The 144,179-nt window shown below is 39.5% G+C and overlaps 3 protein-coding genes and 1 long non-coding RNA gene across 48 annotated transcripts in view; 3 read left to right on the plus strand and 1 right to left on the minus strand.

The window, feature by feature from the left end:
- Positions 1-6,138: 6,138 nt before the first annotated feature.
- On the plus strand, positions 6,139-43,029 carry SPMIP3 (sperm microtubule inner protein 3). Of its 12 annotated transcripts, XM_081486838.1 has the most exons (9): positions 6,139-6,219; positions 6,582-6,630; positions 15,146-15,214; positions 24,013-24,108; positions 28,076-28,248; positions 35,635-35,716; positions 39,906-39,952; positions 41,815-41,858; positions 42,173-43,029. In XM_081486838.1, exons 3-8 carry the CDS (start codon positions 15,159-15,161, stop codon positions 41,850-41,852), a joined length of 492 nt encoding a protein of 163 aa, XP_081342964.1. In that variant the 5' UTR covers positions 6,139-6,219; positions 6,582-6,630; positions 15,146-15,158; the 3' UTR covers positions 41,853-41,858; positions 42,173-43,029. The 12 variants fall into 12 exon arrangements, 11 of the variants coding, with proteins under 11 accessions (XP_081342964.1, XP_081342963.1, XP_081342962.1 ...); XM_081486837.1 differs by having other exon boundaries at positions 41,815-43,029; XM_081486836.1 differs by lacking the exon at positions 6,582-6,630.
- ADSS2 (adenylosuccinate synthase 2) lies at positions 38,622-71,553 on the minus strand. 4 transcript variants are annotated; one of them, XM_081486832.1, is made up of 14 exons: positions 71,167-71,553; positions 58,551-58,761; positions 57,199-57,301; positions 56,132-56,200; positions 54,147-54,197; positions 53,191-53,257; positions 52,799-52,906; positions 51,681-51,762; positions 48,851-48,977; positions 47,526-47,680; positions 46,238-46,362; positions 44,903-45,000; positions 41,167-41,316; positions 38,622-39,762 (listed from the first exon to the last, which is right to left on the minus strand). In XM_081486832.1, the coding sequence occupies exons 7-14, from the start codon at positions 52,837-52,839 to the stop codon at positions 39,710-39,712; spliced, it is 831 nt and encodes a 276-aa protein (XP_081342958.1). In that variant the 5' UTR covers positions 52,840-52,906; positions 53,191-53,257; positions 54,147-54,197; positions 56,132-56,200; positions 57,199-57,301; positions 58,551-58,761; positions 71,167-71,553; the 3' UTR covers positions 38,622-39,709. The 4 variants fall into 4 exon arrangements, with proteins under 4 accessions (XP_081342958.1, XP_081342956.1, XP_081342957.1 ...); XM_081486830.1 differs by lacking the exon at positions 58,551-58,761 and having other exon boundaries at positions 54,147-54,188; XM_081486831.1 differs by lacking the exon at positions 58,551-58,761 and having other exon boundaries at positions 41,167-41,307.
- LOC145505106 (uncharacterized) lies at positions 61,083-64,979 on the plus strand. Its single transcript, XR_014052845.1, has 2 exons — positions 61,083-61,744; positions 63,272-64,979. It is a non-coding gene; the product is annotated as an uncharacterized LOC145505106 (long non-coding RNA).
- Positions 71,554-98,756: 27,203 nt separating the features above from the next.
- Positions 98,757-144,179, plus strand: part of CATSPERE (catsper channel auxiliary subunit epsilon) — a 140,138-nt gene continuing 94,715 nt past the window's right edge. For 2 of the 31 annotated variants that reach the window (XM_081486795.1, XM_081486826.1), the window contains exons 1-7: positions 98,757-98,866; positions 105,771-105,819; positions 116,602-116,675; positions 116,953-117,022; positions 119,879-119,949; positions 124,013-124,037; positions 132,975-133,052. In XM_081486795.1, the coding sequence (XP_081342921.1) occupies positions 98,802-98,866; positions 105,771-105,819; positions 116,602-116,675; positions 116,953-117,022; positions 119,879-119,949; positions 124,013-124,037; positions 132,975-133,052 (432 nt within the window). In that variant the 5' untranslated portion in view covers positions 98,757-98,801. Of the gene's footprint in view, positions 98,867-105,770; positions 105,820-116,601; positions 116,676-116,952; positions 117,023-119,856; positions 119,970-124,012; positions 124,038-131,813; positions 132,043-132,948; positions 133,053-144,179 lie in introns of all 31 variants that reach the window. The other 29 variants (XM_081486798.1, XM_081486827.1, XM_081486797.1 and 26 more) reach the window with 27 other exon arrangements.

Genomic DNA, 144,179 nt, shown 5'->3' on the forward strand with positions numbered 1-144,179 from the left:
CCTTTCCGGCTCTGGCGGGCCCCGCCTGCCCGCTGTGTCCGGCGGGGGATGGGGCTGTCCACAGCCGGCTAGCTCTCCTCTGGTATCGCTAAGTCCTTTGTTCTGTGAGCGGGCCGGCAGTGCCTTAACGTTGGGCTTTTCGCGGGATAGTTCTCTCTCTCTGGCTGTCCCACAGTTTAGGTTACTATCTCACGTTAGCTCCCTCAGATTGCCCTCGGGGCACTCGGGCCCGGTCCTTACCCTAGGCAGTGCCGCCCGCTCCTCTCCGTTCAGCCCCCACTTGCTGGTGGCGGATGATGCGAGCGTCTGGGGTTCTTTGCTGGGAGTTGCTTTAGGCACGTAATCTGTGGATTTTATTTATTTTTTTCCTCCCAGTTACGTTGCCCTCCGAGATAAGAAATCTTCCCCCACACCCGCCGGTGAGAGGGTTTCCTGGTGCTTGGAAATTCCTCCTCTTTTACGACTCCCTCCCCGGGACGGGTCTCCGTCCCTAACTCTTTTGTCTCTCTTTTTATCTTTTATAATTTCTCCTACCTCTTTTGAAGATAATGCGCTGTCTTTGTGGAAGCCTGACGTCCTCTGCCAGCCTTCAGAAGTAGTTTTGTGAAGTTTGGTCAGCGTTCAGATGTTCTTTCGATAAATTTGTGGAGGAGAGAGTGGTCTCCCCGTCCTATTCCTCCGCCATCTTAGCCCCGCGTCCACAATAACCCTTTAAAGAGAGGAGTAGATCACTTCTGCAGGTCCAGAAATTCAGATAAGTCTCTTTTTAAGGTTTCCAAGTACATTGACCTCTTCTTCCTCATCCCAAATCTTAGGTTGCCACTCCTTTCCAATCATGGTCTTGACAATGGCATAGCAAATTTGTTGACTATTCTCTGGAACTTCACTACACTTTATGCTTAAGTCCTGAGACTGACTCTCATCAGTGTCTGCCTTCCTGCCACAACAAATGAGTCTTTTTATATGCTGCAAAGAGAAGTCCTCGATTTCACATTTTGCCTAAGTTAATGCTTAACCACCCTCATACATTCACTGTCTTACTGCAAAACACGGTGAAAGTGAAGTTTCTCAGTCGTGTCTGACTGTTTGCGACCCCGTGGACTGTAGCCCACCAGGCTCCTCCGCCCATGGGATTCTCCAGGCAAGAATACTGGAGTGGGTTGCCATTCCCTTCTCCAGGGGATCTTCCCGACCCAGGGATCAAACCCAGGTCTCCCGCATTGCGGGCAGATGCTTTAACCTCTGAGCCACCAGGGACTTCAGCCCATGGGAAAGGAAAGTTAGTCACATAGTCGTGTCCGATCCCATGGCCTGTAGCCCGCCAGGTCTTCTGTCCATGGAATTCTCCAGGCAAGAGTACTGGAGTGGGTTGCCATTCCCTTCTCCAGGGGATCTTCCCAACCCAGGAAATGAATCCGGGTCTCCTGCACTGCAGGCAGATTCCTTACCAACTAAACACAGTGGTACTCATCAAAAGCCATCTAATTCCATTGCTCTAATAATTACTTCTTTCTCCAGCTTCTCCAATGCCTGAGAAACTGCACCTGCCCATGGATTCCTTCCTTTCATGTCCTCTAAGTGAAAGTCTTAACAGTTGCTCTGCTATAGAATGCCAGCGGCTCTCCCTGCTCTACCTGCCACCAATGATGACATCCTCACCAATAGTCTTGGATGATTCAATTCCAAAATTCAATTCAGAGTCTATTTCCTCAGACAACTCCCAGAACCAACTCTTTTAAGATTCACTGAGAAACAGACAACTCTGAGACAGAGAATTGTATGACGGTGGTTTATTGGGAAACAGTCTCAGGAACTAACTCTGTAATAGAACAAAGTGAACTGGATTGGGTAGAGGGAGAACTTGAGCTCAAACACAACAATTCAGTCTCAGCCAATTGGTTCCACAGGGCCCGTGGAGCTGGGCTGCTTGTAATCTGTGGATTTGTCATTACCACTTTTGGCAAAAGAATGTTGAATGGAATGTCCTTCTCCAGGCAATATTTCTCTACCTCAGGGATAAAGTGGTGGGAAAGCCAGCCCTGGAAAATGGCTTGTGTAACCCAGTCTTTAGGGTACTCTTCCATTTAAGGGCTCTCGGGTTCTCTGAATGGTAACAAAGAGAGGCTTCACCTTCGTATCACTGGAAGCATTGCCACCAAACAACAGAAGTAGCCTGTCCTTTGCCACTTTATAGGCTGGCATCAACTTTTCCTCCTTACTGATGTAACTTTGGTCTGGCATCCTCTTCCATTACAGTCATGTCTTATCCACATAAAAAACCCGTTTGTCTGGGGTAAGAAATGGCTTCCCACTCCAGTTTTCTTGTCTGGAAAATCCCATGGACAGAAGAGCCTGGGAGGCAGCAGTCCATGGTGTTGCAAAGAGTCATTCACGACTGAGCAACTGAGCACACACACACTCACAGGCCGTTCAGTGGTGAAGACACTAAGTTTCCACTAGAGGAAGAATGGATTCGATCCCTGGTTGGGTAACTAAGACTGCATGTTGCACGGTGCAGCCAAAAAATAGAGAGAAAAAAGTAAAAAAGCAAGCAGGGAAGTTTTTGTAGTCCTGTCACATGCAAATGCAGATTTGTAGTGACTTTTGGACCTAAATTACAGGGACTTTTGAGAATTTTCCAGTGTCTTTCAGTGACAGAGCTAAGAATCCAGGTGGTAGGAAGTCTGTGGATCTTGATGGATTTTCTAAGAAAATGGAATCAATAGCAATAAATGTGAGGGAAGGAAGGCTTTAAAGAGGAAATTAACGCTTCATTCCTTGCATGGTTTCAAATAAGTATCCATTTTGTGCATCTGTGTCTGATCAGGAGGAACAGTTGGCTCAGAACTGTTTCATACCCTTCTGTGATATCCTTGACATAGGTGATCATACCTCGCCCCCAGTTGGTTTTCATACGTGTAGTCTGTGTTCATGTCACCAGTTGCTGGGGAAGGAGGTGATGTTGTTGTTTTGGAGTCACTGATTCCAATCTTGACTCACTGGCCGCACAGCATCAGAGAAGCCCATGAACCTTTCTGTGCCTTAGTTTCTTATCCCATGGAAGAGCTTGTTGCCTGACCCAGGGACTACCTCAAGGGCATTAGTGAGGACACATGAGATTAGGAAGGCTGGAGAACACTGAGGACCAAATTTCTCAATGCCGACAATTTGCTGGAGTCATTTGGGAAGTTTGTTTTTTTTTTAATTGTTTATTTATCTATTTTTAACTTTACAATATTGTATTTGTTTTGTCATACATTGACATGAATCCTTCATGAGTGTACATATTTTCCCCTTCCAGAACCCGCCTCCCACCTCCCTCCCCATCCTATCCCTCTGGGTCATCCTGGTGCACCAGCCACGAGCACCCTGTATCATACATCGAACCTGGACTGGCGATTTGTTTCACGTATGATAATTTACATGCTTCAATGCCATTCTCCCATATCCTCCCGCCCTCGCCCTCTCCCATAGAACTCAGCCATTAAAAAGAATACATTCAAATCAGTTCTAATGAAGTGGATGAAACTGGAGCCTATTATACAGAGTAAAGTAAGCCAGAAAGAAAACACCAATACAGTACACTAACACATATATGTGGTATTTAGTTAATCGGTAAAGATAACCCTGTATGTGAGACATCAAAAGAGACACAGATAAATAGAACGGCATTTGGGAAGTTTTTGAAGAATGTTGGTGTCCACACCTTTCTCGTCTCCCACCCCTCCTGGCCCATTAAGTTAGAACCTCAGGCATCAGCATGCTTTGAGATGCCGTGAACCACTGCTTGAAAAGGAAGGAGAGATATATTATTACCTTGGAAGAATCCAATAAAGTTTAGGAATTTTTTTAAAAATTCCTTTTGGAAGGCCAGGGATTTCTTTAAGGATGACCAGATGCTGACGAGATACAGTGAATTCTGTCCAAACAAGTTCTCTCTCTGTTCCCCACTACAGCCTTTGGAAACTCAGCTGTGGTTTCATCTACTTAATATTTTGTGAAGCCTTGTTGTCAAATGTAACAGACATGAATTTATAAATCTGCTAAACATGCGTTAAGGTTATGAATGAATTATTGAGAGGAAAGCCCCTTCCATCTCACTGGACTCCTGTGATGACCATGAACTCCATTTCCTTAGGAAAAGACAACCTGCTCAGATAAATACATGCCTTTATCAATAATTTCTCACAGCATTTCAGAAAATTCCCAGGCAGCTACAATATCTGCACATATATGATCTATATGATAAACTGCCATATATGGTAAACCCACAGCTAACATATACTCAATTGTGAAAAGCTGAAAGCTTTTCCTCTAAGATCAAGAATAAGACAAGAATGCCCACTCTTGCTGCTTTTATTCAAAGCATTAGTATTTTATTCATAGTATTAGTCATCCTGGCTATAACAATTAGACAACAAAAAGAATGAAATGCATCCAAATTGGGAAAAAGAAGTAAAACTGTCATTATTTGCAGATGGCATAATAATATATATAGAAATAATAATTATATATATATATACTATATACAAAACTATTAGAACTAATCGATGCATTCAGTAAAGCTGCAGGATACAATACAAAGAAATCTGTTGCTTTTCTATACACCATTCTTTTCTGTCAGAAAGAGAAAGTAAGAAGACAAGCTCATTTAAAATTGCATCAAGAAGAATAAAATACCTAGGAATAGACAACTGAGGAGGTAAAAGACCTGTACTCTGAAAAACTATAAAATATTCATGAAAGAATTTGAGAATGATATAAAGAAATAGAAAGATATCTCATGTTCTTGGATTGGAAGAGTGAATATTGTTAAAATGTCCATATCGCCCAATTCCTATCAAAATACCAATGGCATTTTTTGCAGACCTAAAGCAAACAATCCTAAAATTTGAGTGGGATCACAAAAGACCCTAAATAGTCAAAATAATTTTGAAAAAGAAGAAAAAAAACTGGAGGTATTACACTCCATGATTTCAAACTATGCAAAGCTATGGTAATCAAAACCATATGGTACTGGACAAAAATACAGACACAGAGATTAATGGAACAAAATAGAGAGCCCAAAAATAAGCTCATCAACATGACTAATCATCAGGAAAACGCAGATCAAAGCCATAATCAGGTATCAGTTTATAGCTCTCAAAATGACTACAGGCATACCTCAGAGATATTGTAGCTTTAGTCTTAATCTACAACAAAGAAGGCAAGAATACACATGGGGAAGAGATAGTATCTTCAAAAAAAATGGTGCCAGGAAAATTGGACAGCTACATAAGATGAAATAAATCTAGGCCATGTTCTTACAGCATATTCAAAGATTGAAATGGATTATATATTTAAAGGTAAGGTCTGAAACCATAAAACTCCTAGAAGAAAACATAGTAGCATGCTCTTTGGCATCAGCCTTAGCAATATTTTTCTGGATCCTCAGGCAAGGGCAACAAAAGCAAAAATACACAAATGAGAATAAATTAAACCAAAAAGTTTTTGCACAATGAAAGAAATTGTCAATAAAACATAAAGGTAGCCTACTGAATGGGAGAAGTTATTTGCAAATGGTATGTTTGGTAAGAGGTTAATAGCCAAACATACATAAAAAATTTATACAACACATTAGCTAAAATACTAACAAACTGATTAGAAAATGGACAGAGTACTTGAAGAAACATTTTTCCAAAGAAGACATACAGAGGGCCAATTAAGTGTCTCCTTTGATGTCTTCAGTAGTAGCAGGATGGAACCTAATCTAGACTAGGACCAAGCAGAGCTAGACTCATTTGTTCCTGGGGCCAACTCCTACTTCCTCAATTTTAGCTTTCAAAGGGTAGTCCTTGCAGTACAGCACCTCTCATATCTTTGATCTTAGTTGTCTTTGGAATAATCTTTATAGAAAATTCTACTGATTAAATAGTCCAGGTTACTTGCCACATGGTTTTCCTTTTCACACCAATTTTTATCCTTTCTTTCATGTACAGCTGGGCTCTCATAGAGACAAGAGGATCTCTATTTTTAGTAAGTCCAAGACTTGAAAGGCATTACCTACCAAAAGTTTCTAACCACAGTGCATCACAATACCCTTTGAGTGATGTAAAAAGATCAAGTCCTATAACTCTGCAGTGAGCCTTGGCAGTACTTGGAGACAGCTAAAATAACTGCTGACCTTAAGAGGACTGCTTTTAAGAACAAGGAGGTCTCTACCCACTTCAGCCTAAGCAGGTAACACCAGTTACTGCCCAAACCTCTTTCTTCTCACTTAGTGGTTGCATTACTGAATAGCTGATTGCATTTTGAATGCTCTGGGGACAAGATCTCACAATATAAGGAAACTTTGTGGCAAACCATTTTGTAAAGTGAAGAATTCTTTTGGAAACTGAATATTCATATCTCAATTTTGAAGTATTTGAAGAGATTTTTTTTAGATCAACATTTTTTTCTTAGAAATGGGATATACCTATGTTAAGGCAACTGGCTCTTTATGATACTAGAAGAACAAAGTTTAAAACCTACTAACTAGATTGCCAGACTACTGAGTGGGCTAATGACTGACTGATTCTTTCATTTATTTATTCATTCCGAAGTATGCACTGAACACTTCCTTGGATGGGGAACACTTTGCAAGACAGTGAGGTAGGAGGACAAGGAGAGGGAGGATAAAGACCATCAAAACAACATGGTTCTGGGATTTCCCTGGTGGTTCAGTGTCTAAGACTCCACAGTCCCAACACAGGGGGCCCAGGTTCAATCCTTGGTCAGGGAACTAGATCCTGCCTGCCACAACTAAGACCCAGCGCAATCAAATTTATTAATTAAAAAAAAACACAAAACATGGTTCCGACATCCAGGAGCTTACACAACTTTAGCTGAGAGGCAAGACATTGTAATGAAACTATTATCTTACTCATTGAAGATCTCTAGAGCCTTATTCAAGGCCAGGCACAAAACTGTCACTCATTAAACATTTTCTTAAATGATGAATAAATGAGTTCAGAAATCAATGAACCAATAAGAACCAAAGTGCATCACAGAATTAATCAAGGGCTCTGAGAATTCAGGGACAGACAAGAGACCGTTTGGAACTCCAGAGTCCTAGTAAGAGGTTGTAAAGGACCTGAAGAAGGCCCTGAGGAATGGGTGGAATTTAGATTAGAAAAGGAGGAAGGAAACAGCATTCAGGCAGCAGAATTCATGGTAGGATTTGGGGGGTTGGATGCAGGAGTGTGGAAGGGGAAGAGAGCAAGTGGGTAACCAACCTTCCTGAACTGGGAACCCTGGCTTCCTGAGGAAACAGAAGCGATAGGGTACTATCAAAGGAACTCCATTACTCAAAACCGTTTTCTAAATGTCCTCTTATAACACACATGCTCAAAAGCTGCTGAGAGCAATTGCCCTGGCCACAGAGTAACTTTGCGGTCAGCGAGGCTACTGTCATGCTCCTAGCAAGGACGGGTCATAGGAATTCTGAGCCGCCCCACACACCTCTCTGCACTGTCATATTACTAGGACCTGGCTTTCCCCAGGGGCCCAACTTCCCCTGGTACAAAGAGAACAGATGCCACACCTTCAAGGAAAGGGGACACCCAGGATTCTGGTGTTATGCAGTACATTTTGAAAGTAAATTGTTGCCTTGTGTACACCAGATTATATGCCACTCCCTTCTATTTCCAAAAAATTACCGGATAAACATCAGAGTCTGGGGACCCTGACACTAATACCCTGCCTCTGCCTTTCTTTGGACAGATGGATTAAATGATAATTTGCTGTGTACTGATGTGCTTAATCGCATCTGACTTTCTGCGACCCCCATGGACTGTAGCCCGCCAGGCTCCTCTGTCCATAGAATTCCCCAGACAAGAATACTGGAGTGGGTTGCCATTCCCTCTTTCAGGGGATCTTCCCAACCCCAGGGATCGAACCCAGGTCTTCCACATTGCAGACAGATTCTTAACCATAGGGAAGCCCGAGAATACTGGAGTAGGTAGCCTATCCCTTCTCCAGAGGATCTTCCCAACCCAGGAATCAAACCAGGGTCTCCTGCATTGCAGACAGTTCTTTACCAGCTGTCCTACCAGGGAAGCCTGATAACTTGCTAGTTATCATGTATTAATGCTTAAGGTCCACAAGCTGATTAACTTACTAGGTAATTGCTGCTAGATCCATTTGACATCATCAACCTTTGATTTAACAAATCTTATTTTTAACTCTTTCCTACCATAAAAGTTGGTGTCAGTTTTTACAAACTTTTTCTCAACCTTGGAAAGCGCATCTCCAAGAGGAGAGCTTCTCGAATGTTTCCTATCAGGGAAAACGTCCTGAAGCAAATGTGACTTATCCGTTTGTAGAGTCTTTTCCTTTAGAATTCTGAAAGAGGGGAGGAGGGACGCAGCCCCTCAACTACCTAAAAGCTAATGTCAGAGGATTCTATTTCAGTAGTTACTGAGCTTCAATTTTACATTGCCTTGTGCGACTCTGATTCGTATCTGACTTCATCTCCTCTACCACAGGAGAGCAAAACCACATACTTTCGGCTAAATGCTTTTTCCCAGTACCTGGTACAATGCCAAGGGAAGGTAGTTGATCATTAAATGTTTGCTGAGTAAATCAGTGAATCAGTGGCCTTAGAGAAGAAGGCAGACAGGCTTTGGAATCAGGCAGATCTGGATTTTTGTTGTTTACTGGCTGTGCTTAGCATGTGTGTGTGTGTTTAGTCACTCAGTCATGTCTGACTCTTTGAGACCCCAGGGACTGTAGCTTTTGTCCATGGGTTTTTCCCTGGCAAGAATACTGGAGTGGGTTGTCATTTCCTTCTCTAGGGGATCTTTCCGACCCAGGGATCAAACCTTCATCTCCTGCATTGCAAATGGATTTTTACCCACTGAGCTATTGGGTAATATATGACCTTAAACATGTAATTTAACATCTTCTACAAATTTAGGACACCAATAAACAACTCTCAGTACTCTTATGAAGACCGAGTGAAATAACATATGTGAAATGTCTAGTTGATAATAGATGTGAGCTGAGGACTAGTTTTTTCCATCCCCTTTCTACCAAAGTATGATTGCTCTTTTTCAAAATTACTTCAGCTATTTTATTAATATTTCCCTTGCATTTCCAAATAAACTTTAGAAAAAACTTGTCTATATCTATTACCAAAAATACTGCTGGGAAGTTCAACCAGAGAAATCAAAACATTTGGGGGAGAATTGTCTTCTTTACAATGTTGAGTCTTCCAATCCAAGAACACAGTGTCTCTCAGGTCTTTGATTTCTTTCATTAGTATTTTGTACTTTCAGCATATAGAACCTGAACATGTCTTATTAGATTTATACATAGTATTTTCTTTCTTTCTTTCTTTCTTTTTTGTGCTATTGTAAATAGTTGTGTTATAAATTCTGTTTTGTTTTTTTTTTACTTTAAGTATATTTATTTTTTATGTGTTGACTTTGTATCTTATGATCTTGTTAAAAACAGTTATTAGTTTAAGACTTTATTTGTAGATTCCTTGAGATTTTCTACACAGGCAATTATGCCATTTGCAAATAGGGACAGTTTTCTTTCCTTCCAATCTGCATGCCTTTTATTTCATTTTCTTGCCTTATTGCACTAAGGCTTCCAGCAGCATGTTGAACAGGAGAGGTAAGAGTAACATCCTTGTTTTGTTCTTGATTTTAAGAAGAAATCAGCCTTCCACCATTATGTATGATGTTAGCTGTAGGTTTTTATGGATGTTTCTTATCAGGCTTAGAAAGTTCCTTCATGACTTGCTAAGAAATATTACCATAAATGGGCAGAATTTGTCAGGCTTTTGACTACTATTATATTTTATAAAATTTTGATTTGATCCATAATATACAATACCAAAAAGTTGCTGAGAAAGTTGCCAAAATAAATCCTGAAGTCAGCACGTTGAATATGTTGAATATTAACTTTGAGGAAGCTTGTTGGAATGTGCATCTCATATACATTTACCTTAGTTCACCTTCTGAACATCAGCATGATAAAAAATTCTATTATTAAATTTTAATTCCTATGCCCTAGAGGTCTATCCATAGTGATTTAGGTACCAAAATTAATTATTGAAAGTGACTAAATTCCTCCTAAGAAAGAGCCATGAAGATGCCCAAACCTTGACTCACTTCTGGGAACGTATCCTAAGAAATTAATTCAATGGAATCAAACATATAAAAGCTCAGCATGATCCAAATGTCCAACATTAGGGAGCTGGGTTTCATAAATTATAGCACATTCATTTGTTCAAAGAATATTTATTAAATGTCTACCAAGTGTCAGTTATTATCTTTGGTCCTAGAGATACAGCTGTGAACACAGCATTCAAAACTCTCTTTCCAATGGGGAAGACAGACATAAACAAGATATCTAAGTAAACATACAGTATGGCAGATGGTGATGAGTGTTTTGGAGAAAACTCAAGTATAGAACATGGATGAGGAGTCCAGGGAGTGAAGAGGATACTGTTTTAAATAGAGTAATAGGTGAGCCTCACTAAACAACACAAAAGAACATTAAATGTTAGAATTAAGAATACTCTGTAGTAGTGTGGAAAATTTTAATATATTGTATTAATTTTAACATAATATATTGTTAAATGAAAACCGAAAGATATGAAATAGAATGCCTGCTATGTTTTCAAGTTTTTAAGTATATATGCTGTGCATGCTGTTGTTCAGTTAAGTCATGCCATCTTTTTTGTGACCCCATGGACTGCAGCATGCCAGGCTTCCCTGTCCTTCACTATCTCCTGGAGTTTGCTCAAACTCATGTCCATTCAGTTGGTGATGCCATCCAATCATCTCATCCTCTGTTACCCCTTTCTCCTCCTGCCTTCAATCTTTTCCAGGATCAAGGTCTTTTCCAATAAGTCATCTCTTCGAATCAGGTGGCCAAAGTATTGGAGTTTCAGCTTCAGTATCAGTCCTTCTAATGAATATTCAGGACTGATTTCCTTTAGGATGGCCTGGTTGGATTTCCTTGCAGTCCAAGGGACTCTCAAGAATCTTCTCCAGCACCACAGTTCAAAAGCATCAATTCTTCGGCACTCAGCTTTCTTTATGATCCAACTCTCACATCCATACATGACTACTGGAAAAACCATAGCTTTAACTATGGCTTTTAGCTTAACCTTTGTTGGCAAGGTGATGTCTCTGCTTTTTAATACACTGTCTAGGTTTGTCATGGCTTTCCTTCCAAGGAGCAAACATTTTTTAATTTCATGGCTGCAGTCACCATCCACAGTGATTTTGGAGCCCAAGAAAATAATATTCACATTTTTTGTTGGTCAGTCACTAAGTCGTGTCTGACTCTTTTGTAATCCCATGGATTGTAGCCCACCAGGCTCCTCTGTCCATAGAATTTTCCAGGCAAAAATACTGGAATGGGTTGCCACTTCCTCCTCCAGGCTATCTTCTCAATGCAAGGATACAGCCTGCATCTCCTGCTTGCAGGCACACTCTTTACCACTGAGCCACCTGGGAAGCCCCACATATACACATATATATGTGTATATATGTGCATACATGAAATATAAAAATTTGAAACAGTTATTTGTGGGTGGTTTTAATATTATTTTATAGCATTATTCACTCTGAGCATATTGTATTTCAGTTTTTTTTAAAAAAGAAAAAAGCTTAAGGTTTTGTAGAATTAATGTGAGTTTGAATGAAAGGTAGGATGACAGTATAGACAGAATTCATATTTGTTCTGGAAGAATTTTACTAAGGGCACATCAGAAGGAGAATCTTCTATTAAGGTAACTAAGAAATTATACATTTTAAAGGTGATAAAAGATACGTTGTTCATGGCGCCTCTAACAACAGTTGGGCAGTGTTGGCTGTGAGTTTGTAAATGATGGCAAGTTTAACGTATGTTCATAACTAAGTCACATTCTGATTTGGTGGGTGACTTAATTTTTTAACATTAACTAAAATAAAGTGCACTGACATATCTTATTGCAAGCTACATTTTCTTGTGTGTTTAAGAGATGATAGCTAATCACACAAAAAGTGATTTGGAGCCCTATACGCATGGTAGAGGCATTCTCTAAAGATGTAGAATGGCAAGGTCACCCTCCCAGACAAGGTCTTCTGATTATTTTGGAAGCTTAGGCTTAGACTCAAAGTGAGTTATTAATGTGTTCCTCTGAAAGGGTTTCTATCACATAGCCCAGCCACAGCCACCCAGGACTGATGTTCCCTGTGGTGCTGATTCAGAATTTCTAGGCACTGAGCAATCACTCTATCATCAAAGGCACACTTGCTGTTGTCTTGGTTAGGAGCACAAATGTCCTAAATATCTTGCATTCTTCTCCGGCATGTCACTTCTAATGAAATAAAATCCCAGCAGTCATGTTTTCTGAGTTTAAGAGAGAGCTCAATTATGTTTGCTCAGATTCTCTCTTTCATTCTTTCTGCCTTCTTTTTTCTTTTTTTAAATAAACACACCAGTGCTGAAAGGAAAAACACACTTGGTAATGAACAGATTCTGTTGGATAGCCTAACTGTTCTATTATGATCTTGTTTGAAACTTTTCAAGTTGCTTGAAAAACATAGAGGTGAAGTAAAGCAACCAGCTGGCCTGTGGACAGAAGTCAACAAGTTATACAAGGAAAAGAGGGAGGTATCACACTCTTTTTTTCCAGTTCTTTCTCCCTCCTGGTTACTGCTTCTTTTGTATTATCCCAGTTTTGTTTTGGCTGATGGTCAGGGTGCCCTGTGGTTGTTCTGATAGAGCACCGTCATTAAGACAGCTGTTTCTGGAGCTAGAGGAGACTAACCGTGGATCCTCAGAAGTTACTTTATTTCTCAGAATTTCAGTTTTCTTGTCAGGAAAGTGTAGTGATAAACACTTAATAAGATTACTGGGAGGCTGATAGGAGTTAATATGTGTTGGTGGTGGTGGTAGTTAGTTGCTAAGTCATGTCTGACTGTTTTGTGACCCCATGGACTGTAGCCCACCAAGCCCCTCTGTCCATGCAATTTCCCAGGCAAGAATATTAGAGTGGGCTGCTGTTCCTTCTCCAGGGGGTCTTCCCAACCCAGGGATCGAACCCGTATCTTCTGCATTGGGAGGCAGATTCTTTACCACTGAGCCACCAGGAAAGCTCCTTAATACGTGCTACTATACACATAATACATGCTCATAAATAGAAACTCATATAGTCAGTCTACTTTCTCCAACGTGATTTTTAGGTTAGAAAACACACACGTGTCATTGTCTCACATAACTCTCCAGAAACATATCATAATCATCAATGTACTTAGTTGGTGCCTGAGTCTGTTAAACTGCTGTAACAAGCTTCAGAGGCTGAGTGGCTTGTAAACAACAGAAGTTTCTTTCTCATGTTTCTGGAGGCCAAAGTCAAAGATTGGGGTGCCAGCTCGGTAGGGTTCAGATGAGACCCTCTTCCAGGTTGTAGGCTGCAGACTTCTTGTATTCTCATACGGCGGAAAGAAAGCCAGGGAACACTCTGAGGTCTCCTTCATAAGAGCACTAGTTCCATTCACAAGGGCTCCATGCCCACGAGATAAATTACCTCCCAAAGGCTCCCCCTCCAAATACGATCACACTGGGATTAGGGTTTCAATATATGGCTTTCAGGGAGGACACAACTGTTCACACACATTTCCACCCTAGCGAGGCAAAGACTGACCACAAGTCACATGGGTCTCAGTACAATGTTCTTCTGCTACCCCATTGATGCAAATTGGAGGCCCAGCTGTCTTTGTATATACATAATAGATACACCTTGTACAAAATTCACAAGGTACACCAAAGGTAAACTGTAAAAAAGTAAGGCTCTCTCCCACCTCTGTCCCCCCAGGCACTCAGTGTCCTCCCCATTGCAGACTCTCTCTCAAGTGAATACTTAGATGCAGTGGTTTTCTATGGCAAGACCTCTCCAGTACATAAGCAGCTGCAAAATGAAATTTTAGACTAGAAACATTATATATTATTTGTTTAAACTGGAGCCAGCATAGGAAGCAGAAAGAGTTCAGTGTAGATAATGAGATGGTTACAAAATCATTGGAAGTGTTGGAAGGGTAGGCTCTGGGGAAGGCCTCCAGGAAGCTTCTAGAACATCTCCATAAAACTGACCCATCATAAAAGCAGCTACTTGTGCCCTGATCAGGAAGTTGCTTCCAGACAACTGAGTTCAAGACTGGCCCCAAAGCCAACAGCACTGCCACTCCAGCTGCCTCTCTGCCCTCAAGAAGCTGGTGTTTGAATACTGAACACAGCATTCAGCATTGCTTCAACACGATCACCTCTTAGACCCTCAAAGCTGGAGACTGGGCACTGGCATTCCGCTGCAGAAAGAAACATCACATTGTCTTAATCAGTTTTGTCAGTAGAAAAAGGCAAAGAAACAGAAATCAGCCCCTGTCTCGTTTTCATCTTCCAAATCTCACTCAATTACATCTGATTCGAGTATCCTAACTCATATCCAGAACTCTGGTTATGAGGGTGTGTGGAAAACGCAGTGCTTAGTCTGCAAGTGGGTGCAGTAGGAATACACCTCAAGAAGAGTGAGAAAGGAGGCTACGCGCCCGATTCACACAGTACTTTTTACTGTTAAAGAAAAGCATGCCTCTGTGTATTGGCTTATGCTTTCCATTTCTTTTTGCTGCTTTTAGAGTTTATCTCCTGGGGCTCCCCAGGTGGCTCAGTGGTAAAGAATCTGCCTGCCAATGCAGAAGACACAGGTTTGGTGCCTGGTCCCGGAAGATCCCACGTGCTGCAGGGCAACTAAGCCCAAGTGCCATGACTACTGAGCCTGTGCTCTAGAGTCTAGAAGTCACAACTACTGAGCCCACGTGCAACTAATGAAGCTTGAGCATCCAAGAGCCTGTGCTCAGCAACAAGAGAAGCCACCACAATGAGAAGCCCATGCAGCACAATGAAGAGTAGCCCCTGCTCATCACAACTGAAGAAAGCCAGAAATAAATAAATAGATAAATAAATTAAATTTTTTTAAAAAAAGAGTCTATTTCCTTCCCTAAATAGTCTAGCAGAAGCTATGAATGGTCCTTCTACTTTCAGAACAGACTTTGCAGTACTAGGTAGTCATGCCTGGGAAATGTGTATAAACTTGCCATAAGAAACTTCACTTTAATTTTTTTTTCAGAATCTTATCCATCATGACTGCCATCCGGCTACGAGAATTTATTGACCGCCGCCCAGCAATCCCACCCAGGTAATGATCTTCCAAAGGCAGACACCTCCAGAGCTGCAGCACCGAAGACAGACTCCTGGGAGACTTGAATTATTCACCCTGCTGCTTGCTCCCCGATTTAGAGATAACTGCTGCCAGAAGTTCTACTGAAGTTTCTTTGGGTTTAGAAAAAGTTGTTTTTTCAAAAAAAGTCCTACATTTATGACAGAATCTAAGCAAATAGGCAACTCCAAATTTTAGTATTTAGTTATTTTCCACAATGTTTAGTCATCAAAGTTATGTCCTTTTGCTTCCAAAAATCACTGAAGGAGGAAGGGAAGGATGCTTTGTTCTTAGAAAGATGTTCTTTCTCTTAAAAAAAGAGCCCTATTTTAGAGAAAGTATAGTGCATACCCTTCCCTCCCTGAAGCCCACATGTGGAGGAAGCAGGGTGGAGAGAAAGGGGTGGGTTCCAGAACTACTTGATTTCTGCCTCCCCACATGCCCTTGGCTTTCCGTGTGTGTATTTGAGATTTTTTCCCACCACTGTTGGGCCTCTTTAATTGTGGTCTCATCTCCTGGGGAAAATGGAGACAATCCTCCATTGGCTGCTGCTGCCTGGAGCTAAATGGAACCAAGTCAGAATCACTAGACCTGACTTAAGGCAGCCCATGGGGAGCTGGAGGGTTAAGGTGGACATAGAGCAGAAGGCAACGGGCCGCTGATGTCCTCAGCTACATTCAGCTCTCTTGGGCTCATCCATCAGAGAGGCACACTCTGCCTGCACTAGACTGGGGCCCCCACTCGCCACCTGAGTGCTCCCTGTGGGGCAGGTCTTTGTCTACTTTGTGTCTCTCCTGCCTTGCAACAGAGTGGACCAGTCCATCAGCAGGTTCCTCAATTCTGCCTCCAGGATGTGTCTCCATCGGAGTGTTTTTCTTCATCTCCACTGCCACAACTTGGTTCAGACCACCATTGCCTCTCCTCTGTTCACCTACAACAATGGCCACTCTGGTCTTCCTCCAATACATTCTCCAGAGAGAACCCCATAATACATAAACAGGATCAGAGCCTTCCATTGCATAAAACCATGCAATCGGGGACCTCCAGTGGTTGAGAACCCACCTTCCAAGGCAGCGGACACAGATTTTATCCCTGGTCAGAGAACTAGGATCCCACATGCTGCAGGGCAACCAAGTCTGAACTCCACAACTGGGGATCCTATGTGTTGCAACGAAGACCCAGCACAGTAAAAAAACAAACAAACAAAAAAAACCCTGCAATTATTGCATTTTGCATGAAGCCTCAACCCTTTGCCAGGGCCTGCAGAGCCCTACGTAAACAGACCCTGCTGATCTCTCCAATCTCCTCTTATCTCCAGCCGCATAACCTTTCTTCTGTTCCTTCAGTAGGCCCATACTCTTTCATGTCTCAGGGTTTTGGGACATGTTCCTTTTCCCTGCATCACTGCTTTCTTGACTCTCTGCTGCTCTCCTTACTCGGCTCAACCAGCCCCCTTTCACTCAGCATGTCTCCACTGTTATCAGCTGCTCAGTGAGCAGAAGATGGTACCATCCCGGCTGGGGGAGGTCTCCTCCTTCCAACCACCTCGCCACCTCTGTTAGTTCTCTTTCTCACACCTTTTTTGGTTTCCTGTATGGCTCCGATCATTAACTTTCAATTATTTTCTGTTTCTTTATTTCCTGTCTGCATCACCCACTAGAATAATAGTTAACACTTATATAGCCCTTAGTATGTGGCAGGCACTGTTCTAAGTGTGTATTAACTCATTTAATCTTCACAGTGACTGGGAGGAAATTGAAACAAGGAGTGGTTAAGTGACTGTCCTGAGATTCCACAGTAGTGAACTAGCAGAAGTAGGGTTTGAACCTGCTGGTCTGGAGCCAGTATCTGCACTCTTGGTCACTGCCCTTGACATCTCTGGGTCAGCCCCCAGGGCGGGGACAGTTTCATAGTCCACTCTGCCTAGCAGACTGCCACACTTGGTAGAACCTCTGTGCACCTTTGTTGGAAAACTAAAAATGAATGAATCAATGAGAAAAACTCATCCTGGCGTGTGTTTGAGGTTTGGCCTCCTGGTGATTGACAGTATCTACAGAAGGTCTGCCCTCTGCTGTTCCTCTCTGTAAGCAGTTACCCAATTAATTCATCCTTAAATGCCTAACCCTAGGGCTATAGTAGGGAAAACTGAATTACAAACCAGTAGGGGCACCTCATAAAGTTAAATATTAAGTGATTCACAAGTAGTAGTGACCACACAAAATTCTCGTAAAAGATTTACATTAGATACAAATTATATTAGCCTTGTCACTCAGGGGCAGGGCTGAGTATTGTTGACTTGTGGGGCCTACGTGCTCCTGGAAAGATCACTTAGGTTGGATTAAACTCACTTTGGTGTGCAAAAGACAAAGAATTTGTGTTTGGCTTAAATGAACTTTATAAACATCAACTGAAGCAATCTCTGAGACATCAAGGGGCAGCTGTGAAGGTCAGATCATCCTGCCTTGAATGATAGATAGCAATACCTATGGGATACTTCAGTCACCAAGGACGTTCACACATGTCTTGATGACTCTCATGTCATTAATGGAGATAGCATCACCCCCGCTTTATTTATTTTTATAATTTTTTTAAAAATTTAATTTATCTATTTATTTATTATTGGCTGTGCTGGGGTTTTGTTGCTATGCAGGCTTTTCTCTAGGCCCAGGCAAGTGGGGGCTACTTGTTAGTTGCAGTGCACAGACTTTTCATCACCATGGCTTGTTTTGTTGCAGACCATGGGCTCTAGGGCACGAGGGCTGCAGTAGTTGCGGCACATGGGCTCAGTAGTTGTGGCTCCTGGGCTCTAGAGCACAGGCTCACTAGTTGTAGCACACTTAGCTGCTCTGCAGCATGTGGGATCTTTCCAGATCAGGGACCACACCTCTGCTTCCTGCATTGGCAGGTAGATTCTTTACAACTGAGCCACAAGGGAAGCCCCCCCCTGCCCCCCCACCCCATTTTATTGATGAGAAAACTGAGGCTCCCTCTTCCTTGAGGAGATTTGTGAAGCCAGTAGAGTCTGGGGAACGAAAGCATGAGGATATGGGAACAGTGGTCTCCCATCTTCTATACTTATCAGCTCCTGTCCTTAGTAAGAGACTTATTCCCCTTGAGCCTTTGTTTCCTGACTGGTGCGGCCCTTACCCCCACTCTATATGGTTAGGCCTGAGGAGGGTTTTCCTTACCTGATTATGAACTCTCAGGTGGAAAGACAGTGTTTCTCACCACTGTAGCCCTGGCATCTAGCACACTTCAGAGCCTGCAATAAACACCTGTTTTATTGAACCGAAAGCAGCCTCCAGTTACACTGTTGGGTCTGTTTCTCTTCCTATTGCTTTGGTACAGGACACCTACTTTCCGTCTGCCCACAGTGAATCACAGAGTTCACACAAAAGTAACGCTGAACTCTTCTGAAAAAGAAGTCATCGCACAAACACAGAGATGACTCTGAATGCGATATGGAGTTCAGAGAACTGAGTTTGACTCATGCCTCTGGCATTTATCAGCTGGGTGTTATTTAGAAAGCCCACTTAACCTCTGTGAGCCTTGGTCTCCTTTTCGGTAACAGGGTGTTAACAATGTTTACCTAGCAACATGACTGTGAGAGTTAGATGAGATCATCTCTGTGAAGCTTTGTAACGATGAGGCCCAGCACAGACGAGGGGCTGCACCCTCACAGCGGCCCGGCTACCTCAGGCCCCAGAGGGATCCTCCCCTTTGGGTGTTGAATTTTGCCTACGGGGAAGCCCAGATCCTGCTCTGGTTACATTCACCTTCCCGGGGAACAGGTTTGCTCTTGTCTAGACTGAATGTGTTACCTCAAAGAGCCAAGCTGTCAGGGACTGGTAAGTACTGTGCCTGGACTCCTACTCCCACCCAGAGAGGAGAAAAGGCCTTTCTACAGCTGACTCAAGAATCTTACAAGCCAAGTCAATAAAGTGGGTCTGAGCAGAGTCCAGGGCAGGGCTCCCAGACCAGGTCTGGAGGTCAGCCCTGCTTTCCTACTCATTAATCGATTTTTTCCTCACACCCAGCCCCTCCTCGGGAGAGGCCAGGTACTGTGCAGCCTCTGGGAGGACTGACTGCCACGCCAGGCCGGGCATTATCTCTTAGGAGATAAAAATTCTCTTGCAAACCGCTGACATGTTACCCCATTCATCTAGAGCTTTCTCCTCTCTGAGGTGAGAGATCTTGGAAAGTCTACCCAAAGAGTTGGAAGAAAAGTATACCACACCTTCATTCCTCAAACCTCTCCATGACCCCACCCAGCCTAGCCTCCAACACCACCTGCTTACAAACTTTCCTACTCTCTCCACTTAAAAGCTACCCAGAGAGGGACTCCCCTGGGGGTCTGGTGGTTAAGACTCTCCGCTTCCACCGCAGGAGCTGCAGGTGGGATCCCTGGTCAAGGTACTAAGGTCCCACATGCCATGTGTTGCAGCCAAAATAAAACAAATTAAAAAAATAAAAATAAAAAAGCTACCCGGGGGGATTCCCAAGGGACTTGGGGTGGCACATTACCTGGTGCTGGTGAGGGGCTTCTCCAGTCTCAGACGGCTTGTACACACTGTTTCTAGGAGCAGTGCTTAGGCTTCTCAGCCGGACTCATGCCAGGGAGGAACCCAGAGTCAAAACACAGCCTAGTGCAAATGGTACAGCAACCATGAGAAATCAGTGTTGTTCTGGAACTCCAGCTGGATGCTTCACAGAGCATCCAGTGAGATAATCTTCCCAAGGTGGGGTTTGGAAACTGGACAGGCACCTAAGAAAGCTGTGTCTCCCACTCCTGTGCCCTCAGGAATGTCATTTGTTCCCTATTATTGTGCCAGTTCTTCTTTCTTCTTATGACCTAATCCCCTGCTGTTATTTACTGTTCAGGGCTCAGTCATATTATCCCAGCCACTGGGCAGGCCCAGACAGACTGTGGTTTTTCTGAAAATCAGAGCTCCCTGAGGTCCTGTTTGCATAGACAGGCAGACCCGCCCTGCTGACAGCACTTGCCTTTTGCACCAGCTAGACAGCAAAGTCCCTGCTGGCCCTCACACACTCCACTCTGCTCAGAACTCTGTCCGAGTGTTGACTTCTATAATTCCCTCACCTGGAATCTCTTCCCTCTCCTATTGACTTGCTCAAACCCTAGACAGCCCTCCCTCTTTTGTGCCCCACTGACCCTTTATTCAGATCATGATTTCAGCACATAAAGAGCATGATGAGGACAAGGACTGCTTTTGAGTCACCTTTGTGTCTGCAGAACCTGGTAATGTGCAGGGCACACTGTTGTCATTATTCAGTCACCTAGTCATGTCCGACTCTTTGCAACCCCATGCACTACAGCATGCCAGGCCTCTCTGTCCCTCACCATCTCCTGAAGTTTGTCCAAGTTCACGTCCACTGCATGGTGATACCATCCAGACGTCTCATCCTCTGATGCCCTCTTCTCCTTCTGCCCTCAATCTTTCCCAGCATCAGGGACTTTTCCAATGTGTCAGATGTTTGCATCAGATGATCAAAAATACTGGAGCTTCAGCTTCAGCATCAGTCCTTCCAACGAGTATTCAGGGTTGATTTCCCTTAAAATTGACTGGTTCGATCTCCTTGCTATCCAAGGGACTCTCAAGAGTCTTCTCCAGCACTACAGTTCAAAGGCATCAATTCCTTGGTGCTCTGCCTTCTTTACCGTTCTGCTCTTACAACCATCCATGACCACTGCGAAGACCATACCTTGACTATACGGACCTTTGTCGGCAGAGTTATGTCTCTGCTTTTCAACACACTGTCTAGGTTTGTCATAGCTTTCCTGCCAAGAAGCAATTGTCTTCTGATTTCATGGCTGCAGTCACCAACCATAGTGATTTTATAGCCCAAGAAGAGGGTATCTGTCACTACTTTCACTGTTTTTGCCATGAAGTAATGGGGCCGGATGCCATGATCTTAGTTTTTTTAATATTTAGTAGTTTTAAGCCAGCTCTTTCACTCTCCTCCTTCACCGTCATCAAGAGGCTCTCTAGTTTCTCTTTGCTTTCTGCCATTGGAGTGGTATCATCCACATATCTGAGGCTGTTGATGTTTCTCCCGCCTATCTTGATTCCAGCTTGTAACTGATCCAGCCCATCATTTTTCATGATGTGTTCAGCATATAAGGTTAAACAAACAGGGTGACAGCAGACAGCCCTGTCATTACTCCTTTCTCAACATTGAACTAATCATTTGTTCCATACCGGGTTCTAACTGTTACTTCTTGACTCACATACAGGTTTCTTAGGAGACAGGTAAGATGGTCTGGTATTTCCATCATCTCAAGAGCTTTCCACAGTTTATAATGATCCACACAGTCAAAGGTTCTGGTGTAGCTGATGAAACAGAGGTAGATGTTTTTCTGGAATTCCCTAGCTTTCTCTATGATTCAACAAATGTTGGCAATTTGATCTCTGATTCCTCTTTCTTTTCTAAGCCCAGCTTGGACATCTGGAAGTTCTTGGTTCGCATAATGCTGAAGCCTAGAATTCAAGATTTTAAGCACAACCTTACTTGCATGGGAGATGAGTGCAATTGTGTGATGGTTAGCACAATCTTTAGTACCACCCTTCTTGGAAATTGGGTTGAGGATTGACCTTTTTCAGTCCTGTGGCCACTGCTGGGTCTTCCAGATTTGCTGACATATTGAATGCAGCACCTTGATGGCATCATCCTTTAGGGTTTTGAAAAGTTCTACTGGAATTCCATTGCATCCACTAGATTTATTAACACTATTACTTCCTAAGGCCCACTTGACTTTGTTCTCCAGAAAGTCTGGCTATGGGCCACTGACCACATCATTGTAGTAATCTGGTTTTTAAGATCTTTTTTTGTACAGTTCTTCCATGTATTCTTTCCATGTCTTCTTGATCTCTTCAGCATCTACTAGGTCTCTACCGTTTCTGGGAAAAATGTTCCCTTGATATCTCCAATTTTCCTGAAGAGATCTCTAGTCTTTCCCCTTTTGCTGTTTTCTTCTAGTTCTATGCACTGTTCATTGAAGAAGGCCTTCTTGTCTCTGTGCTGTTCTTTGGAAATCTGCATTAAGTTGGATATACATTTCCCTTTCTCCCTTGCTTTTTGCTTCTCTTCTTGCTTCAGATATTTGTAAAGCTTTCTCAGATAACCACTTTGCCTTTTTGCTTTTCTTTTTCTTTGGGATGGTTTTGTTCGCTGTAAGATACATTATGCATAGTTAATAAATTCTGGTCAAACTGGAGGCATAGCTTAAGTTTCCATTCATCATTCAACACATACTTGATGAGCTACTTCATGCAAAACTATGTACTACCTTCTACTGACTCTCTTATGGCACCTACTGAGTAAGAATCTGTAGAAGGTCCCCAAAGACCCCACATAGCACAAACTCTACAGTCATCATCTCAAGAAGGGTCACTTTCCTGCGTTCCGTCTCCTGGTGAGTGGCAGCCTGTTTCCCAACGTCTGAAGCCTTGTCTTTGTGTCCTCCTTCTTTTTCATCCTCAGCCCTCTCTCCTAGCAGTCGTCTTAGTCAGGCCTCTCCTCCCCATGTGAACTTTCCACCACAGAGTTCAAAGCTTCCCTGTGTCCCACATGCATTACTATGATTACCTCCTGATCAATCTTTGTACTTCTAGTCAGATTGTCTTCAGATTTGTTTTCCACATTGCCACCAGCAGAATCTCTCTTCAACAAAAATTGCATTCATCATGGATTTCCCTTAAAATCCTACAAAGATTCCCTATTACCTATATCAATGGTTCTCAGTTTTTCAGACGACACACTCCCTTGGTTTATAATAAATATTTTGTAATGTTCCCTGATACTCTCTGTAAACAACATAATACAACTACCTATAATTTTAAGATGTCAGTATAATGCTGTAGGGCTTCTCTGGTGGCTCAATGGTGAAGAATCCACTTGCCAATGCAGGAGACATGGGTTTGATCCCTGGGTTGGGAAGATCCTCTGGAGGAGAAAATGGGAACCCACTCCAGTATTCTTGTCTGGGAAATCCCATGGACAGAGGAGCCTGGTGAGCTACAGTCCATGGGGTCAAAAGAGTTGGATACAACTTAGCAACTAAACAACTACAACATAATGCTATAACTATCATCTAAAAGAAAAGTAATTAATTATAAAGATGTAATATCTGGGCACCACAAGCCCTCAGCTCCTCCCGACACTGCTGTGTTTCAGCTGTATACACCCAGCTCATCTCATGCCCCAGAAAATTTCCCCCTACTCTCCACCTTACTCACTTATGCTGTGCTTCCAAACATCCTCACAGTCCAGCCCACCCAGGCAAGGCTGGAGCCCCTCCTCCAGGCTTACAAGTAACTTGTGCTTTGACCTTCACAGTGCTTCTTCATTTTTAGCCCCTATATATTTAATTATTAGAGTTTCTTTTTAAACATTGTGAAAGTTCATAAAAATATCAAAAGTAGAAAAAAATAGTATAAAGAATCTGCATTTATCCATTTCCATCCTTCAATAATTATCAACATTTGCCCCACTGGCCTTATATATTCTCTCTCTCTTTTTTTTTCCTGATGTTTTGAAACTAAAACCTGACAAGTCAAACATTTCTTTATGAATCCTGAAAAATGGATAACAAAAGACACTCCTATCAAGAGATTTCAAGGGTTTTAGGACCTTTGTGCCAGGAACTGAGGATAAAGACTGAATATATTTTTTTACTATACCATAGCTGGTTTTCCTCTGTAAAGAGCTAATCATATTAATTCCTTTTCTCTCACTCTCCTTCCTGTCCCCACTAGTATATTCATTGCTCACCAAGGAAAGGATCTCCGTGGCTATTACATTGGGCAGCTGGCAAGAGTCCATTATGATTACGGTGTGAAGAGATCTCCCAGGTAAGGCACTTTCTTAAATCTTAATGTACAAAAATTTCACTAAAGTTAGAATAATAAATGAAAAACTGGGAATCACAATTTGCAGTGACAATAATAACAATACTAATTATTGTTTAATGGATGGAAAAATTTGGAAGGAAATACAGCAAATTGTTGACACTGGTTTTTCATGAATAGTGAGAGTATTGATATTTGTATTTTATTTTTTATCTTTTTCTCTATTTTCCAGATTTTCTATGATGAACATATACTACTTAAAAGTAGCAATTAATTAATTAGCAATAAATTTAAAATTTTATTAAATCATCAAAGGAATGTAAGAAATACCATTAGTTTAACATTTTAACTCAATCAAATAACTTAATCTTCCTGACACTCATTTTCCTTCTCAATAAAATCACAAATTTGGCCTAAACAGTTTCTGCCTTTCTGCAGTGATTTTAACAGAAAGGGGGGAAAAGCAGGCACTTCAATGCTATTTTCTAGTTTTGGGAGTAGAAACATCAATTTGAGTAACTTATGAAATGTTTGATCTTAGGCAATTTTCATCCATTCTGAATATCAATAGGCTTACCTGTTAAATAAAACAATTGATGTAAAATTCCAGAACATAGTAAGCACTCAAAATACAATTGCTATTATTTTGAGTTCATCATCATAGTATATTTTAGAAACTTCTTTTCTTCTCTTCATCGCCTTTGATATAGTCAACTCCTGATTATTATTCTTCAAGCAAAGAAAAGGGAGCCATAGCAACGACAAAGTAGCACACAGACTAAGCTTAATAGATGATAAAACTGGAAGTAGCTTTAGCTTTATAAATTCTGATTCAATTTGATAAATAAGATGTAGCCAGAGAAATGACATGTCTTGCCTGACATGTAGCTGGTTGGTGTAAAAGCTGGGTTGGGAATTGATCCACACTTTCTGATTCCCAGTTCAGGGTTCTTTGTTCTAACTCAAATACATTCTTAGATCAAAATCTTGTTAGGAGAATAATCTCTGCCAGAGGATAAACAAGGAAGGAAACAACCGAAACCCTCTTCCAGAAACCAGCTCCGCAGGGCACTTTTCACCTGTGTTCTGTGGACTCTGACGGTTCTCTTGGCTCCATTATCTGCCCCTCCTCCTACCACAGGATGCTCAGGCATAGGGAACCTTGACTCTGACAAGACTAAGCCTGCCTAAGATTAGTCTTAGGGGAAAAACCTAGTCAATGTTTTGTCAACTAATGACTTTATTAAACTTCTGGTTAAGAATAAGGAAAAGACAAGCAAAAACAAAACAAACAAGACAGGAAATCATGCAATTATTAGGACCAGGCCTAACTTCTGTCTTTATACTCATAATTTAAACAGGCAGATGCCTATGGCTTACCTTCCCCAGATATATTCTCCCACCAATGTGATATTTTCAGAATTAGAGTCTCCCTTTTGAGTAAAAGTCTTGTCTCCAGAACACCATCAGTATTCTTGAAAATGGAGATGATTCTGGTTCCATAGAAACATCCAGGGCAAAGTCAGAACAGGCTGCCAGTCTAGCAGGGGTGGGTGTAGGAGCAATCACCAGGATCTGGTTTTGGAGCCATCCATAGCTGTCAATGGCACAGAAGTGACCAGATGACAGTAACAGGCAGAACACAAACTAACAAGAGACTGACCCATTCATTAGAAAGCAAATGTTTTGCTTGACAGCAGGAGACAAGCTTTCATAGGAAAAGTGCTCCCACCCACCATGTAAGGTACCCACTTTCTAGGACCAAGAAACTTTTAAGCACAAAACAAAAGCAACTCGAGGTGGGAAGGAATTGTTGGTGCTTCTCCACACCCTGTCCTCAACAGAGTATCTCCAGCCCATCCAGTACCACACACACAGTCAGAGTCGTGCTCTTTCTTTTCCTGAACTTCAGACAGAGGCATCCCATTTCTGCTAACAAACTCTTCTCTTTAAAGAAGGCACATCACAATTAAGTTTTACCCAAGTATATAAACATAATGCATTATGATTAAATAGTGTCAGTCACCCATTTCAGTGTGATTAATCACGGTTATACAATCAAGTAAGAGACATCCTACTCAAAATGATTGGATTAGGATGTTCTTAAATCTCACCCAACATTTAATCTTTTTCACATCTCTAGTAGCTCACTTTCTCTACTTTACAGTTCAAAAATGCACATGTCCTTTAGAACATTTGAAAACACTGATCATCAAAAATTTTTTTAATTATCCATAATGTCATTACCCAGAGATAGATAACATGTAGAATCCTCCAGATCTACACAAAATAGAATGAGATGGTATTTTGGAATCCTTTTTTGCCAAGTTTTATTGAGATATACTTTATATATAACATTTTATTGATTTAAGGTATGCAGCATAGTGATTTTATATATGTCATTGTTGCTGTTCAGTTGCTAAGTTGTGTCCAAACTTTTGGGACCCCATGGATTGCAGCCCACCAAGTTCCTCTGTCCATGGGATTCTCCAGGCCAGAATACTGGAGTGGGTGGCCATTTGCTTCTTCAGGGGATCTTCCCAACCCAAGAATTGAACCTGCATCTCCTGCATTGACAGGCTGATTCTTTACAGCTGAGCCACCAGCGAAGCCTGTACATATTGTAAAATGATTACTATAATGTTTATAAATATCCATCACCTCATATAGTTACAATTTTTTTGGGTGGTAAGAACTTTTAAGATCTACTTTTCTTAGCAACTTTCAAATATACAATATAGCATTGTTGACTATAGTCAGCATGCAGTACATTACATTCCCAGAACTTATTTATTTTACATCTGGAAGTTTGTATCTTTTGACCATTTTCATCCATTTCCCCCAGGCCCCAAACCTCACCTCTGGCAATCACTATGCTGTTTTCTGTTTTTATGAGTTCAGTTTTTTTAAGATTCCACATAAAAGTGAGATCATACAGTATTTGTCTTTCTTTACCTTTTAGCATAATGTCCTCGAGGCTCATCTGTGTTGTCACAAATGGCAGGCTATTCATCTTTTTTAGGCTGAATAGTATTTCATAGTACATACATTTCACGCATTTTTTTTCATTCATCAATGGACATTTAGATTATTTCAGTGTCTTGGCCATTGTAAATAATGCTGTAGTGAAGTTGGGAGAGCAGATATCTTTTTTGAGATAGTGATTTTGTTTCCTTCGGATAAACACACAGAAGTGGAATTGCTGGATCTTATGGTAGTTCTATTTTTAGTTTTTTTGAGGAATCTCCATATTGCTTTCCATAGTAGATGCAACCAATTTACATTCCCATCAAGAGTGCATGAGGACTTTTTCTTTTCTCCACATCCTTGCTACTACTTGTCATTTTTAGTCTTTTTGATGATAGCCTTTTTGACAGGTATGAGGTGATATCTTATTGTGGTTTTGATTTGCATTACCCTAATGATTAGTGCTGTTGAGCACCATGATTAAAGCTTTCAACAAACTGGGCATAAAGGGAACATACTTCAACATAATAAATTCCATGTATGACAAGCCCACAGATCACATTATACTCATCTGGAGGTACAGGAAGGTTATAACCAGTTTCAGGCTCATCAAACACCAGTATGCACCATAGTGGTTAGTCTGGTCAAAATAAAGCACTAGTTCCTTGAGGGAACTAAATATGCATACAAAAATTACATTTCAAAAGGGCACTGGGAAGTAGCCATGCCTGAACAGATCCAGAGGAAGTTTTGATGCAGGCCACCTTCTGTGACCTCTGATTAGAAAGGAGGAGGGATGCTAAAGGGAAGAACAGGGGTCTGGAATCCTTGAACCATCTACTGACAAGTTTGCTAGGGCTAACCTTGGAGTTACAGAGTCTTGTCAATACTATCTTGGTAGACTCCGGGCCACTTTTCAGGAATGGATTTCAGCTGATGAGAAAATGAAATGCTTTTCTTCTTCTGGGTGGGTATTTAGCGAGCTGTTTCTATTTTCATTTAGACCTCTCATAGACTTGGAAATTCCATCTAAGAAGAAAAGTCAGTATCAGCCTCAATTAGACCAACAAACTCTCATTCAGTACATCTGTTTTCGAAGACATTCAAAGCCTGCCGAACCATGGTATAAAGAAACCTCTTACCAAAGAGACTATTCTTTGCCATTTTACAAGATGGGTAAGTCAGATCAAGGGTTCTTACTGTCTGAGAGCAACTTTGCCTGGGCCACATTTGAGCATCTCCTGTGAGCTTGCTGTCTCAGGGAGCCTGTCTGGGACCAGTCACATTGGCAGGGAGAGGTATTCACTTGTGTCTGGTGCAGGAAGAATTTAGAGAGCTGCCCCTGGGCTACATCCTTCTTTCCTAGCTCCTTGTACAGGAGACTTTAAGGCTGAAAATTCATAAATGTCCTTGGCAGAAAGCAAGCTCAAGTCTGACCACTCCTTGGAGCCCCTTGTCACTTGACAAATTTGTTATTGTGCCTAAACATACTGTTGAGAGGATCTTCCTCCCCTCATTCTATTTTAAATGGTTTTATGACAATTATTTGATATTTGCAGGTATGTTTCAAAAATTCTAAGTTCCTTCTGTAGTATTTCTCCATGCTGCAGCCCGTGTGTGAGTGCTGAGGGGCCACGGCCCCCCACAGATATGACCCTGGGGAGTACACGTGGATATGACCTTAAACTTGATTGTATTCCTGTAATCACTGACACTTTGGATTTTAGTTACAGCATCGATTACTCCATTGACAGACTTTCTAAATGAGTAAACCCCAATACTTCTGGGGCTCTTACTTAGTGGCGAGCATATATTTGGTCCTTCTAACAGCTCTCTGCAGTAAATGCTATTATTTCCCCCACTTTACAGTGACCAAGTTGCAGAGACAGCCCCAAGTCACAGGCCAGGCCATTTCAGACACAGAATTCAGCTCTAGCCCAAGGTCTGTGCTGGACCTTTAAGCTATTTTACCTCTGTCACAGCTGAGCATCACTTGTACTACTATCTATTCAACAGTTTTCTTTAAAATGAGCCACTTTTTTTTTTTATCTTAAAATTAAAAATAACAAAACTAGTAGAAGGATGGTGAGAAGAGTGGGATGGGGAATGGGAAGACTCTACCCCTCCTTTTTTCTCCCCTGAACAAAGAGCTGCAGCCTGGAGGGAATGCCAGAGCAGGGCTGGGACTCGGTCCCAAGGGGACAGGAAAGAAGAGCGGGAACCCAGCAGAACCAGGCATATCTTGGGGAGTGGAGCCAGGCATAGGGGTGGTGATGGATGAAGCTGGGATAAGAAGCTACAAGCAGGCTAATCCGGGTTCTGGGAGGTGAGAGAAGTTTGGAGCCTGAGAAGCGAGGGAGCTGAGGGGATAGGGAGGAGGGTGAGGGCTGAGATAGGTCATTGGAGGAGGAGGTATGGAGTGGTGGGAATCAGGGGACTTTGGGAGGGTTATGTTAAAGAAAGTTGGCTTCAGGCAGAGGACACTACCTGGGGCCGAGGTGGGATTGGAAAAGAGAAGGGTGGTTGGGAAGCATCAGTGGGGCTCCCATCCCTGTAGAAGCAGTTTTTGGAGGCTGACTGAGTGTGAATTCTGTTTCCTTTGTATGAGGGAATCTAGGTGACCTCTAGTTTCCAAAGTGATGGTAAACACTTCTTTACCATTTCTCTGCTATAATGAAGTCTTGTTAGACAGGCACAAGAGGTTTCTCTCTTGCTTATTTTAAAAGACAATTCCTAATTCTTTCCAAACCTATAGAATCAGGTGAATGTTTAGCAAAGAAAACACCCAGGCTGAGTGCCATGGGAGGAGGTAAAAGAAAGTCCAGACTATGATCCCAGCCTCAGGAAGCTCACAATCTAACTGGGAAAATGAGGCAATAATGAACCTATCAGAGGTTGCTGCTGCTACTGTTGAGTCGCTAAGTCATATCCGACTCTTTGCAACTCCATGGACTGTAGCCCACCCGGCCTCTCTGTCCATGGGATTTTCCCAGCAAGAATACTGGGGTGGGTTGCTATTTCCTTCTCCAGGGGATCTTCCTGACCCAGGGATCAAATCTGAGTCTCCTGCATTGGCAGGCAGATTCTTTACTCCTGAGTCCCCTGGGAAAAAGTACCAAGTAGAGGAGCAGCAGTTGAAAGATGAGATCACTGGGGCCTAGAACAGCCAGGAAAGCAGAATGCACCAGTGGGGAGCTAAGCTTGATCTCGATGGATAAGATCTGCAGGTAGAAAAAGAAACGGGGGACATACCAGAGGCAGTGAATGAGAAGAAGGGGGAGGTTTGTGGGCAGGGGGTGGGGAGGTAGGGGAGCAGGGAGGAACCCCAAGAGGACCAGGCCTGATTGAGCAAGGTAGAACAGAAGTGGGAAGTAAAATGCAGATTGGCAGAGTGGGCGAGAGTGCCTGGAACTGAAAAGGAGCTATAGGAGCCTGGAAAGTTGAATTTGCATAATCAGAGCCATTATAGGATCAGAGTCAAGGGGGCAACCCAGTCAGCTTCAGAGGATGTTAGCTTAGCATCATCAGTCTGTCGAACTGCATAGCACGGGCAGAAGACACAGCCAGCAGGTGAGAAGAACAGCCAGGAGGCGGTGGCAGAACCATGGATGGAGCAGTGCGAGGCAGTGAGCAGAATTCAGGCCTTAGAGTGCTACAGGCCTGGCACATTCTAGCTGTGTGATGTCGGGCAGGCCACTCGACTCTTCTGAACCTTTCTGTCTATAAAATAGAGATGCAAAGTGTGCATTTTAGGATAATTGCTAAAATTTAAAATATTTGTCATGTGCCCAAAGTGTGCTAAGTGATTTACTCATACGTGTGTCACATTCACCGTTGCAATGAGTCATATTGTCCACACAAAGTAGTTACTTTTACTAACTCCATTTAGCAGAAGAGGAAGCAGAGGCTTAGAGACTTAAAAACCTATTCAAAAAAGCAGCTGCTAAGTCATTAGTCTAGGTCATGTGCAGAGATGTCACACTCCCCAAACTTGCTTTTAAATTGAACTGAGGAAGTTTCATGGGAAATGGGAAGAAGGCTCATATGGCAGAGCCTCAGGAGAGAGAAAAGACAGTACCGAATAGAGAATTCACAGGAGAGCAATTAAAGCTAATTGCACAGCGTCCCATTTGTACTGCAAGATTATTGAAGCCTCTGATAGAAATATGGAAAATATGGTACTTGAAAGTGTGGCCTGGGATCATTCCCTGCTTAGTGAGGTTTGAAGCCTGACCGATTCAAGAGATAATTTATGTTGAAATATTCAGGGCTCCGTTTATCACTCATTGAGTATATGTTAGTTCTCTATTGTGCAGTAACAAATCATTCCAAAACCTAGTGACCTAAAACATCAATAATGATGATTTTTATTAGTATCTCTCATCGGTTCGGTGGGTTAGGGTTTGAGAACTGCTCAGGTGGGCAGTTCTTGCTCAGAGTCTCAAGGTAGCAGTCTGTGACAGTGAGAGCTTCATTGTCTGAAGGCTCAACAAGGGGCTGGAGGATCCACTCTCAAGGTGGTTCACTCATACAGTTGTCAAGTTTGACAGCTCACATGGTTGTCACAGGCTGGTTGGGGGTTGGGGTCTTGATGTCTTTCCATGCTGAGCATCCTGACGGTGTGACAGTTATCTTCCCCTAGAATGAGTAATCTGAGATGAAGGTGGGAACTGCAAAGTCTTTTATGGCTTAAACTTGAAGGTCATATTACAGTCAGCCCTGAAGCAGTGTGGGAGGGGAGTCGGACCCAAGGGCATGGATACCACCAGAGGGCAAGAATCATTGGGATCCATCTTGGAAGCTGGCAGCCATAAGATGATTCAGTTACTGGTTGAACACCCAGTACAAACTATCTGTCTACTGGGAGTACGGTGACTAGGATAAACAAGACATTTGCTTCGATGGAGCTGACACTCTAATGGGGGATATGGAACACGAGCTAAGTCACTTCAGTCATGTCTGACTCTTTGCTACCCAATGGACCGTAGCTGGCCAGGTTCCTCTATCCATGGGATTCTCCAGGTAAGAATACTGGAGTGGGTTGCCGTGCCCTCCTCCAGGGGATCTTCCCCGCCTAGGGATCGAACCGGTTGTCTCTTACGTCTCCTGCATCGGCAGGCGACATTTTTATTTGTTTGTTTTACCACTGGCACCACCTGGAAAGCCCATACGGAGCATAACCAAGTACATTTTAAAAAGAACTTTAGACTGTAGTAGTGCTGTTAGCGAAGTAAACAGTGATGAATGTAGCCAAGGGACATTACTTTTAATACTGCAGTCAGGGAATATCTGGACATAATTTTAGCTGAGCCCTGGAAAATAACAATGAATCATATAAACAGCAGTTTAAGTGCTAAAGCCTGAAAGTTGGGAAGGGCTTGCATGTTTGAGGAACAGAAACGAGGCCAGTGTAGTTCGGTGGGTAGTCAGTGAGGGTAAGAGTGGTAAGATGCTTGGATTCTATTCTGAGAACAATGGAAAGACTTGGAATAATTTTGAACAGAGAAGTAGCATATTATTTAGATTTTAAAAAGATCAGTCTGCCTGCTGTTAGGACACTGGAGAGGAACAAGAGGGAGGGACTGCAGACCAGCGAGGAAATTGTTTAGTAGTTGAGACCAGAGATGATGGTGGCTTGGAGCAGCAGGGAAGACAAAAAGGAATAAATGGGTCCCGGAGATATTTTGGAGCTGACATCAGTTGAACTTGGTGATAGATCTGATGTCAAGCATATTTTCCTTCGTTCATACATATTCCTTCAGTAACTAATTTGAGAGTATAACTATAGGCCAGTGTGCAAGGTTTTAGCACCACCATGTGAAGCAGAAATAGACCCAAAGTTTCTACGTTCAAGGAGCTTCAATGGGGGAACCAGCATAGAAATAAGCATGAAATTTCACTGGCCATAAGTCTTACGAAGCAGAGTTTATGTGGTGTTACAAGAGCATATAACAGGTCATAAAAATGATGAGTTGACAGCTGAAAGATGAGGGCGTGGCAACCTACTCCAGTATTCTTTCTGAAGAATCTGTGGACAGAGGAGCCTGGCAGGCTACGGTCCACGGCGTCACATAGAATCGGACAGGGAGGCCTGGCGTGCTGTAGTTCATGGGGTAGCAAAGAGTCAAACACGACTGAGCGACTGAACTGAACTGAACCACCTTACATGGATTTTAGAGATACTTAGGTGGCAATTATTTTATAAACAACTATCAGGCAGGCAAAGGGCTGGTTTGCAAGAGACCTAACAGAGCATTATTACGAAGTTGAGCACTGATTGAATCGAGCTTTTGTTTAATTCAAGAAACTGACTCCTTGAAGGAGTATTTGGGGGAAGGCCTTTCACAGAATAAGAGGAAGTACTATTACAGTGTTTATCAAGGTGTAAGACTGTTTTAAAATCTTATCCATTTGACCAGTCTTTGTCATCAGAGTTTAAGGGCCAAGTTCATGTCTAGATTAGCAATTTGCATTTCATGTTCAGTTCTTACCTCTTATTTGGGAACAGTTGAAGAACAGATTATATACAGACCATGACAGATTATGGTTATTGGCTAAGAAATTCCTCCTCAGTAAAAGTTCTTTCTCAGCACATATGGGTTCATTTATTTGGGAAATATTTAAGCATTGACTATGTGCAAGACACAGTAGAAGATTCTGTTCTTAGGGAATTTATAGCCTGGGAGGGTGAGATGGCCCCTCAGATGAAAGTTGCCCTTGTTTTACGCACCTTGGTGCCAAATAATTAAAAAATCTCATTCTTCCAAAATAAAATATATTCTTTTAGTAGCAGTGTGACCCTTAGATTCTGACCTTCAGTTTTCTCACATGCAAAAAGGATAAAAATAGTATCTACCTAATAGAATTGAGATACTCATATAAATAATTTAGCATTGTGCCTGTACATAACATTAAGAAACCTCCAAAACTGTTAGCTATTACTAATGATGAAGGACAAACATGTGCCACAATAAATGTTTATTTTTAAAAAAAAACCTAATACACTGGAATGACATCTTTCACTGGGATTAATTTCTAAAACTAGGGCATAAAGTAATAATCATATGCAATCAAGGTTATCCTTCAAAATTTCTTAATTGCCCAACATGATATTAAATAATACTAAATCATTAAATCATTTGGAATACATGGAATTCTTCAGCAAGTTGGTTAAATTTTCTCTGGGGTTCTCAACTAGTTTTTCACTTCATTTTTCAGCAATGAATTTCAAAGCAGTCATCATCACACACAAATCCACATGAACAATAATTTGACTTTGTCAAGTGATAAAGAAAAATAAAAAAAATCATTTCACAGTTCTTTCCATAGTATTCCCCACCCCCAAATTTGTATATTTCAGACTTGATAGCACCCACCGTCAGAAGGCATACATACGCACTAAGTGGAAAAGCAGGAGAAATCCCCCCAAAATGTGGCTGTGTTCTTAAAACATTTACTGTCGAATTTACCTGGTTAAATGTACCTCATTCAGCTCCATTATAATTCTCATAACAAAGATCACTAAGGCTATCAAGTAGGATTCCTAACACTTCTAAACATCATTAATATATTTCCCTGGAATACAATGTAATCCTTAAGAAGGTCAGAGTTATTATTTAATCCAATAGTAAACTTTGAGAAGTCATATGGTTACCAACTGCGGACAGCATTACATTGTTAAATCTGATTTTTAAAACCTTCCAGAGATGGCATTTCCAGCTATATTTCCTGAATAAATGAAATGTTATTCATTCTTAATATTAAGAAATGTTTATTTCTTTAAATGCTGTTGAAGTGCTATGGAAGGTGGAGAGAACAATGAAAAGATTAGGGACTTTGGGGCCTGATAATCCTGGGTCAAATGTGGGCTCCTCCTCTCACAAGTCCTGTAAACTCAGGAAAGTTCATTGATCTCTTTAAGGCAGTGATAGTATCAGTGGGCCTCTGAGGATCTGTGAATTTTAGGGTTAAGGGTAAGTAAAACACCTAACACAGGGAATAGCACTGTACCTGATAAAGTTTTGTTACACTGTCATTGAAACATTCTAGTCTTTGGCTGATTAGGTATAGATGCAATGATTGCAGTATCCAACCCAAACTCCTTGAACCCATACCTTTAGATAAGCAGAACTGCTGGTGATTGTAGACAAGGGAATATAAAACATGAGGGCACTCCAATGGGTCTGAATTTAGGGATGGTAACAACTACATTTTGATACAAACATGATACAAAGTGACCTATTAGGGCTTAAAGGGTGAAGTGGGTATCTAGAATTAGAATGTAAGAATACAAACTTATGCAATTTATTTCATTTTATTTACATTTTGGAACAATCTAATAACATGCCTCAATCAGCTGCTACTGCTATGTGGCTTCAGTCATGTCCAATCAGATTGAACCACAAAAACAACCTTTTGATTAAGTCTTTTTTTCCCATCTTTTAAATATATTCCTTTGTTTTAAACCTTATAAATTACTTTGTTATTGCACACAATTGTTGCTGAAAAGACAGTGTGTTAAAACTGAGTAGTCTTAAAATAAATCATTAATTTATTTTCCAGATTGGGACCGGAAATTAGCCACAGTTTCATCGAATCCTAGACCACTCAATTCACTGCCAGAGCACTACTGTTGTGAAGGGAGGTGGCTTTGAAAGAAAGGCTTTTAAACTAAAGTAACCATGGCATTTTGAACAAAACATTTGGCATTCTTAAGTGGCTCCTTTAGACTAAAATAATGGTTAACAGAATTACTTTTAAGTGTGTATCCTGATGGCTACAATCCTAAAAATATTTACATGTTGCAAATTCTCTTCCAATCAGTTAGCCAGCCTAGGGCAGGGAATCAACATCAGCCTTAAGAGTTGTCACCTGTTCTTAAGGCCCCACTACCAGTCTTGTTGCTAATGTCACCAAACCATCTCACATTTAGTCCAGTGGTTACATGTGGGACCAGCTAAGGAGATAATTGTATCTGTTCAATAATTGCATCACTGTTAGGGAAAAAAAAAAAGAGAAGAACCTAAAGATGTAGCCAAGGAGGAAGATTCCTGGCATCACAGACCCTGAAGGTGATTTGGATGCAGAACCCCGTAAGGCAGAGGGCTACAGTGAGGATTAACTGCAAGTCTCCATACAGAAAACTTAACATCCCTATCCTAAAAGAGATCAATCCTGAGTGTTCATTGGAAGGACTGATGTTGAAGCTGAAACTCCAATACTTTGGCTACCTCATGCGAAGAGTTGACTCATTGGAAAAGACCCTAATGCTGGGTAGGATTGGGGGCAGGAGGAGAAGGGGACGGCAGAGGATGAGATGGTTGGATGGCATCACCGACTCGATGAACATGGGTTTGGGTGGACTCCGAGAGTTGGTGATGGACAGAGAGGCCTGGCGTGCTGCAATTCATGGGGTCGCAAAGAGTCGGACATGACTGAGCGACTGAACTGAACTGATACTGACAAGAAGAAAGACTGACAACTAGCCATCAGCTCCCCAGGCAAAACGATAGAGGTTCTGTAAAGAAACGCTCCCAAAGAAAAGAATCTTAAGCATTCTGTTCCCTAGGGACTCCCCAAGCACAGTAGTTGGTCCCCTACTCATCACCCCAAAGTGAAGTCTACCAGTTAATAAACTACCCCCAAGAACAGAGTCATATATATACATATATATGTATATATACACACACGTATTAATATACATACATCTCCATTACCTTAGTCTTGTGAAGTAATAAATCAGGTCCATCATCTAACTAATAAGCATGCCAGAGACAAAATGATAAACATTAGAGGTATTTTTCCAAGAAATATTTTCACAGAACTTAAGACAAGCAGCCTCCCAAATGAAAGCTTTGCTTATCTTTCTACTGGCTGTCAGTGGTCTATTTGTTGCAGTTTTTTTGTGTTTTAGGGATATATGTTGACTTTTCCCAAATTTTTACTTTTCTCAGTTGTTTTTTTAAAAATTTTGTTTATAGTGTTTTTAAAATTTTAATTTGGTCAAATCTGTACATTTTTTTCTTTGGGGTTTCAAAGTTTCCTGTTTTTGTTTAGAAGGCTCTAAGAGTATATATTTTCTGATATTACTTTTATTACTTACAACTTTATAACTTAGTTTTTATCCTATTATAAATTTCTATTCTATGTTGAGATTGTTTTGCTATCATTCTTTCTAATGTATTCTTTTCCCAGTGAAATGGAGTGCTTACATTATGTCCCCACATATGTTGCATCTATTTCTGGAATGTCTAGTCCACTTCCCTTACATATCTGTTCTTTCCCATGACAGTATCACATACTTTGGTTTTAGTAGCTTTATACTGCTTTAATTATCTGGTGAGTAAAAACCTCCTCTCTCAACACATTCCTTTTTCAAAAATATCTTAGACATTCTTACATATTCATTTTTTCACCTAAGCTTCAATAACTTTGTCCAGTTACAAGGAACACCATGGTGATTCTGATTGGAATGGCATTAAATTCATATACTCATTTGTGAAGGAAAGGCATCCCCATTTAACTGTATTAATATATATAAACATACATACTAGGCAGGTCCTCTCCACACTGAAATATCTTGTTCTGTCATTTATTTCCCTTCTACTAAGTTTTACAATTCAGAGTTTTGTTTCAGTGGTTGCTCCATGCAGTCATTATGCCTCCTGAAGTATATACATATTAGCCTACAGTCCTCATATAAAACATGGTTTGGTTGTTTGGCTTTACCTTCCTCTGGTTTTTCTTGCCAGCCTCAGCTGCCTCACCAGTCCCTTGCTATTTTGTTCAGTTGCTCAAACTTTCCAAATTATTTCGAGCCTCTGGGTCTTCGCATATTGACTACTTTGTACTCCAGCCACTTATCTTTTTGGTCTGTTTAAATGCTATTTCTACTAAAGGGCTTCTCTGACCTTTTCCAAATTTAGATTAGGTTCTCCTGCACAGCACTCCAGTACTTTTCCATCCTAGCATATGTTAGTTTAGCATGCTCTCCCCACTACAATAAACTTTAGGAAGACTGTGTACTTACTTATCACATACCTAATACCTAGCATATATACTTGATCTACAAAGATTATTTTAATACAGTTGCCTATGATTTTAAAGACTTAACTGTATCGGAAGAACATATTCTCTCAACCAATTTAATTAGTAACAGCTCACTTTTTTAACTTTTTGGCTGCACTGCACAGCATGTGGCATCTTAGTTCCCTGACCAGAGATTGAACCCACACTCACTGCCATAGAAATGCAGAATCGCTGGACCACCAGGGAAGTCCCCAAACAGCTCACTTTATTTGTTTCTGGACCATTACTAAAAATACGTTTTAATAATGTAATGCTTATATAGCCAAGATAATGGACTCTAAAAACTATTAATAAAAATACACTTAGTAAAGATAAAAGACACTTAGATCCTTTCAAAGATTCTGTTGTTGAGTTTTCCCCACTTTACCCCCACAGACTATAAAGGTAAAACTCTGTCTTATACGTACTAGTAGTAGTACTATCATTTCTCTTATCAAAACAAAAACACAATACACAAAACATACTAGAAATAGTTGGTTCTTTTTAATCAGCTATTGATGGTATAATAAAATAAATTTAAGTGGCACCTAATTTAAACATTTAAAATAGTTCATTGAAGGATAATCTACAACGCAGTGTATTAAGCCAAAGAGTCAAAATAACACCTTTTTTTTTTTCAAAAAAGAAGAAATAAAGGCATGATCAAAATTATGACTAACAAGTTGGTTTCGTTTGGACACTTATAGATGACTCTGTAGGCATACTGGCAGGCACGATGTTCAAATATCAATCCATATGACTTTAGAAATAATGGTAAGAAAGCTGTATATTTCAGAATTAATGTCTGAAATTAAAGAAAAATATCCACCAAATATCACAACAGATCTTTTAATGACTAAGTTTTTTAACATTACAATTGTTATTTTAGGGAACACTTTTTTTTTCTTTGAACATTTAGCTAAATGTTCAATATGTTAAATAATTTACACAAGAGAAATAAGTTTTGTGTTCTGTACAAATCAGAGGACTCATGAATATAATCCCCTCCCACCACCAAAGCTCAAATTTGCAATGGTCTCAGCAGAAAATAAACAGTTCACAATTTAAACAGAATTTATAGCATTACAAAAATTTACAAGACTCCTCTCTTATCATTTTCTTTCGAACAACAAAGGTTACAGTGACAGAAATGAATGATCAGAATGTAAAAATATTTGTGCAAAACTGCATTAATTGCTCTTACCATTCAATAGAGGTAAAACCTATGAACACACAATAACAATAATGAAGAAAAACTACACTGAAAGTAATTCTATTTTAAATTTCAAACAACATTGATTATATTGTTACTAAACATTAAAGGAAAACGTGGCACCATGAGCAGCAGGAGCAAATGATTCGGCAATTATGCCAGCTAAGGGAGCTGACACTGGAAAATGCCAAAGTGTATCTCCACACCAGCCATCCATCTCAAAAGACTGGAAACAACTATAGGGCTTAAAACTCACTTCAATGTCTTTATTCTTGGAATTTGTAGATCATAAATGAAATATTTAAGAAAGTCCTTTCCTCGCCTTTCCAGGAGTGTTTCTTGCATCACTGGAAATCCTTAAAAGAGCTGAATCATAGATTCTCTGGATTTACCTACACCAATCCATTTAACTGGGAGGGAGAAAAAGAGTATAAGAATAGTATTAATCCATGTATAATGTTCAATCTTTGGGATTAACAGATCCCCCCCTTTCCTCAGTGTCACCATTTAACTTCCCCCCATGTCTTTTGCTATCTTTTTCCTCTATTAGCAGATTATGCCACTTTCTAAACAGAATGTGCAGTCAACATCCAGGACAGGGTAGTATGCCTTAAAATTTTTCTGTTTTAATTGTACAATATTTACAACCGTTTAGTTCCTAGTGATTAGTAAAATACTGGCCCAAACCAGCAGAGACCTAAAGAACCTTTAATCAAGTTCCTAATTAGTTAGAAAAGATAGGCATCTTTAATAAATGGATGACAGTAAGAGGACACTGAAGTGACACTGTAACTTCCATAGCTCACAAAAAGTAGAAATATCTGGAAGAGAATACTGTTTTAATCTGCACAGCCTGAGAATCTGGCTACTGTACCAGTCTAGGGGAATCTCTCCTCATTGGCACTACATTGGCAAACCTTTATGGCATTTTACAGATGTCATTGTTAAACTCACTGCTTTTTATATTTCAAAAGACGTTGACTAAGTACAATGAGCAAACATGCTTACAAGATTTAATATCAAGCTGGGAGACACAGCTAGCAATATGGAAAACAAGATTCATGTTTGGAGATGAACCACAAATATAATCAACAATATAAAATCAGGTTAAGTGCATAATAGATTTTATACAGAGGATATTTTCTGCTCTACCTTTTGTCTCTGAAATCTCCAACAGTACCAAAGGGAAAAAAAGCAATGTTTTAAAAGACAGATTTCACATAACTAGTTCATAGCCCTAATTTAGTTATGTCTAACTCCTTGGCCAGCTTACTTTTTTTTTTTAAATAAGGAAGTTTTATTCTTTATTCTTTCATTTTTTTCAAGCTGGATTTCCTATTTTATGCATCTAGTATTTCCTAATATCTAGTCAAGAAACTTCACCAACTCTCAAGGGTGGCTTAACCTCAAGTGGAAAAAAAACTCACAAACCAGTTTTGATGGTGGTAAAGACACAAGGATTTATTATTAAGAGGGAGAGAGGAATAAGAATGAATGTCATAGGGCAAAAAGAAAAAAAAAGACTAACAGAATTAAAAACAGGGTCAAAAAGGGTAAGATATATAATATTATGTATTATTATATTATATTATTATATATTATATATAACATATTAATTATATATATTATATATTATATATAATATAATATATTGTCTTGAGGCATGTGAAGGATTAGAAGAAGATATTTTATCTTTTCCTGGGCATCTGTGCAAATCATAAGCACTCTACAGAGAAATAATCTGTTTTTTATCCTATTTCAAAGATAGTTGAAATCAAAAGTAGAAAAACTATTTGTTCATAAAGTATATTTACCTGGAATTTGAAGTTCATCTTCAATAAATCGAACATAGTTTTGTGCATTAATAGGTAGTTCCTTAAAAGTCCTTGCATTTGATATGTCTGTGTTCCATCCTGGGAGAGTCTTATACTGAACTTCAACTTTATTTAAGACTTCTTGGTTTGCTGAAAGTTAAAGAATAAATATATTTGCCCATGGTGTACACTGCCTATTGTCAAATGAGTTTTTAATACATCATAGGTTCACAATCTCTTACACAGGAGCCAGGTAATGTTTTGAAATTTATAATTTTTCAGAATTTAGGGAGGAAGAACAGTACACCATCTAGTATTTCATAATCAAACATATTTTTGCAGCAATAGGATTATTCACTCTAAGTGGGTAGTGTTATTAATTCTAATATCAGTTCAAGTCAGGTTTTGCTGTCAAATGAGTTTTGGTGCCAAACTTACAAAACTTTCAGTTTTCAGAGCTTTTTAGACTTCCATACTATGGATTGGGGGCTGTGGATCTGTATAATGGCAGAAATGTCACAGAAAGAAGGTTTGCTTACGTGTTCTCACTTGGGAAATCCTCTATTGTTTTTGTGACTGTATACAAAGACTTAGCAGGAAAACTTCTTCATTATCTCACCTAACCAGTTTCTCCGTACTCCCTAATAGAAGCCGAAAATGTACTAAAACAAGAACAGTGTCTTTGACTGGAGGTAGTATGGTGGATGCTATGGTACACTGTCCAGACTTCCCTCTTCAGGATTCACACACTAATTCCCCAGCTATGGGAGTACTGCCTGCTGAGAACACACAGTTCAGAATCTCCTCAGTGGTCGGAGCAGCCCATACCAACGACTAATCAAAATGGGGATACGAAGGACCTGTCTATTTATCTTAACTTGGGACTACTCTGGAGGACTATTCTAGTCCCAGAGTTCCCCATGGGACCAACTGAGGGTTTTTCATGGAACTTCTTGGCAGTTCAACTTCTGCTTAATCCTACTTCTTCTCTCCCCCTCCCTTACAGACATTGTTGCTCAGAGAGCTTGCGAACAAACTACCTACACATACATCTCTGTATCACAGTCTGTTTCCCTGGGAACCAAAAGTAAGACAACTGGTACCAGGAGTGGTCTGAGGAAGAAGGCTCTAGAATGGGATCTTGAAGCTGGATCACTGGCCAGCTGGCTGGCAATGAGGATGATTGCTAGTGGTAGAGCGAGTACAGTCTTTGGCATGTTCTAGTAGTGCAACTGTCCACGGGAGGTGAACTGGGGTGCTGTGGTGGGAAGTAAAACACTGGCAATAGCTGACGTACTGAGAAATGAGCACAAGGGAAACATGGACTTGAACGGCTCTAGATGGATACCATTCATGAACTGGACAAAGACAATGAAAGGTTAATGAAAACACCTAGAGAGAATCTCATCTCCTACAGCAGAGAGCAGGAAGAGCTGAGGATCAGGCTTAGGACTCAATCATACAGATGGCAGAGCTCCAGAGAAAGCTGAACTCTCAAATCCAGTGCATCTGCTATGATAAGGCCAGATCCTGTTTGAGAAAAAAGTGGGACCCTGAGACTTTTGAGACATCCAGCTGAATCCTTCTATAGATTCGCTGATGGCCTGCAGAATGGCTGAGGCTTCCCTTGGCTTGAGGATGATGCAGAAGCCTCTCAGGGCCTCCTCTCCTGACATGCAAACGTAAGTTCGCCAAGGAGTCACGGGGCCTGCTAAAGGAGGAGACAAAATATATTCTGAAGGATCTGTAGGGCTGAGCCAATATTTACCAGTAGGAGCAAAATGAGTATGTACAGAACTGGATCCTAAAGGTATAGGATGAAAGGATTTTGCAAGTGGTGGAATAAAAAGTTTAATAAGAGAATATATAGATACAAGAGTCCTCTTCTATGATCCAATGAAAATGTGTCATGTTAGGAATGTTCGTGGACATTCAGAGAAAGTGATGAACCACACTAAGTCACACTGCTTGTGACAGACCATAGAAAAAGAAATCAAGAGACTCAGTGGGGCTTCTCCTTTTAGCCATGATGGAGTACATGGTTCTAGATGAACTTTTCTAGCATAAATAACTGTAAAACTGGATGAAATACAAGACAAGTCTTTCCAGGCAGTGGTTAATAGGTAGCACAAACTGTGGTCTCTGAGAGGAAGAAAACTTAAGCAACTCCTGAAACTACTTAACTCTCTGCCAGGGACAATTTCTTGATCAAGGAAAATCAGGACACTGGAGTCAGTAGGGAATGGTGGTCCCACTGACCTGAGAACATAGACAACAGATTTCAGGAAAGCTGAAGCAGCAGCTAGAATCATCAAGGGCAAGCGTCAGAGAGGAGAGAGCTATACAGAGAGGGTATTCCTCCCCCAGAAATGGGTGTGAAGGACCATGGCTAAAGCTCAACCATACAAGCATGGTCCCATGGGAGGCTTACAGGATAGCAGCTGTCACATAGCTGAGTGGGACAAAGATTCTAGAGGTCAAGCAGTGCTGGTGAAAGGGAAGGGATAGGGTACATTGGAGCTCCAGCACTGCCAGATTGGAAAGATCTCTTTATACCTTGTTAACTCTCCTGGCATCTAGCTGAGACAACAGAAAGGTTGTTCACTAAAAGTAAAAACCAAACTTTAACTTGAAATCTACTACAGACTCTCCCTCACCCTGCCTGCTCCCCCACCCCACCACATCCACCCCTCAACAAAGCCTAAAACTAAGCTCTGCCAAGACCCACAGAGATAGTCTGGAGACTGTCTCACACTAGGTTAGAGAGATATGGGAAACACCTTGCACTCTCCATATACTATACGAACAAAGTATAAAAAACCAAGCTATACAGGTTCAGGATGACAAGCCAGTAAGTCAACTGTCCCCTAAAACAAGAACCAATACTCTTCAGAGTAAGATAACAGAATACAAGTCTCTACAACATATTATGCACAATGTCCAATATTCAACCCAAAGTCATAAGACACAGACGCAGTGATCCACGATCAAGGAAAATAGTCCAAAGAAACCAAACTGGAGATGGCCCAGATGTCAGCTAATAAATAATAAACATGCTTCTAAGAACTCGCGGTTCTCAATTCCCAAGGACTGGTCAAAAACCTACCAGTCTACCAAGTTCCATTAAGCTAGTCAATATTCCTTCATTTGACATATTCTTAGTCTTCCAGGATGACTAAGCAATTTAACAGTTTCTATTTCTGGAAAATGGAAACATTTTTGGAACTTCCTGAGTAACTGAAGAACTCATATAACTAAAGATATGCCTGAAGAAACCCACTGGCTCTAGTAGGAAATCTCCTTACATCCATCTACTTTAGACACCAAAGTTAGAAAAAAATCATTCCTGTAGCTTGAAGAACACAGTGGGTTAATGTAATAAGAGCCTGCTTACCCTGACAAGCAGGGCTCTTTTCTCCTATCTCACATTTCTCAAGGAATGCCTACAGAGAGGTGACTTTAAAAGTAGGGAATATAAGATTCAGGAGCAGCATAACTGGGCCCAGGGGTACCATGTCTCTTCTTTCCTATTTCAAGTGTGAACACAAGTTTCTCATGACACAGCACCCAAATCCATAGCAACTATGAAACAAATGCTAGTGAGTATACTTGCACTGTTCACAAAGGGCATTTCAAGTCTGTGGCTGTATGTCATAAATTATACAGAAGAGTTTTATGAATTGCTCTGATACATACACCTAATAATACTCTTTATACATAGCCTACAAAAAAGTACCTGGAAAATGAGGTATAATTTCACCATCTAACTTGTATGCAACTCCAACTTTGATTTCCGTAAACATGTCCAATATATCCAATTTGGTAAGTGCCAACCTAATTTTGGAAGAAAAGGAGATGTTAACAACTTGATGAAGGAGTAAAGGAGAATTCATACAAAGCTAAAAGTTCCAAAGCAATTCTGAAAACTGGTTAGAATTATATTTTAAAGCACACCACACATAAAACACTACAGGGCAATACATGGATATATTTTCCTCTATTAAAAACAATGACTTAACTGATCTACTCGTGAGTCACTTTTCTAATAACTGTAACAGATTTTCACTGATTGATAGATCCACATCCTCTAGCTTGGTTTCTCAGGATCAACTAATACATACCCAGAGAGGGCTGCTTGGAGTAAAGGATGCATTCTGTGGCTGACACAGCAAAACTGACTATTCCACGTGAATGACAAGATACACGTACGATACATACACAAATGCGATCAATCCTCATTTCTTCACTCCCCTTTAACACTACCCTTCTGGTCAGAAATTGTCAAAGGAGAGTGAGGATCTCTTCATAACACATCAAAATCTCCCAATAAATTGACTGGAAATCAGTTTTCTAGGAAAATCTATAGAAATTAGATAAAACACTAGGTCTGAGATTCTTGTCCACAGATTATTTTTTTATCCTTTATTCTAATATTTGCCAGAAGTTACACCTAAATAATACAAACATGAATACATTTTTATATTTATTATATGTATGCATCAATATTAACAGCAACTTTTACTGAGCATTTTTAGTGTGCCAGGCAGCATGCTATATACTCTCATCTAGATTTCAAAATACCCCTTTGATGTAGATAGTACTATTATTTAGATATTAAAGATGATGAAAAAGGCACAGAAAGATTAACTTACACAAAGTCACACAGCATAATGTATGGATCTGATATCTGAATCCAGAAGTCAGATGTCAATCAAGCCTATCCACTAAATCAGTTACACTGCCTCCCCTCTGATATACATACTCTATGTTGCTCCATCTATCTACCTACTCACCTTTCTACCTGCCTGTCTTACTTCCCTCTAAACTTATATGCATGTAAGAGTATCATGATTTTCTCTCCCAACCTTGGATGTCTAGGGAGAAAAACTAGGGTCTCTCTCCTTATGCACCCCTTCCCTGGATTTTGGTCCACTTCTGAACTGCAATTTCATTTGGAGTCTAAAGAGTGAAATTTTTGTATTAGTGCACTACCTCAAGTTTGCACTCCACAAAATTTAACCTGTGGTCATGAATTGTCATTTATGAAATAAGTGTTTCTAAGAATACTCACGCAGTAAATCCATTAATCATATGAGCATATTTGAGCAAAACAAGGTCCAACCAGCCACATCTTCTTTTCCTTCCTGTCGTTACACCAAACTCTCTACCCCTTGTTTGTAATAATTCTCCAATTTCCTAAAGAACAGAAAATAAAACTTTAGGATTAGAATACCAATACTCTAAATCTTGTAGATCATATAACACGTTATAGATCATATAACAAGGCATAAAGTTTCTTAGAGATAAACATCTTTCAGAAAAAATAACTAAGTTGGAAGGTATAATTTCAGAGATAGATTTTACGTGAAGGAGGCATTATTTGAAATACATCCACTTTTGACTTAATTTTTTAACCACTATTTTAAGACCAACATTTTTTTACATTATATAGATAACTTCTAAAAATTTAGATTAAAATTATAAATATTGCATATTAAAAACTAAGCTGCTAATAAATATTCACTAAAATAGATAAGTCAGGCTAATTTGTTCTAAGAACTGTAGTTTGATGATTTTCCTGAAAACCATAAGGCAAATTCCCATCTAGTAGTTGCTACCACAATGTCCTTTCGAAGAAAATTAAGGTTGAAAACAATGCTCAAAGTTCTAAGCTACAGCCAGTCCCTACAACCTAATTTTCCCATCTATCATCTATCTGTTCCTTAATTTACACCTTTCTGAACAAAGCCATCATTCCATTAGCACACATATTCTGATGGAATTACAACTAAAATACCGCTTTGTCAGCTTTGAATTTCAGCCTTGTCTATCTGTGTGGCCTGGGGCAGTTACTTCAGTTCTCCAGGCCTCAGTTTCCCCATATGTAGAATGGGGATGGTAACAGCACCCAGCTCCCAGAGTTGTTGTGAGGATACAAAGACCTTCTAAGTTTATAGCAAACAGTGGCTGGCCTGAGGTCACCACCAAGTAAAGAGTGGGCTATGATTAGAAAATGTCTGGAGATCACTCTCCTCAACCTTGACTCCTAATAAGCTCTTGGTGCTTATTAGGTGAAAGATACCTGTTATTTTTAAATTCTCCCTCCTCTATCTTAATCCCCTTCCTAATCCACCTTCACTTGCCTGCAATTACAGTTACCTTTAAGTGCCCACTAATCTCTCCCCTTTTGTTGCCAATCTGTTGCTACTAACAATAAAGGTATATGTAATTTTCTTTAAAGTTGCGCTGATTAATTTTGCAAATTAAGTGAAATGCATAAAAGACAAGAATTCATTAAGAAAAAGCATGATTTTTCATTTTCAAACTTTTGAATCAGATTTACTGAGAAACATGCTTACATTGTCTTGTTCTGTAGGAAAGGCACCAATACCAACTCTAGTTGTATAAGCTTTCACAACTCCATATACTTCTCCAACGTTTTGAGGGGGCATACCCAAGCCAGTACACACACCTCCAACTGTACAGTTCGAAGAGGTCACAAAAGGATAAGTTCCTAAAAACAGAAACAAACAGTAAAATATACACAAATGATAGACATTATTTTTTAAAATTCTGCATTTGAGTATACTCTAGGTATTTGACAGACTTATGGAACCACCCTTTCCTGCTTCTTTTTGTCTGTAGAGATAAAAACATAGGTGGTTAAGCTATAGCTGCAGTGCTATACTACAGACGCTCCTTAAGTACATGCAGTTACTTGGTTCTGTCCAGTAGGTACTCACCTAATTTAATGCCAAAACTCGGGTGTTACCCTACTATGTAGATTTATATTTTATACTTTCCTGTTAATTTAAACCAGGAGTAAATTTATTTCACTCCCTTGATACGGATACCCCAGCAGCCTGGAGTGACAAGAGTACACTAAGAATTCTGTGGTATTCCACATTCTATGACCTTTTGATCTCTCTTCAGGGAATAAACCCCAGAAATGACAAGAGTAAGCAAAGGTGTACTTCCTACCCTCCCCCCCAACCCTGACGCCAAGATCCTCTTCATACTTGAACTACCCTCTATGCTAATTAGACACTGCTTTCTTTCCAGATTAGATAGGCATATTATGGTATCAAAAATCTGTATCTACTGTACAGAAATACACTTTAATTGGCTTACTTGGAGTCAAAAGTCAATGAAATGTTAGTAACAGCTGAACAATCAGTCTTATACTGAGAGATTAGGTTTAGCTTGAAAGGCCAACAAAGGCAGTAGTTTGAAGATGATAAGCATCAAATTTTTAAACTCAGAATCTCACATCCAGGGAGTTATTAATTAAACAGACTTCCATAGTTCTTAGGATGTGCATGCTTAGTAACAATGTATATTATTAGCTCTTGATAGTTTTCAAAAGGTTGAATTATAGGTTCTTTCACAGAATTCATCTAATCATCTTTCAGTTCCAAGGAAATACAGTCTGGAATTGCTATAAACCAAACAACAACAAAAATCCCATTGACCCAAAGAGTGATTTCATTTTTCAAATAAACTGCAAAACACAAAATATTCCTTTTTTTAAAAAAAGGGTTAGGGTAAGATGACAAACTTTCATCATTTCTGAATATACAAGCAAAAAGCCTTATTCTAAAATCCTTTAATGCTAACATTAATTATGCATATCTTAAGCAATTTAGGACTCAGTTATGCTCCCCGTAAGTAGTATCTCACTTACCAAAATCAATATCTAATAGTGCTGCATTTGCACCTTCTACCAAGATTTTCTTTGGTGGTCCATGGAGAGCTTCATACAGGAAATAAACTCCATCTCTCACCATTGGTTTAATCTTTTCCATATAACCCTATATACAAAGACAAAAACCAAGTTTGATGTATACTAATAAATTTACATTGCAAACTATCTGAGCAAAAATTACCCAACCTTTGACAGTGAAAACTGACAACTGGAAAGGAGAAAGGGATTGGTGACAATGCTTACCCTATTGCAACATTTGGTTTGGCTTTGGTCTCTCATGCTGATTCTCCAGAACCAGAAAAGAGACACTATTTGAAGATAAGTAGAGATACAATGAAATCCAAAGGTTCTACATCAACCTTACTGCAAATAATGATAACAATCTTCTGAACAGCCCAGTACTCATATTTCATATACCAGCTTTTAGGAAAATAAAAAGAACTAAATATTGTGCTTTTATATTTTATAGGTATTAAAAAAGCAGCACTTAGAGTCCATATAACCATAAGTGCATCAAAGTCTTTCTCAAAATGTTGTGAGGGCCACCAGTGACACTGCCAAGCAAGCAAGTATCAATTATTGATTACTAATATTCTTTTCCCACTGTATTCCATTACAGTAAAATACCTTAGCAGTATTACTAGTAATATCAAATACTAACTCACATAAACATGATAAAACTTTCTCAAAACATGTTTAAAGTATTAATAATACTGCTTAATTCTAGAAATTCAGTTAAAAATATAAACAGGAGTTCCCCCAAGGGCTATAGTATAACTGCAATAAAATCTAGTTTCAACCATGTTTAAATGTTTAGCCAGAGCAGTATGGAAATTCCAAGACCCACTCATGAGCCCACTGAGTGTGTTATACGTATTGGTGGACACAAAACCCCCTCTGGCTCCAGTCCCCAGTCTCATGCTTCTTCCTGTTTTAGTCCATTTTTTTTTTAATGCCTGAAATGACTGTACCATTCATCATGTTCCTTCAAGTCCTGCTTCAACATACAGCAGTCCCCCCACATATCCTAGGGGAACATGTTCCAAGACCCCCAGGGGATGCCTGAAACCACAGACAATACCAAATTCCACATACACTGTGTTTTCTACTATCCATACATACCTACGATAATATTTAATTTATAAATGAGGCACAGCAAGAGATTAACAACAATAACCAATAATTAAATAGAACACTTACTATAATAAAAATTATGTAACACACTGTTATACTTTTGCAACAGCAAAACTAGCACAAATTTCTTTTTCCTTCTTTACAATTTCATGGATAGAAGACTTATTGTTACTGTAGACCTTAGCAACCACAGCCTATTTTTCTCTTTCCTTAGTAAGTCAAGAACTTTCACTGTATGGTTTCTCTCTGGTGTATCCAAATTGCCAGCATCACTGCTCTTGTACCTTGGGGCCATTAGTAAGTTAAAAGAGTCACTTGAATATAAGCACTGTGATACCAGGACAGTCAATCTGGCAAGTGAAATGGCTAGTAAGCGACTAATGGGCAGGATGCACTGGACAAAGGGATGATTGATGTCTTGCGCAGGATGGAGTAGGACAGCAAGAGATTTCATCACACTACTCAGAAAGTCTCAAATTTAAAACTTAAGAGTTGTTTCGCAGTTGACCATAGGAAACTGAAACCACAAAAAGCAAAACCAAGGATAAGGGGGGAATACTGTTCATCACCTATTAAGAATCTTCTTACCTATTCTCGTCATTATTATTCATCTACTTTACATTCACATGGAATATGTATAAAATAGAATTGAAAAGATACACCTGTATATTAGCATGTAAATATTTTCAAGTTGCTACTAATAAATTTAAAATATTTGTTGCATGACAGAATGAAAACAAAGTGGCAGTCTATTCTAAGTAACAATCAATATACTGAAATCCAAATACCTAACATTCACAATGTCCCTTGAAGGTCACTTTTTCAAAAGAAATTCAGTGAGTAGGTAGACCTAAGGTCTGCTACAATTCTAAAATGACATATAAGGTATGTAAATTCCTATTCACTTCTGGAACTGATGTCATACTTACTCACAGGAAAGAAAGAGTAATAGTCAGACACAAAGGAAGCAGCTTGAAACTCCAAAGATTTTGAAGGAATGGAAGGGTGGAGAGGATAGGGAACTTGATTACTGACTAACTCAGGCACCAACTGTGGTCCTAATCTGGTCAATCACCTTCTATGTCTCTAAAGAGTACAATGCTAAAGAAACTGACCCTTTGGGGTATCAGTCCTAAATGTGCTGGTTAGCTTTAAAAGTTATCATCTCTCACTTGTCCCTTAGTTGATCTATCCTCCAAATGCTTATGAGTGATTTTTATATAATACAAAGTTAGTCCTTTTTTTCTGCTCAAAATTATTGAGTAGCTAACCTTCCTATTACTGCATATAAGATCGACACAAGTCTTATGATTTGGTTCCTACTTGTCTAACTTTTTGTGATCTCATTCACTGTAGCCTGTCAGGCTCCTTTTCAAGTATTTTATTCTTGCTTCCTGGTCCCCACTAGATGTTTTGTTAAAGCTACATCATGTAAAGTTACTCAAACATGCCACATCCTTTTAGGCCTGTATGCTTTTAGACTTAAAAATACAAATTCACTTTACCAGTTCTTACCTATAATACTTTACACATATCTGTGTGGCACTTATTAACCACATGTTCTTCAACCTTGTATTTTCAGTTCCTAATACAAAGACTGAATGAATGAAAGATCTAGATGCTATTTTGGCAAACAAGTTTTAAAAAGGACATTATAAATGTCAGAAAGCATTACCTTGAGTTTTTGTAATTCACCTTCGATGTCTATTTCCAAAGTAGGGTATATAGATTTGTACTGGTTAGCCAGAACTTTGAACCTGAGGAAAAAAACAGATAAATCAAGATCTTAGCTCTGTTTAAAAATATTCTGAATACTTTCATTCTATTCAAATGATTTCTGGAGTTGAGTGGTCTTAATAACAATCCCCAAAATGAAGTTACACTCTGAGAAACAGAATCTAATTAAGGTCGGTCATATGAATAAATGATACATTCAAAATATTTTTTACTGATAGGAATATCAACAATATAATTAAGGTGATGTGTGTGACGGGCAGGAGGAGCAGGGAATGACTCAAATCTGTAACCACAAGACTTAAATCTGAATTAATTATATTATACTCTGTGAAAGATAAAAGGGAATGGTCTAAAATGATGCTTTTAGGAGAGTCAGCGGCAGACATGAGCAACTTGTCTCCACTATTCTCACTGGAGGTGCCCTAACAACGCAGACAGACAAACTGCTGACTGAAAATGGCTACAGTGAGTGATCTTTGATGCTGTTATTAGATGCAACCAACTAACTCATCACTGAGTCACCATATAGTTTTCTGATGATTATTAGGTTTCCCATGGAGATTTTTCTACAGTGATTAAATGTCAAGGTGGCATTCCTATTTTTCAACCTGAGCTTGATACACGTTAGTTCACAAGTATCTGATAACCTAATTATTTCTAGGTGAAAGGACACAATAGTGTCTTTGAACTTGAAAATCTGAGGATCAAGACCCTAGGATACAGAGACCCCACCATAGCACTGCCACATCCCCCCCCCCCAGAAACATGTCTATTTCTCAGTAAAGCATTCTAAATTCCAAATCCTTAAATATAATTTTGGCTTTGTCTTTCTGGGGGTACTCATATGATATCGACATCATGTTATTTTCATGAAGTTAATCTCAAATTAAGGACCAATTCAAATGTAATAAAAAATAACTCTAGTATTTCAAAAGAAACGAAAAAGCCAACCACCACGAATCAACTAGAATACAGATTTTTATCAATTTGCATAATGAGTTTTAAAAATTCTAAAAATCCATTTGCTCTTTCCATTTTGAGATACAAGATAGTTACCTCTCAGAGAAGCCATCAAAGTCAGAAACAAGATCGCACATCCTGAGTCCACTCCGAGCAGCTTTGGAAGAATAAACTGGGCCAATGCCCTTTTTTGTGGTACCCAAACTTAAAAATAGATCAAAACAAGCTCTGAGTTAGAAAAGAAAGATCCAGTTCTTAATGTTCCTCTGACCACAAAGAATTAAGTTACTACGAGTGTTTTCTGTTTATGCTATTTCCTTTATGTTTATTTTCATGATCTTACTGATTTTCTCTGAAATCTAAACAGGATAGTCTAATAGCTATTTTTCTTAAACTTCTGGCCTAGAATTGAAACAAAAAAAGACTACATATGCTTAAAACTGCACACACCCACCCACCTACAAAAACCCACAAAAAACAGAATATACTTTTTTCCTGCTTGTTCTTGTCTCTGTTGTTCCTGGATACCATCAGCTGCTTGATGAAAATCAAATACTGAGGGAGAAAAAACAAAATCAGTTGTTATTGAATCAAAAGCAATGTAGGAAAGCAAAATGTATTTTGTTTTAAATTACTTAAGTTACAAATCCCTTCAGCCTAGCTTCTTTATGACAAATACAATCCTAACTGGTATATTATTATGAAAAAATGCCTGATTCTTCGTTCCTATTTATTGCAATCTACCCTATTTTTACAAATGAGTCCTTAAGACAGTAATTTTGGAATACCCTACCCTACAATTCTATAAAGCTCATTTTACTAAGATATTCTCTGCAAGTGTTGGACTCTAGAAATTTGGGGGTTATGTTGATCATCTCCCTCTTCTCTTCCTCATCAGCTAATAGTGGAGATAATATTAAAAAAAAAGTCAAATCCCAGAGAAATCAGGAGAGAAGAAAACAAAGAACAAATAGAAAACAAAGAGTAAATATAAATTCAACTGTACCACTAATTAACTATACTAAAAGTAAATAGTTTAAATACTCCAATTAAAAGGAACATTATCACAATGAATAAAAAGCTAGGTCCCAAAATACTTGTTGACAATAAATGAGTCATAAATACAAAGATATAAATAGGTTAATTTTATGTGCAAATAAATGCTCTTTGTATTTTAATATGGCTTATTTTCAAATACAAGTAGCAAAGCCTCTTGAAATACTGCTTATTCACTTGATTACCTAATTCTTCAGAAATAGGTAATCTTAACCTAGTCTTTATTAGAAACAGAAGAAAAAAAAAATATTTCATCTACTTGAACTCAATTGTTACAATTCATCCTACTTAGTTTTCAATAAAATTAAAGATCAAATCATCTATTAAACGCTTTCATATGTTTCTGATAAAAAGACAGTTATATATAAATGTATTACATCCCCCTTACCAATATGAGCTCTGTCAGATATGATAAGCCTTTTCTCCCAGCCTTCCAGACCTAGAAGGAAGGGAAGAATAGACACGCTTAATTGAACATTTGTATAATAATTTTTAAATATTAATTTCCTTAGAAATACAATGTTTAAAAGTGTTTTTCACTGAAGTAATCATTTTGGTATCTTTTCTTCTGCATAGGAAATATGTCTAACAAGAATTTTCTCATCTGTCATTATACAAAGTCATTCACAAATTCTATCTTTCTAAATGTTTTGCTCTAAGTTGTTCCAAACTCAAGCCAGCCATAGCCACATAAAATACTTTAAAGCATCCAAAAACACAAATGGTACAAAATACCATTTTGTCAACAGTGGGGAGTGAGGAGCAGAACATGGGGAGAATTTTGAGAAAAGGGAATTAATTTTGGGAATGGTGCCCTTTCTCAAGACAATTACAAAAAATGTGATTAGACAAAATAATAAAATGTTCTCACTAATTCTTCTAAAGTACTACCAATTACTGCACTTATCACCCTAAATTATAAGGTCTATGTATCTTCCCATTTGAGTGTGAACGCCTGAGAGGAGGGGCCATGAGTTTTCATAGCAGGGGGTCTGGGATCCAATAAATGTTCAAAGAAAATGACTGTGGAATGAATAAATAAATGAATTTAAATATTTTTCTTTAAAGACAGAACCTTAGGTTATATGTATTCTAAGGATCAGCCACCCAGCCCAGGTTATATGTATTCTAAGGATAAGCCACCAAATACTAATTTTCAAAATTAGTATTTCAATAGTAAAAAATTAACTACTTTTGATAATATTCAAAGATTTGTTTTAAAAATATTCCTTATAAAGAAGATATTAAGTCCCCCCATAGTTGTTTTTGACATGTAAACATATGTGTATTCTAAAGTTAGCTTGGGCAATATTATAAAGTAAATATTACAAAGAAACTCAGTAAGGTGGATTCAGCTGGGTTAGGTAGGGCAGAAGGAAAAAGAGTAGGGCAAAACTGTAAAGGGGGAGGAAGAACAGCGGAGAGTAGCGTGGGAACCTCAAGATGACCAATCAAAGAAAGCAGACACAACAAACAGGTAAAAATTTCAGGGAAGACTAGAGATAGAAGCAAGACAGGATTCTTTTAAGTCAGATTTAGTTGTCAGGAACACTTAAGGATGGATGGACTGCTGCTTTTATGTATGAAAGATAAACTGTAAAAATGTAATAGGACTTAGTACATTAAACATGAGTTAAGGGGAAACTACACTAATGATTTTTCTCAATTATGTTTTATTTGTAAAATTTGTCACAGTCCCCTCAAACCCTAGAAAGGCAGCCAAATTGAATGTAAACAGACTTCCAAAACTCCAGAAAAGATTAGAGAAGGCAGGAAATCAAGTCTTTTTTTTTTTTTAAGATGGAAGTGGATACACTGCATAGAAGCGTTTCCCTCACTTGGAGGGAGGGATCTAAACAACCCTCTTTTGTCTTGGGTTGTAGTAACCAAAGGAGTTCCAGATCCTCTAGGAAATGAGGCTAAGGGTGTACAAAATGGGCTATAGTGGCTTCCTGAAACTGCCTCAAGCTAATTTTGGTTTGTGCAGAAGAGGATGCTGGCAAGCACAAGTGACAAAATGAGCCTGAGAACCTCCTAGAGTTGTGCCACCAACATATAGTAATTCTAGCTACCTAAAGATAAAGTTTGCAGACAACCGATGTGTAAAAAATCAGGACTTACACAATGAACTTGCTATGCTTGCCTTTTGTTTAGAACACTGATTATAATGAATAAAATTTAATAAAAATTTGTTAAAATAAATAAAAATTATGACATAAAAATTATGTCTTACAATAAATAACCTTCAATTTTAAAGCAGAAGATAAAAATGTGAAGTTTTTTCTGGAATGAGAGTCCCTTTAAAACCTTACCCCCTCCCCCCCAAAAAACAAATAACTGGTTACCAGACAAAGCAGACTCATTCTTTCATACCTTTTCCTTTTTGAACATTTTTTTCTGCTTCCTCAAACAATCCAGGTAGATGAATCACCACACCATTTCCTTAAAAAAAAAACACATACACATAAATAAACAAATCCCAACTTTAAACAAATCTATATTTGTAACACATAATGATATTTAAACAAAGACATTTACAATAACCCTTATCTAGAATAGTAGAAGAGTGATACACTTTGATTAGTAGAACATTCTAATTTGTCAGGGAGTTACCACAGAAATGACTCCAAGTCTTAAATAGCAGTAAAATGTAAATACACAATAGAACATAATATACATAATATAAAACACTTAAAACTACACTCAATAAACTTGGAAATTTCTTTGAAAGAACTGAAACCGTTATTTTGAAAGGAACCAGTTATATAGTTTTAGACAAACTGAACCAGATCACAGTCTTTCAACCTGGGGACTCAAACCAATTAGTGGCCATAAAATCTATTTACTAGGTTGTGATCAGCATTTTTAAAAATAAAGACTAGAAGAGAAAATGTCAGATTGCATCTTATGTTACAAGCATTCGGAATCTATCCATGAAACACAGACTTCTTGCTTTTCTTACTATGTTTCATAGTGCTTGGAAACCTGATTTGATGATCCAACACTTTGTTACACAGTTGCTGCTGCTGCTGCTAAGTCATGTCAGTCGTGTCCGACTCTGTGCGACCCCATAGACGGCAGCCCTCCAAGCTCCTCCGACCCTGGGATTCTCGAGGCAAGAATACTGGAGTGGGTTGCCATTTCCTCCTCCAGCGCATAAAAGTGAAAACTGAAAGTGAAGCCGCTCAGTCGTGTCCACTACACAGTTAAGAATGCCAATAAGAAATAAATGCAAAGTAATCATTCCAAAAAGTATTAGGGCTAAAAGATCTAAAAGATGTGTTAAACAGTCAAAGTCAGGTATATTCCAGGAGGTAACACTGTCAGGATTAATAAGCAATCAATAAATTATTTGATTAGAGATTAAATAAGTTTAATGAAAAATAAACACTATTATCAACTGGGGGAAGAAAATCCCTAAGTTCAGTTTACATACTTACCAATGAATGCAGTAACATTTGGGTTAATTATTCCACTGGGTAAAAGGTGAAAATCATACTCCACAGAATCTACAACAACTGTATGGCCAGCATTATTTCCTCCCTGAAATACAAGATAGGAAAAACTAAACCTAACAATGAATATGACAAGCAATGTAATTCCTTCCAAAGTGAATTAATGATCTCCTACTAAAATGACGTTACTTGAGGCAACCCAAGTATTTGCCACGAATACTTATTCTCTAGAGGCTTACAACAGTTTGGCTATCCTCTCTCCTTTCCCTACTTGAGTGATTATTCCTAATAGGATCTAGAAATTGGAGAATTCAGGTTTCTGGAAGACTGGAAGACCTATCCCATCTTAAAAAGAGAGAAAAAAATGAACAAAGCACAGGGAACAATTAGTTTGTTATTCTGTTTCTGGAACTATGTGGAACATATAGCAATCTACTTGATTATCCATGACACTGATCTTTAAAATATCCTTAAAATTGAAAAAGTAATCTATCTTAACTTGATAGAACTATTCATATAATTCTCATTGTCCTGAAAGTGTGACAAGCAACTTTGTGATCTAAAATTATTATTCTTATATGGACTTATCAACTAGGATATCTCCCAAGCAATTCCCTCAAACAGTAGTTATCCTGAAGACTAATTTTTAAATTTTAAAACCAATCTTGTGAGTTTGGTTAGTGACCAATTCCTTGAATCTTCTTGTCTCTGGCTAAAGTAATACACTGGGTCAAGGAACTTCTAAAGCTGAGCATTATAGTACAAATCCATGGTGAAACTTCTACTCTATGAAGCAAAATGTGAAACTGAATTACAAAAATCAGGTACAAATGAGACAGTATTAAGTGACCAGACAATTTTTCTAATTTCTAAGTTTAAAAAGCATGAGGAAAAGACACAGATCAATTTGATTATGTTTAAACATCTACACAACACTAACAATAATTTAAAAACAAACAAACTAGGAATATATCTGAACAAATAAAAAGTTTAACAACATCTTTGCAGGACATGACCAAAAAAAAATATCAATCAATATTATATCTCCCAAGGATGACTGGTTTAACTTGATCACAAGGCTACCAAAATTACATACTTTTACCATCATCATGAATTCACAAAAATACCAGAAAAATAGATCCTGCAACAAAAAATCTTCAACAAAGCAAATACTTATTTACAGTGTTTTGCACTGTACCAAGAATTCCTTGCTTAAAGACTAGTGTTATGTCATGTATGTTTAAAAGAAAAAGACTTAGCAGTGGTAGCTTGTAGTCTACCAGATAACAGGTAGGTGATAAGACACAGGAAGACAGAAGCAGGGATTTAAGCAATACCTCCTTCACTTGATACCATCAAAGGAACAGGTGAATATTTTTTTTTTTCAGTTCAGTTCAGTTCAGTTGTTCAGTGGTGTCCGACTCTTTGCAACCCCATGAATCGCAGCACGCCAGGCCTCCCTGTCCATCACCAACTCCCGGAGTCTATCCAAACCCATGTCCATCGAGTCGGTGATGCCATCCAGCCATTTCATCCTCTGTCGTCCTACTATTATAAGTACTGTTATAAGTACTATTTACTTATTTGTAGGCAACATTTGCATATGGATACAAAAGGCACAGTAGGATGCACAGTAAAGAGTGAAGTCTTTCTCACACTCTGCTCTTCCCTTCCCTGCTACAAGGTGGCTGTTACCACCAGCTTTTTGTGTCCTTCCCTAAGTAATGCTGCGTATATAAACACATAGTTGCATATTCCACCTATGCAAATAGTAGCAAAGATATATATACCTGGGCAAATTGCTTTTTAACTTAACAAATCTTGAAGCTCATTCTATAACCTTGCAAAGAGAAAACCTCATCCTTTCAACAGCTGCACTGTATTCTTTTTTATAAGGACACATAAATTTATTAAACTGGTCCCACAGAAAGGCATTTGGGTTGTTTCTAACCTTTTGTCTTTATTAACAATGTTGCAATATACTTCCTGATACATACTTTATTATTATTTTACCCTTGGCAAGTTTATCACCAACTGTGACAGAATTCTAAAACATGTATTACATAAACTAAAGAGTATACTGGATAAAAAAAAGAACATACTGATCTTAGTCTTTCTTAAATAACCCATAGGACAATTCTTACTTGGTTTTTATGGCTTTTCTTTCATTCTATCCCTCATACCAATATTAGCCTTTTTATCACAACTTTTTGTGATTTAGGAAATTTCCCCCAAGTTTCAGGAAAAATATTTTCAGAGTATGAAAACTCATTAAAATTTCTTCAAATCTTAGGAAAATGTTAATTTGTTATTATAACTACTTACTCTAAATTGTTATAAAACACTAAATTTAATGAATTCATATTAAACTGTTATAAAGTACTGGTGACTTTGAAACCATCAACAAAGTGTTACTATTTAAACAGAACCAGTTTTCTTTTTAATTCATCATTTGCTTAGTATAAAACAAACTATCTACTTTGTAATTTTGATGTCGACTTTTAAAATAAGTCTCTTTACAGTTTTTTTTTTTACAGTTGTTTTTAAAGATATACTAATACAGTCATTTGGAGAAATAATTTTTAACTCAGTTGTTCTTGTGTATAACAAAGCCTACTACTCTCTTAGATAATATCTTACTAAGACAGGACGTAATGATGGAAAGATAGTGGCTGATATATTTGTTTGAGACAGGTCACTGTGATTGGCAATAAATGACTTCAGGGCGATATATTGGTTTAATTCTTTTGAGTTCTTCCAAGTTTACACACAGGTGGTGGTTCAGGCTGGAAAAGTTCAGTTGCAAAAGGCTTGAAATCACACTTTCGTGAACAGCTTGCTCATTCAAACATTAACCAAGACTGTTCAATAACCAATGCCTTATTAAGGATTACCATATGGTTTAAATCCCACTTAAATTGTTTGATTGAGTAGGAAAATATGGTTAAATATATCCAAGAATAACCCTAAATTATCCTATTGAGGAGTTAAGGGAGAAAATGTGTGTATTAGTTAGTATGTTTGGTCACTAGTGCCCTACGAAGGTTGGGGTATAAAAGCTTCTAATCTTGAAACGCTTGCTGTGCAGAAGAGTCCTGAGGTGAACTGAGACGGAGCTACTCATAAGGCATTTTTTGACAAATCTATATATGATAAAACTTTTAGTATAGGGTCATTTCACAAAAAGCCTCAGATGAAGCTTCAAATTTCAATTGCCTATTTGGATGCCAACCTAAAATATGTATAAATTTTGTGTGTAATGTGCTTAGTCGCTCAGTCGTGTCCGACTCTTTGCAACCCCATGGACTGTAGCTCCTCTGTCCATGGGATTCTCCAGGCAAGAATAATGGAGTAGATTGCCATGCCCTCCTCCAGGGGATCTTGCCAATCCAGGTATCGAACCCAGATCTCCTGCATTGCAGGCAGATTCTTTACCATCTGAGCCACCAGGGAAGCCCACAAATTATGTGGAATATACAAAATCCTTCTTGGGAGCTGAGGAAATTGTTCTGAAACACAGGTCCAAGGAGGGGTCACATGTTAGCAGCAGACAGCAAAACAAAGAGGTTTCAATAGAAATACCATTGCCAGTCTCACCCAATCACCAACACCCATGACCACATTCCCAGGGCAGATACAGTCCTCCTTCTGTATCCACAGGGGATTGGTGCCAGCACCCCCAGAGACACCAAAATCCACAAGTGTTTAAATCCCTTGTATAGTGTAACATTTGCATATAGATTATGCAAACCCTCAGGGATACTTTAAATCATCTCCAGATTACTTATAATACCCAATACAACATAAATACTATGTAAATAGTTGCCAGCATAGCAAATTCAAGTTTTGCTTTTTGGAACTTTCTGGAATTTTTTTTTTTCAATTTATTTTTGATTGATGGTTGAATCCTTAGATACAGAACCCATGGATATGGAGGCCAACTATACTCTGAACTGCAGACTCTCACATTTGCAATGGAACAGCTTATCACAAGGGCAACTCTCTGTAGTATGTACCTAGATAAGTAGCAAGGACATATGTTTAATTATGTTTAATGTTTCTCCTAACTAGCGCTGGGAAGGCCAGATAAACGATGGAAAATAAATATATCTTTTGTTCTACTTTTAACAGATGCCTCAAAGCAAATTTGGAAAAGTATCCTCCCATATACAACATTAACCACATATTTATATTAATAGTTATATGTAACTACCTCCTGTTGCTTTGCTAAATTCCCATAACACTTATGATCCCACTCATTCATGCAGCATTTAACAAATACTTCTAATTATCACAGCTATATATTTTATACTACTTAACTAAAAAAACAGAATATGTTCAATTGTAATAGAAACAAGGAGCTGTGGAACAGTAATTAATGCTGTTTTGCAGATCAACCGTATCGATAAAATATTTCTTAATGAATCTCAGATGTCTTCACTTTTGAATATTTTTAATTTTGAAATACACCATCTAAAACCCCATTAAACAAACGAGTGGGGCTCAAAAGTGGCTGCATATTGTGTGGCAAGTCTCTTTGAACATAAGTTTATAATGCCTTATATATTTTTCTTACATTAAATAACAAGAACAAATGTAAAATTCAGCAGGGATATAAGATGACAAATATAAACTCTTTAAATACAAGGGCTCAATACTTCTTTGCTTCCCCTATAGTGACCAGTAAAGTTCTAGACACTGTTAGTATTTATTTGATATGGACTAATTAATGAGATGGTTGATATAGTTGATATGGACTAATTAATGAGATGGTTAGATAGCATCACCAATTCAATGGACATGAACTTGAGCAAACCCCAGGAGATAGTGGAGGACAGGGAAGCCTGGTGTGATCAGGGTCAAAAAGTTGGACAAGAGTTAGTAACTGAACAACAATGATAATTTTAGAAAAGTAAAACTCTACAATTCTTTGAAAATAAAGCCATTCTACCACCCCTTCAAAACAAAAGAAAATTAACAGTATTAAAGTGAAGAATATGTAAAAGGAATGTAAATATTAAACAAGCTTCTTAATGACCAAAAAAAAACTGTACCTCACTGAAATAAATTAGAATACTATGATGGAGGTGGGGGAGAGCAGAACTAAAATTCTATGTTCTTCAAGATGAAGAGCAAAGTTTCTTATATATACTTTTAGGGTTTAAAAAACCAAAACAGCTAAGTCTCATTATTTTAATTATAGTTAAAATAATAAAAACCTATTTAACACCAAACATTTTCCCTCCAGAAAAGCACCAAAGGTCTACAACGTATTAGAAGACAACTTACAAATGAGAATAACCCTGAATTGTTTCCTCATTTCTTATCTTCCCATATGAAATGAACTGAAGGTCAGTTATACCTTCAGTACACTGAGTCCCTCGGGCTCCCCTCCCCCATATCATTTACTTCGTAAATCATAGTGTGTAATCATCCTCTCTGGCCACAGTAATTGATCCAGAGGAGGAAAAAAGCTCCAGGCCTGAGCCAATCAAGCTTCTCTCTTTCTCGGGAATTTGACTGCGAGAGTTAAGGGATGCCTATCACCTAAGAGAGCATCCTGAAGAGAAAGGCAGCCAGTTCTTCCTGCTTCTTCCTGCTGAGATCCAAGGAGCTGCCTCAGGCCACTCCAAGGTTTAGCCATCTAGGTTTTCCTTTAAACATAGCCCCATTTTGCTTAAGACTGTCTCTTTTCCATTGTTTGTAAAGAATCCAAATTATTTACAAAACAAAGTCATTGCAAGATGGTATGTATACAGCCCATTCTCTAAATTCACATCCCGCACTAGTAATAACTGAATATAAGATGATTAACTTATGCACACCTGAAACTAATACTGTAAATCAACTATACTTCAATTAAAAATTAATTTCTAAAAAAATTAATTTCTAAATTTTAGTATCTATGCCGTCAAGAATAAACCTCTAAAACATGGTACTGGAAGACACAGGGACAATATAATATTATTTAGTTGTTTTGTAACTGTTCTCTTAAATATCATAAAAGGCATTATAAACTTATGATTTTCCTCAAAGAGACTGTCCACACAATATGAAGTCACTTTGGGGCTCCACTGGTTGGTTTGTTTCTTGGAGTTTTAGATTGTATATTTCAAAATAAAAATATTTAGCTCTTTATACTGTTTTCAAGTATACTTTTTTTCCCCAATTTGATTTTAAACTTAAGAAAGTCAGAAGACAAGTGTTTTAAATTTTCCTTCCATAGTTCCTCAGAACCAGAGGCTATCAAGCCCAACTCTAGAATAAAAGTTTGGATCAGGAAATGTTGTTATATCTAAGTTTCTAAGACGGTCCAGGAGAGGAAAGGAAAGGAAAAAAAATTTTTTTTAGAGTGGAATGAAATGATACTGGTCTGCAAAAGTGACTCCTGAGTCTTGCTTGACTTCGTTTGCTACTAGGTCTTCCTCCTTCCAAAATCACTCCAACTAAGTGAGTTTCTGCTGTGAGAGGAGATGGAAACAGTCAATGTTACAAACCTGAAACAATGGTGTTTCTTTTCTATCTAATAGCAAGAGTGTTAAGGGCTCACAATTTCATGCACATAGCCCAGAGGCATTACTCAGGCCACTTAGTTTGGCCTCCAAAATAGTCTGTCTTCTCTTTATCCTTGTTCCTCTGAATACATGAATACTATACTGTAATCATAGAGCTCAAAATGAACATCAATCAAAAAGTCAGAATAAACACTTCAGATTACAGCAGAGAGTAGCAATGCCTCAGACCCATGCCTTTGAACTATTCTAGCAACCAAAAAGGGTTCCCACTTCGTATTTAGTCTTCAAGCTCCTTAGAAACCCAACAATCTTGTTTTGAGTTGGTGCTGATTACCTGTGCTGTTTTTCTTGGTAATGACTGTTCTGGCCTGTGTCCCGTTCTTGATTTCACTAGTTGCCAAAACTAAAACACAGCAATCCGCAGCAATAAAGGCATTATAAACAAGGATGACTGTCCTTTTATAAAAACACTCAAATAACTGCAATTAGCTTGTGATTCCAAAGTAGAGCAGGTTTAAGTTACCAGCAGTAAGCTGATCAAATTAAACTATTCAACAGTAACCAGACACGCTAGATAGGAAAACATACACAGGGTATCTGAGTTTCTTTTTAGCAAAGACATCCAAGTGCACTGCTCAGTTACCTCTTAAAAGCTTAAGATATCTGCTTTACCTTCCAGTATTACGTTTGCCTTCCAGTTTCATACACAGATAAGTGTCACATGGATGACAAAAATCACAGGTACTTTGTATTTTGTACCTTAAATTATAAAACAACTCACAAGGAAAATGGAAAGAGGAATAGACTTGGAGGATCTCAGGTTCCTGATTAAGAAGCTCCCGAGTCTAGGTGCATGCGTGTGCTCTAATATACACACTTAACAAGGGTCAGAGACGACCACAGTCATAGACAGGAGGATCAGACATGCAACCAAAAAATGCATAAACCAATGTTATGCAGCTCTTTATAAATGCTGGATAAAAACTCACCTAATCGTTAAAACATTTATGGAGATATTTTCTTAAAACATACTGAAACTGAACTGCAGATTTCAAGTCCAAAAAATTTTCTCTCATGAATAAAACCCTTCCTTTAAACAGGTTTTCAAAGCCTAATACACACAAAAGTCCCATTTTAAAAAATGTCATGGGACCTCCTCCCTATTTTTTAAAGAGCAATTTTATTACATTCAATTAAATATAATTAAATGTTGGTTCAATGTAAAGAACGATTTCATCTTGGAGCCAGAGTAGCCATGGGAACTGTCCTCTATTAACTGTCCTCTTTTTTATTTTTAATTGAAGCATACAACAAACTGTGGAAAAGTCTTGAACAGATGGGAATACCAGACCACCTTACCTGCCACATGAGAAACCTGTATGCAAGTCAAGAAGCAACAGTTAGAACTGGACATGGAACAATGGACTGGTTCAAAATTGGGAAAGGAGTACATCAAGGCTGTATACTGTCACCCTGTTTATTTAACTTCTATGCAGAGTACATCATGCGAAATGCTGGGCTGGATGAATCACAAGCTGCAATCTTCAACCCTGAATATTCATTGGAAGGACTGATGCTGAAGCTAAGGCTCCAATACTTGGCCACCTGAGGCTAAGAGCTGACTCACTGGAAAAGATCCTGATACTGGGAAAGATTGAGGGCGCGAGGAGTAGGGGGTGACAGAAGATGAGATGGTTGGATGGCATCACTGACTCAATGGACATGAGTTTGAGCAAACTCCTGGAGATAGTGAAGGACAGGGAAGCCTTGGCGTGCTGTGGTTCATGGGATCACAAAGAGTTGGACACAACTTAGCAACTGAACAACACATAGTTGATTTACAATGTTGTGTTAGTTTCAGGTAGACAGTGAAGTGATTCGTTATACACACATACATACTTTTTTTTTCAGATTCTTTTCCCTTACAGGTTATTACAAAACATTGCATTCCCTGTGATATACACACTTTACTGTTCTTTTCAAATGCTTTCCCCAGACAATACTGAATACCTCAACTTTGAGAGTCCCTTTTTCAACTGATAACAAAGTACTCTAACATCACCAATCTTCACTTACTGTTATGTTGCTAATCTACATTAATCTTTGGTGTCAATACTGACTTGGTCCCCAAAACATACGTAGATGTGTATCCAATTACTGTAAGTAAGCTATTAAGTATATTATCAATTTACAAATTCACTCTAGATTTGTTCTGGGCAACAATTTTTCCTAAAGATACTTAAAACTACCAAGGTAATCCACCCGTTCTCACCAAAATTAAAGAAACAGAATAATATCGGTCAGATTACTGAAGATAATTTCATATAATTTAAAAATTTATGCCTCAAAAATAAAGATAATGCCATATTAGCTATACTAATACAGTAAGCTTAAATAGTGAACAACTTGGGACATCCTTATCAACCAAACTTTGAGATCTACTGCCCTCAGCAAAGAAAAACTGTTTACTAGAAACACATGGCAGTCAACTGAAATTTGTTGAGGAAATGCACAAAAATTATATAGTTATCAGTTATCTATTTTCTCATAGATACGAGATAAAACTTTAAAGGAGTAAAGCTTTTGAACATAATAGTACAACATAAAAAAATACCAGCTAAAAATACTGTGTAACAAATGTTAATCCAAGGAATGCTGGGGATTCCACATTAAGCTCACATCAATAGTCAATTAAATTGCCCAGGAATATATTAAAAATAATAAGGCTTCCCCAGTGGCTCAGCGGCAAAGAATTCACCTGCAACGCAGGAGACACATGAGATGTGGGTTCATTTCCTGGGTGGGGAAGATCCTCTGGAGGAGGGCATGGCAACCCACTCCAGTATCCTTGCCTGGAGAATCCCATGGACTGAGGAGCCTGTGGGCTACTGCTCATACGGTCACAGTCAGACATGACTGAAGCGACTGAGCACATATTAAAATAATACAGGAAAGGGCTCAATTACAAATTCAAAGACATTTCTAGGGTGATCCAGGTCACCCAATGTATATTTGTTGAGTATTACTTCCTCTCTGCCTCACATGGCTTCCCTAGTGGCTCAGATGGTAAAGAATCTGCCTGCAACGCAGGAGACCTGGGTTCGATCCCCGAGTTGGAAAGGATCCCCTGGAGGAGGGCATGGCAACTCACTCCAGTATTCTTGCCTGGAGAATCCCATGTAGAGAGGAGCCTAGCGGGCTATAGTCCATGGGGTCGCAAAGAGTTGGACACAACTGAGCAACTAAGCACACACTGTCTCATGTAGTACTGGGTGCTATGGAAGAAAACAAAAAGGGAATGAGTCCTCTTTCTGAGAAACCTACATTCTAACAGTACTAAATCACTTCAGTTGTGTCCGACTCTGCATTGGCAGGTGGGTTCTTACCACTAGCGCCACCTGGAAAGCATTCTATAATCCAAGGGAAAGCACAATAATCCAAGAAAGTAAGATTTAACCAAGTACACCACACAGTGGTAATCACTTATGTATGATCTTGGAAAATACTATATATAGAAAACAATCCTGATATGAGACAAAGAAACAGCAATTGTTATAAAACTGGAAGAATGGCTTACCTTAAATGCTAATTCTCCACCATCTTCAAAATTATGGGAGGTGGTTTAGAAGATAATTTTAGCTGTATAAGGTCAAGGTATTAAAAAAACACTGAAGTTATTTTCTTTTAAATTATCTCTCAACCTTTCTGAGTATTTCAAGGAGAAAGTCTCAGTTGCTGCTGGTATGTCTTTTGCATTTCTTTATCTCTTGCTAATAGCTGGTTTCAGACCCTTCAGCAGATACCCGCATCTAGCTACATTTTTTTCATTGTGCTTAGTTTTATGACCAACTTTACATACAGCATGTGACAGGACATACTTGCCCTTTATAATTAATTTTACTTAGTATTTCCTCTTTATATTAACATTAAAACCCTGGAGAAAAACACAAAGAAAGGAAATACTGTTCTGCTGCTGCTATTGCTGCTAAGTCGCTTCAGTCGTGTACGACTCTGTGCGACCCCATAGACAGCAGCCTACCAGGCTCCCCCGTCCCTGGGATTCTCTAGGCAAGAACACTGGAGTGGGTTGCCATTTCCTTCTCCAATGCATGCAAGTGAAAAGTGAAAGTGAAGTCGCTCAGTCATGTCCGATTCCTGGCGACCCCATGGACTGCAGCCTACCAGGCTCCTTCATCCACGGGATTTTGCAGGCAAGAGTACTGGAGTGGGGTGCCATTGCCTACTCCGAATACTGTTCTAGCTACCCCAATCACAGGCAACTAACCTCATGCCTGTCATAGCCAAGACTACCAAGCTTTACTTTCACCAGAATAAACAAGCCCATGCTTAAGGCCTGATATAAAGTACAAAAGTCAAAATCTCTGTAGTTTCTATTTGACGAAATAAAGAAAATAGAGACTAATTTACTTTGAAGGAATTGGGGTGGGGGGACAGTAACAGACCTTCTAATAAAACTATTTTTGTGTTGCCAGGAAGGGGCCTTCCTATTCCCATATTTTAACCTTCTGAAAAACCCACACTAAGGGTACACCCTTCTCTATCCCCACCCTGGCAATACTTTTCTAAGTAACAGTTGTCCACTAGACTATAAACGCCTTGTGAGCACAAGCCCTGCCTTTGTGAGCTAAAATTCTGGGGCTAAGTGGTCCCCTATAGATATTTATTATGCGATTGTTGGAGAATGAACTATGCCAGAAACTGGTCCTATATACTTAATTCTCCTTCTCTTTCTTAGAAGACCTATTGAATTAAGTCATCCTTCCATGTAAATCCTACACACTTATTTAAGGATCTAAAGTATAAGTATCTAACAAGTTATAACTTCCTATAAATCCCAAATCTAAAATCATGATGAAAATGCCACAAGCTTTGCACCTATTCTTTCCAAAAAGACATTTTATAACTAAAATAAATAGTTAAATGCAACATCAGTTTTTCTTTTAAACTGTATTTTTATTGGCAGAAATTCCTTACTTTATGATTCCATTAGAGACACATTATGTGTATGCCACTTTTGGAGAAACACTATAAAATTTGAGTTTATGGCATGAATATGACAAAATATACTGAGTAAACTCTAAAAAGTGCATATTATTTTCAATAATACACAAAACTTAAATCATCAAACAGAGCAATTCAAGTCCAAAATGTCCTTCCAAAAGTTGATGTCCCAGCTCTCTTATACATACTTCTTAAGAATTTCAACAGTCCATAACTATCAATTTTGTAAGTCAGGAGAACTTCACTAAGAGATGTCAGCTTACTGGGACTGACCAAATAATATAGTTACCAAAGTGAATCACAACTGATATTCTTAAATCTATTCATTATTTATCTACCGGCATTAGCAAGACATAAGAATCCTTTGGGTTCTTAAACACTAGAAGAACATAAATTTTTAAAATTATATAAGGAAGGTAATAAGTCAAAATTTTACAGGTGAGTCAAGTCTGCCTAACAAGTCTGCTCATATGTTTCTCCTCTATCTTCAGCTAACATTGTAAAGCCAAACTTGGCTCCTTCCCAATCACTTCTCCAGACTTTCCAAGGGCATCAGATCAGATCAGCCCATGACCTTCAAGATTACTTTTTACAGTAACATGGTAATACCCTCTCCAACCAACAAGTGAGTTCTACTTCTTTTCAAAGTGATTATTAAAACTGAGGATCTTTTAGAATAAACGCAAAATGGTTACATCCCCCAAAACTTCTTACAATCTATAATATATTTATTCTGTTATTTCTGTTAGCTATTTCTGTATAAAAGAATTTGCTTGCAATGCAGGTGACCTAGATTCGATTCTTGGGTTGGGAAGATCCCCTGGAGTATTCTTGCCTGGAGAATCCCATGGACAAAGGAGCCTAGTGGGCTACAGTCCATGGTTTCACAACAGTTGGACAGGACTTAGCGACTAAACCACAACCATTTCTGCGTAAGGAAGATATCAGAAATGACAGTGAAGTAGCTAAAGGGGCCTCAACCTCTCCTCCCACCGAGAAAGAGTTAGGTATTCCCATACTTTGCCACAGCACAGCAATATAGGATCTTAAGAGAAAAGGAAGGTGATAGTCTTCTGGAGCAGCTCCTAGGGCATTGTGAGGCAACACCTTTAGGACTGTGGTGAAGTAACCTGTGTGTAGCCAGAGGGGTGGAAGAATAGAAGACTGGAAGAGAAGTGGTGGTGGTGTTAGTGGTAATACTAGGAAGCAATTGGTGTAACAGCTATCTTAACCCAGAAACGGGCAGGATGGATTTCCTCACGCAAAAAACAAGATTTTTGCATTTAACTTTTGATGTACGTACGATTACTTTTTTCTGCCTGCCAAAATGGTATTCACTTTTAGGTAGAACACTTCTAATCAAGCAGGCCTACGAACTTGTTAGAATGCACACAGCATTATTATATTATGCCATGTACACAGTTTATGAAGAAGAAACATTCTTGCAACCTAAACAGCAGTTAACTTCAGCATCACATTACCATTCGTCCTGAAAGGGCTTATTGCTCAACTATTTCGAATTTTGAAATTCGTAACAGTTACCTATGAGCTTTTAGGAAGACCTAGCCTCTTGGCTGCTTCAAAGCAAACGACAAATAAGAAGGCGGCTTACACTGAAAACCACGTGTCTCCCGGTAGGAAGTATATTACCATTCCATTTCCCGAAAGTTCACTCTACGTGTGCGCGTTAACAATGTAAATATTTATAAATACTAGATTTGACACTTGTGTTCTTTCACTTGCCTCATTCGTAAAAGAGCTGGGATTCCTACCTTTAGGACCAATAAATAAAATTAACCTTCCTTAGTATACGGGGTACCGAGTAAAAAACGGGGCCATTACACGGTCATAAACCGCCCTAAAGCCCAGAGGTGGGTTCTCACGTCAACAAGGTGGACCCGAGGAGGCAAAGCTCGGCAAGCTCAGGCCTGCAGGTGGGGGAGTGGCGAGTCTGGATTTCTGGGCGCTTCGGGCCACGTGGTATCCCCTGGGCGGATGGGTGATGACGGGGACGATTTTGCGGCCCCCTAGGGTCTCTGCCCGGGGTCGCCAGCAGGCCTCGGGCGGTAGCTCCTCAAACTCGCACGGTCTCCCATCTCCACCCTGGCCCCAGTCCTGGGTTTGGGCACTGGTCCTCGGACGGAACACTGCAACTCCCCCGGACTCGCGCATCTCAAAGGCTCCCCAGTCAAGCCGCATTTTCCTCCTGAGCCATCACGAGCCCGCAGCCCGAGACCCAGGTCAGGGGTCTCCGACCTCCCGCCATTTCTCCACGTCGCCGCAGCTCGTAGGAAGAGGAAAGAACGTCAAGGTAACACCTTATTTCGGACGGTGGATGCGAGCTCCGGGCCCGAGCGCAGGGGCCAGCTTCCCGTCAGAGCCCTGCCGGCTTCCCGTCAGAGCCCCGCCGCCTCACCTGGCAGCGGCACACGATGTCGGCGTCCTGCGCCAGCAGATCCACCACCTTCCCCTTGCCTTCGTCGCCCCACTGCGCGCCGAGCACCACCGTCACCCGATTCCCTCCAGGCCGCGCCCGGGGGCGGCCGCAGTCGCCGTTGGGCAAGGAGGATGCTGCCGGGTTGGTCTCGGCAAACGCCATGGCTCCGGAGACACGAGGAGAGCCCGAAGGGGACACGGGTAGCTGGGAGTGCGCGAGCTGAACTGCTCTGCGGCCGCCAGCCACATGCGGAGGAAGAAGGAGCCAGAGCCAGCCCGCCCCCGCCCCACCTGAAGGGTCGCCACCCTCCCGCCAGGCCCGCCCCGCGCTCCCGCCGCTCTCTCAGAGGGGCACCAGGACCTCCCCGCGCACGCCGGCCTTGGCAGCACCGCCCCAGGAAAAAGCCACGCCCCTTCCGCGGCCGGGCGCGCCCCTCCACTGCGAACCCAGAACGGAAAGGACGGGGGCGGGGCTTCGAGCGCGCGTCAACCTTAACGCCCCGCCCACCAGCCCTTTCTCCGGCTTTTCAAACTGGAGAGGCGGGGAGGTACGTGCCGGTGCGTCAGACTACAACTCCCGGCAGCGCTCTGGTCAAAGCGGAGCATTCCGGTGATTTCGTGTCTGCCATCTGCACGTTTCAGTTTGTGAAAAATGTTTGTTTTTAAGTTGTTTCTTAATTTGCTTTTATTAAGGAACGAGATAGGGTATACAAGATACGAAGGGTGAAACTTCAAAATACAAATGGGATGAATTGGAACATACTATAGATTTAGAATTGGAAACTAAAGTTCTGAAAGTAAGAACAGAGATGCGAACGGGCATCAAAAAAGGGCAAACTCGAATGTAAAGCAGTAATGTCGAGGTCATTAGGCCTGAAAATCGACAGAATACGTACAGTCCTATACCTTCTTATTAGAATTAAATGCCGATGTCATTATAGTGTATGCCCGAATACAGTAACAACCATATGAGGTAGGTAATACTATCTTATCCTTATTTTACAGGATTTAAAGGTTAGTTAACTACCTCTAGTGAGGAGTGCATTGGTTCTAGATGGTCAGTCCAGAGCCCAGGTCCTTTCTGTAGTGTTTAGTGTTTCAGTTGCCACTAGATTCCCAAGTATACTATGAAAATAAAGCTCGTTTTAAACGGAATCAGGAAGCCCCAAAGGGGAAAGCTCTCATGCAGGTACCACTCCGAGCAGATTGCCTAACAAGGAAGAAGGAAGATAAGAATATTACTTTTCTTCTGGGATAAGGGAAGACATTTTTCACATAGGAATTTTATCTCCTGCTTTTAAAAAATGGAAGGCAGTTTCCTCCTTTGCCCCAGCAACAATGCTCTAACCTTTGAAATCTTTTTGTCACTTTAGTTAAATGAATAGTTAAATATTATTTTATAATGATGTGATCCAGTTTAGTCACGTCCAAAATGTTTGATATTTTTGAAAAACTTCCCCCAAATCAAGCTATAATTGAAGTCTTTTTGACCTTAAACTAACTTTGGGATTTTTTTTGGAGGGCCCCTGGAGCATCTCAGAGGATCTGTTCTCTCTGTTTATAAAAAGGGAGATATTAAACTAATTGGACTTATTTGGGAAATTACATGGGAAGCATTGTTAAGTAAATAATACGAAGCCTTCTTTATATTGCATCTGTATAGGTATGTGTTATAAATGCTTCATAAATATAACATTCCTCGAAATCTGATATTTCTGGTGTATTATTACCATTCATAAGGGCTTCCCAGGTGGTATAGTGGTAAAGAACTTGCCTACCAGTGCAGGAGACATAAGAGACACAGGTTCTACCCCTCGATTGAGAAGATTCCCTGGAGGCGGACACAGTAACTCACTTCAGTATCCTTGCCTGGAGAATCCCATGGACAGAGGAGCTTGGTGGGCTACAGTCCACAGGATCACAAAATGTCAGACACAACTGAAGCAACTTAGCACACACACACATGCACCATTCATAATTCTAGTTATTATCTTAAAATGTGTGTCCTAGAACTTACCAAATTCCCTTGTCTATTCTATTATAATGAGGTCTTATTGGATCTCTAATAATGGACATTTAAGTCTTTTGTCACCCTAGAGAGTTACTGTTTTACTCTGATGCTTTGCAAAAATATTCCTATAAAAATGCTTCATCTTCAAGGAGAATCGTGGAAAAGACCACCCCGCTCCCAAATAATTAGAAGGCAGATTTCTGATAACTTTAAGATCATAACACCGAACTAGGTAAAAACTTACAAAGCTTTATCAGACAATTGATTAATTCATAAAGCCGCTAACCCAAGATCAACAAGAATTACAGGAGACTGAATGAACAAATGAGGATGACTATAATTCATATGATTTTTTATGCTGGTTCCCTAATGTTCTACTTTTCCTGAATGAAGTCTTTTAGAGGATTATTATAATCTTTATGACTTCTTATGCTAGTCCCCTAATGTTTTACTTTTTCGTATTTAAGGAAATTTTTGTCTTAAGCATCTGTCACTTACAGTAGTTGTAAACAAAGATGAAATATTCATCTTTTCCTACCTGATCCCTTCAGAATTTGGGAACTCAAGTATTCTTTTCCTGACAGTACAGTTATTTATTTACATGAATTCAGTGAGAACCTGTTCTTATAACAGTATACAACTGGAAATATTAACTACATTGCCAATGCTTTGACTGGAATTTCATATTTGAGAGAGAGATACATAGGCTCAGATATGACCAATTTTAAGGAATTACTTGGAAAAACTAAGCCTAGCACCTTGCTTGTAAGGTTCTAGCACAGTAATCTTAAAAAGAACTTATATGGTCAATCACTATTCTTGCTACATTTATGTAAATAAGCAGGCCAACTATAATACAAACAAATTAGTTTTACTATGATTTTTTTGATAAAAGGGGGAAATTATGGAGAGAGAAATTATGTTTGCACCTTTGTAGATATTAGATTCTTGTCCTGTTAATTTTCTTTAAGGTTTTGTTATATACCTATAAACTGGATTGGATCCTAAAGTCTTCTTGTTTCCTCAAATATCTGATTACAAATCTCCAAATTAACATTTCCAACTTTTTCCAACACTTCTGGTTTGGAATCAATAAGAATAAAATTTGTGAATTTCCTTGGACACAAAGGTCCTCCTCACTACCCAGATGTGCCAAAACATCAGAAACTTGAAACTTGGGTAAACATCTCACACGGAAATGGCAACCCACTCCAGTATTTCTGCCTGGGAAATCCTATGGACAGAGGAGCCTAGCAGGCTACAGTCCTTGGGGTTGCAAGAGTCCAACACGACTGAGTGACTACACAACAATAAACCATCTCACAGCTAAAGAAGACCCCACCAGGCATCCCACCCTATAACAAGCTCTGAAGACCACTGAATCAAACTGACCAACTGAAGTACATAACAGCTGAATGACACATCTTTTTTCCCAAGATGACTGGACCAGACTTGTGTGACTTTTTCCTCTATTATTATTGCCTTATCCTCTCCCTCTTCTTGGAAAGACAATGCTCTTGTCCACATTTTCAATCTACTACAAAAGGGGGAAACTTACCTAATTGTTGGGTTTGCCCCTAGAGACATCAATCTATTCACAACAGTGGGGACCCTTTCGTCCATCCTATAACACATTTTTTCACTTGTCCCAAGCACTATTGCTAATTTCACTCATCAATCACTTGACATCAGCTGCAGAGTAAAACATCGGAAGCTTCCCATTCATTCACTCCATTAAGCCTCTTAAAAGAGGCCTACTTGACTTGAGTTTGCCTCCATAGGGAGAGACTTTCTCCTCTGGGTCAGAATAAGTTCCAATGAAAGCATGATTCAAACTCCCTAACATTAGGAGAGCTAGTCAATTCCACAGCCCAAGCATAGCAGCCCAGCAATGATCACCTGACTCATTAGCTAAAGTAGTTTTGGAAAATTGCATATCCCTTCATTACCTACTTGCTGAACAAGAAGGCATTTTTTTCAGTAGCAAATACTACCTGTTACACATGGTTAAATGCCTCTGGAGAGATTAAAAACTCAATCACAAAAGATCAGGAAACTAGCCCATTGGTTACAATAAACTTCACCTGATGATCCCTAGGTTTTTTTGTTTTTGTTTGTTTGTTTGAAACCTATTTAGTGTTACCTTTAGATTTGGGCTCCCAGTTTAGAACCATAATACAAATTGAACTTATATTACTTTTAACTCTGCTTTGCATAATCATTTTTGTGCTTGTTAAACCTTTGTAAGAATGACATATACCCAGTGTAACTGAGCAGGACCCTGTGAGGCCTTCTGGGATAGATCTCACCCTTGCATGTCCTCCACTTGCCTTCCCTAAGTTCCAAAGAATAAATTTAATCAGAGAAGTGAGAAAATGCACAAAGAAAGAAAAACAATCAAGCAAGACAAAATAATAACAGTTTAGCCATAAAGTCAAGGATCTTTAGCTCCTCCTCAAGGGCTATAGCTAATATTCTGAGCTATATCCCTTTGAGTTGTTCTGCAGCTAATGAAATCCCTTCCAAGTGGATGAAGTTAGCTATATGCTGCTCATAAGTACATAGAAACCAAGCCAGTTGGGAACCAAAAGATTGATGATGTAGACCCCCAATTACCTTACCACCAATCAATCAGAAGAATTTCCATGAGCCGAGCATGCACCCCACAACTCCCCTCCCTCAGTTTATCTTTAAAGACCTTTCCCTGAAAGCCATCAGGAAGTTCGGGTCTTTTAAGCACTAGCTGCCTGGACTCCTTGTTTGGTGCCCGTAGATTAGCTTTATTGTGCATGGGTGAGTAGACCCAAGTTTGCTAGGGTGGTAATAACCTACCAGTTCAAGATGATCTCCAGTGTTTATGGCCTTGATAAGATATAGACTTTAGATGGGAAATGCCTGATAGTTATCCCTCCTACTTTTCTTTGTTCCTCAAATGTGGCCTCAATGATTTCCAATCTGCACTTTCCCTCCGACATGGGGCACAGCCACCAAGAAAACTCCTCCTTGGCACTGAGGACCGAAACCTCTAGATCTGGAAAACCTGACTCTTGGTCAAGCAATGCTCTCGAAGGAAGATGGTGACCAAAGGGGGAAATATGAAAAGAAAGGAACTCTCATCTTCAGTGGAGTCAGAAAGCCCTAAAGAGGGAGCTCTCACCCACCTGCCACTTTTTGCAATCTGCATAACCAGCAGTAAGAAGGAAGAAAAGAATGTTAATTTTCTTCTGGTATAAGGGAGGACATTTTTCACAGAGAAATTTTATCTCCTGCTTAAAAAAAAATTATTTGTTTATTTTGGGGGGCATGTCAAGTCTTAATTGCAGCACGCAAGATCTTCATTGTGTCCAGTGGATTTTTTGTTGTGGTGTGTGTGCTCTTTAGTTGTGGTGGTCAAGCTTAGTTGCTCCAAGGCATGTAGGATCTTAGTTCCCCTACCAGGGATCAAAACTACATCCCCTGCATTGCAAGGCAGTTCTTAATCCCTACCTCCTGCTCTTAAAAAAGGAAAGAAAATCCCTCCCTCACCCAGAAAAAACGCATTAACTCCCACTTGCATCCAATGAGAAACTGCTACAGCCTCCGACTCTGGCTCTTCTCCAATGAATGTTTGTTCAAAACAACTCTAGCAATTTCCTTCTAAAACCCAACAAAAGCAAAACCCTCTTTGTTCTCTAGACTTACCCATGATTCACCATAGCTTGCCTGTCCTGAATTGTAATTCTCTGCTATTCCCAAATAAACCCATTTTGCTGGTAAAATAACTGACTTTTATTTTTGAGGTTGACAGGTAATATAAAGAAAAGGAGAAGGAAAAGTTAGAAACAAAAGTCTAGGGACTTTCCTGGTGGTCCAGTGGCTAAGACTCCATGCTTCCAATGCAGGTGGCCCGAGGTCAATCCCTGGTCAGGGAACTAGATTCACATACCACAGCTAAAGAGCCTGTGTGCCACAATGAAGATCAAAGATCACACATGCCACAACTAAGACCTGGCACAGCCAAATCAATAATTTTTTTAAATTACTATAGAAAAAAAAAATTACGGTAGGACTTTCCTGGTGGTCTAGTAGTTAAGAATCCACCTGCCAATTCAGGGCCCAGGGGTTTACTCCCTGGTCTGGGAAAATTCCACATGCCCTGGGGCAACTAAGCTGTGTGCCACAACAACTGAAGCCCATGCACCTAAGTCCCGTGCTCCACAACAAGAGAAGCCACTGCGATGAGAAGCCCACGCACCACAATGAAGAGTAGTCCCTGCTCACTGCAACAAGAGAAAGCTCATGGCAGCAACAAAGACCCAGCACAGCCAAATATAAAAAATAATAAATAATTTTCTGAATTACTATTAGAAAATCCTATCAGGCATTAAAAAAAAAATCTAGGGAATTCCCTGGTGGTCCAGTGGTTGGGACTTGGTGCTTCCACTGCCAGGAGCCCTGGTTCAATCTCTGGTCAGGGCACTAAGATCCTGCAATCTGCAGGGTGCGGCCAAAACAAAGGGTTTCCCTGATAGCTCAGTTGGTAAAAAAAAATCCACCTGCAATGCAGGAGACCCCAGTCCAACTCCTGGGTCGGGAAGATCTGCTGGAGAAGGGATAGGCTACTCACTCCAGTATTCTTGGGCTTCCCTGGTGGTTCAGCTGGTAAAGAATCTGCCTGCAATGCGGGAGACCTGGGCTCAATCCCTGGGTTGGGAAGATCCCCTGGAGAAGGGAAAGGCTACCCACTCCAGTGTTCTTGCCTGGAGAATTTCATGGACTGTATGTCTATGGGTTCGCAAAGAGTCACACAAAACAAGCAAACAAAAGAAAGAAAAGTCTAAACTTGGAAGCAATTTAGATAAAAGAAATAAATACAAATACCTTGTAAAAGGAATAATTTTAATAGGTGTAATGTAAAGAAAAACATATTTATATCAAGAAAGGAGGTTTTGTAATGTATGACAGAAATCAAACCAGTATTGTAAAGCAATCATCAATCAATTAAAAATAGATAAATATTAAATAACAAATAAATAAATCTAATTAAAAAAAAAAGAGAGAAGGGTTTGTGTAATTTCCACAAAATAACACTAAGGATGTCACTGTTTCAAATGTATTTATAATCACTGGTTAGAGTGCAGTCTCTTCAGTGGAGGGGTGGAAGGACATTTGTAACTGGCCGACTCTGCTAGCAGGTGGAGTGGATGCCCAATGAGGAGAGGCAAGGAATAGAAAACGGTCTTGAGTTCAGCTTTTTGAGTTTATGGCCAAGTAGCTTCATTTTCATCATTGGTATGCCCATCTTCAATAGGACACAACATTTGAGTTGTTTTGTTTGGGGCAGTGACAGGCAATGAATAGCCATGACTTAGCTTTGTACATACAAGGGTTTTCAAAGTACTTTCTTGAATATTCACTCTCATCTTATCCCTTCACCAGAGGCATCCAGTTAAGAGCTGGCAACTTCATAAAACCCAAGGGTTGAGACCAAAGAATAATTTTCAGAGTTCCAAAGTTAACCTTTGCACCCTGGACTTAAGCCTCTTTTGCCACCTGAGCATTAAGTTTAAAAATATTTCAGGATACAGTTAGTCCCTTACATATGAACCACAGGTTGTGAACTTTCAAAGTTATAAACACGCATTCCCATGTCCAATCACATAAGTTAGTTCATGTGTCTGGCATACATTGTCATGTGTGTGCAAATCTTCTGTGAGTGGTTGTGCTTTTGTGTCCTTTACATTACTGTATAGAGTACAGGAGACAGTATCTTTATTTCAAGTCCAAGATGTCTGGAAGCAAGAGTGAAAGCAGCGGTGATGTAGCTGGAACTGCTAGTAAACAGCTGTTGCATTCCCAGGTGGCGCCAGTGGTAAAGAACCTGCCTGCTAATGCAGGAGACATAAGAGATGTCTGAGTCATCTTCCTGTCTTCCTTGGTCAGGAAGAGCTCCTGGAGGAGGGCATGGCAACCCACTTCAGTTGCCACTCTTGCCTGGAGAATCCCCACCACTCTTGCCTGGTGGGCTACAGTCCATGGGGTCACAAAGAGTCAGACATGACTGAAGGAATTTAGCATGCACTGTACTTCTCAAGGTACCTTCAGTTCAGTTTAGTTCGGTCGCTCAGTCGTGTCCGACTCTTTGCAACCCCATGAACCGCAGCACGCCAGGCCTCCCTGTCCATCACCAACTCCCAGAGTCCACCCAAACCCATGTCCATCAAGTTGGTGATGCCATCTAACCATCTCATCCTCTGTTGTCTCCTTCTCCTCCTGCCCTCAGTCTTTCTCAGCATCAGGGTCTTTTCAAATGAGTCAGCTCTTCACATCAGGTGGTCAAAGAATTGGAGTTTCAGCTTCAACATCAGTCCTTCCAATGAACACCAAGGACTGATCTCCTTTAGGATGGACTGGTTGGATCTCCTTGCAGTCCAAGGGACTCTCAAGAATCTTCTCCAACACCACAGTTCAAAAGCATCAATTCTTTGGCGCTCAGCTTTCTTTATAGTCCAGTTCTCACATCCACACATGACCATTGGAAAAACCATAGCCTTGACTAGATGGATCTTTGTTGGCAAAGGAATGTACCCTACTGTAATATTAAAAATGTTTTCTTTATTTTTTGTGTTTGCTTATTTTTTATGTATTCTTTTGTGTGAAAAGTATTATAAACCTATTCCATTACAGCCTGTCCTTTGGCGTAGGGGGATAAGCCTCTACTCTGGACCCTGGTCCTGGCCCACTGACCACAGATGTGTTAATTCAGATAACTGCTCCAAGGGTCACAAAAGAAGCAGAAAATTCACCCTACCTGTCTACTCTCCTCACTGAGGTAGCTCCTATGATGGACAGACTCCCCAGACTTCTGTTCCTTCACCCCAACCCACCCTAGACCTTCCTAGATGCAGAGGGGAGTCTTCTAGAATATTGGCAACAGTTTCACAGTTCAGTTAGTTAGGAACGATTCTCTAAGACAGCCCCAGAGCCTCCACAGGGGTTCAGGCCAGAGGTGAGGATCCTGAGATTCTGGGAGGCACTGGGGCCTGTGTCCACACACAGCCCTTGGTGCAGATGAGCTTGTAAAGTGTTCTAACTCCAGAATCTCTGCCTCCATGAATCCACAGACCTGAACTCCATCTTCTGCCTCCTCAGGCTGTGGAGGACACAGAGTCCCAGCCCAGGAGACTCATTCTCCTAGGGGTCCAGGGCTCCAGGGTGCCCTAACTTTGCATGTGGGGCTCTGCATCTTTCCAAATCACCCCAGCCAGCAAGACAGGGCACTAGGCAGTGGGGTTTGGCTGCTTGGTATTGACTTTCTCTAGAAGATCCAGGCTTCAGCCACCTTTGTTCTCAAGCCCTGAGTAAATGAAGAGAAAATGAGGGCCTTGTGAAGTGTAAGAAGGCCTGAAAGGGCATCCAGTAAAAGGAACTGGGTAATGCACTATTAGGCTTCAGCCTCAGAGGAGGAAAGACAAAGGGGTGCTCCCAGGAAAGGCTTTTGAAACCCCCCTCCCTTCTCAGATCATACCACTGCTCTGCTTCCCCCAATAGCATGAGTGTGACTCTATCCCTGTGGGCCAGGCTGGAGTGCAGATGGGCAGTGCCTGCTGGGAACTTGACTGCCAGGAGCACAGTTGACACTACGCCCAGCAACTAGGGAGCTAGTAGTGACTCTTCTGACACCATCAGTGAGACAGGGCTGGCAAGCACCGGGGAGTTCCCCACCCCTAGCCCATATTTTTCATGATCCCCAAAATCTGCTGGGGGGGCTGCCTAGGGGAAAAAACTCTTGTAGTGCAGGCAGCCACCCACCAAGAACAACAATGAGGTCTGTTGCTTTCGTCTAGAGGAGAGGTCCTGGGGGCTTCCTGTGCTGAGGGGGAGATTAGTCAAAGAGCTCTGCCTGGGAAACTGCTAAATATTTGAGTCAGGGGTCAGACTTAGAAAGAAGATTTCAGAAAAGAGTGAATATTAAAACAGAAACTTTAAACCGCCCTTTCCCTACCCTCAGGCTCTCAGGGATAAGTTTTACCGAAAAGTGAAAGTCACTCAGTTGTGTCCAACTCTTTGTGACCCCATGGTCTATTCAGTCCATGGAATTCTCCAGGCCAGAATACTGGAGTGGGTAGCCTTTCCCTTCTCCAAGGAAGCTTCCCAACCCAAGCATCAAATCAAGCTCTACCCACATTGCAGGCAGATTCTTTACCACCTGAGCCACCAGGGAAGCCCAAGAATACTGGAGTGGGTAGCCTATCCCTTCTCCAGCGGATCTTCCCGACCCAGGAATCGAACCAGGGTCTCCTGCATTGCAGGTGAATTCTTTACCAACTGAGATATCAGGAAAGCTCTAAGTTTAACTGAAATGGGTTCCTTAATAGCATGCGGACCTGTGTGAACTTGGCTGTTGTTGGCTCCCAGGGATTCTCTGGGTCTGGATTTCCTATTTCTTGTTCTTGAAAACATCGCCCCTCCCCCATCTTCCTAAAGACATTGTTGTAGATATTAAACTGTGGACGGGGTTTTCTGCATTAGTCTGTGTTCTTATCCAAATCAAAAGTCAAACGAGATTCCCCTAAACACACGTCTGATTCCTCACTAAGCAGAATGAAGTGGCCAGGATGGGACAGGACTGGAAAAGGGACCTCCTAACTTTCCCCCTCACAGTTCAGGTGTGTGCATGCTAAATCGCTTCAGTCATACCCGACTCTGTGAGACCCTATGGACTGCAGCCCACCAGGCTCCTCTGTCCATGGGATTCTCCAGGCAAGGATACTGGAGTGGGTAGCCATGCTTTCCTCCAGGAGATCTTTCCCACCCAGGGATTGAACCCGTGCCTTACGTCTCCTGAATTGGCAGGTGAGTTCTTTACCTGGGCCACTTGGGATGCTTCACAGCTCAGGATAAGACTGGGCTTTAGAAGTGGTTCTTGGGAGTGCCATGTGCCTCTCATGCCCTGCTTTCCAGTTCTACCTGGGGGAATTCACCAGAAAGGGTCCTAGTGCCCGTGTCCCCATGGGAGAGGAGACCTTTCCTCCCCACGGGGCGGGGAAAAACTGGCAGGTATAGGCAGCTCTTCCTGAGCAGCTGATATCTGACAAGGAAGATGCTGTTAGTAATTCTGCCAGAGGCTGCTACATTGTGTGGAAGGAGATCCCTATCCCGCGCTGGACTGGATCCAAAAGCTGGCAAGCAGACCATGTGCCCTTGGCACCTGCAGATCAATACATTCTTAACAGTATTCTTGGAGTATATTGTGGAGAATTCCATGGACAGAGGAGCTTGGCAGGCTACAGTTCATGGGGTCGCAAAGAGTCGGACACGACTGCGTGACTAACACGCACACAACCTCTTCTCTGGCCTGGAGTATGGACTTGTGTGGAAGAAAGGGGAACCACAGGCCTGTGGCTGGTGCTGGTTTCTCTGGCCTGTCTGTCCACTTGGCTTCCTCTGGGGGGAGCTGCATGTCCTGAGTGTGGATCTAGGCTAACCCTTCTAACAAGCCTGAGAAACCTGCTCTGCCTTGAGTCTGTGGGCTCCGGCTTCCACCTGGCTGGTTCCTTGCTTTGCCACGCCTGACGGTCTGATCCAAACCTGTTTTGATCTTTTACTCATCTCTAGCCCCAGCAGATGGAAGGAAGCTGCCTCAGCAGTTCGGCTTGTTGTTCTTAGACTCCTAAGCAGGGCTTTACAGCTGGGAGAGGCTTCTGTTTAGCTTTAGCCACTCTTCCAGCTTACTCTAACCCTTGCCTGAGGCTGAGAATGCTAGGACTGAGGCCAGCTAGGAGCCAGTACATTGTCACTGGCCTTCTAGACTAGAGGGACTGTCCAGATATGCTTTCTGCTGCTCAGAGAAAGAGGATTTGCTGGAGATCTGAAGAATGGGATTCTGTGTGAAAGTAAAACGAAGTACTCACGAAGCTTAGAGCCTTCTTAAAAGGAGAATTTTTTTAGTTACCGATTTACATAAAGCCTAATTCTTTTATCTTTAGCTTTTAAATAATTTATTATATATTTGTTGTTGTTCAGTTGCTCAGTTGTGTCCAACTCTTTGTGACCCCATGGACTGCAGCACTACCCTCAGTCCCATTCTCCTGCAACTAGGTGGCAAAGCTACAAAGCCGAGAGGGCTCAGCTCTCTGACTACAAATCCTGCGTCCACCTGACCCTCATCTCCCCTCTCCATACCCCCACCACTTCATACGCACAGTGCTGCCCTTCTAGGTCATCTGTCTCCCCAGAACTCCAAGCCTCTTCTAAGTATTCTCTTCTCACATCTCTAGAGGTGAAGCAACAGAGCATGAGAGAACTTTCCGGAGTGATGGAAATTTCTATATTTTGATTGGTTTGATGGTGCTATAGGTATATACATTTGTCAAATCATTCACTGTATATACAATAGTATGTATAAACTTAAGTATAAATTATGCTTGAAAGTTTTGTGTTTAAGTACAGAAGTGAATACAGTTGTAGTCAGGTCACAACAGTTTTGCAGACAGGAAATCATTCTGTCAAGAGAAGAGGGCTGGGGAGAGATGATAATGCCATCTGCATCCTTAATAGTGTTATTTCCTGATCTTCTATAGCTTTGAGGGGGACACTGGCTCGGTATCCTGCTGATGGATTGATTGGCTTTCTGTTGCTATGACAAGAAATCCACGTTGGAGTTTTCTATCTACACAGCCTCTCAAGTGTCCAAAGCAGTTGGTAACTCCATCCTTACCGCCATTCCACCCTGAAGCACTTGGACTGTGTCTTCATGTAGACAATGAAACCATCTATGGTATCTGTCACTGTAACCGGGACATCAAGTGCCCGACCTACACCTGCCTCAACCGGCTCATAAGCCAGATTGTCCTTCGATTGCCTCCCTGCATTTGGATAGAGCCCTCAATGTGAACCTCACAGAGTCCAAGACCAATCTGGTGCCTACCCCCACATCCACTTTCCCTTGGTGACCCACTCACACGTTGTCTCAGCTGAGAAAGACCATCATGAGCGGCTCTTAGTGTCAGGGGTTACCAATGTCTGCTCCAAAGCCCCCAATCAGATGGGTCAGGTGTGACCCTCACCATGGCATACAATGGCCTGTTCTACCATGGAGATTTGGTACCCAAGCATGTGAATGCCGCCATTGCCACTCTGAAGACCAGGTGCATCATGTGGTTTGTGGGCTGGTATCCCATGTGTTTCAAGGCAAATTGGGGGAAAAGGGAGGGATTAGCATGCTTTCTGTGTGCCCACTGAGAGGTGAGATTCCTGTAGAACTTCAGGCACTAGGGATGGGAGAATCAGGCAAATAACAGCCTTAGAGGCTGTCTTTAACTTAATAGATCTCAACTTGTCTAGAACATCCGAAATAATTTTTGAAGTGCCAAAGAGCCTTTTAGACAAGAATATTGATAAATTCTACTCTTAAAGGGGTCTCTAGTAAGAAAGGAACTATTCTTCCAGGGTCTAACCATATATAGTTTTAGAGATCAGTGCATTAGTCAGTCAAAGTGCATAGCAGTAGCTAAGGGCTAAACTGGATGGCCCTTTCCAGCTCAGCTCAGATTCAAGGAGACTTCTCTTTAATGTGTTGGAAAAGCCCTCAGTCAGGTAAGAGGGCATACTTGTGCTTTCAAAGAGGAGGGAATCTCATGAGGCCAAGCTCTGCCTCTGGCAAGCCTGAGCAGAACCCAGCCCAGCCCCCACCAGAGGAATAAGGCTCATTCTCTTGACCTGGTTTTACCCACTTTGATTTTCAGATATTCAGCTCTAGCATATATAACTCAGAAATGTACGTCTGCTTTTTTTTAGGCTCCAATGAGCCTTGGGGCTGCCTGGAAATGTTACTCATGGCCTTGCTTTGAGTTCAGGGAACTAGTTATTAGCATTAATCTAGGAACTGATCCCCAACATCTGTGAGCCCTGCTTGATTGACCACAAGGAAGGGTTTGCTGAGAGAATGGTGTCCTAGAGCCCATTAGCGTGGTGCCTGGGCCATGGCTTTGACCCCTACCATGGAGCTGCTTACATTTAATAGAGGCTATGGGTCTATGCGACTGTCAGTCTCCTGGTGATGGGTCCCTATCTCTGGTTTCCCATTTTCCTCTATCATTGCAATTCCGAGTGTAGAGGTCTGACAGTCTCCTACTTGGTTTTCCCCCACTGTTACTCAGTCCTTAGAGTCCCAAGAATACAAGGCCCTCAACCTACTTTATTGAGTTGTCTTAATTCCTTCAAAGCTCTAACATTGGTATATGTCTTGCTTATTGCACTTCCTTCCTTCCATTTCAAGCAGCACAGGTCTCCCTAGTAATAACTGTTGACTTTCAAGCTGTTCCTGGCAGACTCTTAACCTCCTGGCTCCTCTAGGACTCAAAGGGCTTGGGTTAGAGGTGGAGTTAAGGAAGAGAAGGAGATTACGAAAATCTGCCTGGTGCCTCATGGATTTGGACCTGTACGTATTTGGCAAGTATGTCTAGCCTGCTCTTCTGTTCTTCTTCTTTTTTTTAACTTAAAAAAAAAATTCTTTCTTTTTTAGTTTTTTTTTTTTTTCTTCTTTCTTAGACTGCTTTTCTGGAATTAAAAACTCCTCTCCCTTTTGTGTTTTTTACAAGATCTGAAAGAATCTTTCTTAAATCTGTGCCTGGGCTCAGCTCCCTCCCTTACTCCCATCTCCAAGCCCCAGACAGAGTCATCTCAAAAGCTTTCTCACTAACTTGTCTGCCTGTGGACTGGGAAGATTTTAACACAGTCTCTGCATGGTAGCCTTAGGGTAGCCAGAGTTCTTATATAGTAGTAGTTCAGGTCTCCCAGAGACAGTGTTTCAAGAGAAACTAGCAAGAATGGCCTGGCCTCTTCTGACTTGGCCTGACACTCCCACCACATTATGTTTATCAAGGGAGTCATAGTGGCTGCCTGGGCTCAAAGGAAAAGGCACGGACTCTACCTCTTGGTGGAAGGACTGTCAAAGAATTTGTGGACATTTTAAAACCACCACAGGAACTTATGGGTGGTGGCAGGGGGAATTATGAATAAGTTAACAGAAGTTTTCTCTCTATTGTAATAGTTTTTATTCTCATTTATAGTATAGCATGCTTGTAAAGTTTTCTATGATTATAATGTATTTTTACAAAGAGAAAAATATTTTATTTTTAAAAGGGTACTGTTAACTGTTGCTGAAAAACCAAAAGGGTTTCCACTACAACATCCATAGCATGTCACTGTGTTGTGGTTTTTTACACAGCTCTGAGGAGCCAGTTCAGGATTAGGTTGGGGTCCTAAAAACCAAGATAACCCACCTGGACACGGCTCTAACTGGCAATTCTGGCTCCCAACCAAATGAGTTAACTTCCTTATACTAAACATTAATTTCTTGATTTCCACCCCAGTCTAGAAGGCCTCATTGTATTCCAAATGTTATATCCCGTAACCTGACCCTAGCAAATGTCCCTGGTACTGCAAGCAGTAAGTTAAGACCAGACACAGGCACATACACAAGATCCATACACGGGCACATAAAGTCTGTGGGTCTAATTTACAGGTTTTCAACAAAAATGGAAACGTTGAGGAATAGAGGGAACCCCTTGAATAAATGGTTAATAACAGTCAGCCAGCAGTCAGTTCAGTCGCTCAGTCGTGTCTGACTCTTTGAGACCCCATGAACTGCAGCACACCAGACCTCCCTGTCCATCACTAACTCCCGGAGCTTGCTCAAACTCATGTCCATCCAACCATCTCATCCCCTGTCATGCCCTTCTCCTCCCACCTTCAATCTTTCCCAGCATCAGGGGTTTTTCAAATGAGTCAGTTCTTCGCATCAGGTGGCCCTAAAGTATTGGAGTTTCAGCTTCAGCATCAGTCCTTCCAACGAATATTCAGAACTGATTTCCTTTAGGATTGACTGGTTGGATCTCCTTGCAGTCCAAGTGACTCTTGGGAGTCTTTTCCAACACCACAGTTCAAAAGCATCAATTCTTCGGTGCTTAGCTCTCTTTATAGTCCAACACTCACATCCATACATGACTACTGGAAAAACCATAGCTTTGACTAGACGGACTTTTGTTGGTAAAGTAATATATCTGCTTTTTAATATGCTGTCTAGGTTGGTCATAGCTTTTCTTCCAAGGAGCAAGCGTCTTTTAATTTCATGGCTGAGTTCAGCATCTGCAGTGATTCTGGAGCCCAAGAAAATAAAATCACTAGTCAGGTGAGACTACAAAAGTGGTGTTTTGCACTGTAAATGGGAACAGTGTGAGGGAAGCTAGTGTTCCTTTGTTGGATGCTTCTGGAGGGCAAATGCTTATGTAATTTTTGAGTTTTTATCTTTATATTTTACTCTGGTTACATTTAATTTAGATATGACTTCACACCTACCATATAGGGGATAGGCCAGAAATATTTTTAGGGAAACATGTCCCTAGGGACAACTTTTAGGGAAAGTTACAGTTGATACTGAAATTTGGGTTTCCTGGTTCCTGAGTTTCGATTTTTTTTTTTTTCTTTTTGCCTCTGCCTACTCCCATTTTCAATCAGGGTAAAACAAATCATTAGAGACTCATTTAAACATCAGTTGAGGCAAAAAAAAAGTGACTGGAATGACAATATAACAGGAAGAGAGATGATCATATTTTTTTGTGTCCTCAGATGACATTTCAGGGGACACAGCAAAGGATAGGGTTCAGATATATGTTTTATTAAGCCAAGTGCTGGTAGGATGGAGAGTGGATATGTTCTAGATTAGTGCTCCCTCCCTGTCAGCAATACCCGCCTCTGTCAGGGACACCCTATAGACTACAGTATGGCCAAGAGTTCAGAAGTGCAAACTCCAGGGAGTTTAATACACGCTAGCAGTTGGTGGCGCTAGTGGTAAAGAACCTGCCTGCCAATGGAGGAGACGTAAGAGACGCTGGTTTGATCCACGTTTCCGGAAGATCCCCTGGAGAAGGGCATAGCAGCCCACTCCAGTATTCCTGCCTGGAGAATCCCATGGACGGAGGAGCCTGGAGGATTACGGTCCATGGGTCGCAAAGAGTTGGACATGACTGAAGCAACACGCATGCACAGTTCTCATGGATATGCCTGCTAACATTTGGGGAAAGGCTTACTCATCCTGACAGAAGCATTTACCTTTTTTGGACTAATGTCAATCCAATTTTTTTTAATTAAAAAAAAAATTACTTTTATTCTGCCTGCCAATGCCAAACTAGCACATTGAGGCCATCCTATTTTATTAGAGTTTGAGGATGCATTAGCAGTGCATCATGAAGTGGGAAATAGCAAGTGTATTGGCAGCAGCCCCAGTGATGAGGAGCAGAGTGATACCAAAACTTGCTGGTATTGTATTTGGTAGTATTCTGGGGGCAACTCAAGGTGTATGAGCCAACCATGTGGAAGAAATTAAAGGTATTGTGTGTGTGTGTGTGTGTGTGTGTGTGTGTGTGTGTGTGTGTGATTAGTAGGTCCAAGGATCCTAGGATAACATTCCAAATTATAGAACAACAGTTTCCTTTTTAATGTTCCTTTTATAAGACAAATCCAGCATATTCACAACAGTGATGGAACGGAGCAAAGCCAGATATCTTGTATTTATTCTTTTAACAAATATTTGAGTTCTCATTTTGTGTCAGTTGCTGTTCCAGACACTGGGAATATAGTAATGAACAGGAAAGGTAAGTTCCCTGTTTCCAGGGCCTTACTTTTTAGTGGAGGAAAACGGTAAAGAATTAAGCCAATAAACAAGAAGATCATTTCCAAGAATATTAAGTAAAATAAGGGAGTATCATAAGGAAACTTACAGGATGAAGAATATGCTTATAATCTTGATTATAGTAATGCTTTATTGGTATACATACATGTCAGAACAAAATGTATAAAATTGTACACTGTAAGTATGTGCAGCACATGTATCCATTATGCCTCAGTAAAGCCATTTTTAAAAATAAAAATACAATGGGCAGTGTGGGAAGCTAATTCAGATTGTTTGTTGGGGAAACCCTCCTGAGAAGGTTACACTTGCACTGAATATCATGAAGGAGCTGACCTCACCAAGAACTGAGGGCCGAGCAGATTTATCTTGCTTGAAGAAGCCAAGAAGGCCAGTGTGGCTGGGGCAGAATGATCCAAAGGGAAATTAGGAATAGTTAGGGCCATATGGACCACATTAAGGATAACTATGAGGCCCATGTTACCAGAGCAAGCAGTCAAAGCTCTTCTTCCATGTCTCTTAAGAATCAGGGCATGGACCAGAGGCAACACAGGAGCCTCTCAGCATCCTAGTCTTTAATTTAATGATAGGGTTCCTTGATTTATTCTTCTTCCAAGAAACTGCTAGGGAACAGTGGAAAGTTTAAGTATAATGAGGATGATGATATGACTGGGCCAGTTCAGTTTTTGTATTCTTGATATTCTCTTCCACTGCAGCTTTTCCTGCCTTCCACGAGAAAGAAATCAGCTCCGGCTGATGGCAGCAGTCCTGATGGCCACCTCCCCAGCAACACTGGCTGGTTGATGATATGTTCATCTTTCAGAGCATGGGATTCACTAAGGTTGTGGACAACAGGTTCCTGGTCTGTGCAGACTGTGAAGTTGGACCAGTTGGCTGCCATTGCCTTGAAGACAAGAACAGTTTCTATGTATCCCTGGAATGGGTTTCCCATGACTAACCAAGGAGAAGAGAATCAGCTCCACACTCATCTGTAAAAGCTGCTCAAACTGGCATTTAACTGGTATAACTCTTCAGCCACTGCCTTTTCTGTGTTACTATAAATTATGAGTATCAAGATGTCCGGTTGAACACACGGAGGGCTGATTCTGCTTCTTTAAAGCCTCAAGTGCATGCCTCTTGCTTAGTTTGCTTTGCATCCAACATTTCCCAATTTCTCTCCCATCCCCTCAGTTTTGGGACCGATTCTGCTGCTTAGGATTCTTCCTGGGCTCTCTTTTACCCAGGAGCTCCCTTCTTTCTTGCTCTAGAACAGCAGCAGTCAACCTTTTAGCCATAGTGACATAGGAAAAATGATGCTCATGTGCTGATAGTTGAAACTCCACCTTTTTCTCTCTCATTCAAGAAAGCATCTGAGTGTCTGAGAATGACTCTTTCATATGAATGATTTTATCTACAGTAATTTATTCTTTTTAAAAGTAAAGCATTAACAAACTTCAGTATTTAACTGCTAATCAGAAACATATTACCTTGGACACACCCCTGATATCATGTTCAAGAGCCTCTACTCCAGGTTGACAGTAACTTTTTATTGTGAAGATGAGCATGTGAAGATGTGAAGATTTTCTTCCCATCAAATCTTTTTTTAAAACTTTATTTTTTTTAAAACAAGTTTTGGCTGTGCTGGGTTTTTGTTGCTGCAAGCAGGCTTTCTCCTGTGGAGAGTGGGGGCTACTCTTTGATGAAGTGTTTGGGCTGCTCACTAGGGTTGCTTCCCTTATTGTGGAGTGGGCTCTAGGGGGAATGGGCTTCAATAGTTGCAACTCCTGGGCTCAGGAGCACAGGCTCAGTAGTTGTGGTGCATGGGTTTAGCTGCCACATGGCATGTGGGATCTTTCTGGCCCAGGGATCAAACCTGTGTCTTTTGTATTGACAGGTAGATTCTTTACCACTGAGCCACCAGTGAAGCCCTCAAATCTTGATATGGTTTCTCTTTAGGTTAGCTCCTTAACTGCCATATCCTATAAGTTGAGAATCAAAATTTCAACCCTGTCTGGCAGCAACCCCAAGGAAAATTCAGCCCCAGTCGCTTTCCCAGGATTTCTTGTAATCAGAGTAGAGGGTGTGGGATATAGAAGGGATAGGTGTTTGCCATATTATATATATATATAAGCTTGTCTTATCCAGACAAGTAACTCTTCATTTGCTCTTAGGAAAGACTCCTTTAATGGGTAGTGTCATCATTTACTGAGCCTACCAAGCATGGTCCTCTCTGAGTTTTGGTTCAATTGAAATCTCTGTATCAATTCAGAGTACATACTTTCTGTCAAATGCCTCTCTTTATAGCTGTGGGGTTGCTCTAACAGTTTGATGTTAGCATCAGTTTGATGTTCAATATTATTTTCAGTTGTTCTGTCTTTTCTGAAATGACTCACCATCTTAGAGGGAATCTATATAATCAGGTTTCAGGTATCCTTCCATCATCCCTACCTCTAAGATTCAAGAAACCTAGAACTGAAAGGAGGAGTAAATAGAGAACTTACAATCTGTGGTCCATTCCTTGCATCTGTTTTCTGGTTGCTTTCTCCCTCCTCTCCACAGAATTTACACTAAAGACTCTCCAATAAACCGTTCCCCTGGAATGGTGACTTCCTTCCCAAATCAGGCACAAATATCTCTAGTAGAAAATGAGAGAGCTGTTGTCCTTGATTATGGTATTTGCAGGAAAACAAACAAACAAACTGAGAATTATCCAGGTCAGAAGCAGCAAGACCAAGTAGATGCCTCTAGGGGCATATGGTCTCTCATATCACAAGCCAAAACCTAGGCAAAGCATTTTTTAAAATTAGGATTTGACTTTTCCTTCCTTTTTTTAAAAACATGGAGGTAAATACACATTCATTTAAATGAGTATAAATACAAAATGGGTAAGGATATGTTTTTAATCACTCATATTTCCACCATCCAGAGACTGCCAATGGCAACGTGATATATATCCTTCTCAATGTTTTCCTATATGTGTCATATATAAACATGTATGATCTTTTAAAAAAAATATGAGATCACATTCTTTTATAACTTGCATTTTCCATTTAACAAAATACTGACTTCCCATGTCCGTAGATGTATGGACATCCCTGGTGGCTCAGATGGTAAAGAATCTGCCTGCAGTGCAGGAGACTCGGGTTTGATCCCTGGGTCGGGAAGACCCCTGGAAAAGGGAATGGCAACCCACTCCAGTATTCTTGGCTGAAGAATCCTATGGACAGAGAAGCCTGGCAGGCTACAGTCCAGAGGTGGCAGAGTTGGACATGACTGATCAACTAACACTTTTCATGTCTGTAGATATCCATTTGTTTTCAATATCTCATTGTATTTCTGTACTATAATTTATTTAAACAATCCACTATTAGATTGTCTCCAGTTTCTAATAAACAACGTGATATCACATGTAATGTTAGAGCTAAATCTGTTTAAAGTGAAGTCGCTCAGTCATGTCTAACTCTTTGGGACCCCATAGACTGCCTACCAGGTTCCTCCATCCATGGGATGTTCCAAGCAAGAATACTGGAGTGGGTTGCCATTTCACTCTTAATTATTTCCTAGGCTACATCATTAAAAGTGAGTTGCAGGGTATGCACATTTTCAAGGCTTTGCTGTATTGACACATATTCCTCAAAAACCACTGTGCTAATTTATTCTCCTCCAGCAGTATAAGACAGCATTTCTCTGAACCCTTCCTAACACTGTGCATTTATTATGACTAAAAGAATATTTTGCCACTTTGATTAAAAAAAAATAGCACCTCACTGTTTAATTGGATTTATTTCTAATGAAAAGTTGTATACTTGTTGGTCATTATATTATTTTTTGAAAATTACTAAACATTATTATCCAGTAGCCAAAAATACCAGGTTGTTATTCTGCTTTTTCAGTTTTATATGAGAGAAATAAAGGCATTTAAGCAGTGGAAATTAGATTCTTGCAAGTCCCTGGGAAGAATATATAATCTGGAAAAGCAGAAGAGAGCTGAAACCTGAAACTTCTAGGGTTTATCTTGAGATCTGTCAGCTAATTAGTCACTTAATTCTGCTATAAAGTGAGACTGTCATCTCTTCATTCCCTTCACATACAATAGCCTCTCAATAAAGATGTGTGAATCAGTTAACTGCTATTTGCTGTAGGTAGGTAGAGGTAACCCATGCTTGCTGCTATGAGTCTAAAAGCCTGCAGTTCCTATTGAGGACAGCAACTGATTTTTCCAAGGCTTGATTGTTTCTACAAAATTCTTTTTTTTAAACAGAGAATCAAAGATAAACTATGGTGTACTGATGTTTTACATATTGTTATCATACTGTGTATGAATGAGTCTACTCAGGTAACTCTAACATATAACTGATGAGGACTTCTGCTCTTGTAATAATGGATAGGAAAATTGGGCTGACCATCCCACTTATGGCAACTAGAAAGGGTGGAAAAAATATTTTAAAAATCCAAAGGCATCAGAGAGCACATGAGTGTTTTTTTAAGAATTAATAGACCAGGATCACTGAGAAGATGGAGGCCCCAGGAGGTGGACTTAATGTTTTGGGCCACTGTTCCTGCACTCATCAAACTTGAAGGAAGCAGTTCAGAGGCTGATGAGTATTTTGACAGCCTTCCAGAAGTAGGGGACAGAGCCTGTCTAAGGGGAGAAGACCTGGTGAATGCCCCTCACTTTGGTTTGAAGCCCTCTGCACCGCAGGAATAGGGGTGAACCAGAAGTAGGAAAGAGAAAGGCTTTCCTAGGGGATTGCAGCTCAGCTTCCAATTATCTCAGTCACTGTAGATGGTGACTGCAGCCATGAAATTAAAAGACGCTTGCTCCTTGGAAGAAAAGCTATGACCAACCTAGACAGCATATTAAAAAGCAGAAACATTACTTTGCCTACAAAGGTCTGTCTAGTTAAGGCTATGGTTTTTCCAGTGGTCAGGTATGGATGTGAGAGTTGGAATATAAAGAAAGCTAACTGATGCTTTTGAACTGTGGTGTTGGAGAAGACTCTTGAGAGTCCCTTAGACAGCAAGGAGATTCAACCGGTCCATCCTAAAGGAAATCAGTCCTGAATATTCATTGGAAAGACTGATGCTGAAGCTGAAACTCCAGTACTTTGGCCACCTGATGCAAAGAACTGACTCATTTCAAAAGCCCCTGATGCTGAGAAAGATTGAAGGTGGGAGGAGAAGGGGACAACAGAGGATGAGATGGTTGGATGGCATCACCAACTCAATGGACAAGAGTTTGAGTAAGCTCCAGGAGTTGGTGATGGACAGGGAAGCCTGGCGTGCCACAGTCCATGAGGTCGCAAAGTGTCAGACACGACTGAGCGACTGAACTGATTCTAGAGTGGGAGCTTCCTCAAACCCTTGGCATAAGCAATCAAAAACCCTCTCTAGATGAAAATATCATCCTAAACTTGAAATTGTTTCTACAAACAATTTTGCTACTGTAATATCTTGAATACAATAAAATATAATCAAGCATATGAAACAATGAAAAACCAGAAAAAAGACAATGGGAACAGTCTCATAGAGGATGGTGACATTGAAATTTTCAGACATAGACTATAAAGTAACTCCTTTTTCTGTTCAAGGAGATATACATGGTTTGGAAATTTCAGTAGATACCTGAACATGTGAGAAAACAAGTGATTCTATAATTTTTTTAAAAATCCAATAGCCAAAATTAAGAATTCAATGGAAAGAATAATTAACAGATATGTAAGACTGCAACCCAAAACCTTATACAACATTACTGAGAAAAATTAAAAGAAAATAAATTAAATTTATTGGGCCATAAAACTGCAGTCCACAGACAAAATCCATTCAAAACAGCTTCTGATTTATTGAGATTCAGGAGTCTGCAAGCTAAGAATGGTTCTCACCTTTTAAAATAGCTATATAAGTGTCTACATGATAGCCTCAGTTTTTCCTCTAAGAGACAAAGCCTGAAATATGTATTATCTGGTCTTTTAGGAAAAAAGTTTGCCTACTACTGGCTAATATTGTAAAGATGTCAACTTTTCTCCAAATTGAGATACAAATTTAATAAAATCTCAATAAAACCCCAACTTTTTAATTTTTTTTGCAAAATTATACAAACTGATTATAAAAGTTATATGAAAATGCAAAGGACTAAGAATAGCCAAAGAAATCATGGAGAAAAACAAGAAGGGAGAATTCTTCTATTAGATAGATATCACAGCTTGTCACACGGATAGATGAAAGACTCACAGAACAAAATAGCTCAGAAATAGACCCACGTATATGGATGCTTGATTGATGACAAAAGTGGGAGTAACGATTTTGGCATAAGGAGGGCTTATGCAATGATGATAATATTCCACTTTTTAAAAATTTGCATAGCAATTATGTAATGAAGTGTTAAGCATCGTACACATCTTTTGTGCACTTTCCTGAATATATGTTTTTATAATAGAATGGATTTTAGAAAAACGTAACCAATGAATGATCCTATTAAAAAAAAAGCTCATCTTCCTAAACATTAAAGTCTTAGATCCTTCAAAATTAGATTACATTTCTTGTCTATTATCTACTAAACCAGTATTCTTGCCTGGAAAAATCCCATGGACAGTGGAACCTGGTAGGCTACAGTCCATGGGGTCAGAAAGAGTCAGATACGACTTCACTTTCACTTTCCTATATACATTTAAAAACTAAACTCTTGATTCTGCTTGCTCACCTCTAAGGAAGGTAAGTTCTGTAACTGTAGGGACCAAAAATATTCTGTTTACTATTACATGTTTTATGCCTGGCTCAATGTCTGCTGCATTTTAATAGTTTGATAAATACTTGTTAAGGGAATTCAAACTTCATTGGATGCTATGCTATTTTAAGGAGACTAATCAAAAGTATTCATGAAAATTTTTAAAATGGAGTTAGAGATTAGAGTGCAGTATATTTCTGATGCAGGAATAGTGGATTAGAAATTAGGTATTGCACTTTTTTCTAATGCTGTTTGAAAAAGACATGAAAACAGACGTGGCACAAGATCATGCAGAGTGTACATCAATGTGGCCATAATTTTGGCTAAGTCCTCTGAGGGTAAGAAAATAAAGGTGTTAACATCAGTGGTACCAATCTTTCAATTGTGATCAAGGATTCCCAAATATGTCTAAATGTCAGAATTTAGGGTTAAGTGACAGAAGTGTCCACTAAATTCACTTCATGTCTGTTGAAACTTGAAATGTATTTTGCTTCATATGGAAACAATGCTATCCACGAGTAGTTTGGAGCCTATGACATGAACTATACGAACCCCAAACACGAGATTATGACAAACGATTTTAATTTGATATGCTAGGAATATGTCCTCTGTCACAATTAGTGCAGGGTCCCTAGTGACCCCAGACAATCTATTTCAGATTAGGGGTCAGGATGGAACTGTGACCTGAGGGAACTAGTAAGGATATGAAATGTGGGCTGGAGACTTATGGCTGTAAGGAGGGGAGTGATCAGTTCCCACAAGTTTATACATTATCTTTTCCTCCCACTTTGTCCTGAACAAGCTCTGGTATGAGATGTGAAATAGGGGTTGGGTGGCTATGGGAGTTCCGTTTTAGGGAGAAGTTGCCCCAGTCAAAGGGGAGGTAAAGTTCAAGATAAAACAATAGGGCTTTCAGCAGAAAGTGAGCTCACCCAACTTGGGCAACTATAATAAGGTAACCACCAATTGTAAGTAATCAGTCATTTGAAAGCAGGTACTGCCTGTACAGCCTTGGCACTGGCTCAAGAACGAATAGCTGAGGCATGGTCCTGGTGTCTCTCTGTTTACCTTGATTCTTTACTGCTGCAAGAACAGGATATTCTTGTTCCCACAAAGCCACTCCATCTTATTTTGTGCGCTCCCCCCCACCTCACTGCTCTTGCCCAGCAATTCCATGTCATTTAATTGCTGTGTGGTGGGGAAAATAGTATATATATCGAAAGGATGCAGACTTATCAGATTCCTTAGATTGCTTCAAAATTAGAGTTAACCGTGGACGTTTCCTTCTGACCTTTGATGTGTCTGCAACAGTGCTGGAGTTGAGGTGTGAAAATAAATGGGGGTGTGTATGAAAATAAATAAAGGAAAGGTCGTCTTAAATGGAGTGAGAAGTCTTGAAAAGGGAGCTCTCACCCACTTGCCACTTGTTGCAGTCTGCATAACCAGCAGCAAGAAGGAAGATAAGAATATTACTTTTCTTCTGGTATAAGGGAAGATATTTTTCACAGAGCAATTTTATCTCTTGCTTTTAAGAAAAAGGAAGGAACACCGCTCCCTGACCTACTGGCGATGCACTACCACTCGCACCCAAAGAGAAACTTTATAACATCCGACCCTGGCTCTTCTCCAGTGAACGTTTGCTCAAAACAACTCAAGCATTTCCTCCTAAAACCTAATAAAAGCAGGTCCCTTCTCCTTTGTTCTCCAAATTTGTCTCTGATTCACCAAAGTTTGCCTGTCCCCGAACTGCAATTCTCTGCTATCCCCAAATCAACCCATTTTGCTGATAAAATAATTGGCTGCTTTATTTTTGTGTTTGACGATACCTACTGCTGATCAAATGCTCTTTCAACTGCAACACATATTAACTATGACATCTAGTTCTGATATAAATTTGCTTAGCAAGAAACTGGGAATAAAATCGCATAAAATGTAGTATCTCTCAAATCATTTGTATATAGACAATCACATTCTCTAATAGTCCCTGGAACAAATTTCACAACTTTTATTCAGTGATTCATTAAGTCAGTAAACACTGAGCACCTACTAGAAAACAGGATTATGCTGGGCACGATAAAATAAAAACGACTAAAGTACTCTTGCCTGGAAAATCCCATGGACGGAGGAGCCTGGTAGGCTGCAGTCCATGGGGTCGCTGAGAGTCGGACACGGCTGAGCGACTTCACTTTCATGCATTGGAGAAGGAAATGGCAACCCACTCCAGTGTCCTTGCCTGGAGAATCCCAGGAACGGGGGAGCCTGGTGGGCTTCCATCTATGGGGTCGCACAGAGTCGGACACGACTGAAGCGACTTAGCAGCAGCAGCAAAGATACAACTGTCGTCCTCAAGGATGTAAATTATTTGCTGCCAACTGCTGCTAAGTCGCGTCAGTCGTGTCCGACTCTGTGCGACCCCATAGACGGCAGCCCACCAGGCTCCGCCGTCCCTGGGATTCTCCAGGCAAGAATACTGGAATGGGTTGCCATTTCCTTCTCCAGTGCATGAAAGGGAAAAGTGAAAGTGAAGTCGCTCAGTCATGTCTGACTCCCAGCGACCCCATGGACTGTAGCCTACCAGGCCCCTCTGTTCATGGGATTTTCCAGGCAAGAGTACTGGAGTGGGGTGCCATTGCCTTCTCCCTTGGCTTTACTACAAGATTGCAAATCCCTTTGCAAACCAGAATGCTATCCTATTTCTTTGTACTCAAGTGCACGAGGCAGTGTTAGGCATAATGCAGATGTTCAATAAGCACACGTTACTATTTATTTCTGTTCAATTTTAAAATCACTTATCGAGTGCCTGCTTCCTGGAACAGAGCGGGTACTGCTAGATATGTAATAGGTATTGGCAGTGATTATATGCTGTCATAATGAAGACTTGGGCTAAACGATACGCTAGCTTAAAAGTTTCACCTTCATCCAATCAACTCACATTTTCCTAAGTGGTTTTGCTACTTCATTCCATAAAAGCACAGTTCTGCTTTTCCTAAAATTCGACTTACATTTTCTCCTCCAGCAGCTATCTGGGAAGCCTCGGCCTCGGCGCGCGTTTGCACGCATGCGCATACGCCAGCTCCTGGCGAAGGGCGGCCATCCCCGCCCCTGCCGCGGGCCGCGAGCCGCGAGCTGCGAGCCGCGAGCCGCGAGCCGCCAGCAAGTCCAGCCACCCGCGCCCGTGGCACGGCTGTTGGGTAGTGGCGAGCCGGCGCCATGTCCGCCTCAGGAGTGGCGGTGCTGCTGTCCTGGCTGAGCTGTTGCGGCTCGGCCCTGTGGAGGTAGAGAGACGCCAGTCGCGGGAGGGGGCGTCCCTGGGGCTGAGCAGGCGGGGCCATATCCCTGCGCCTTAGCGTCCCGGGGCCGGGCGCTCCGGTGAAGCGCAGCCTCGTCCCCCAGTTCTCCTGGCGCCAACACCGGCTCCTCGCCGCCCGTTCAGTGTTTTCAATGAATGAGGGCGGGAAATGAGGGCACACAATTGGAGAGGGGAATGGCAACTGAATGGCAACCACTCCATTCTTCTTGCCTGGGAAATCCCATGGACAGAGGAACCTGATGGGTTATAGACCATGGGGTCGCAAACAGTCGGACACGACTTAGCGACTAAACAACAAACAACAACAAATTAGGGTTTAGCAGTCTCCTCAAGTTCCCGCCGTAGTTTCGCGTTACTTTCACGTGTCGGTTTCCTGGATAGCGGATCCCACTCTGAACCTTTTTGCCAGAGAGAGGCACAGAGAGGACCAAAAAGTCTCCACCAGGAATGAGGGTGGGGGCGCTTCACTAGGCTAACTAGGTAGTTGATGGTTTATGTTAGGTAGTTGTGGTTGAATGATTTGTGAGCGGGTGCTTTAAAAATATGCACAAAGTAAGACTATGTAATTCCCGCAGAAAGTGGGTTGATAATGGGGAAGGAAAACTTTAAAGTTCTGAGGGATCCTCCGTGTACGTTTTTTGGTCAGCATTAGGTGGCTGCTGGATTGGAAAGTGTATCAAAATATTTTGCATTTTCATCACAGGTTAAAATACAGATAGTTAACCGGAAAAATCACATTTTGTGAATATCCTGTTTATTACCTTCTAACCCACGTGGCGGGATTCCCTGGTGGCTCAAACGGTAGTGTCTGCCCGCAGTGCGGGAGACCTGGGTTCGATCCCCAGGTCGGGAAGATCCCCTGGAGAAGGAAATGGCAACCCACTCCAGTACTCTTGCCTAGAAAATTCCATGGATGGAGGAGCCTGGTGGGCTACAGTCCATGGGGTCGCAAAGAGTCGGACACGACTGAGCGACTTCACTTTCAACCCAGGTAGCGCTAGTGGTAAAGAACCTGCCTGCTAACGCAGGAGACGTAAAAGACGCGGATTCTATCCCTGGGTTGGGAAGATCCCTGGAGGAGGACCTGGCAACCCACTCCATTATTCTTGCCTGGAGAATCCCGTGGACAGAGGAGCCTGGCAGATTACAGTCCACAGGGTCGCACAGAGTCAGACGTGACTGAAGCAACTTAGTGCACAGTGCAACATTAAAATGTAAGGATACCAACAATAAAACTATTATTGAGGTTTCAGAGTGAAGGGATCCATGGCATCTCAGTGAACAGATGGAGAAGTCAAATAGAGTAAAAGTAGTGGTTGGAAAGTCATTGAAGTACTGAGAAAAAATTAAAACATAGCATTCTGACAGCACTCTAAAAATTAATAATCTTTATAAAATGAAATAATAAAACCTATCTCATGGTGTTGTGAGGCATGAAAACCATGATATATTTCAAACTTTCAACACATGTATCAATAAATTATCGTAGTTGATATTATTTAGTTTCACCTGTGGGCTAAGGGAGTTTATAATGTTTGTTATGTTGTACATCAGAGATCACCAAGCTTTAGTGTAAAGGAATAGATATTACATATTTTAGGCTTTTCAAGCAATGCTATCTGTTTTAGCTACTCTGTCACAGTAGGGGACAACAGTAATAAACAGTAGTAAACAAACAGTGGTAAACAAATAGTGTGGCTGTGTGCAATTAAAAGTCTATTTACAAAACACAAGTGGAATTTGGCCCAAAGAACATAGTTTTCCAATTCCTGGTGTACATTCATAATTGAAGGAAATGCTCAATTTAAATTAGAGGTTAGAGAAGACAAAAAAAAAAAAAGCTTTTTTTTTCATGGTAGTCAGACTCCCTGAATTTTAGTTCTTAGTAAAGTGTGCTTTTAAAGGAGGAGCTTTCTTGAACTTAATGGATTTTTATTTTATTGTTAGCCTTTTGGAAGGGGGAGTTGAGAAATCCAGGGTAGATGTTTTTATTTAAGAATCTTTTCCTGCCCCTAGGTCTGACACGTATTTATCTAAACTTTCTACCACTGTTACCAAACTTGGGTCTGCTTGCTGGTGCTCTGTAAAGTCAATTTGCTGACACTGTTTTTATGAAGGAAAGTTAGTGTTTATCCCAAGTGCAAGGAGTATGGGTGGCTAATGCTCAAAAGACCTGAGCTCCCCAATGGATTTCAGGGAAGAGTTTTAAAAGACAGTTTGAGGGGAAGGGTCTCAGGGATATACCATTACCTTGGACACAGTTCTCTCATTGGTTGATGGTGAAGTAACAGGGTGGTATTTTGGGAATCTCAATAATCAACCTTCTGGCTCCAACAAGTGGTCAGCATGCAGCTCACTTCTGCTTCTGGTTGGGGTTTTAATATCTGCAAAACAACTGGGGAGTGTGCATTAGACTCTTATCTATGGCTTTCAGGGAGGAACTAAAGATTCTATGACTGCTGATCTGTTATTTAAATTGTTACCTGCTCTCGGGGGCCCAACTGCTGTTTTTTGTTACTACATGTTCACTTTCTTTCATTCTTTTTACTTAAAAAAATTTTTTTTAAATGAAACAAAGATGAATATTTTTAATGATAAAAGATACAATTCACAAAGAAGATAAACATCATAAACCATTAGACACCTTAACAACAAAGAAACGATGATACATAAAGCAAAAAGCAAAATCCAGAAGAAATATAAGGGAAAAGAAAAAATATATAATCATAGTAAGACATATTAACATTTCTCTGAGAATATTTTATCAACTGCTGAAAAAATAAGAATAGGAGCATCTTGAATGATGGCATTAATAATTTAATAAATTTATATTTAATTTATATTAATCATATCATACACAAATATATTTAAAATTTTGTATCTTATAAGTTGTTATTAGATGTCCATAGGACATTTAGAAAAACTGACAAGATAAACATTACTAAATTTCACACACTAGAATTCTTCTATGTGTGTGCATGATTCAGTTATACATATGCACATGTTATTTTTAAAATTATTTTCCATTATAGGTTATTATAAGACATTGATTATAGTTCCCTGTGCTATAACAGTAAACCTCTGTTGCATGTCTGTTTTTTTAAATTAGAAATCTAGCATTCTGTTCATGCTAAGTCAAACAAGTGGAATCAATATGTCAAAAATTTTTTAGTTAGGCAAAAATTCATGAGTTTTCTAAAATGTTACACATATTATTTATATATGTATACAAAAGCTTTTATACTACACTTGATAAAGGCTTGAGAAAGAGCACCCATAAAAAAAGAATAGATGGCGAAATTGGAAAACATAAGCTAAATGAAATGGGAGCACTGAATATGGAATAGTAAAAGTGAAACAAACTAGATAAAAGATCTTCATGTAGTCCTGTTGTTTTTAAACATGGCTGCTCATTAGAAACATATCTGGAGCACTGGCAAAAAAAAAAAAGCAATACCTGGGCATTTATAGTTTTCAAAAACTTCCAAGAGAATTCTGATATGCGTATGGACTTTAAAAAGTGATTACAGATTATTCTATTAAATGATAGTTTTGGTGACATAGAATTCTATAATTTTTCTGTTGACCAATCATGATACAATGTTATTAAGTGAGTAATAGTTACATAATCACAATAGTAAAATATGTTTATCAGTTTTCACAATCAATAGCCAGACAAAAAATAAAAGATAATTACAATTTCAAGCCATAATGGGAACATGATTAACCTAACAATATAAAATAATTACACACAATTTGGGGGGGGGGGTGTCAAGCAGAATGATGTGGTAAGTGGAAGTGCATACATGCACATGTTTTCACCTGCCCAGCCAGACTATGTCTTTTGGTTGGTGCATTTAATCCATTTACATTTAAGGTAATTATTGATATGTGTGATCCTATTACTGTTTTCTTAATTGTTTTGGGTTTTATTTTCTGTTGGTCTTTTCCTTGTGTTTGCTTGTGTTTCCTGCCTAGAGAAGTTCCTTTAGCATTTGTTGTAAAGCTGATTTGGTGGTGCTGAATTCTTTTAACTTTTGTTTGTCTGGAAACCTTTTGATTTCTCCATCAAATCTGGAGAGTCTTGCTGGGTAGAGTATTCTTGGTTGTAGTTTCTAACTTTCCATCACTTTAAATATATCATGCCATTCCCTTCTGGCTTGTAGTTTCTGTTGAGAAATCAGCTGATAGCCTGATGCGAGTTCCCTTGTATGTTATTTGTTATTTTTTCCTTGTTGCTTTTAATATTTTATCTCTGTCTTTAATCTTTGTCAGTTTGATTATGGTGTTACTCTCTGTGCTTCCTGGATTTGGTTGATTATTTCCTTTCCCATGTTAGGGAAGTTTTTAGCTATTACCTCTTCAAATATTTTCCCAGGTCTTTTCTCTCTCTTCTCCTTCTGGGACCCCTATAATGTGAATGCTCATGTGTTTAATGTTGTTTCAGAGATCTCTCAAGCTGTCTTCATTTCTTTTCATTCTTTTTTCTATATTCTGTTTTGTGGCAGTGATTTCCACCATTCTGTCCTCCAGGTCATTTATCCATGCTTCTGCCTGAGTTATTCTGCTATGGATTCCTTCTAGAGTATTATTCATCTCTGTTTGTTCTTTAGTTCTTGTAGGTCTTTGGTAACACTTGTTGCATCTTCTCAATCTTTGCCTCCATTCTTTTTCTGAGATCTTGAATCATATTCACTATCATTATTCTGAACTCTTTTTCTGGAAGGTTACCTATCTCCATCTTAGTTCTTTTTTCTGAGGTTTTATCTTGTCCCTTCATCTGGGATGTAACTTTCTGCTGTTTCATGCTGATTAACTTCTGTAATGTGGTTTTGTTTTAGCTCCTGTGGGATTGTGGTTCTTCTTGCCTCTTCTGACTGCCCTCTGATGGATGAGGCTAAGAGGCTTGTGTAAGCTTCCTGATGGGAGGGACTGGTGGTGGGAAAAACTGGGTCTTGCTCTGTTGGGCAGGGCCTTGCTCAGTAAAGCTTTAATCCAGTTATCTGCCCATGGGTGGGGTTGCACTCCCTCCCTGGTAGTTTTTTGGCCTGAGGCGACCCAGCTCTGGGGTCTAGGGGCTCTATGGTCAGGGTCAATGGCAACCTCCAAGAGAGTTTACATCAAAGGGGACCTTCCCAGACAACTGCTGCCAGTCCCATTCCTGTGGTGAGTCCTTGCTGACCCATGACTCCGCAGAGACCCTTCAACAGTAGCAGGTAGTTTTGGTTTAGTTTCCTGTGGAGTCAACTGCTCCTTTCCTTTGAATCTTGGTGCATGCAAGGTTTTTTTTTATGCCCTCCAAGCCTGGAGACTCTTGTTTCCCCCAGTCCTGTGGAAGTCTTGTAATCAAATCCTGCTGGCCTTCAAGGTCAGATTCCCTGCGGATTCCCATTCCCTTTGTTGGGTTCCCAAGCTGGGAAGCCTAACGTGGGGTTCCAAACCTTCATAACAATGGGAGAACTTCTTTGGTATTATTGTTCTCCAGTTTGTGGGTCACCACCCAGCAGGTATGAGATTTGATTTTATTGTGATTGTGGTCCTCCTACCATCTTGCTGTGGCTTCTTTGTCTTTGGACATGGGATATCTTTTTTTTGGTAGGTTCCAGCATCCTCCTGTTGATGGTTGTTCAACAACTAGTTGTGATTTTGGTTCTCTCACAGGAGGAGATGAGCGCATGTCCTTCTACTCCACCATCTCGAACTGGAAGTTCTCTTTCATTAATTCTTGAGCCAGCCTTTGAGATGGAGGGGAGACATGGGAAACTAAACCTTTTCAATAAATGAGGCAAAGCAGAGGACATAGGGGACAGAGATCTGTTCCAGGAAGACCCCGTAGGGCCCTGCTTAGTTGTTGTTCAATTGCTCGGTCATGTCCAACTCTTTGTGACCCCATGGACTGCAGCATGCCAGGCTTCCCTGTCCTTCACAGTCTCCCAGAGTTTGCTCAAACTCATTCATAACCAGTGATGCCATCCAACAGTCCATCCTCTGTCATCCCCTTCTCCTCTTGCCTTCAATCTTTTCCAGCCTCAGAGTCTTTTCCAGTGAGTTGGCTCTGTACAAATGAGGTTACTTTTGAATAAAATATATTATTAGAAGCAATTTTACTTGATTTTGCTTACTTTTTTAGTGTAGCCACCAGAAAATTTTCAATTATATAGGTGACTCACATTGTATTTTTATTGTCTATATTTCATATAGACAGAAATCAAAGTACCCTGAGTAATAGAAATGATAATCACTAGAACTCACAAAAATTTGCTCTGTACTTCAGTGTTTCAAATAAGAAGTACTGTTTTTTTTTTCAATTTGTATTCATTTTATTTGAACTCAGTTTATAGGTGAAGGAGTTAGAGCCAATATTCTTCAAAAGTTTTTATTCTAAAACAAAAACAAGGTGCAAAAGTATTTACTTCTCACTATTGTGTCTTCAGATGCTAAGTAATCTTGAACACACCTTGAGTTGGGGGTGATGTCACTGATATCCTCAGTTTTAGCTCTGACTACACTTTCTAAGAAGGAGGTTGAGCAGGAATGTGAAGCTCATGGCAGCCCACAAGGGTTAGACTTGCTCTGACCATATATTGTTGTTTAGTCATTCAATTGTGTCTGACTCGTTATGACCCCATGGATTGTATCCCATCTGGCTGCTTTGTCCATGGGATTTCCTAGGCAAGAATACTGGAGTGAGTTGCCATTTCCTTCTCCATGGGATCTTCCCAGTCCAGGGATCAAATGCTTGTCTCCTGCATTGGCAGACAAATTCTTTACTGATGAGCCACCAGGGAAGCTCTTGACCATGTATAAAATCCCTTTTATTTGGAGGAGACGTTAGTTTTAATATTCATGTTTGACATTTTCCTCTGCAGGTATTACAGTAACAGCCCAAACTACAACATTTTTAGTACCAGAAGTACTGTAAGTGTTTAATTTTTTTAAACTTTAGATAAGTATTAATATTTTTGACTTCACAGCAGAGAGCAAAGTTAATCATAGTCAATTGTACAGTGCAGTGTCATTCGTTTATTTCCTCACCCTGTTTATCTTCCTAATATATTTCCCTCCTCCAATAAATATCTTTAAATATGTATGTAGCAAAAAATAGGTAGTGTTGTTTCGAGTGTTTTTGTGATTTAACATTCACAAAATGGTGTTATGATACAGATAGGATGACCATATAATATATTGTCTCATCTACTGAGAATGAAAGATAGTGCTACTAATAGTTATACTGGGACAACAGGTATAAATTGAGAGTATCTTGACAAACCAGGATGCATGGTCATCCAGCTATAGATTTCATTCTCTACATTACTTTTTAAATTCAATACTATGTCTAGTTAATTTCTTAAGGCTGCCTGATTACTAGTGTGTATATATTATTTACCTATCCCCCCAACTAGTGATGGGTGGATGAATGGCTTCTTACCACCACAAACAGCATTGTGATGAATGCCCTTCTACATGTCATTTTATGAATCTGTGCAATAATTTTTTAGCTATGATTGCTAGGACATAGGGAAACAGACACCCAATTTAACTAAATTCTATAAGATTTTTTCCAAAATGGCAATCACAATTTATATTCTTACCCAGTGAACATCTCCACCAATATTTGGTACTATAGATTTTCCCTTTTTTCACCAATCTCGTTACTGCATACTAGTAGTTTATGCTGTCGTTATTTTCAATTCTCTGATGACTAGTGATTTTTTAACCTCTTTTCCCATATTTATGCACGGCTCTCCTTCTCTGAACAGCCTGCTCACTTTGCTCATTTTCCATTTAATTTTCTGCTCCTTTTTTGTTGATATACAGTGTTATGTACATTCTACTCTATATATTAGTCAACTGTTGATTTTAAATGTTTTGGTTATCATTTCATAGCCTCTTATCTACTCATCTAACCATTGACTTTGTCCACTGATCCATAATTTGGTTTATTTATTTTTTTATTGGAAAAATATTTTATTTAAAGTTTATATTTAGTATCAACTAGGAGAAAGAACAGGTTTTGTTTTAAAATTATTTCTCATAGATCAAATAAAACAATATAATTCATAAATTACAATGCTAAGATTCCTTTCAGATTAGCAAATCTACTACATTTTCTTAGGAAGCTACAGTATATCATGTGTGAAACAAGATGTTCATAGATTGTGTTATTCACACATTTTCAGGTTGCAATTCCTTAATAAGAAGGGGCGTTATTGCCTCTTAGGTTTGAGTAGGACTGACCCTTGGATTAGCTCCCATAGGCAAGAGGAATGCTCAAAGAATCGAAATCTCTCTTTTCTCCCTTTCTCCATCTCTTGTCACTTCCTGGGTTCATTTGCTCTTTTTTACAGTCAGCCTCCTGTGTGTAGTGGAGGGGATTTAAAAAGGATGACTTTTGTCAAGTCATCTGCTCCTTTGTTTAACCTTAAAATTTATACTTTTTTGGGGACTTCCCTTTCAGTCCAGTGATTGGGACTTTGCCTTCTAATGCAGAATTGGGGGGGGTGCGGTTTCATTCCCTGGTTGGGGAGCTGCGATCCCGCATGCCTTGTGGTCAAAACACCGGAACAGAAACAGTACTGTAACAAGTTCAAGACTTTAAAGATGGTCCCATCAGAGAAAAAATCTTAAAAAAAAAAAAAAAAGTTTATACTTTTTTAGAGTTTTAAGAAAAAACTTTGTCTACCTAGAGTTGCAAAGATTTTATCCTACATTTTCTGTTATATGCTTTACATTATTACCTTTCAGATAAAGATCATAAATAATATCTGGAGTCTAACTTGTATATAATATAAGAGAGGTCTTTACATTACTTTCTCCATAGAATGAGCCAGCATGTATTAAAAAAATTTATTGTTTCCATATTATTTTTTGGTATCATCTTTGCTCTATATATTTTGTTGTTGTTCAGTTGCTCAGTCATGTCCGACTCTTTGCAACCCCATGGACTACAGCATGCTAGGCTTCCCTGTCCTTCGCTATCTCTCCCGGAGCTTGCTCAAACTCAGGTCCATCAAGTTGGTGATGCCATCCAACCATCTCATCCTCTGTCATCCCCTTTCCCTCCTGCTCTCAATCTTCCCTGCATCAGGGCCTTTTCTAATGAGTTAGTTCTTCCCATCAGGTGGCCAAAGTATTCGAGCTTCAGCTTCAGCATCAGTCTTTCCAATGAATATTCAGGTTTGATTTCCTGAAGGATTGACTAGTTTGATCTCCTTGCAGTCCAATGGACTCTCAAGAATCTTCTCTAGCACCGCAGTTTGAAAGCATCAATTTTTCGGCACTCAGACTTCTTTAGGGTACAACTCTCACGTCCCTACATGACTACTGGAAAAACCATAGCTTGGACTATATGGACCTTTGTTGGCAGAGTGATGTTTCCACTTTTTAATACATTGTCTAGGTTTGTCACAGCTTTTCTTCCAAGGAGCAGGTGTCTTAGTTTCATGGCTGCAGTCACTGTCCACAGTGATTTTGGTGCCCAAGAAAATAAAGTCTGTCACTGTTTCCAATTTTTCCCCACCTATTTGGCGTGAAGTGATGAGACTGGATGCCATGATCTTAGTTTTTTGAATGTTGAGTTTTAAGCCAACTTTTTCACTCTCTTTCGCTTTCGTCAAGAGGCTCTTTAGTTCCTCTTCACTTTCTGCCATTAGGGTAGTATCATCTGTGTATCTGAGGTTATTGATATTTCTCCCTGCAATCTTGTTTCTAGCTTGTGCTTCATCCAACCTGGCATTTCTCATGATGCGCTCTGCATATAAGTTAAATAAGCAGGGTGACGATATACAGCCTTGATGTACTCTATTCCCAATTTTGAACCAGTCTGTTGTTCCATGTCTGATTCTAACCGTTGCTTCTTGACCTGCATACAGGTTTCTCAGGAGGTAGATGAGGTGGTCTAGTATTCCTGTCTTTCTTTAAGAATATTCCACAGTTTGTTGTGATCCGCACAGTCAAAGGCTTTAGCGTAGTCAGTGAAGCAGAAATAGATGGGGTTTTTTGGAATTCCCTTGCTTTTTCTATGAGCCAGCAGATATTGGAAATTTGATCTCTGATTCTTCTCCCTGTTCTAAATCCAGCTTCTACATCTGGAAGTTCTCAGTTCACGTACTGTTCAAGGCTAGCTTGAAGGATTTTGAGCATTACTTTGTTAGCATGTGAAATTGTGTCATAGTTTGAACATTCTTTGACATTGCCTTTCTTTGGGATTGGAATGAAAACTGACCTTTTCCAGTCCTGTGGCCACTGCTGAGTTTTACAAATTTGCTGGCATATTGAGTGCAGCACTTTCACAGCATCATCTTTTAGGATTTGAACTAGCCCAGCTTGAATTCCTACTACAAAACTTCTGCAATTGAGACAATGTTGGATAGATTTGTGGGATAGAGGAGTCCACAAATTAAAACCTCACTGATTTTTTTACAACTACTTCAAGAAAATTCCATGGAAAAATAATGGAAAATTCCATTTATTTTCAACAAATAGTTCAGGGACAGTGAGGTATCCACATGAAAAGAATGAAGATGGCCTCCTACCTCAGACTATATCCAAAAATTAACTTAAAGTGGATACAAGACCTTAATATAAGAGTTAAAACTACAAAAATCATTGAAAAAAATCATATGGAGAAATCCTCATGATATTGGGTTAGATAATAGTTTAGATATGACACCAAAAGCACAAGGAATAAAAGGAAAAACTTAAATTGGACATCATCAAAATTAAAACCTGTAGTGCTGCTAAAGATACCATGAAGAAAGTGAAGAGAGTCCACAGAATGGAAGAAAGTTTTTGCAAATTAAATATCTGATAAGCGACCTGTACCAAGAATATACAAAGAACTATTATAATTCAGTAATAAAAAGACAAACCAAATATAAATATTACTTCTTTTCCCATTGTTTTGCTTTTCAACTTCACAGACTCCAATTACACAAGTGTTGGATTTTTATTTTTTTTGTTTGCCTTCCATATCAATCATTTTCTCTCTGGTTCTTTACTTCTTTCATTTGTATTCTCTTGATAGCTTTTCTGTCTTTCTTCAATGCCTTTTATTCAGTTTTTGTTCAAACATAATCTCCTGTTATTTTAATTTAGTCCCCATTTCCATTAGAATTATCCGTTTCATTTCCTACTTCAGTCAACTCATTTCTATTTGTGGTTCATTTCTGTCCCTAGTTGAAGAAGGAAATGGCAACCTACTCCAGTATTCATGCCTGGAAAATCCCATGGACTGAGGAGCCTGGTGGGCTACAGTCCATGGGGTCACAAAGAGTCGGACACGACTGAGTGACTTCACTTCTGTCCCTAGTTTGTGAATTTATAATTCATAGTTTTTCATTCTCACCATTAAATACTTGTTTAGTTTAGAATATTTAGTTTAGAATGTTAGTTGGCAGTTTTCTTCTGCTTCATGTTTTCTTTTTTAAGGCAGTTTTATTAACCAAAATGTTTGTATTTTCATTTTCTGTCCTCATATAGACAACTTACATTGATGAATTACATGAACAGGTTAGCAGCTTGGTTTGTTTTAATAGACTTCTAATTATTTTGCTTTCTTAGTTCATTGTAGCAAAGTGCAGTTTCTTTAATTGATAGCTTCTTATTGAGGGTGCTGTGTTTACTTTGAGGTTTGTTTGTTTGTTTTAGCTTTTAATATCCTACATTTCTCCTTCTTGCTTCTCTTTCCCTTCACCACTCACTTTCCAAAGAGTGTCTCTCCTTTATCTTCTCTCCAAAAGTAATGCCTTTCGGAGGCTCCTACCTCAACTCTCATGCACTTTTAGTTCTTTTCCTCATAATCAGTACTCTGATCTTCCAGAAATCTTTTTGCAGTATATATATATATATTTTTTTTACAGTGTATTTTCTTTGGTTGATTTAAATTCAGTCTTAAACTTTTGTTCATCTTTTCTGCAGTTTTTCAGAAGCTCTTTTACTGTACACAAAGGATTATGACAGGGACTTGAGTGAGAGCTCTGCTAAAAGTTTTTGTTTATTTTTTTTACCTAGAGGTTTCTTGAAGTTTGTATTGTACTTTGTCTTCTAGTTATACTGTCATATATAATTTTCCTGGTTTTATTTTTTGATCTGTGTATTTTTTTCTCTTTTTTTAAAATTTCTGTTTTGATCTGTGTATTTTGAGGGGAAACGTGTGGAGAGAATTGAACTTACTGGACCACTATTACCTGGGCTAACCATAATTCAACTACCACTCATATGCTGATACATTGTCAGAGTATTGTCATTAGCTACTATATTCCTTTTTTAATAGCCACCATGTAGACATATTTCTGCAGAATAATTCCTGTTTAATACCTAACACCAGTCCTTATGTTGATGTCTCTGCAATCATTTTGGGGATCTGAATCTCTTTTTCTGGTAGTTTCCCCAGGAAGGGCTCATAAAAGCAATATTTCTTGAGTTACTTTATGGTCATAAGACCTTATCTGTGAACTTTTATCTAAAAGTTTGTGTATCTGGATACAAAAATTATGGCTAATATTTTTATGTCCTTTTATATATGTTACTTTGTTGTCTTTGATATAAAGTGTTGCTTCTGAAAAGTCTACTGGAAATCTAATTTTCTTTCCCTTGTGAATAAATTGTTCTTTTTGTCAGGATCCCCAAAAGGTTTCTTATCAACTTCAATGCTTTTATTAATATAGGTCCTAGGTTGGTCTTAAAAAAAAATCATTCTTAATTGTTATTCCTATGTATGAATTTTGCTCTTTCAGTACATTGTTTCAAGTTATTTTCCTTCACATATTATTCTTGAGTTATTGTTAATGTTAATGCTATTTTTCTCTCAATCGCTTAGGTTTTCTTCTTCCTAAGTATGTATATATTGTATTTTCTTTTCCTGTATTTAATATTTGTCACTTATTCTTGGGTCACTTTTTATCTCTTTATTTTTAAAAGCCTTCTATTTTTCTCAAAACCTTATTTATTAGGTTTATTCACAATTGTGCTGATTTAGTTTTTTTCTAAATTGACTTTTTATTTGTACTTTTTCCTGGGTTTAGCTTATGAGCTTTAAATTCTGATTTATATTTTTCTTTCATAATTTCTATCATCTTTTATTTATTTTGCCATGTTTTGAAATAGGCATATCAGTCATAACTCTCCAGAAGGACAGAACCAATAGAATTTATACATATTTATACTAGATTTATTTTAAGAAATTGGCTCATGTGATTGTGGGAACTGAAAAATCTGAAATCTTTAGGCCAGGCCAGAGGGTGGAAATTCAGGCAAGAGATTGATGTTGTAGTCTTGTAGCAGAATTCTTCTCTAGGAAATCTTCATTTTTTTCTCTGAAGGCTTCCAACTGATCAAAAGGGGCCTCACCTACATTATCAAAGTATTCTCTTTTATTTAAAGTCAACTGATTGTAGATGTAAACCACATCTATAAAATACCTTCATATAAAAACCTATATTAGCATTTGATTAAATAACTAGTTACTATAATCTAGCCAAATTGACACATAAAACTAACCCTTATATTAAGTTATAGCTTTAATTTATTTATTGAGGAGAATTCCCTGGAGATCCCAGTGGTTAGGACTTCACACTTCCACTACAGGGGTACAAGTTTGATCCCTGGTTGGGGAACTAAGATCCTGCAAGCCACGTGGTGTGACCAAACAAAAAAAAAGAAGTATGTGCTGAGTGTAGTCTTATAGAGGTGTGTTTCTGTTTCTTACTCTCTTCTTTTTCTTATTATAATTGTGTGTGATTTAAGTATGATCCTCTTTCTCTTGCTCCATTTTTTAAAGCATAAAATTAGTTTTCCTGCTCTTTAAGGAAGAAGTGGTGGGTCAAAATAACTTTGCTAACTTCATGGCTTTAGAGTTACCACTTATATTGTTCCATAGAGTGTCCAGAAATAAGGCTAATACTTTCTGAGCTTCCCAGATCCTGTTTCCCCACCTCATTTATCTGTTGTTTCCCTTTCCTTTGTTTTTATTGTCCTTTCCAGCTCAGTTGGTATTCTTTTCCTTGTGTTTTGATTATGGATCTTTATTCTAGAAGAGGTCTTTGGCTCATTGATTTTGGAGTTCATGGGACCCACCTCCTCTTGCCCTTTCAGACATTATCAGAGACTTATGTAGAAAGTGAAAAATATAAAAATCCCTCTGGGTATATCCTCAAATTGTTCTCCTCTGGTGTCTACTGAATACCTGTGATGGTTTAGGTGTTTTCTTCTAAGGTCTACTGTAGTTGCTTTCTTATGCTAATATCATACAAGTCTGCTCGTTTTAGCTGGTTTGTTCCAACTCAATTTTATTTTGGGGTTTTGAAGAATACCTTGTCACTGAATTCTATTGTTGATGCTGCCCAGTTTTTTTGTTTGTTTTTTCTTTTGCTGCTATACTAATTGTTCTTTCTGTGTTTATAAGAAATTTGAGTCGATTAAAACATTACTTCACCACTGTTCAGTTCAGTTCAATCGCTCAGTCGTGTCCCACTCTTTGTGACCCCATGAATCACAGCACGCCAGGCCTCTCTGTCCATCACCAACTCCAGGAGTCCACCCAAACCCATGTCCATCGAGTGGTTATGCCATCCAACCATCTCATCCTCTGTCATCCCCTTCTCCTCCTGCCCCCAATCCTACCCAGCATTAGGGTCTTTTCCAATGAGTCAGCCCTTCGCATGAGGTGGCCAAAGTATTGGAGTTTCAGCTTCAACATCAGACCTTCCAATGAACAGCCAGGATTGATCTCTTTTAGGATTGATTGATTGGATCTCCTTGCAGTCCAAGGAACTCTCAAGAGTCTTCTCCAACACCACAGTTCAAAAGCATCAATTCTTCGGCGCTCAGCTTTCTTCACCGTCCAACTCTCACATCCATACATGACCACTGGAAAAACCATAGCCTTGACTAGACGTACTTTTGTTGGCAAAGTAATGTCTCTGCTTTTAAATATGCTATCTAGGTTGGCCATAACCTTCCTTCCAAGGAGTAAGCGTCTTTTAATTTCATGGCTGCAATCACCATCAGCAGTGATTTTGGAGCCCCCAAAAATAAAGTCTGACACTGTTTCCACTGTTTCCCCATCTATTTCCCATGAAGTGATGGGACCAGATGCCATAATCTTAGTTTTCTGAACGTTGAGCTTTAAGCCAACTTTTTCACTCTCCTCTTTCACCTTCATCGAGAGGCTCTTCAGTTCTTCTTCACTTTCTGCCATAAGGGTGGTGTCATCCGCATATCTGAGGTTATTGATATTTCTCCCGGCAGTCTTGATTCCAGCTTGTGCTTCTTCCAGCCCAGTGTTTCTCATGATGTACTCTGCATATAAGTTAAATAAGCAGGGTGACAATATACAGCCTTGACGTACTCCTTTTCCTATTTGGAACCAGTCTGTTGTTCCATGTCCAGTTCTAACTATTGCTTCCTCACCTGCATACAGGTTTCTCAAGAGACAGGTTAGATAGTCTGGTATTCCCATCTCTTTCAGAATTTTCCACAGTTTATTGTGATCCACACAGTCAAAGGCTTTGGCATAGTCAATAAAGCAGAAATAGATGTTTTTCTGGAACTCTCTTGCTTTTTCGATGATCCAGCGGATATTGGCAATTTGATCTCTGGTTCCTCTGCCTTTTCTAAAACCAGCTTGAACATCTGGAAGTTCACGGTTCATGTATTGCTGAAGCCTGGCTTGGAGAATTTTGAGCATTACTTTACTAGCATGTGAGATGAGTGCAGTTGTGCAGTAGTTTGAGCATTCTTTGGCATTGCCTTTCTTTGGGATTGGAATGAAGACTGACCTCTTCCAGTCCTGTGGCCACTGCTGAGTTTTCCAAATTTGCTGGCATATCGAGTGCAGCACTTTCACAGCATCACCTTTGAGGAATTGAAATAGCTCAACTGGAATTCCATCACCTCCACTAGCTTTGTTCGTAGTGATGCTTTCTAAGGCCCACTTGACTTCACATTCCAGGATGTCTGTCTCTAGGTGAGTGATCACACCATCGTGATTATCTGGGTCGTGAAGATCTTTTTTGTACAGTTCTTCTGTGTATTCTTGCCACCTCTTCTTAATATCTTCTGCTTCTGTTAGGTCCATACCATTTCTGTCCTTTATCGAGCCTATCTTTGCATGAAATATTCCTTTGGTATCTCTAATTTTCTTGAAGAGATCTCTAGTCTTTCCCAATCTGTTGTTTTCCTCTATTTCTTTGCACTGATCACTGAGGAAGGCTTTCTTATCTCTCCTTGCTATTCTTTGGAACTCTGCATTCAGATGGGAATATCTTTCCTTTTCTCCTTTGCTTTTCACTTCTCTTCTCTTCCCAGCTATCTGTAAGGCCTCCTCAGACAGCCATTTTGCTTTTTTGCATTTCTTTTCCATGGGGATATTCTTGATCCCTGTCTCCTGTACAATGTCACGAACCTCCGTCCATAGTTCATCAGGCACTCTGTCTATCAGGTCTAGTCCCTTAAATCTATTTGTCACTTCCACTGTATACTCATAAGGGATTTGATCTAGGTCATACCTGAATGGTCTAGTGGTTTTCCCTACTTTCTTCAATTTAAGTCTGAATTTGGCAATAAGCAGTTCATTATCCGAGCCACAGTCTGCTCCTGGTCTTGTTTTTGCTGACTGTATAGAGCTTCTCCATCTTTGGCTGCAAAGAATATAATCAATCCGATTTCGGTGTTGACCATCTGGTGATGTCCATGTGTAGAGTCTTCTCTTGTGTTGTTGGACTAGGGTGTTTGCTATTACCAGTGCGTTCTCATGGCAAAACTCTATTAGCCTTTGCCCTGCTTCATTCTGTACTCCAAGGCCAAACTTGCCTGTTACTCCAGGTGTTTCTTGACTTCCTACTTTTGCATCCCAGTCCCCTATAATGAAAAGGACATCTTTTTTGGGTGTTAGTTCTAGAAGGTCTTGTAGGTCTTCATAGAACCGTTCAACTTCAGCTTCTTCGGCATTACTGGTCGGAGCATAGACTTGGATTACCGTGTTATTGAATGGTTTGCCTTGGAAACGAACAGAGATCATTCTGTCGTTTTTGAGATTGCATCCAAGTACTGCATTTCGGACTCTTTTGTTGACCATGATGGCTACTCCATTTCTTCTAAGGGATTCTTGCCCACAGTAGTAGATATAATGGTCATCTGAGTTAAATTCACCCATTCCAGTCCATCTTAGTTCGCTGATTCCTAGAATGTCGACGTTCACTCTTGCCATCTCCTGTTTGACCACTTCCAATTTGCCTTGATTCATGGACCTAACATTCCAGGTTCCTATGCAATATTGCTCTTTACAGCATCGGACTTTGCGTCTATCACCAGTCACATCCACAGTTGGGTATCGTTTTTGCTTTGGCTCCATCCCATCATTCAGAATGTAGAAGCAGGAAATAAAGTAGAAGTAAGGAAATAAAGAAACTGCAACTGAAGAAAATTATGATACTAAACACCTTCTAGACACTTAATAGATTATTTTTGAAGTAAAATAAAATAAAATAAAAATGCTACAGTTTGGAGGAGACTATTGAAGTGACATATGGAAGTTTCTTTTCCCTTGTCATAATACTTGTACAATTTAAAAGGAATTGAATTTTAGTTATTCTTTCCTTAAACAATAAGAGACTCAGAAAATTTAGCTCTACATCTAAATATTGAGATACAAAATTTTGGAGCAGATTTTTGTTTGAGCTATTTTACCTTCTTTTTCAGATTAAGTTAGAGTATGAAGGAACATTATTTTCTGAGTGGAGTGCTCCAGCAACTTGTTCTATAAAAAATAAAAGGTAAGATTTTTTGCTGTGAAAATCAATGTATGTGTAAAAAAAAATTCATGTAGTATGGACATTCAGATTCAAGGCTGTGATTTAATGTAAATTTCTTTTCATTAAATAGATGTGAAAAGAAAGACAAAAATCACTTTGAAAATAGAAGTAAAATGTTGCTATATTTTTTATTTTTCTTATTAGCATACAATGGAAGTTTTTAGGCTTAAAAAGTTGTAGGGGAATCTCATATGCATCTATACTTATTTCTCCTTTCTCATTTTTTTTAAAATGCTAGATTACCCAAGACAGAACTACGATGTTCTTCTCCTGGTATTCATGCTATAAAACCAATTGTTTCAGGCCCAGTAAGTTGATTTTAATGATAAATTAGTAAATCTTGAATAATCATCCCTGTTACATTTTATTTTGCCGTTTTTGGACTTAATTTAACCCATTTTAAATGGTAAAGTTGTAACTATAAATGAGATATTTAAAAGTTATTATCAGTATATCATTAATTTTTAGAAATATCTCATAGCAAATTGTTAAGTTATGAACTGATACAGTGGTCTGCTGCTTATCTGTGACTATACCTTCTGTGCTCTCAGTTAGTCATGGTCAGCTATAGTCTGAAATATTTATATGGGAAATTCCAGAAATAGACAATTCACAAGCTTTAAAATGCAGTTATTCTGAGTGGCATGATGAATTATCTTGCGGTCCCGCTCCATCTCCCCGAAATATGGATCATTTCTTTGTCCAGCATGTCCTACCCATTAGTTACTTAATAGCTTTCCCAGTTATCACACCTATTAATTGCAATATTGTACTCCTTGTGTTTAAGTAACCCTAATTTTACTTAATAATGACCCCAAAGTACAAAAACAGTGATGCTGGCAATTCAGATATGCCAAAGAGAAGCCGTAAAGTACTTCCTTTAAGTGAAAAGGTGAAAGTTTTTTACTTAATGAGGAAAGAAGAAAGATCATATTGAAGTAGTTATCTTGTTATTAACTATCATCAATATTTTACTGGGCTTACTTTACAAATCAAACTTTCTATTAGGCATGTATGTACAGAAAAAGCAGTATATATAGGGTTGGCTTGGTACTATCTACAATTTCAGTCATCCTCTGGGGGTCTTGGAATATATATCCCACAGATAAGAGGGGACTATCATATGTGATTTTTACATTAGCTTTTTTATTAGTAAATATATTAAAGCCCCAGTTAACCATCGTAATGATAATAGTACTCCTAGCTAAGTGGGACTAATATCATATACTCCTGTGACAATACTCAGAACTAAGAGCCATTTCTAGCAGGTTTTTTATATTCCACTACATTTTTCTTCAATTCAAGAAAGCTGTGTGAATGCAAATAAATGAGTGTTATTGACTCTTCTCTAGTTTACAATAATAATAATAATGAATTTTAAGCATTGACGCTGTACTAATTAGTAACAAAGTACTAATAGTTGAAGTTCCCATACAAGTGTATCTAAAGTCATTGCTGTGTAGAGACTTCGTGGGACAAATCCTGCCTTTACTTTGGGACTTGCGCTTTCTTTTTACTTTTTTTTTCCCATAATTTAATTATTTTCCTGACTTCTGTTGCTTTCTTTTTACTTAATAATCTTTATTTTCAGGGAACAGGTAGACAGGGTGATGTGGGAGAGGCCAGAGGAATATAGTAATTCATATTTCAATCCCTATAGATTGAAAAATACTTGAATTTGGCTTTTTGAGTTGAGTGCTTGCCAGTCTCATGACACAATTCCTAAAGAAGTAAAGGATTTCTTTCCCTTTTGTTATGTTTTGGAAGTCTACATAAATGTGTAATACAAGTAAAATACAGGTATATATATGGGAATATCTTTGTCATTTGTATATAGTGTTATCAGGCCTTATACTCTTTAAGGGGGTACATGTGACTTAATGGGGCTTCCCTGGTGGCTCAGATGGTAAAGAATCTGCCTGCAGTGCATGAGACCAGGTTCAATCCCTTGATGGGGAAGATCTCCTGGAGAAGGGAATGGCAACCCACTCCAGTAGTCTTACCTGGAGAATTCCATGGACAGAGCAGCCTGACAGGCTACAGCTGCAAAGAGTTGGACATGACTGAGTGACTAACACACACGTGCACACACACACACACGGTGACTTAATATACTCAACAGTCCTCAGTTATAACAACCTAAAATATCTCCAGGCATTGTCAGACATCTCCTTGCAAGCAAATTCATCTCTGGTTGAGAACCATTAAACAGAAAATTAATAAAATTGTGTTTCTTTGAGGAAGACTGCCTAGGAAAACTCACTGTTTTCCTTTGTATATTCACAGAGAACAATTCTGTGACCAGATCATGGTGGGGAGAGGTTAAACATGGGCCAATTCTCCTATACCAGCTGGGTATCTTACCATTTAAAGTTCTGGCACCATCCACCTACAGTTAACATCACATCCCACAAGTTAAGGGCTCAGTTCCACAAGACTGCCCTCACTGCAGATGCTAATTGCAAGTCCCTGGTTGTCACCTACACTTCTGACTGACTGATGATGACGGGTGGTAAATTCAGGTTCCCATAACCTTTTCCTTAGTTTTGATAATTTGCTAAACAGCTTGCAGAATTCAGGGAAACACATTTACCAGTTAAAATGAAGGATATTGTAAAAAGATCCAGATGAACAGCCAGGTCGGGAAGTGTACAGGGCAAGGTCCAGAAGGGTTCTGAGTGCAGGAACTTCTGTCACTGTGGAGCTGGGTACATCACCTGCTGGCATCAACCTAGAAGCTCCTCCAACTCTCATACTTTAGGGATTTTTATGGAGATTTCATCAAGCAGGCATGATTGATTATTAGCTCATTTTCCACTCCTTCTCACCTCTCCATAGAATGAGAGGCTGAACTGAAAGTTCCAAGCTGTTAATCATGGATTGGTCTTTCTAATGATCAGTTCCCAACCAGGAGCCCGCCAAGAGTTTACCTCATTAGAACAAAAGGAATTTAGGAGCTCTGTGTGAGACATTCCTATTACTCAGAATTATAAAAGTGTTAGGAGCATGTGTCAGGAACAAGGGTCAAAGACCAAATATTAGCAGGTACTGGGGCAAATATATATATATACACACAATATATATATATAGTTTCACAAAGATAAAGATAATAGGAACAATCAGTCATCTAAATTTATCATAGTTTCTTTTGTTTTTTTTTTTAGGATTTAGAGGAAGAACGCTATTTATCTGTGGACAATTCTCATATTTGCTTTCTATGGTATTTTAAGGTTATGTAAGTAATGCAAAAGAAAGGTAATTAATGCATTTTAAGAGTATTTAGCTTTCAGTTCAGTCACTGAGTCGTGTTCAACTCTTTGAGACCCCATGGGCTGCAGCACGCCAGGCTTCCCTGTCCATCACCAACTCCCAGAGCTTGCTCAAACTCATGTCCATTGAGTTGGTGATGCCATCCAACCAGCTCATCCTCTGTTGTCCCCTTCTCCTCCTGCCTTCAATCTTTCCCATCATCAGAGTCTTTTCAAATGAATCAGTTCTTTGCATCAGGTGGCTAAATTATTGGAGCTTCAGCTTCAGCATCAGTCCTTCCAATGAACACCCAGGACTGATTTCCTTTAGGATGGACTGGTTGGATTTCCTTGCTGTCCAAGGGATTCTCAAGAGTCTTCTCCAGCACCACAGTTCAAAAGCATAAATTATTTGGTGCTCAGCTTTCTTTATACTCCAACTCTCACATCCATACATGACTACTGGAAAAACCATAGCTTTGACTAGACAGACCTTTGTCAGCAAAGTAATGTCTCTGCTTTATAATATGCTCTCTAGGTTGGTCATAGCTTTTCTTCCAAGGAGCAAGTGTCTTTTAATTTCATGGAGGCAGTCATCATCTGCAGTGATTTTGGAGCCCCCCAAAATAAAGTCAGCCACTGTTTCCATTGTTTCCCCATCTATTTGCCACAAAGTGATGGGACTGGATGCCATGATCTTAGTTTTTTGAATGTTGAGTTTTAAGCCAACTTTTTCACTCTCCTCTTTCACTTTCATCAAGAGGCTCTTTAGTTCTTCTTCACTTTCTGCCATAAGGGTGGTGTCATCTGCATATCTGAGGTTATTGATATTTCTCCCGGCAATCTTGATTCCAGCTTGTGCTTCCTCCAGCCCAGCGTTTCTCATGATGTACTCTGCATATAAGTTAAATAAGCAGAGTGACGATATACAGCCTTGACATACTCCTTTCCTGATTTGGAACCAGTCTGTTGTTCGCATGGACATGGGTTTGGGTAGACTCTGGGAGTTGGTGATGGACAGAGAGGCCTGGCGTGCTGCAATTCATGGGGTCGCAAAGAGTCGGACACGACTGAGTGACTGAACTGAACTGTTGTTCCCATGTCCGATTTTAACTGTTGCTTCTTGACTTATATACAGATTTCTCAGGAGGCAGGTCAGGTGGTCTGGTATGTCCAGATCTTTTTTGAAGAATTGAAACTTTGTAGTGACCTTGTTTATCACTTGTAATGCTTTTCTCCTTTTGTTCTGTTTTGAATTATATTAATACAAAATCTCTTGGGGTGCCATATAAGTTCTAGGATTATTTGTTCTAGTTCTGTGAAAAAAAAATGTCATGGATATTTTGATAGGGATTGCACTAAATCTGTAGATTGATTTGGGTAGTGTAGACATTATAGCAATTTAAAAATTAACAATTAAGTTAACAGTTAACTCTTCCCCTCCAAGAAGATAGGATCTTTCCATTCCTTTAAATTATCTTCAATTTACTTTATCAAGGTTTCACTTCCTTGGTTAAGTTTATTCCTTTTTTTTTTGGATGAGATTTTCAACAGGATTGTTTTTTTGAAATTTTCTCTTTATGATATTTCATTGTTAGTCTAAAAATGCAATGGATTTCTGTATATTAATCTTTTTTATTCTGCTAGCTTATTGAATTCCTTTATTAGTTCTAATAGTTTTTGTGTGGAGACTTTAGGGTTCTTTACATAGAGTATCATGTCATCTGCAAATAGTTTTACCTCTTCCCTCCCAATTTGAATAACTTTTGTCTAATTGCTGTGAAGCTGTCTTATAAATTCTTCACTTCCAAAATCTTCCTTATGTTTTCAGTCTCTTTTTTGAACTTCTCATTTTGTTCTTATACTGTTTTTCTAATTTCATTAAGTTGTTTTTTGTTGTTGTTGTTGTTGTTCTCTCATAGGTCTCTGAGCATCTTTAGAACCATATTTTGAATTCTTTGTCAGGCTATTCATGTAATCCATTTCCTTAGGATTCATTGCTTGAGTTTACTGTGTTCCCTAAGTGGTGTCATGTTTCCCTGATTCTTCACTGTCCTTGTAGCCTGTGTAGGTGTCTGCACATTTGAAGAAGCAGTCACCACTTCCAGACATCACAGACTGACCTCACTAAGAAAAGACCTCCACCTGTGGTTGTGCGTGTCGGAGCGTGCTGTGACCACAGGTCTAGTGGTATGGGGTGTCATGTGCAGAGGCATGTGCTGACTCTGGATCTGGTGGGGTACAATGTTTCATCAGCTTAGCCCACTAAGGTCGAGAACATTGACAGTTGCATGATGTTTACCAAATGCTGCAGGGTGTCCACAGTGACTGCAAAGGCTCTCATAGTCCTCAGCAGTGCCTCCAGGTGCAGCAGGTAGGGACCAGAGCAGGCAGTAGTGGTGGCCCAAGCCAGGACTCTGTGCATCCTCAGCTTCAGGAGTTAGTTTTAGGTGCCTGTGTGCTGACAGGGGATGTTTTTGACAAACTTCATACTTTTTGAACTTTGTTCATATCCGCCCATCAAGATTTTTAGTACTTAGTTTCAGCAGCTTTCTCATATATCAGATTGGACATGTGAAATATTATTTTCATCATATGGTCTTAGGAACTTACTGCATGTACATTTACTGATTCCCAAGACATCTTCATTTTATTTTGTACTTAATAATGTACTAAGCACTGTGCACAAAAGAAAACACAATCCTGAGTCGTTGATTTTTAGAGATTATGTGATTTTAAAAACAATTGCTATCTTTAAAGTGAAAAATTACTTTCTAAAAAACATATAAATAAACATACAAGTAAATTTGCTTCTTTCAGAAAATTTACACTGAAAGGCTATAAATGAAACCATTTGCAGTGCTAACTGATAAATTTTGTCTTGACATAAATTAAAACATGTAAACTCTATAGACTTGCCTTTTTTGGCCATGCCATGTGGCATGCAGGATCTTAGTTCCTGGAACATGTATTGAACCTGTGCCCCCTGTAGTGGAAACAGGGAGTCTTAACCACTGGGCCATCAGGGAAGTCCCTAAACTTTTTAATGTGCATTGATCATGTCAAATTAGCTTACAGTATTAGTCAGGAAGAAGTATATGGACTCATACCCCTCAGTAAAAATTATATTTAATTATGGACATGAGCTTTTTTTTTTTTTAAACATTAGCATTTAATCATTTATGTGTCCATAATGGAATATAAGGGCTTTCCAGGTGGCTTAGTGGGTAAAGGACCCACCTGCCATTGCAGGAGATGTAAGAGACACAGGTTAGATCCCTGGGTTGGAAAGAGCCCCTGGAGGAGGGCATGGCAACCCACTCCGGTATTCTTGCCTAGAGAATCCCCATGGAGAGATGAGCCTGGAAGGCTACTGTCCACAGGGTCACAAAGAGTTGGACACGACTGAAGTGACTTACACACAGTGGAATATAAACAGAATATTCTTACTCTTTGGGGAAAAAATTATGAACAACCTAGACAGCATATTAAAAAGTAGAGACGTTACTTTGCCAACAAAGGTCCATCTAGTCAAGGCTATGGTTTTTCTAGTAATCACGTATGGATGTGAGAGTTGGACTGTAAAGAAAGCTGAGCACCGACGAACTGATGCTTTTGAACTATGGTGTTGGAGAAGACTCTTGAGAGTCCCTTGGACAGCAAGGAGATCCAACCAATCCATCCTAAAGGAAATCAGTCCTAAATATTCATTGGAAGGACTGTTGTTGAAGCTGAAATGCCAATACTTTGGCCACCTGATGCCAAGAGCTGACTCATTTGAAAAGATCCTAATGCTGGGAAAGATTGAAGGTGGGAGGAGAAGGGGACTACAGAGGATGAGATGGTTGGATGGCATTGCTGACTCAATGGACATGAGTTTGAGTAAACCCCGGGAGTTGGTGATGGACAAGGAGGCCTAGCTTGCCACAGTCCACGGGGTCGCAAAGAGTCGGACACGACTGAGCGACTGAACTGATGTTGAAAGTAGATTATTTAACTGAATATTTAGAATGCTGTTTACTAAAATATGATTTTTCTTTTTCCCAACAGAAATTTTGCTCACAATTTAACCCAGGTAAAACTTTTTAAGGTTTTTGTATACTTCTTCACATATTACCACTATATTATTTCTCTCTTCCATATTTACCAGAAAAGGAATTTTCAAAACTAATTCTCAACAAAATTTACTTAGAGCAGAGGTTACTCAAGGTATGGACTTAGATCCCCTAGGTCTTCACAGGCCTTTTGAGGAGGTCCATGAGGTCTACACTTTTTCAACTATATATCTGTCTGAATAGATTTCCCCTCATATACTTCCACCAGAATACCATATACTGAGCGACTAAACCGAACTGAACTGATCTTCCTGGAAGAAAATGAAAATGGAATTATTTCTTACACCACATACAAAAGAAAAAAATTCCAATTGGCATATGAGACTAATGGAAAACAAAAAATATTTGGAGAGTTGGCAGAATCTTGAAGCCCTACTATATGGAAACGAGGGAAATCTTATTCAAGTCCGAAAACCAGTTAAGTTCAGTTCATTCGCTCAGTCGTGTCCGACTCTTTGCGACCCCATGAACTGCAGCACTCCAGGCCTCCCTGTCCATCACCAACTCCTAGAGTTCACCCAAGCCCATGTCCATCGAGTCGGTGATGCCATCCAACCATCTCATCCTCTGTCATCCCCTTCTCCTCCTACCCTCAATCTTTCCCAGCATCAGGGTCTTTTCCAATGAGTCAGCTCTTCACATCAGGTGGCCAAAGTATTGGAGTTTCAGCTTATTAGTAAAAGTCATAATTGAAAATGTGAAAATAAAAAACTTCCTTACAAAAGTGCCGTAAACAAAGTTAAACAATGAATAATTATGAAAAATTATACAGCATAGATCACACTATACAGGCTAACATCCCTAGTGTTCAAAAGAAACAGTGGGGCATAAATTTTGAGAAATGATCCTGCATTATCTCATACACAGTCTATAATCTAGCAATTCTACTCCTAAGTATATACTCAAGAGAAACTCTTGCACTCACCCATCAAAAGACATTTTCAAAAAAACCTCATAGTAGAACTTCTCATAAAATTCATACATCCCAAACAGAAAGAACCCAAATGCTCATTAACAGGAGAATGGAAAAATTGTGGTATTTTCCCATGATAGAATATTAACAGTAATGAAAATGAAAGAGCTCAGTTATGAGCAGTAACATGAATAAATTCTAGTTACATAACATTGAAGGAAAAACCAGCAGGTCCAGAGAGTTGTCTGATCAAGTTTCAAAAACTATCATATTAATGAAAAATAAACACAGAATTCAGAAAAGTGAGTACCTCTCTGGGCAGAAATAGGGAAGCAGAAAAGGAAGAAATGTATAGGTAAATGAAAGATATTTGTAAGGTTCTAGGTCTTGAGTTGGATGCTGGATTCCTGGTTTGGATTTTACTGATTTAAAATTGAAGTGCATAAAAGAGAGTCATGCCAAAAATGATAGTAACTTGTGGACTGAGCATTGTGATTATTCTATGTCTGTGTTGTTATTCAATCACTAAGTCATTTCAGACTCTTTGCAACCCCATGGACTGCAGCATGCCAGGCTTTTCTGTCCTTCACTGTCCCCCAGAGTTTGCTCAAACTCACATCCGTTGAGTCAGTGATGCCATCCAACCACTTCATCCTCTGTTGCCCCTTTCTCCTCCTGCCCTCAGTCTTTCCCAGCATCAGGGTCTTTTCCAATGAGTCGACTCTTCATGTCAGGTGGCCAGAGTACTGGAGTTTCAGTTTCAGCATCAATCCTCCAATGACTATTCAGGGTTGTTTTCCTTTAGGATTGAGTGGTTGGATCTCCTTGCAGCCCAAGGGACTCTCAAGAGTCTTCTCCAACACCACAGTTTGAAAGCATCAGTTCTTTGATGCTCAACCTTCTTTATGGTCTAGCTCTCACATCCATACATGACTACTGGAAAAACCATAGCTTGGACTAAATGGACCTTTGTTGGCAAAGTGATGTCTCTACTTTTTAATACACTATCTAGGTTTGTCACAGTGTTTCTTCCAAGGAGCAAGCGTCTTTTAATTTCATGGCTGCAGTCACCGTCTGCAATGATTTGGGAGCCCAAGAAAATAAAATCTGCCACTGTTTCTATTTTCTCCCCTTCTATTTGCAATGAAGTGGTGGGACCAGATACCATGATCTTACTTTTTGAAATGTTGAGTTTTAAGCCAGCTTTTTCACTCTCCTCTTTCACCTTCATTTAGGCTGTTTAATTCCTCTTCACTTTCCACCCTTAGGGTAGTATCATCTGCATATCTGAGCTTATTGATACTTCTGCCTGCAATCTTGATTCCAGCTTGTGCTTCATCCAGCCCAGCATTTCACATGATATACTCTGCATATAAGTTAAATAAGCAGGGTGACACAGCCTTGAAATACTCCTTTCCCAATTTTGAACCAGTCTGTGTTCCATGTCTGGTTCTAACTATTGCTTCTTGACCTGCATACAGGTTTTGCAGAAGGCAGGTAAAGTGATCTGGTATTCCCATCTCTTGAAGAATTTTCCACAGTTTGTTGTGATCCACACAGTCAAAGGCTTTAGCATAGTTAACGATGCAGAAGTAGATATTCTTCTGGAATTCTCTTGCTTTTTCTATGATCCAGCATTGTTGGCAATTTGATCTCTGGTTCCTCTGCCTTTTTAAATCCAGCTTGTACATCTGAAAGTTCTCAGTTCATATACTGTTTTAGCTTAGCATGAAGGATTTTGAGCATTGCCTCAATAACATGTGAAATGAGTGCAGTTGTTGGGTAGTTTGAACATTCTTTGGCATTGACTTTCTTTGGGATTGGAATTTTCAACTACAAACTGGCACTCATCAAGGGCATTGCCAGTGAGTGAACAACAAAGGCATTTGCCATCTGCCTGTACGGAGATTGAACCCCATGCTGCTATAGCTGCTATCCCTGAGGGAGTTCAGGGTGGAATGAGGCACTCTGTGCTCCAGGGAATCTGGTGGGACAGGTCTTTAGACAGTTGGATGTTTTTAGGAACAGATTTTATGATTTTCATCCTGGAATCTCCTCATATCTAGAGAAGCACTAAATCCCTTCATGGTGAAATCAGACCCTCATGACTAACAAAAAACCTTTTGTAATATGAGTACTTCATGGTACTGAACTCCACCTTCACCGAAACCTTATATATTGGCCTTTCCCCACTGCCACTTTGGAGCAGTCTCTCAGAGCTGTCTGAGATGCTTGCCTCCTGGGCTGCAGTCTTCATTTTGCCCCAGATAAAACTTAACTCGCAACTCTCAACTTGTACATCTTTTTTAGTCAACAGAATGAAAACTGACCTTTTCCAGTCTTGTGGCCATTGCTTAATTTTCCAAATTTACTGACCTATTGAGTGCAGCACCCAAAGCATCATCTTTTAGGATTTGAAATAGCTCAGCTAGAATTCCATCACCTCCACATTACTAGCTTTGTTCGTAGTAATGTTTCCTAAGGCCCAGTTCAGTCACTCAGTCGTGTCTGATTCTTTGCAACCCCATGAATCGCAGCACACCAGGCCTCCCTGTCCATCACCAGCTCCCTGAGTCTACCCAAACCCATTACCATCGAGTCAGTGATGCCATCCAACCATCTCATCCTCTGTCATCCCATTCTCCTCCTGCCCCCAATCCTTCCAAGCATTACAGTCTTTTCCAATGAGTCAACTCTTCGCATGAGGTGGCCAAAGTATTGGAGTTTCAGCTTCAACATCAGTCCTTCCAATGAACACCCAGGACTGATCTCCTTTAGGATGGATTGGTTGGATCTCCTTGCAGTCCCAGGGACTCTCAAGAGTCTTCTCCAACACCACAGTTCAAAAGCATCAATTCCTCGGCACTCAGCTTTCTTTATACTCCAAGTCTCACATCCATACATGCTACTTGAAAAACCGTAGCCTTGACGAGATGGACCTTTGTTGGCAAAGTAATGTCTCTGCATTTTAATATGCTATCTAGGTTGGTCATAACTTTCCTTCCAAGGAGTAAACATCTTTTAATTTAATGGCGGCAATCACCATCTGCAGTGATTTTGGAGCCCCAAAAAATAAAGTCAGCCACTGTTTCCATTGTTTCCCCATCTGTCTGCCATGAAGTGATGGGACCAGATGCCACGATCTTAGTTTTCTGAATGTTGAGCTTTAAGTAAACTTCTTCACTCTTCTCCTCTTTCACTTTCATCAAGTTTCATCTTTAGTTCTTCTTTGCTTTCTGCCATAAGGGTGGTGTCATCTGCATATCTGAGGTTATTGATATTTCTCCTGGCAATCTTGATTCCAGCTTGTGCTTCTTCCAGCCCAGCGTTTCCCATGATGTACTCTGCATATAAGTTAAATAAGCAGGGTGACAGTATACAGCCTTGACGTACTCCTTTTCCTATTTGGAACCAGTCTGTTGTTCCATGTCCAGTTCTAACTGTTGCTTCCTGACCTGCATACAGGTTTCTCAAGAAGCAGGTCAGGTGGTCTGGTATTCCCATCTCTTTTAAGAATTTTCCACAGTTTATTGTGATCCACACAGTCAAAGGCTTTGGCATAGTCAATAAAGCAGAAATAGATGTTTTTCTGGAACTCTCTTGCTTTTTCGACGATCCAGCAGATGTTGGCAATTTGATCTCTGGTTCCTCTGCCTTTCTAAAACCAGCTTGAACATCTGGAAGTTCACGGTTCATGTATTGCTGAAGCCTGGCTTGAAGAATTTTGAGCATTACTTTACTGCGTGTGAGATGAGGGCAATTGTGCAGTAGTTTGAGCATTCTTTGGCATTGCCTTTCTTTGGGATTGGGATGAAAACTGACCTTTTCCAGTCCTGTGGTCACTGCTGAGTTTTCCAAATTTGCTGACATATTGAGAGCAGCACTTTCACAGCATCTTCTTTCAGGGTTTGAAATAGCTCAACTGGAATTCCATCACCTCCACTAGCTTTGTTCATAGTGATGCTTTCTAAGGCCCACTTGACTTCACATTCCAGGATCTGGCTCTAGGTTAGTGATCACATCATGATTATCTGGGTCACGAAGATCTTTTTTGTACAGTTCTTCTGTGTATTCTTGCCACCTCTTCTTAATATCTTCTGCTTCTGTTAGGTCCATACCATTTCTATCCTTTATCAAGCCCACCTTTGCATGAAATATTCCCTTGGTATCTCTAAGTTTTTTGAAGAGATCTCTAGTCTTTCCCATTCAGTTGTTTTCCTCTATTTCTTTGCATTGATCACTGAGGAAGTCTTTCTTATCTCTCCTTGCTATTCTTTGGAACTCTGCATTCAGATGGGTATATCTTTCCTTTTCTCCTTTGCTTTTCGTTTCTCTTCTTTTCACAGCTATTTGTAAGGCCTCCTCAGACAGCCATTTTGCTTTTTTGCATTTCTTTTCCATGGGGATGGTCTTAATCCCTGTTTCCTGTACAATGTTAGGAACCTCCGTCCATAGTTCATCAAGCACTCTGTCTGTCAGATCTAGTCCCTTAAATCTATTTCTCACTTCCACTGTATAATTGTAAGGGATTTGGTTTAGGTCATACCTGAATGGTCTAGTGGTTTTCCCTACTTTCCTCAATTTAAGTCTGAATTTTACACTAAGGAGTCCATGATATGATCCACAGTCAGCTCCTGGTCTTGTTTTTGCTGACTGTATAGAGCTTCTCCATCTTTGGCTGCAAAGAATATAATCAAGCTGATTTCGGTGTTGACCATCTGGTGATGTCCACGTGTAGAGTCTTCTCTTGTGTTGTTGGAAGAGGGTGTTTGCTATGACCAGTGCATTCTCTTGGCAGAACTCTATTAGCCTTTGCCCTGCTTCATTCTGTACTCCAAGGCCAAATTTGCCTGTTACTCCAGGTGTTTCTTGACTTCCTACTTTTGCATTCCAGTCCCGTATAATGAAAAGGACATCTTTTTTGGGTGTTAGTTCTAGAAGGTCTTGTAGGTCTTCATAGAACCATTCAACTTCAGCTTCTTCAGCGTACTGTTTGGGGCATAGACTTAGATTACCATGATATTGAATGGGCAGGAGTCCTTTAGAAGAAATGGAGTAGTCATCATGGTCAACAAAAGAGTCTGAAATGCAGTACTCGGATGCAATCTCAAAAATGATAGAATGATGTCTGTTTGTTTCCAAGGCAAACCATTCCTAAGGCCCACTTGACTTCAATTCCAGGATGTCTAGCTCTAGGTGAGTGACTGTCATGGTTATCTGGATCATTATCTGGTTCCATCTGGGTCTATCATGGTTATCTGGGTCATTAAGACTTTTGTACAGTTCTTCTGTGTATTCTTGACACCTCTTCTTAATCTCATCAGCTTCTATTAGGTCCCTACCATTTCTGTCTTTTATTGTTCCCATCTTTGCATGAAATGTTCCCTTGGTATCTCTAATTTTCTTGAAAAGATCTCTAGTCTTTCCCATTCTGTTGTTTTCCTCTATTTCTTTGCATTGTTCACTTAAGAAGGCTTTCTTATATTTCCTTGCTATTCTGTGGAACTCTGCATTCAGTTGGGTACATCTTCCTCTTTCTCCTCTCCTTTGCCTTTCACTTATCTTCTTTCCTCAGCTATTTGTAAGGCCTCCTCATACAACCATTTTGTCTTCTTGCATTTCTTTTTCTTTGGTATGGTTGCAGTCACTGCCTCTCGTACAGTGTTACAAACCTCTGTCTGTAGTTCTTCAGGCACTCTGTTTATCAGATCTAATCCCTTGAATCTATTTATCACTTACACTGTATAATCATTAGGGATTTGATTTAGGTCATACCTGAATGGCCTAATGGCTTTCTCTTCTTTCTTCAATTTAAGTCTGAATTTGGCTATAAAAAGCTCATAATCTGAGCCACAGTCAGCTCCAGGTCTTGTTTTTGCTGACTGTATAGAGTTTTTCCATCTTCAGCTGCAAAAAATATAATCAATCCAATTTTGATGTTGACCATCTGGTGATGTCCATGTGTAGAGTTGTCTCTTGTATTGTTGGAAGAGGGTGTTTGCTATAATCAGTGTGTTCTCTTGGCAAAAGTCTGTTAGCCTTTTTCCTGCTTCATTTTGTACTCCAAGGCCAAACTGCGTGTTACTTCAGGTATCTCTTGACTTCTTTGCATTCCAGCCCCCTGTGATGAAAAGGACATCTCTTTTTGGTGTTAGTTCTAGAAGTTCTTGTAGGTCTTCATAGAACCATTTGACTTCATCTTCTTTGGCATTAATAGTTGTGGCATAGACTTGAATTACTGTGATATTGAATGGTCTGCCTTGGAAACACACCGAGATCATTCTGTTGTTTTTGAGATTGTACCCAAGGACTGCATTTCAGACTCTTGTTGACTGTGAGGGCTACACCATTTCTTTTCTGGATGGTTGCCCATACAAGTAGATATAATGGTCATCTGAATTAAATTTGCCATTCCCATCCATTATAGTTCACTGATTCCTAAAATGTCGATGTTCACTCTTGCCATCTCCTGTTTGACCACATCCAATTTACCTTGATTCATGAACCTAACATTCCATGTTCCTATGCGGTATTGTTCTTTACAGCATCAGACTTTACTTTCACCACCAGTCACATCCACAACTGGGCGTTGTTACTGCTTTGGCCCAGCCTCTTCATTCCTTCTGGAGCTATTTCTCTGCTCTTCCCCAGTAGCATATTGGACACACCTACTGAACTGGGAGGCTTATCTTCCAGTGTCATATCTTTTTGCCTTTTCATACTGTTCATGGAAATGAACAGATAGTTCACCAGACAGGAAACAGAAATAGAACATGAATATATGGAAAGATGCTCAAACTTTCTCATGATAAAAGAAATGCAGATTAAAACTGCATCCAAATACCATTTTTCATCCATCAGGCTGACAATATTCAAATGTATGACAATACATCACATTGGGAAAGCTGTGAAGAAAAGAAGAAATCTCATACATTGCTGGTGAGAAGGTATATTGTTAAAACTGCAACGGAGAATAATTTAGCAGAATCCTTAAAAACTACAAATGCATATACTCTGCGACTCAACAATTCTTCTTTTAGGAATACTCCAAGGTAAAAAGTAATATATGTTCAGAGTTGCTTATTCCAACTTTGATTGTAATGGAAAATGATGTAAACAAATATTTATTAGTCGGTTACTTGTTAAATTATGGTTCCTCCATAATTTGTAATAATATGTAAAATAGTATGAAAAACTCATGAGAGCATTTAAAGTTCAAAGATATAACTTTAAGTGAATATAATGTTCAAAAATGCATTTAATATACTAGTAGTTACATAAAATGGAGAAAATTACATTGGCTATGCACAAAAATTTTACAGAAATATAGAAGAAACTTTATAATAGTAGTCACTGGCAGGGTGTGGGAAGTAAGTGACAAAGCATAAGGTGTGAGAGACAATTTTTGCTGTATTTGTAATATAATTTACTTTATAATAGAATAAAATGTCTATTCAAGAAGAAAACATTGAAAATAATTAGATCTACATCTATTGAAATGACTATGGTATATCAAGTGACAAAAGCAAACTATGAGTGTGTGTGTGCTTAGTTGCTCAGTCATGTCTGACTCTTTGTGACCCCATGGACTGTACCCCACCAGTCTCCTCTGTCCATGGGGATTCTCCAGGCAAGAATACTGGAATGGGTTGCCATGCCCTCCTCCATGAACAGTGTAATTTCATTTTTGTTAAAAGAGTATGAGTGTGTTGGAGGCTGCTGTGTCTATCTGTGGGTGCAGAAAATGACATGTAGGCATTCATATAAAGTTTTAATATTAGTTGCCTCAGGATTGTAGAGGATGTTATTAATTCTTTGGATTGTTTCTCTTGTTAAACACAACACACACTAATTTTGATTTTTAAAATGGAGATATTTGAAATTTTAAAAACAAATCAAAACATTTCTATAGTTACATTTTGCCACAACTAAAAATGAAATTTGTCCAAAATGTAAAGAAATGCGAACACATTTTATTTTGTAGATTGTCATTTTATGGATATACGATCCAGAAAACGCGGACCCCAGTGAGTTGCTGTGGAATGCTGATGAACCTTCCCTAGTAGGTGGCAACATTATTATTTTCATAGATAAAATAAAAGCTGTGAATAATTTATTACATTTTATGCATCCTAGAACTAAATACATTTTAATTATCCATTAAATTTAGTTTACTCATTATAGTGATTTTGAACTTGTGCTCAATCACTACAGTTACAAATCTTTCTTTAGAATTCTTATTGAGCATTCTCCATATTTTCTATGAACCTCATTATCCACGAAGAGGCTGACCATTAAAATGCTTTCAAGGTGTTTCTTGAGCATCTACCTTGAAGTCATCCTTCAAAAATCTGTCTAGTTCTTTATTGAATGCTTTACCACTGGAGAGTAATGACTTTCCTAAGAGTTCAACACAGTGCATAAATAAGTCCTTCCTTTTATCTGTTACAAATTTACCTCTTTCAATTCAGTTCGGTTCAGTTCAGACGCTCAGTCGTGTCCGACTCTTTGCGACCCCATGAATCGCAACACGCCAGGACTTCCTGTCCATCACCAACTCCCGGAGTTTACCCAAACTCATGTCCATCGAGTCGGTGATGCCATCCAGCCTTCTCATCCTCTGTCATCCCCTTCTCCTCCTGCCTCCAATCCTTCCCAGCATCAAGACTTTTCCAGTGAGTCGACTCTTTGCATGAGGTGGCCAAAGTATTGGAGTTTCAGCTTCAACATCACATCAGTCCTTCCAATGAACACCCAGGACTGATCTCCTTTAGGATGGATTGGTTGGATCTCCTTGCAGTCCAAGGCACCCTCAAGAGTCTTTTCCAACACCACAGTTCAAAAGCATCAATTCTTCGGCACACAGCTTTCTTCACAGTCCAACTCTCACACCCATACATGACTACTGGAAAAACCATAACCTTCACTAGACAGACCTTTGTTGGCAAAGTAATGTCTCTGCTTTTTAATATGCTGTCTAGGTTGGTCATAACTTTCCTTCCAAGGAGTAAGCATCTTTTAATTTCATGGCTGCAATTACCATCTGCGGTGATTTTGGAGCCCCCCAAAAATAAAGTCTGACACTGTTTCCACTGTTTCCCTATCTGTTTCCCATAAAGTGATGGGACCAGATGCCATGATCTTAGATTTCTGAATGTTGAGCTTTAAGCCAGCTTTTTCACTCTCCACTTTCACTTTCATCAAGAGGCTGTTTAGTTCTTCTTCACTTTCTGCCATAAGGGTGGTGTCATCTGCATATCTGAGGTTATTGATATTTCTCCCGGCAATCTTGATTCCAGCTTGTGCTTCTTCCAGCCCAGCGTTTCCCATGATGTACTCTGCACACAAGTTAAATAAGCAGAATGACAATATACAGCCTTGACGTACTCCTTTTCCTATTTGGAACCAGTCTGTTCCATGTCCAGTTCTGACTGTTGCGTCCTGACCTGCATACAGGTTTCTCAAGAAGCAGGTCAGGTGGTCTGGTATTCCCATCTCTTTTAAGAATTTTCCACAGTTTATTGTGATCCACACAGTCAAAGGCTTTGGCATAGTCAATAAAGCAGAAATAGATGTTTTTCTGGAACTCTCTTGCTTTTTCGACGATCCAGCAGATGTTGGCAATTTGATCTCTGGTTCCTCTGCCTTTCTAAAACCAGATTGAACATCTGGAAGTTCATGGTTTACGTACTGTTGAAGCCTGGCTTGAAGAATTTTGAGCATTACTTTACTAGCGTGTGAGATGAGTGCAATTGTGCAGTAGTTTGAGCATTCTTTGGCATTGCCTTTCTTTGGGATTGGGATGAAAACTGACCTTTTCCAGTCCTGTGGTCACTGCTGAGTTTTCCAAATTTGCTGACATATTGAGAGCAGCACTTTCACAGCATCATCTTTTAGGATTTGAAATAGCTCAACTGGAATTCCATCACCTCCACTAGCTTTGCTCGTAGTGATGCTTCCTAAGGCCCACTTGACTTCACATTCCAGGATGTCCAGCTCTAGGTGAGTGATCATACCATCGTGATTAGATGGCTCATGAAGATCTTTTTTGTACAGTTCTTCTGTGTATTCTTGCCACCTCTTCTTAATATCTTCTGCTTCTGTTAGGTCCATACCATTTCTGTCCTTTATCGAGCCCATCTTTGCCTGAAATGTTCCCTTGGTATCTCTAATTTTCTTGAAGAGATCTCTAGTCTTTCCCATTCTGTTGTTTTCCTCTATTTTTTTGCATTGATCGCCGAGGAAGGCTTTCTTATCTCTCCTTGCTTTCTTTGGAACTCTGCATTCAAATGGGAATATCTTTCCTCTTTCCTTTGCTTTTCACTTCTCTTCCTTTCACAGCTATTTGTAAGGCCTCCTCAGACAGCCATTTTGCTTTTTTGCATTTCTTTTCCATGGGGATGGTCTTGATCCCTGTCTCCTGTACAATGTCTCAAACCTCCGTCCATAGTTCATCAGGCACTCTGTCTGTCAGATCTAGTCCCTTAAATCTATTTCTCACTTCCACTGTATAATCGTAAGGGATTTGATTTAGGTCAAACCTGAATGGTCTAGTGGTTTCCCCTACTTTCCTCAATTTAAGTCTGAATTTTGCACTAAGGAGTTCATGATCTGAGCCACAGTCAGCTCCCACTCTTGTTTTTGCTGACTGTATAGAGCTTCTTCATCTTTGGCTGCAAAGAATATAATCAATCTGGTTCAAGTCTTTTCTTCTGTTACAATTAAAATGTACAGAAGAGGAACACAAAAGGAGAAGTTTTCTTATGGGGTTCTCTGTGTCTTAATGAGTCAAGATCTCAGTTTTTCATAGCATATTGTTATGACTCATGCTAATTAAATTCACCGGAGATAGACTGATAAATCAGAATGACAACCAATCAGTTGTTTTGTTTGACAATGACTTCAGAGGGAATAAAATAAATTAATGGTAATTAAACACTTTAAGTATTACTGTCAATTTCTAGTCTTTTAAGTGCAAATATGCACAATTTAACATTATTTAGTTCATGCATACCTAATAGTTTGCTTTTTTCTTTTTAATTTCCATATTATTCATGATCATGTCATTTCCTTAAAACATTTCTCCATTGCAAACAACATAGACTTTTTTCTCAGTTCATGCATTTATTCATCCTTTTGATCTGTCCATTTTTATTGTGGGAAAATATGCATAATATAAAATCTACCATTTTGAACATTCTTTTGAATACAATTTGGAGACATTAAATATGTTTCCTTTTAAAAAATTTATATTGAAATATAGTTGAGTTACAATGTTATATTAGTTTCAATTATACAGCATAGTGATTCAGATATATATATATATATATATATATATATATTCTTCCTCTGTTCCCTTTGGTAACCATAGTTTGTTTTATATGTCTGTGAATCTATTTCTATCTTGTACATATATTTATTTGTATCATTATTTTAGATTCCATATATAAGCAATATCACATGATATTTCTCTTTCTCTGTCTGACTTCACTTAGTATGATAATCTCTAGGCCCATCGAGGTTGGGGCAAATGGCATTATTTCATTCTTTTTTTATTGCTGAGTAATATTCCACAGTGTATCTAATACCACACCTTCTTCATCCACTCATCTGTCAATGGACACTTAGGTTGCTTTCATGTGTTGGCTGTTTGTAAACAGTGCTGCTGTGATATGGAGTGCATGTATCTTTTCAAATTGTAGTTTTGTCCAGATATATACCCAGAAGTGGGATTGTTGAATCATATAGTAACTCTATTTTTAGTTTTTTAAGGAACCTCCATACTGTTTTCCATAGTGGCTGCCCAAAGTACAGTTCCACCAACTGTAGGAGGGTTCCTTTTCTTCACACTCTCTCCAGAATTTATTATTTGTAGACTTTAGTGATGGCCATTCTGACTGGTATCAGGTGATATCTCATTGTAGCCTTGACTTGCATTTCTCTGAGAATTAACAATGATGAGCATCTTTTCATGTGCCTGTTGGCCATCTGTATATCTTCTTTGAATAAAGGTCTATTTGGATCTTCTGCCCATTTTTTGATATGGTTTTTTGTTTTTTTGATATTGAGCTGTATGAGCTGACAAACTGCACAGACTCAACTCACACCATTAACATGGCACATAAAGCCCTGAGTATCCTGACTCTGCTGCTCTTCTTTGGCCTTAGCTCTCCACGTGTCCTGTCTCCAGCAGCAGTACTCTGTTGTCTCCCCATGCACATCTTCTGTTCCATGCTTCTGTGTCTTTGCTTATGTCATTCACTTTATAGCAGCTCCCCATTCCCTTTCTTCATCTACTCATCTTTTAGGTCTCAAGTCAGGTATCACTGCCTCCAAGATACCTGCCATGACCAAATCAGGACTTTTTTCACACAGGTAGTTTGAAGAGATTATTGTAGTACTGCAGTTTTAATAAATCATTAACAAAATAGCTCTGGTAAAACATAAATTGTCTGTTTGAGTTTTTATCAACCAATATATAATGTTTGCCAGGAGAAAGATCAATAACCTCAGATATGCAGATGACACCACCCTTATGGCAGAAAGTGAAGCAGAACTAAAGATCCTCTTGATGAAAGTGAAAGAGGAGAGTGAAAAAGTTGGCTTAAAGCTCAACATTCAGAAAACTAAGCCATGGCATCTGGTCCCATCACTTCATGGGAAATAGATAGGGAAACAGTGGAAACATTGTCAGACTTTATTTTTTTGGGCTCCAAAATCACTGCAGATGGTGACTGTAGCCATGAAATTAAAAGATGCTTACTCCTTGGAAGGAAGGTTATGACCAACCTAGATAGCATATTTAAAAGCAGAGACATTACTTTGCCAACAAAGGTCTGTCTAGTCAAGGCTATGGTTTTTCCAGTAGTCATGTATGGATGTGAGAGTTGGACTGTGAAGAAAGCTGAGCGCCGAAGAATTGATGCTTTTGAACCGTGGTGTTGGAGAAGACTCTTGAGAGTCCCTGGGACTGCAAGGAGATCCAACCAGCCCATCCTAAAGGAGATCAGTCCTGGGTGTTCATTGGAAGGACTGATGTTGAAGCTGAAACTCCAATACTTTGGCCACCTCATGCGAAGAGTTAACTCATTGGAAAAGACCGTAATGCTCAGAAGGATTGGGGGCAGGAGGAGAAGGGGACAACAGAGGATGAGATGGTTGGATGGCATCACCGACTCGATGGACATGGGTTTGGGTAAACTCCGGGAGTTGGTGATGGACAGGGAGGTCTGGTGTGCTGTGATTCATGGGGTCACAAAGAGTCAGACACGACTGAGCGACTGAACTGAACTGAAATGAACAGACACGAAATCCTAATTCTGTCTCTGACTCTTCATTCTTCATTCTCTTCCTTAACCCTTAACCATCCCTGACTTTGAACTTTAAATAATCCTTTATGTTAACTCATTTCTGTAATTTATTTCACCTTTGAATCTCAACCCACTCCTGTCTTACATCCCTATCTGAGCCTCACCCATTTCCCAACACCCACACCAGGGAAAAGAGAGCCAGCAGTAGGGTGTGACTCAGGGCTGGGGTACAGGATAACTTGTTTGTACAGTGTGATTAAATAACTATTAAAAAGCTCAAGGTTTTATTTTGTTTGAGGTTTTTTTCCTTTACCATTTTAACTATGAATTATTATCAAAAGAAAAAAACATAAAAGCTAAGTATTCAGCTTAGTGAATAGTAACAAATAGCTGTATAACTACTATACAGACATAAAACATTGATAACAGTAGTACAGAAGGTTCCCCATATTCTCCACATGCATGAACATAATTTCTCTATCCACCATAGAGATGTCTGTATGGACATAATCCTTCCCTTCCCTTAGAGGTAAACATTATCCTGAATATTTTGTAATAATAATTGTTCTGCTTTTCTCTTTAGTTTACCACATGGTTCCTAAACAATGCGGTTTAGTGGGTTTTGTTTTTGTTTTTCTACTTTAAATAAATGGAATCATGTTTTATATACATTGTGTGTATTGCTTTTTATTTTTGGTCATTATTATATAAGATTCATCCATGTTATATATACCTGTAGTTTGCTGATTTTCATTGCTGTATGATATTCATTGTTTCAACACACCACAAATCTTTCATCTGTTCTAGAGTTGATGAATTTGGGGGTGGGTTTTATTTAATTTTTAATGAGTGTTGATTTCTTTTTTCCTTTATTGGAATATTTTTTATAAGCTTAATTTAAATATAATTGATCTATAGTATTATGTAGGTTTAAAGTATATATGTGTTTATTTAATATATATTAACACCTCTATTACCTCATACAGTTATATTTTCTTTTTGTGGTAAGAACATTTAAGATCTACTCTTTCATCAACTTTCAAGTAGTTGGTCGAGTATTGTTAAATACTATAACTATGCTATAAAATAGACCCCCGGAACTTATTCATTTTATAATTGAAAATATGTACCTTTGACGAACATATCCCCATTTCACCCACTGCTCAGCACCTTGTGAGCAGTTTCATCATTCTACTGTTTCTATGAGATCAGCATTTTTAAATTCCACATGGAAGTGAGATCATACTATATTTGTCTTTCTCTGTCTGAGTTATTTAACTAAACATATATATCACATCTTTATCCAGTCCTCCACTGATGGACAGTTAGGTTATTTCCATATCTTGGCTATTGTAAATACTGCTGCAATAAGCACGTGAATGAAGGTATCTCTTCAATAGATGTCTTGTTTCCTTCTCCTTTCATATACACCCAGAAGTGGGATTGCTGGATCATATGATAGTTCTATTTTTAATTTTGGAGGACCTTCCATACTATTTTCCATAATGACTGTACTAACTTAGGTTCCCACCAAGAGTGCACAAGAGTTCCATTTTCTCCATGTCCTTGTCAACATTTGTTCTTTCTTGTCTTTTTGATTAAGAGTCACCTAAGTGGTATGAGATACTATCCTACTGTGGTTTTGCCTTACATTTCCCTGATAATTAGTGGTGTTGAGCATCTTTTCGTGTACATTTTGGACATTTGTGTCTATTTGGGAAAACGTCAATTCAATTTCCCTTCCTATTTTTTTTTTTTATCGGATTTCTTTCTTTCTTTTTGCTGTAGAGTTGTATGAGTTCCTTACATAGTTTGCATATAAACCCTTTTTCAGATGCATGACTTGCAAATATTTTCTCCCTTTCCATTGGTTGCCTTTTTACTCTGTCGGTTACTTCTTTGCTGTGCAGAAGTTTTTTAGTTTGATGTAGTTCCACTTACTTATTTTTGCCTTTGTTGCTTGTGCTTTTGATATCATATTCACATACAAAAAATCATTGTAACACCAATGTAAAAAAGCTTTTCCCAGGATTTCCAGGCAGTCCAGTGGTTAGGGTACTGCACTTCCATTGCAGGGGGTATAGGTTGATCCCTGGTCAGGGAACTAAGAACTAAGATCCTGCATGCTGCACATGGCCAAAATAGAAAAAAAAAATTAAAACACAACAAAAAAAGGTTTTCCCCTACTTTCTTCTATGAGGGTTTCAGTTTCAGTTATTATATTTAAGTTTATAATCCATTTAAATTTAATTTTTGTGATTGGTATAAGGTAGGGTTCCAGCTTCATTCTTCTGCATGTGATTATTAAGTTTTCCTAGCCCCATTTGTTGAAGAGGCTATCCTTTCCCTATTGAGACTTCTTGGCTCTCTTGTAAAATACCAGTTGACCATATATGCAAGGGTTTATTTCTTTGCTCTTGATGCTATTCCTTGCTGTGTGCATCTATTATAATGCCAGTATCATATTATTTTGATTACTGTAGCTTTGTATTATAGTATGAAATCAGAAAGTGTAATTGCCTCTGGCTTTGTTCTTCTTTCTCAGAATTCTCTTGGCTATTTGGGGTCTTTTGTGGTCCCATACAAATTTTAGGATTATTTTTTCTACTCTTATGAAAAATGCCATTGAGATGTTCGTAGGGATTATAGTGAATCTATAGATGGCTCTGAGTATCATAGACATTTTTAGGTTTAGTCACTAAGTCATGTCTGACTCTTTAAACTTCATGGACTATAGCCTTCCAGGCTTCTCTGTCCATGGGATTCTCCAGGCAAGAATACTGGAGTGGATTGCCGTTTCCTTCTCCAGGGGATCTTCCTGACCCAGGAATCAAACTGAGGTCTCCTGCATTGCAGGCAGATTCTTTACTGACAGAGCTATGAGGGAAGAACAGTATTAATTCTTCTGATCCATGAACATGGGATAGTTTCCCATTTATTTGTGCCTTCTTAAATTTATTTCATCAAAGTCTTATGGGTTTTTTGTGTAGATATTTTGCCTCCTTGGTTAAATTTATCCCCAAGTAGTTCATGATTTTGATGCTGTTGTGATTATTTCCTTTATTTCTTTTTCAAATAGCTGATTTCTAGTATATAGAAATGCAACTGATTTCTATAGATTTCTATAGATCTATAAAATCTATAGATGTTGACTTTATACTCTGCAACTTTACTGAATTGTTGACTAGTTCTAACAGTTGTTGGTGGCTTCTGAAGGATTTTCTAAATGTAAGATCACGTTATCTACAAAGACATTTTATTTCCTTTTCAATTTGGATGCTTTTTATTTCTTTTTCTTGCCTGGTTGCTCTGGTTGGGGCATCCAGTACTATGTTGAATAGGAGTGGTGAGACTGAGCACCCTTGTCTTGATTCTGATTGTAAAGCAAAAGTTTTTAACCTTTCACACTGAGTATGATAATAGCTGTGGGAGTGTCATAAATGGCTTTTATTATGTTGAGGTAAATTCTTTCTATATCCAATCCATTGAGAGTTTATGTTTTGGCAAATTCTTTCTCTGTGTGTATTAAGATGACCAAATAATTTTTGTCTTTCATTCTATTAATGTGATTATCACATTTATTGATTTGTATATGTTGAACCATCCTTGCATCCCAGGGATAAATCCCATTTGATCATTGTGTATGATTCTCTTAATGTGCTGTTCAATTTGGTTTGCTAGTATGCTGTTCAGAATTTTTACGTTTATACTAATCAAGGATATTAGCCTCTAGGTTTTTTTCCTATCATGTTCCTATCTGGGTTTGGTATGAAGGTAATACTAGCCTCATAAAATGAGTTTGGAAGTGTTCCTTCAATTTTTAGGAAGAGTTTTAGAAATATTGGTATTAATTCTTCTATAAATGTTTGGTAGAACTCACCCGTTAAACTATCTAGTCCTGATTTTAGTATTGTTATTGGGAGATTTTGCATACTGTTTAGGTCTTATTACTCACTGTTCAGATTTTCTAATTTTTCATGATTCAGTCTTGGTAGGTGATATGTTTGTAGGAATCTATACATTTCTTATAGGTTATACAATTTGGGGGGTTGCTTCCCAGTTGGCACAGTGGTGAAGAACACAAGATGCAAGAGACAAGAGATTGATTCCTGGGTTGGGAAGATCCCTAGGAGTAGGAAATGTCAACTGACTCTAATATTCTTGCCTGGAAAATTCCATGAACAGAGGAAACTTGCAGGCTATAGTCCATGGGGTCACAAAGAGTTGGACACTGCTGAGCAACTGAGCACACACATACAATTTTTTGTTATATAACTGCTCACAATTTTCTCATATGAGCCTTTGCATTTGTGTAATATTAGGAAGTAGTATCTCCTCTTTCATTTTCATTTTATATTTTATTTATTTGAGTTTTTTGTCTTTTTTTCTTAGGCTAGCTCAGATTGTGTCAATTGTTTATTTTTTTCAAAAGCCATCCCTTAGTTTTGTTGATTTTTTTCTATTCATTTCCTGTTCTCTTCTTGATTTTTTTCTGTTCTGATCTTTATTATGTCTTTCTTTCTGCTCACTTTGGGCTTAGTTTGCTTTTCTTTTTCTAAGTCCTTGAGGTGTAAAGTTAAGTTGTTTATTTGTCTTTCTTTTTCTAATGTGGGCATTTATTACTTCCCTTTTAGCATTGCTTTTGATACATCCCATAAATTTTGTTATTGTTGTATTTTTGTTTTCATTTGTCTTGAAGGTACTTAAAAATTCCATTTGATTTCCTCTTTGACCCAATGATTGTTTAAGATTGTGCAGTTTAATTTGCATGAATCTATGAGTCTTCATATTTTCTTACTATTACTAATTTATAATTTCATTCCACTGTGGTTGGAAAGCATACTTGGAATGATTTTAATCATCTTAAATTTTTAAGACAAAAATTATTTTATAACCTAACATGTGATCTATCACTGGTAAAGGTAATTTTCTAGGCAAATACAGAACAATGTAACACTGTAATGGCAGTGCATGAATCACTTTTAACACTAATATAAAAGTTAAAAGACAAACATTTGTTCATTTGTTAATAGATAACACACCAAAAAGTAAACTGACTACAAGAACACAAAAGGGGAAAGTAGTAAAAGTATAGCTTTTTAATGCAATTAAAGTTAAGTTGCAAAAAAAAAAGTTGCTATCAACTTAAAATACAGTTTTAACTATAAGATATCTTATGCAAGACTCAAGTTTCTATCAGACATATTATACAAAAGATAAAGAAAAAAAACAAAGAAAAGCACTACAAAAATCAAATAACAAGGAAGGCAGTAATAGAGGAAGAGAAGAATAATACAATGGCAAATCAGACCAAAAAATTAACAAAATGGCAATATTAAGACCTTATTTAGCAATAAGTTCTTATATGAAAATGGATTAAACCCCCAATCAAAAGCCATAGAATGGCTGAATGGACTATTTTTTAAAAGTCCAGCAATATGCTGTCAACAAGCAACTCATCTTAGATTTAAAGATACCTGTAGGATAAAAGTGAAAGAATGAAAACAATTCCATGCAAACTGTAACCAAGTGAAAGCAAGAGTTACTACCCCTACATCACATGAAATAGACTTTAAGTCAAAAACTGTCTCTAGAGGCAAAGATGGTCATTATATAGTGATAAAAGAATTAATTCAACAGGATAATGTGAAAAATATATATATACATGCATCTAACAATGGGCTTCCCAGGTGGCACAGTGGTAAAGAGTCTACCTGCCAATGCAAGAGATGAAAGAGACACAGGTTTGATCCCTGGGTCAAGAAGATCCCCTGGAAAAGAAAACAGCAACCTGTTCCAGTATTCTTGCCTGGAAAATCCCAGGGACAGAGGAGCTTGGCGGGCAATAGTCCACAAGGTTGCAAAGAGTCAGACACCAC

Source organism: Giraffa tippelskirchi, chromosome 5, assembly GCF_054371585.1.
Source record: "Giraffa tippelskirchi isolate mGirTip1 chromosome 5, T2T-mGirTip1v1.2.pri, whole genome shotgun sequence".
NCBI classification, from domain to species: domain Eukaryota; kingdom Metazoa; phylum Chordata; class Mammalia; order Artiodactyla; family Giraffidae; genus Giraffa; species Giraffa tippelskirchi.

What these genes read in the sequence shown, in the direction of transcription:
- SPMIP3 (XM_081486833.1), top strand. Translation starts at nt 15,159, where the DNA reads ATGACTGCCATCCGGCTACGAGAATTTATTGACCGCCGCCCAGCAATC. An exon ending in GGTGTGAAGAGATCTCCCAG is followed by an intron (nt 24,109 to 28,075) that starts GTAAGGCACTTT and finishes ATTTTCATTTAG; the next exon opens with ACCTCTCATAGACTTGGAAA. An exon ending in CAGTCAACATCCAGGACAGG is followed by an intron (nt 39,953 to 42,172) that starts GTAGTATGCCTT and finishes CCTCCCTTACAG; the next exon opens with ACATTGTTGCTCAGAGAGCT.
- ADSS2 (XM_081486828.1), bottom strand. Translation starts at nt 71,349, where the DNA reads ATGGCGTTTGCCGAGACCAACCCGGCAGCATCCTCCTTGCCCAACGGC. An exon ending in TTTGATGGCTTCTCTGAGAG is followed by an intron (nt 51,763 to 52,798) that starts GTAACTATCTTG and finishes TTTTTTCCTCAG; the next exon opens with GTTCAAAGTTCTGGCTAACC. An exon ending in AGATGAACTTCAAATTCCAG is followed by an intron (nt 39,763 to 41,166) that starts GTAAATATACTT and finishes TCTCCCTCCCAG; the next exon opens with TTAAATGGATTGGTGTAGGT.